This window comes from Lepisma saccharinum, chromosome 16, assembly GCF_977018435.1.
Source record: "Lepisma saccharinum chromosome 16, izLepSacc3.1, whole genome shotgun sequence".
NCBI lineage: Eukaryota > Metazoa > Arthropoda > Insecta > Zygentoma > Lepismatidae > Lepisma > Lepisma saccharinum.
The window spans coordinates 14,993,436-15,109,708 of NC_139244.1; the positions used below are offsets into that span (position 1 = coordinate 14,993,436).

At 37.9% G+C, this 116,273-nt stretch overlaps 2 protein-coding genes across 3 annotated transcripts; one reads left to right on the forward strand and one right to left on the reverse strand.

Annotated features, from left to right (window-relative positions):
• Positions 1–18,970: 18,970 nt before the first annotated feature.
• Adss (adenylosuccinate synthetase) lies at positions 18,971–71,856 on the reverse strand. Its single transcript, XM_083137751.1, has 10 exons — positions 71,427–71,856; positions 51,138–51,240; positions 39,850–39,980; positions 38,840–38,988; positions 33,160–33,365; positions 30,793–30,947; positions 29,566–29,690; positions 28,499–28,625; positions 26,816–26,936; positions 18,971–23,836 (listed from the first exon to the last, which is right to left on the reverse strand). Exons 1-10 carry the CDS (start codon positions 71,655–71,657, stop codon positions 23,784–23,786), a joined length of 1,401 nt encoding a protein of 466 aa, XP_082993877.1. The 5' UTR covers positions 71,658–71,856; the 3' UTR covers positions 18,971–23,783.
• A 7,750-nt stretch (positions 71,857–79,606) lies between these two features.
• Positions 79,607–115,601, forward strand: LOC146000276 (G2/mitotic-specific cyclin-B-like). 2 transcript variants are annotated; one of them, XM_083137753.1, is made up of 9 exons: positions 79,607–79,787; positions 90,790–90,909; positions 92,235–92,487; positions 94,225–94,480; positions 97,944–98,032; positions 101,001–101,123; positions 102,284–102,442; positions 113,256–113,417; positions 113,860–115,601. In XM_083137753.1, the coding sequence occupies exons 3-9, from the start codon at positions 92,293–92,295 to the stop codon at positions 114,205–114,207; spliced, it is 1,332 nt and encodes a 443-aa protein (XP_082993879.1). In that variant the 5' UTR covers positions 79,607–79,787; positions 90,790–90,909; positions 92,235–92,292; the 3' UTR covers positions 114,208–115,601. The 2 variants fall into 2 exon arrangements, with proteins under 2 accessions (XP_082993879.1, XP_082993880.1); XM_083137754.1 differs by lacking the exon at positions 79,607–79,787 and adding an exon at positions 87,397–87,416.
• Positions 115,602–116,273: the final 672 nt, after the last annotated feature.

Genomic DNA, 116,273 nt, shown 5'->3' on the forward strand with positions numbered 1-116,273 from the left:
ACTTTTTGTGTGTGTGAAAATGAGCATTATTAACTAAAGAAAGTTCTTGGTTCGTTGTAAGCGGGTATGTATAGACAAGAGCTAGGCGAACAAGAATACACAGCCACCAGTCCGCCTTCCCATTGATTACACTGGCACGTTTAAATTTCTGATATCAAACGACAATAAGATTAACAATTGTAAAATGTTTTGTTGATAAGAACAGCGAGACAATCCAGATGCCAATCGCGGACATGAGCTGAAAAATTCCAACCAATTCCGGGAATCGAACCCTGACCTCCCACGTGGTTGTCAGACGCCCTACCGACCAGACCATCGCAGCTCCTTGGATGAGTTCCATACTTCGAATATTTCAATTTTTTAAAATATATTTTCTTGCTTTTATGGATTTTCTTCACACTTAAATGTCTCACCTCGTTGACTAGACAATTATTTCGTAACAAAGAAACAAAAAAATGCTCCTAGAATCTGACAAAATCGAATGACTAGAAAGTAATTTCGTTCTATTCCTTTCGTAAATACTATATTTATGTAGATCTACTTAATAGTAGTAATGGTATTAGTAGTATTATTAGTAGTAATTAATTATTATTATTTCATTGAAGTCCAGCGTCGAATAACATGGGTACCTGGGAGGTAAAGGCGGTCAGGGGTGTGATGCTGATCACATCACCCCCACTCACGACCGGATCAAGAAAGTGTGGGGCGTTGCCCCCACACCCCCTATACGCCTTCATGGCGTGGTGCTAAGCACAGGGGAACACTTTACCTTTACCTTTTTTTTATAATAAAACAATGGTAATGTGAATTTGGATAAAGCTTTAGAAATAACCCCGTTGATGAAATCTTGTGTACGTTACTGCTTTGCTGGAATAATATCGAAAACATGCACAAAGAACGGACAACAAAGATTGATTGATTGATTTGGTGTTTTAAGTCCACTTTATGCACAGTAAGGCTAATCGGGACTGGACCTACAGTTTCAAGTGGGATCCGAACCACTATGTGCCTCTACCAGGCAGGGACGGCGACAGGGGTGGGCACGGGTGGGCAAGCGCCCACCCAAAAATTCCTGTGCCCACCCGATTGCCCACCCAATCAAATTCAATAAGTACATATACTTGGAGATAGCTATATGAATGATTCGATAAGTAAGTGTGTTCTGGTGTTCATAACATGTATGAAATGTTCATATATTATCATCCCATAAAAGCCAATTTTGTCATTAGAAAGTGAAAGTAATTACTAGAGCTATTGAAATAAAAACTGTGATTAAAAGCAGTTAGTATGCTTAGGAGGCTTAAAATGATGCAGGGTATGATCAAGATTAGATCAGAATTTAGGTTGAACTTGAGGACTGCAGCTCCGGGCCTCCACATATGTATATATATAAATCCCGGCCTGGGTATGGTTAAAATAATCTTCAAATAAACAAATAAAAATATCATCTTAGCGTTACTTCCTCCGGCAACACAATACATTATTTCGACATTTTAATTATTATTATTAGAATAATTTAATCAAGAAGACTTAGATGGGCAGGCCATGTGACACGAATGGTAGAGGAAAGAATAGTTTACAGGATTCTTGTTGGGAAACCTGATGGTAAGAGACCTGTAGGAAGGCCAAGACGAGAATGGAAGGATATCGTTGAGATGGACCTAAAAGAAATCGGCAATGATGGGAAAGTTTGGATTGATCTTGCCCCGGATAGGGACAGATGGGAGGCTTGTGTTGCTGCAGCCATAAACCTTCGGGTTTAAGTATGCTAGAGAGTATAATATAATTTTAATTAGCTCTGCATTGAAATTCCAGAAGTGTCCCCTTTTTATTTCATAACAATTTTTATATACCTGTTATCTGGAAATATCAATATGGTATGCGAAATATCAACTTTATATTCATTCTACTAATAAGAAGCAATCACAATAATCACTGCAATACTGAAGTGAATAAATTTTAGTAAACCAGTTATGTATGGAAAAAGCTACAGAATTATTCAATTACTAATGAGTGGCTTATCCTATTTAGAAATCTCGTCCCACACATAAATTTTGCCACATGAATCAGCCGAAAATGTCAACAGAATCTGTAGATGCAGTTGAAGTAAAGAAAAAAGTTGTCACGAAGTATCCAGAAGACGATTTTGTTAGTTTGTTATTAAGCCCACTTTTATGCTCAAATAGACAAATCGGGACTAAACCTACAGTTAACGTGTAGTCCGAACCAGTGTGCATTGTGCTCCCACCAGAGGAGGGGGGAGTAGAACACGGGACCTCTTCATTATAATGCGACAGCGTTATGCCGTTGGGGAAAAATATACAGAAAGAACTCGCACCAAACATTTATTTTATTTTGGCATTTTATCACAACAGAAGATGCATCCATTTTAAGAGGGTGATTGCCTGAGACAAATATTTGAGACTTTTGGAAAACAACGTCATTGTTCACGGAATTAGCTGCCTTGATCCACTAATGAAACTCTGTGCAATTGAAACTACCACCTCAACTTTCTGAGAGATATGAACTAATGAAACTCCATTTTTGGAAGAGTAAGTTGTGGTTGATTTGTTTTGTTTAGTCTTTTGTGTTAATTTTGATAATGACGACGATAAGGTTCGATGGTGATTAGATGAAAGTAACGAAGGGGCGAAAACAAACACATGCTGACACTCAAAATACAAACCCTCATAAATTATTACTTTGACAGTGGTTCCAAACACCAGGGACTCGTTGCCCTGAATGAATAAAGTTTCCAGGGTATGCTGCACAGGGTAGAGGTTGACATTCTAGTGTGTTCGAAATGGTCACACCATACAACCCAAGTCATTTATGAAACATATATGAATTATTATTGGCACGGTGATCAACTTCGATGAATTCTTTGTGTCCTAAATCATTTTGTTACTTCAAAAAATATGTTCATGTAACCATACGTGTATTGCTTCTCCTGCATAAGTAACATGACAGTTCCGAAAACAAATAGCAACTTAGCTAATAATCTCTTCAATTCTGAACAGATTTTTCAATCTTACTTGTTTATTACTTATGAGTGATATTTTGTCAATATAGCCTTTCATTAGCCTAGGAATACTTCCATGGACAATGAACAAAGAATTTGTCTTCCGTGTGTGCTTTAAATCATTCCTAATAAGACGAGCCAAATATTCAGTGGCGGCGATTAAGAGGAGCGGGAAGTAGGGGATGCAGTTCCCCGCCACATTTTGCCACTTTTTGCCCCCGCACTATGGCCTCTTTATGCTAAGCCTTTTCTACCAAGAAGAAGTATATTGTCCTTGCCCCTCAAATGTTGGCACTCAATCGCCGCTACTACAAACCTTGTAAGCTAACAAAAGTGACCCCCAAGGAGTAAGAAAACTCTTTCAGTCAAAAACTTATACGATGAAAATACTATGCTCAGGAACATGCATTTAAATTACGATAAGCTTCACGATTGTCTACCATCGCACTTTCTATCATTGACACCGAATACATAAAATCAAGTATGTGCCTTGTATTTGCAACACAAGCTTAAACCTAATTCACATTTATTTCACTGTATTAACATGCATGAAAGAATGTGATTAGAATGTATGGCTGGGGTATGGCTGCGCATGAAATAATTGTGTCCATCAGAGACAAAGCGAAAGGAAATGAAACAAGATGCGACAATAGATTAGAAAAGATAAAGAGGAAAAAGAGAAATGGAAAGGGAAAAGAAGTAGGAGGAAAATCGGGAGTGTAAGAGAGAGGGGGATACATACGTCTTACATACACATATACACTAGAGCATTCCCTGACATTCGCTACGAGACTCAGCGGCAAGCGGCCCGGCGTCAGCGCTTGACTTTCCCGGTGAACGGGTCTGCTACAGTCTGTTTTTTTTCGATCTCCTTGCCTTCGCTCTCTTTCCCTTTCTGTTGACGTTGCAGACTGACACCAGTATAATCCTCCCTCGGAAGTTGTGTTGTGTCGTGTCCGTGTGTTGAAGATTGTGGCTTAATATGGCACTACAAAAGTTTACATTACAGAGGATTTATCCTGTCGAGTGTTACTTCGGAAAGAGGAATTGTGGAGAAGTGCGACGACGTTTTGCAACGAAATTTCCTGGTGTTCCCGTTCCACATAGGACCACTATATTAAACCTTGAAAAAAAAAGTTTAGAGTAACAGTGTCAGTCTGATTAAAAGTGGAAAGAAAAATGGGGAAATCTAAAAATAAAGTATACAAAGACAATCCGCACACCATCCGTGAGTTAAAAGAGAGTATTGTACAAGAAATCGGGAGAATTACAGTAGACGAACTTTCACGTGTAAATGCCAATTTCCTTCGGAGATGCCAGGAATGTGTTGCAGCAGAGGGACATAATTTTCAACACCTTCTGTAGTCAAGGTTAGTACACAATATGAAGACTGTAATTTTAATAGCCGACTTTAGCGACTGTCGCAGACTGTCGCACACCGGGAAAGACAAACGCTGATGCAGGGCCGCTTGCCACCGAGTCTCGCAGCGAATGATTTGATTTGATTTGATTTTAAAATTTTGGGTGCGTCAGCACTAAGGCTATTTTGCACCCGTCACACTATACGGGGTCCAGCCCCTTACCGTTTCACATAACAACTCTAACGTTGCTTAATTAAAATCATAAAATGTTAAAATATTAAAATGTTCTGACTTTCGTTAAAAGCCGAGGCTGCAAAGAACACTCAGCACAAATAAGGACAAAACACAGGACAACACAAACAAAATTATACTGGCCATGGGGCCAGTCGCCAGAGCCTCGTTAGTCTGCAGTCCAGGGTGTACTACGTGGAAGTGAGGTTGACTATTGGGTGCACTATGTGGAAGAAGCACCCCTTACACCCCCAGCGAATGTCAGGGAATGCTCTGTATATATGGTCTTACATTTATATTGCCCACCCTAATTTATCAATAAGGAGTTTCTGCCCACCCGGTCGAAAATTTCTGGTGCCGCCCCTGCTACCAGGTTCGAACCCGGGACCCCTTGATTACAAGGCGGACGGACAACAAAGAGTCTCATCTCTAAGGTCACTGAACTGACCCAGCAATCCCCAGAACACAGAAATTAGTCCTACTTGTTATTTCGTTTCCATTTCTCATCGGCTTTCGTCAGCTACATCAAACTTTTGCTCCTCCCTCGTAGCCACGCAAATCACTGTTCATAGCATTGGTAGTACATTAAAATCTTCAATTACAAATCGAATTTTAAATGATGGACAGTCGATATAATATATTGTATATTTTATAATATATATATCGTATGTGTGTGTGTGTGTGTGTGTGTGTCTGCTCCGTCGCCCGCCCCCACCAATCTGCAGTGATTTCGCACCCTGGTGAGGGATCCCAAAAGTCAGTACCGGGCGAAGGGGGGGGGGGGCAGTCGGGAAATTACTAATGATCGTGCTTAGTAGTAGTTTATTCTTGACATTTTCTGATCAACGTTCAATTTTACACTAAGTATGATAATGGAAAACAAGCACACAAACTGTATTTTTGAATGGCAGAAAATGCATGATAAATACATTCCGTATATAATTATTTTTGTACATATAGCATGTATAACGTTTATATACAATTTAGCCTGTTTTACACACACGCAACATGGAGCGATGTAAAATAAGAAAATATATATGCAACATGTTAAAACTAAATTGTGTACGTATTCAAAGTTTCTTTAATAGATATATATATACACACAACATATGCTATTGAAATACAATACCTTATCAATTCTTCGACCTCATAATAAAAAAACAGCAAAATTTATATAAATTGTCTCTCAAATGTCACACTCCTTTTCCTCAAAACAATTGTTCATGCATTTAAGACAAAGTCAATTAAGAGAAGTCTTACTTGTCTCTCTGGTAATTTACTATGCATTACAGAAAACCATATTGAGAGCGAAGCGAGCAAGAACATTTTTAGATCCATTTTAATTCAAACTGAAAAGAATATTGATTTAATAGGGCGCAAATAATTTCACGGGGCGCCATGGCATTCTCTCTTTTACAACTTTTTAAAATTTAGATCGTTCGGCGTCCAGGGTCAACTCCCGCCGCCTGCTAGCTACTGCTCTGAACTTGAGACTAAGAAAAGCAGGTATTGCGAGCGAAGCGATCAATAAAATTTTTCGAAATACAAATTCATTTGCATAGAATTTGAAATTGATGTGGGGCAAAAAGGTGTTTACCCAGCACAGCAGAGGCGTCGCCTGAAGGGGGTTCACGGAGCACACGAATCCCCAACCGAAAACGGAAAATTTTCAATTTCTTTCCTTTTCTGCACAATACAACACTGCATTTCAATATACTTATTTTACAAAGTAGCTTTTTTTTAGTTCATAAAGTCTTCACAATGCTTCAAATTTCCCAATTTCCCCCGACTGTTGACAAGAAAAGATCACCAGGTTAGGCAGCGAGAGCCCGGGGCACATCTGGCGCTGTGAGCTCCCTCTGCTGTATTCTTCCTGTGTTGAAGCCGTTGAAGCCTATGGTTGAAGCTCTAACGAAAGAGCCGAGCCCGAGAGAAACCAAGGAGAAAAATTGGAAATTGGAGCACGGGCGCCTTCCAAAAGAACACTGTCAACAGATGGCAGCAACTGTTCGGAGAATGCCGATAGCGGCGGAGGGACGAGGTATTTTATTTTTCCTTTCGTTTAGCTTCTGTACTGGGGAAAAGTAAGTAGTAGTTAAGATATAATGCAAGCACTGTTTGCATTGTTATAGTAATTCCTAAGATCTTCGATGTTTTAGCCTAATATCTTTACATTTCAGTGAAATGATTTCACCAAAACCTCCTCAACAACTCCATTCCAAATAGCTGTCGCGCAACCAAAAACATTGCATGGCGAAGGTTTTAAGTTCTAAAACACTATCTTCAAAAGGAGCAGAATTACATTTACATCGGTAGTTAAAATGTGTTGCTTAAAGCCTTTAGATAATGGACATGAGTCAAAACGAAAGAAGACTAAAACACTGTTAGCAGAAAATAATATTTATGTTATCTTGGTACACATGTAAAACGAGTATGGATAATTACCAGTTACATATCTTGGGAAAAAATTATAATTGCAATTCTCATCATGAAATTTGAGCATTTACAGAGACTTACGAATGAAATATATGGAAGCTGCTGTGAAATTACAAATAGCTATTAAAGAAATCACATATTCGACGGTATCATGATTAGCAAAAATGAGAGCGGGGCTTAAAAGAAAAGCAAGAAAAGGAATTTCCAAAACTAAAATAAAGAGAAAAGTAATTGTTTATTGGTTTGGCTTATTTTACTTCGCTTTTCTGCCACTTTTGTCTAATCGCCAAAATGAGGATGAGTGATGACATGATGAAGGGACATTGACAAAGAACATCCATGCCCTAACTGAGATTCGAACCCTGGACCCTTAGAGTTGTAGGACGCTGTGCTAACCAGTCTGCCATGGGGTTCAGCGAGGAGAAAAACAAGGAATTTCAATAATTTGCAAACGAATTTTTGCATTGTTTAACTTGGTATCTTTCCATGTGTTTGAGGGAGTCTTTTCACGGGGGGTTAAGCAAACATGATAATTCGCAATGAATTAAAATTGGCGTGTATTTTGTAAATGAATGGCTTATTGCAGAAAGGGACCTGAGTCACTTTGCACAATTCTGAGAAAAACAATGAAAAATCGTATAATATTAATAGTGTAAGAAAGAAATGTGCCGTTGTTGGCTCAAATATTCAACATAATGAATAGTTAATTTTGCAACCCTCAATGCACCTCCCTGCAGTATGCTGCTAGACACAGTGGAGATGAAAAACTTAACTCCGATACCTCAAAAATGTGACTCAGGTCCCTTTCTGCAATAAGCCATTCAAATGTATTTTCGCTAAGCATTCTGGCAGTGTGTCCACACAATGCGCTACTAATACAAGGTCCCAGATTCCTATCCTAGATTGATTGATTGATTTGCTTTATTTTTCTTCGCTTTTTGTGCCACTTTTGGGTAATTTGCGAAGATGGGGATGAGTGATAAGATGAAATTGATGAATGGACACTCGCAAACATCCATGCCCAGGCCGGGATTCGAACCTGTTCCCCCCTTGGCGTAGTAGCGCGATAATAATAATAATAATAATAATAATAATAATAATAATATTTTTATAATTGAGTTTGTTTGAATTGTTGTTCTAAGTCATTTTATGCACAGAAAGGCTAATCGGGACTGGGCCTACAGTTTAAAGTGGGATCCGAACCACTGTGCTATGTGCAAAGGTGTAACCACGATTTTTTGTCTGGGGGTAGTAGTAACCTAACCTAACTATTCTATGGTAGTAGTAGTATCAAAGACGTTATTATCCTCGTAAACTACGCAAAAGAGGGGTAGAAGTCGGTGTTAATGCATTTTGTGTTGGAACAAACAATTTGAAATATTATTTCCAAAACGTTGAATTTCACATTAATAAAGAAAATCAAGCACACAAACTGTATTTTTGAAAGACAGAAAATGCTTGATAAATGCATTCCGAATATAGTTCCTTTTTTTTTACATGGGGTCTATAACATGCGTAACTTATAGCTAAAGGCCTAATAATAATAATAATAATAATAATAATAATAATAATAATAATAATAATATTCATTCATCCGTTGACCCATTTCTTCATGGGTATGGATTTCGTCCATGTACGATATATGTTTTACACATATGCAACATGGAGCGACGTAAAATAAGAAAATACATATATTCACCATGCTAACATGTGTACGTATTTTATGTTTCTTTAATGCATTATGTGAAACATATATTATTTAAAATACATTACGCAATTAATTCATCCATCTCATAATATACCAAAAGTTAAAATTACATAAATTGTCTTTCCAATGTTCACGCTCCTTTTCCTCGAAACAATTCTTCATGCATTTAAGAGAAAGACAATTAAGAGAAGTATTACTTCTCTCTCTGGTAATTTACAATGCATTACAGAAAACAATTACGCAATGCGAGTGAAGCGAGCAAGAAAATTTTTAGATCCATTTATTTTGCAAGCTGAAAATAATATTGATTTAATAGGGAGCAAGTAACTTTACCGGGGCACCATGGCATTCTCTCTTTTACAACTCTTTTCATTTAGGTTGTTCGGCGTCCAGGGCCGACTCCCGCTAACCCCTAGCCACGGCTCTGAACTTGATAAGATTACGAAAAGGAGGCAGGGAATGCGAGCGAAGCGAGCAAGAAAATTTTAAGAAATTTATTTTTATTTGCATAAAATTTGAAATCGAGGGTCACAATTGGTCCTTGCAGGTGCCCTTGGCCGTCAATGTTTGCCTTCCCTTTCCCCCCTAGAACTGACTTCTGTCCAAGGCTGGGACGTCATCAGTGATGTGCGTCTACGCGTAAATAACGATAGTCTACATTCTACACGTAGACTATTTTATACACATAGATTATGTAATCTACGTAAACAACATGGCGAAAGGTCATAACTTAGCAAAGGGCGCCGCGGAATTAAAAGAAAATTATACTGCGTATGAGTTTCTGATGTGTAAGGAGAACTTTTCATACTCTTTCTTCCAACTTCGAACAATTTCTCACCTAGAAAGAAACCTAATATAGGAAATATTCTAGTGTTTTATGGGAAAAATGACTACTCTTACCTCACGACTGCCATCTGTTGTTGTTTTCTGCATACTATTTATTTTCTTCCATAGTTGATAATAGAAGAGATGAGAAATTTTATTGTAAATAGGATTCTTTTCATTTCGTTAGGAACCAATATAGTTGAAAATGTCACTTTTGTTTCATGAAACCCTTGAAAATTAATTTTAATGCACTTTAGATTGTCTACGTAAACAACAATCCAATGTAATCTACGCGTAGATTACGTGTAGACAACGCATGTAGACGTAAACTTATAGTCTACTGCACATCACTGGACGTCATGCAATGCCCCCTGCCTCCCTTGTGGTTGCGCCACTGGCTATGTTCCTCCACTGGGTAACGAACCCGGGACACCTTGATTACAAGGCGAATTGAGTTTTGGATTAAACACAATTTTACGTGTAATTAATCAAGATATAATCATTTAAAATTACTGTTATAATTATTATTCATACTCTGAAACAATCAAATTACAGGAACTCTTTTTCGAAAAAAAAAAGAAAAGCGTTTCCCTCATCGGAGATTGAGGCCCGTAGTATCTCGGAGGCCCTGGTCCCTCCCCTCTGGCGGCGTCACTAAATTTATTGCTTACCATCCCCCACCCCCAATTCCAGACGCCGTGCCCCTAAAACTGTACCAAACCATCTTTGGCAAGCAGTGGCGTGCCCAGGATTTTCGAAAGGGAGGGGTTATGTATAACTTTTCTTGGTAGTCAGCCCTCATTTTGTCATATTTTCTTACCTTTGATGTTATTTTTTTTAGGAATACTGGGCGAAAGGGGGGTTATAACCCCCATCAACCCCCCCTTGGGCACGCCACTGTTGGCAAGTGATCAAGTTAATCAGCTCATATAATTAACTTTGTAGATTTGAATGCTAAGTCTGACCATACCTACAGTTCATGCCTTGTGAATACTGTGACGGTACTATTAACGAAGGCCACGGACGCATGATTTTACATCATCCTTCCTTCCCCGTCCCAACTATTCTGATAAGAGCAAATATATATTATTTTCTTATATTATTGAACCTTTTAGTTACATTTTCTTTATTGCATTATATTGGTATGTATTTATTATTTTTCCATTTCAATAAAGCGCGCAATGTTCACGCTCGTCAAAAATTTTGTGACGCCTCATTTGGCGTCACGCTGTGTGTGTGTGTGTTGGTTTCCAACAAACATCCTGGACTGACGTAAAAATCTATAATTTACTCTACCGATAGCTAAGATATATTTCAAACTTCCTTGCAAAACAAGTTACAATGTAAAAAATTGTACATTTATTTTTACAAAATATTTTATTTCAACATTAAAAGTTCAACATTGTGGAAATATAGTTCAAGATCAATTCTCGAGTTATCAAAAACAAGGAGAGATAGAAATTTTCTCATGCTGCCATCTAGTATTTTGCGGAGAAGTTAATGAACTTGGCGCGAACATTCAAACATCGATATGGAACCCCACATCGACCGCCAAAGCTCGAGCAAGAATATCCAGCAAGGTATTTCAGAATATTCAAACGGGCGGGATCAGTGGCGTGCCTAAAGTAGATTGGTGGGTGTCATAAACCCCCCCCCTTTGGATCAGCAGTTCTAAAAATAAAATAATAATAATAAATGCTGGAAAATATGCAAAATATAGGGTTAACTACTAAATTGTAAAGACATAACCACAGTTTCGGAAATCCTGGGCAAGTCAGGGGGATGGGGGATTAATTTCTAATTTTTTTGGAGGTAGATTTTCTAGGGACACATTCGGAAAGTAGGCGTTCTTGAATATTTAGGGATGTTGAAAACCTGGGGGCAATTATATGTAAAGGGGCCCAACATGGTGTCCTTGAAAAGCAACTGGACCAGTTTTTATAAAAAATATTTAGATTAACAATACATAATGGGATCGCCATTAGAATATTAAAAACAACTACTTCTGAAAATGGAATATGTAGTATAGTTATTAATATTGTATTTACATTGCTTAGTACAGCAGGTACAATGAAGTTCTAGAAAAAATAGTCAAACAATATTGAACTTATACTTTAAATGAACAAATGTTTTCTGCTTCAGGACATTGCATCCTTTCAGAGCAGCTTTGTCAACCATCATCTGAATAACAGATTGTAAGCAGGTGTTGCCTCTGTTGTGCTACCAAGTACATTGCCACCTCCAACACACTGAAGTTTGTATTTTATTTTATTTTTTGCCTTGGATTATCGAGACTGTGTTCATTTCTTCAAATTTTAATGGCATGGTTGAGATCTTTGTGAAAGTTGTTTAAAAATTCAAACCTAAAAACAAATAAATTTAGATTTCATTCAGAGCTCATTTGAAAGATGCAGAAATGGGAAAGCAGAGGAAATGTCAAATTAACCCAGAATGTCCTCTCAAACTTTACTCCTTCCAATCTAAATTTTGAAAATTGCATTTAAAAATATGGGGTACTGTTTACATAAAGGGAAAAGTAACAAAAAATAAACCCCATGTGTTTTCTTTTAAACCTTTGTTGCCTCTGTACTTGCCAAAAGCTCCCAATCATTATATTGATTTTAGGTTCCCAAAGGGGTTCAAATCTGGGAAGGCTTCCTGGAAGTCGGTGTGGCAATCTATTAATGAAAAACATATTGCATTTCAATACAAAAACATTATGACATTAGGCTTCATTGGATAGGATCTTTTTACGCTGTAAATCCTCTCCAGACAGATTGTTTATTGGGTTCTTGGGGAAGCAAGATTTTGAAAAATAAGTCACTATGGCCCCCTTAATGAACCAATATGAATAGAGAAATTCTAAGATGTAGCAGTGTTTATGTACTTACAACCCTGCAACATTTTAGCACCTGGGCTACCAAGTCATAACACCACTCCCTGCATTTCCAGTGGTTATTTTGTGTTATATTCTATGAACTCTTCATGTAAAAAAAACAACATAACTTACAGAAATGATGTCCCTGTGATTGGTGCATTCACAAGCATGCAAGTGTCCTAATTCCATCTGGTTCTGGGTAGTATGCCAGTCACATCTTCACCTCACATGTACACAATAATTAAGTACGTGGGCTGTTCAAAGAGACTGGATTTTATCAATACAAATGTTATTACCTCAATTACAACATTACACGTGCTTGTCCCCTTCAAAGCACTCCCCCATGCTTGCGATGCAATGCTCCCATCGTTTCTGCCACTGTTCGGACAGCTCCTGGAATGCATTTTTGGGGATAGCTCTCATCTTTGTTGTCATGTTCTGCTGAATTTCTTCTACACTTGCAAAATTACATCCTTTCAAGGTTTTTTTTTCCCAACTAGAGAAACATAAAAAGGTTCGCAGGAGCCTAGTCTGGAGAGTAAGTTCGGCAGGGCATGGCAGTTATCACATGAGCAATCAAAAAGTGGCCGACAAGCAGTGATGTGTAACTTGGCTCGTTGTCATAGAGCAACAACCAACTCAGGTTTTTCCAGTTGGGCCTTTTTCTGCACACAGCAGCCCTCAACATTGTGACATGGCCCGATCCTGATGTCAACTTCCTCAGCAATCTCAGACAGTCAAAACGAAAGAGTTCCCCAGTTTAAAGCACGATTTCACACAAACACACTGCTTCCGCCTGGTCCATCATCTTCACTGCTGTGAAGTGAATGCGACATGTTGACTTGGGTGGCTCTAACCAGGCTACTGGCAAGCGAAGCATGATGTGGCAAGCAACAGTGTGCTTTCGAAGGTTGCCACTAGAAAATGCCACCTGCTGGAACTCGCTATGAACAAAGAAAGGTTCGTGCACAATGACCAAAAAGTCCGGTCTTTTTTTTTTTTTTGAACAGATCACGTATTTTACAATGAGTGATTAAACTTATGAATTTCATGGGGAGAATTCTTTATTAAACTTATACAATACCCAGGCTACAGCAATTGCACACAACGCTTGCATTGGCATAATTATAGTTTGTGAAAAGGCTTGAACTTGTACAAAGTAAACTGTGACCTCTGAAGGATTGTAATAATCAGCATTTTGTATATTTCACTAAAGTTTGTAAATCATGATACTTTCAACTAATGATGCAACCTGTTCATTTGAATCATAATAGCGGATATTTTGCATTAACTTCGTAACATCTACACACAAACATATCCTAAGCACATTAGAAACTCTGGTATTGAGCCTCTCCCATTGCCAGGTTACATAAGCCTTTATCCATTCGTCATTCAATAAATTGCAAGTGGTGACTGGTATTTGAATTTCCCAGGATAAGACCAGAGAAAAAAATACTTGAATTTTCATCCCACAAGTATCATGTGAAGAGAAAAACAATTTTCGTCTATCATGTGTGTTGCCACAATCTCCCCCCCCCTAAAATATCCTCACACACAGCACCTTTACTAAGGAATGGGTAAGCACTACTTTATCAGTACTGATAATACAGGGTCATCCGTTTGAGATGTCAGAAAAGTAAACCTTTATACACAAGAGGTTAAAGTACGTATCTGTGAGCAGCTTGTTGTAATATAAGCACAAAGGATGTAAGTTTCAAATGAGTGGAGGTTTACAGACTTCGGCCACATGGCGGCACCAATGTGTATGGTAACAAAGGTGATCACGTCACAACAGCACACACAGTGTGTCGTATGGTATGCAAAATTTTCCAGTATTACATGCATGCTACTGCCGCCACGCAGCTGAAGTCAGTAAACCTCCACTCATTCGAAACTTACATCCTTTCTGCTTATATTACAAGCTGCTCAGAGATACATACATTAACCTCTTGTGTATAAAGGTTTACTTTTCTGACATCTCAAACGGATGACCCTGTACTTTTCTTTATAAGCTATTTTCAACATGACACAACTGTAGGCACAGCCAAAGGCAAATTGTCCATCACTATTTTTATTCTACATCGTGTTATTTTAAGGAATGAAATTCTGTTTCTGATGTTTCTATTTCAAGTCATGATAATGACAGTGTGAAAAAACAGACTGAATAAAAATGGTGATGGACAATTCGACTACCATTACTTTTGCCGCTGGGTGTACATAGCAGTGCTACACCTTAGGATTCTTCTTTTAAGATCTGTTCATTCATTGTGCTGGTCAGCATATTCAAACTGCTTGTTTTGAGTAAAAAAATTCCCTTCCTACGAGAAATACATCACCTCAATACAGCACTTGCTTCTACTTAATATGCTAAATAATAATAATTCTATGGGTATGATTTCTGTGGTACATATTTGCACAATAATTTTCTCCTTAAAGGAACAACTTTTGACAAACCAACCACCCAACACTTGTATTGCATTGTAACACAAGCATCTGATATGTACAGCTGAAGGGAAGGTAACGGAAACGCAGTAGTGTTCTGTGTAATTGGCATCAAGTATTGTTCTTCTGCAGTTTGATGATCACACAAATCAATTACTTTGCTTACAATGTCACGTGCTTCACTATGTAGAGTAGCACCTTTCCCCCTTACACCTGCCATAACTCCTAGGACACGAAAAACTGACACAAATCAACTTCCACAAGGCCAATGACCACAGCAGAAGACTACCTGCTACCCAGCAGCATATAATCTGGGTCACCTAGGTAATCGGAGATGACCCGGCTATATTTTTTTAAAAAGTTGTTTTTTATTTCATCGCAATATTCTTCCGAACCAATCTTTGCTTCCAGCGTGCGAATGTTTTCAACCATTTGCCACGGAATGTCTGTGAGGCTTTTTCTCCAGCTGGTGGAATCTGGTGAAGTCAGGGTGAGATTCCACCGGCTCCCTTTAAATCCCTTAACGGGAGGGGAAGGAAACACTGCTTCTCAGGCACAGTGATTCCGTGGCAAGGGTAACCTCCTTCTGGAGAGAGTCCATCGGTCGCCCTCTCCACCCCAGAACCTTTTCAGTTCCCTCCGCTGGCACCCTCTTCTACTATTCTTCCCCGATGGCCTTTGTATCCTAGGAGCTGTGTTGTTTACGACAGGGAAATTTCTCAGGAAACAGAATTCTGAGTTCACAAACAGAGACCTTCACAAGACCCGGAAAAAACCCATCTGCGAGGAGGCGCGCCTACAAGAATATGCAACATGCACGTCAAGCCCAGGTGTTCGACATCGCGCAAGCGAGCTTCACGTCACAGTTGTGCATAGGTATCGATGCCTGCCAGGTTTTTTTATTACCCGGGTCTTAAGAAGACCCATGAGACTCGATGTACGTTCTTGCAAGTAGAAGCGAGCACTCCTTTCAGTGTTGCCAACGGCCATTATATTTCACTACGCATGGAAATATTTGAATTTCTGCGAGGCGCAGCGCAGGTGCCTTGAGGTTGTATAACCATTGGCGTAGCAGGGGGTGGGTGAAGTGGGTGACCACCCTGGGCCTTGCGCATGTAGGGGCCTTGCGTCCCATGAGGTTGATACGAAAAACGTAATAAATGGAAGTGAGAAAGATAGAAAAGGCTAACTTTTGTGGGCAATAAAATTAAAACATTTTTTTATCTGGCTTTATATTCTAGTTTAACGTTATAATTTGAATGAATACGTCAAATCAGAGGCGGGCGGGAGCTCTAACCATAAGGGGCCATGGTCTGTGACATTTACATCCTACAAACTTTGAAATGAGGAAACAAAGAAGGACTCATTAAATAATATATAGGTTATATTTCAAGATTCTTACTTTGTATTTCTGATTTTTTTAAAAAAAGTTTAGCACATTTAAGGATATTTTAGTTGTCTTACTGCCTAAAGAACATCGGGACTGGACCTATAGTTTAAAGTGGGAACGGAACCACCATGTGCTTCCACCGAGTATCGAACCCGGTACCCCTTGATTACAAGGTGACGACACTACCACTGCACATAGGGGAGGACCCCCCAAAAAGTATAATGTAGAACCACCACCAGTCACACAAAGTTCCAAAATATTTACGATGGCACTTTTTGCGAGACTTGGTTCGTACTCCTTTACAGGTGACAGCAGTGGCAGCAATTAGGGGCGGGACCGAGAGAGTGCAGTTGTCCCCCCCCCCACTTTTTGCCACCTTTGCACCACGCTAACCTCATGTACCAAGGGAAATTAAACTGTCCTTGCCCCCCTACTTTTGGAATCCAATCGCCGCCACTGGGTGTGAGTGATACAAATGTTTTCTATAAGGAATAAATGTCAAATTGATAAAAGTGATGAACATTTTAAGTGCTCCTTCAGCATTTTAGAATCTAAAAGTTGGCAACGGTGACTGCGTGACTCATGTATCTGGAGACGGTGCAAAACCGGAATGAGCGTTTGCTGAAGATAAGCGAGCTTCGTCTTGCAAGGCCTTCCCGTTACCCGTGGGCTTTCGATGCTTGTCGGGTCAAAACTCAGGTATATAGTTTTACTCGCCTGCCCGACCAGCCAGGCGGGTCTAGTAAGCGATTCTGGCCGCTGTGCAGCCCTCTGTTCACAAATTACGTACTGAAAAGGAAAACTGAAATGGAAAGTAGAGAAAATACATCTATCTGAAAATGCGCGAAAAACAGGGAATTCTGAACAACATTTGCGAACCAATTCTATGTTGATTCTCATTTTACGTTTGCTTCAGTCTTCCTGATCTCTGCTATTTCAACAGATATTGTCAAAGGAAAAAAAAAACTTTAAATAATGAAGATGAAGGTAATTAAATAAATTAAAACTTGAACTAGAAATTCATGAAATTACACCGACCTCCATTGCAGTGTGTTAGCACAGCTCCCTTCGACGCCAGAGCTTCAGGGTCTGGGCAACGGTGTTCTTTGTCCCTTCATCGTCATATCATCACTCGTAGTGATTTGCCAAAAGTAGCAGAAAAGCGACGTCAAATAACAATTTAATCAATCGATTAATGAAGTAATTAAACTATTTATATGCTTACTTTTTTCATTTTTTCATTTTAAAATGTGTGATTACTTTCTTTGTAGCCTTCAAAACCAGTACTTCTTTCACAGAAATGAATCACTTTTAAAAGTGAAAGTTATCCGAAATAAATTATACATATACGTACACATATATTAGGTAATTTAAGTTGCTTCCCCCCTCATTAGATTAATAATGATCATAATGATAAAAGATGTTTCAATGTAAAACATATAAACAAAAAGCGCAATGATTCCAACTTATAGAACCTCGCGCATCACAGGGAATATAAAGCTGGGAAAGGGAATTCTTCAGCATCCATAAGGAATTTAATTCTGTGTCAAGCAGGAAGGAACTACAATAGAAGATTGGCGCAGGGAAATGAATGCGTGTTGTAGCGATTCGAGAATTTAATATTTGTTTAGCTGTTAGTGGTTTAGTATTCATGCTAGTGCTGTGTTTACTGAAGTTAAAGGCAATTAGTATAATGCAATATTTGCGTGTGAAAATATTTGGAACGGGATCTTTTCCGGAGAAATTGCAAATAGTTAACGTAGTTAGGCCAGTAGGATCTCTTGTACCACAAGTCTTGAACTTAAACTTCCGTGTATAAAAACAAAAATCGAAAATGCACGAGTAACTGGGTACTGGGGTAACTTGAATTTTACACCAATTAATATTGAGGGTTTTTATTTCACTACGGCATTCCTTTCATATTCTTTGTTACAGGTTTTCCTATAGATTTATTATATTTTCTTGATATATTATTTGAAATTCTAAACGTAGATTAACTGCAAGTGTAATCACAACAATTATTCGACAGTGGTCGCAACAATAAGGTAAAATTTTTAACACATATATTCATAAATCCTGTATGGATGTTGAGGTAAATTTGCAGAGAGACTTCAGGAGTGGGTGGATGAATCAAGTGTCTGAGATTACCCACTAGTTAAAACCAGCATACGCCACTGCTGCTACCCCTCATTTGGGGATCTTATTGTGAGCTGACATCTGTATGCAGTGGTGTATTCTGAAAATTTGACCTGGTTTACCATAACAATTCTTATATCTTGTATAGATTTATAATAATATGTAATAGAAATAAAACACAAATGCAGGCATGCAAGTTAAAGAAAAACAGAAGTCAGAATACGCCACTGACAAGCTGGCTTATAAATGTAGTTTTCTTTGATTAAATTCAGTGGAAATAGAAAGGAAATTGTTGTTTCACTACTTTGAAACGTTTATGGTCTACAACATTTCACAACGCAAATGAACTGGATGAAAATACAACAATTTTTAATTCGAGTTCCGATTAAATCTACTCTCAACACTTATCAACTAAATATGAACACAATTAAAAACTATTAGAACAAAGGAAATAAATATATTACGATTCCTACATGTGAGATACGATGTAAAAAAAATTGACTTTAAAATCAAATCTAAAATAAGAAAAACTATGAAGAAATAAGTACAAATAATTGTTGCATAATTATTATTATTAGATGCAATACATCAGGCACCATTCTGGCATAAAAATAAAATAAGACAAAATATACATAATGCAAACACAATAGTAAAGAATTCATCACCCAACACAATTTAAGTATTGTTTACTTCATGTACATTTGACACTAAATAGTATGAAACCAACATAGAAGCAACGCTAGAATAAAAGGAGGCATTCATTATTGTATATTTTATTTAAACTAATACTGATTTTGTGCATAATAAAACATCTCCACAAGCAAATGCAGGACTGGAGGTCAATCTCCCAATTCTATACTTATAAATATTGTGTACTGTAAAAAAATCATAACACATCAACAAATATCCTTCGAAGCATTTTTGGTATTACTTTATCTGAAATTACAACACAAACGCAACAATATGGAATGTTTGCAACCACACAATGAAATATTGCAATGAAAGATCTGACTAATGAATATATATAGTTTTTTCTGCGGAAAAAAAAATTAAGGAAGAATAACAATGGTGCAATCTATAAAATAAACAAAGGGGTACAGGAGTTCAGGAAATTTTAAGCCTTGTCAGCAGTTAATTTAGGTGACAAAGTGTTAAACAATTAAACTGGCAAAATCAGTAGAATTACTTACAAATGACAGCAATCAGTATGCCTTGCCTGAAGGAAAGTTAATTAACATTTATCCCATTACAGATACATTAATTATGTTATTCATACTTATGCCATGTTAGGCATATTATGCTGTGGTAATTGAAGTCCTAAGTCTAAGCATTCAGAGAGGAGTGCCAACTGAAATTGGTAGATACAATATGCACCACCCTGTATAAAAAGAAATACAGGGCTTGTTCAAGGATAATGTGTGTTTCATGAAAGTGTCATCTGACAAATAATGTGATAAAAACCAAACTCCATGGTACACCAGGACCTGTGAGAGCGGCTTTTTTTTATTTATTAAGTGACATGTGGTCAGCGCATCAAGTCCCATCACCACTGATTTCTGGCTTTCGTGACCAGAGCCCAGTACTTCTATTCCAAGCAGCTCCCCAATTGTTCTCATGATGCTGGGCCAACACTCAAATTTGGTGCTCCCACCGGGAATCAAACCTGGAACCGCTCACACAAAAGCAAGAGTGCTAACCATTTGGCCATGAAGGAGCCCAATAATGTGGCAAATAAGATGAAACACTGAACTCCTGGGAATGGCAAACTTTTGAGACCCTTCGCAGCTGTTATGACATATTTGACAAAATACAGGGTGGGCACAAATATGCTTTCCCCAATAAATGAAGAAATAGTTGTTTTAGGGAAAGCGACTTTGTGCCCACCCTGTATATTACTATTTCAGCTTATCCTCATGATACAAGGCCACGACAGAAATATCATGGATTAAACCTGGGACTACATGGGCAAAAGTTCAACATGATACTTTATCATCTGTAGCCAAATTTTCACAAATTTAAACTCTTTGGTAGCTTAAGTGACAAGTCATTGTTGCCTCCATCTCTCTCAGACTAGCCCATTTTCTTAATACCTTGCATCATGTTACTTCACAGATAATGCTTCTTTTTATGGACTGAAGGTACCCATACCACTTTGGTGTGAAAGCAACCTTAAACAGTATCTGCCACTTACTGAATCTCACATTGCCACATGATAGTAATGAAAAACAGAAGCAATCGAGTGTTGTGGATATGTTTATACAAACATGTTGCATATTCAAATCAATGCTTATGAAATTATAATGTAAGAACAAAATTATGCAGCAGAAATATACAAAATATAAGCAATATGCACCTCCTGCTATCTAATTTGTAAACATGTGTAACAAATGTGGATTTTTCCTCGGACACTGAAGGAACAAATTAGAGGAAAGTGCAGTACAATAAAGCCCAACATTTACTGTTCACACATGTTCAAAATTGTAAATATTGCAGTTAAAATTTAACACTGCATCAGGCTGATTAATATTTATCTCAAACTCTTAACAATTATATTGCATTAAAATAAGATAAGAATATATGGCCAGTTTGAAAAGAAACACTCAATTTATTAACCACTAATTAAAATATAATCTTAAAATGAAGATGGAATCTGCATGATTTACTGAATTTGTTGTTTTACGTCCACATTATGTCCAGATAGGCTAATCAGGACTGGACTTACAGTTTAAAGTGGGATCCGAACCACTGTGCCTCCAACCAGGTATCGAACCTGGGAGATGGAATCTGCATCTTGTCCATCGAAGTAAAAATAATTCTCATGATTCATTTGCATATCTCTAGCACATGCATAATGCAATTCTTCCTTAAATTGAACTACTTATCCAAATTACACAATTTGGTAATTTTCAAGTAGTCTATGTTGTAAACATGGAATAACAGATGTAATACCATTCTGCATACTGTATAGGGTATCCAGATTGCAGGCCAGTATCTCCAATTAGATTTGAATTAATCTTCACTAATACTGAAAGATTATACACCATCAGCTTTGGTCCAGACATACTTTCTGCATAACATCTTCATATGAGCAAACAGATATTACATATAACATGCTTCTTCAATGAATAAATTACCTCTATTATTTAACATAGGAGTGACAGTATAAAAACAGCATCATATGTGCTTGAATGTAATCAAAAATTGAGACTCTACCTACAGTTTAAAATGGGATCCAAACCACTATGTGCCTCCACCGGGTATCGAACCCGGGACCCCTTGATTACAAGGTGATGACGCTACCACTGCACCATCGGGGAGGCCAGCTTGCATTGCATTGTCTTTGACCTTCTACTATTAATCTCTTTTGACCCAGCTTACCTAGTGAAATGATGGCATGTGATATAAGTTATATCCTAACTAATTTCTATCCTCCTATTAATTTTGATGACTCACTGCCACTATTCCCAAACAGCCATTTGCAAGTTAGAGATAAGATACACAAAAATATATATATAATTTTGAAGCATCATGGATCTGGTGTTTATATATATATAAAAACAATAACTTTGTATTCTTCCCACAGAGATGAATGAACACAATTAGGGCAAGGATAAATTTCATCCCAGTGAAAACACTTTAAAACCGTGGATCCGGAATTAACATTACATTTATGCACAAATCTGAAAACAATTTCTCCACAATTTGGTGCATTCTAAAATGTAACTTTCCAATAACAACTTCATTAAAATGAAAGTCATTAGAAAAAAAATTATAAATAAATTTATCAATTGTGTGCTACAACTATCTTGTACATCAAGCACAATTAAATCAGGTAGCAAGTAAGTAATCTGAAAAATACGACTGAATATAAAAATAGCCTGTAAATTGTTACAATAATTACACAAAGCATACACTGTCAGTTTTGAAAACTAGAATCCTCTTGAGCATGATGAGAGATTTTTCAGTTCCATCTCAATCATTATTATGCTATTCATTACCTTCCGTGCTTTCTTTTCCACAATATCTACAAGGAGTGGCCAATTTTTATAGTGTTTTTTAAAATTTATCTCCATAATTCTACAATAACAATAATAATAACAATAGTAAGTACAGACATGTAGTTCAATTCAGGATTGTTAATGATTTGGTGGCTACTGAAGTAAATTTGAACATTCAGTAATTGATGCTTCAGTTCGGAGGATTAACTAACAATAATTTATAACCATTGTCATACAAATTCAAATATGGAAGGGCATAAAAATTTACAATTTGATCTGTATGTCTTAATTCAATACATGCCTACAAATATAACATTTAATCTGTGTTCAGATCAAAGAACCACGGGACCGAGACAGACATGCATTAAAAAATACACACGAACTTACAATACGCATTTGTGCATAGAAACATGTGTGAACAGTTTCACTTCACAATGAAAAATTACAATATTACGGTTATCGCAAAGTGGTAAGAATACATAATGTTCAAAACTACAATGCCTTATGCTATTCTCTAGAGACAATCTCATTATGCTAATTTCATCCCACCACCAACAAAATCTTAATGAAACAACAAATTGTGATTAGCTAATGTCAAAGATAGATAACGCACAAATGTAACGGAACAGATTTGTTGACACTTGCATACTATCTTGTACCTCCAGTCTGCAATATCTAGCACAAATCTCTAGAAAAAACAATTTTCACTCAATTTCATTTCTTCCTTTATATACACAGTTGTTATATATTTACATCAATATATAAATAACATTTCTGCCAAACACAGAAATACTGATAGCTCACCAGCCTTATGTGACTGTATGAATAGCTAAAAAAATAAGCCGGCATGGTCAAAAGTAGTGATACGCAAAACAAATACTGACTCATCGTCTCTTGCACACAACCACTCAAACAATTTCACATTTGCTTCCGAATAACAAATCATACTGTATACAAACAAAGTAAACCGAATTGTCCATCGGGAACAACAATTGTAGAACCCACAAACAACAACAATTTTCACATATTTTCTTAAAATCACATTTGAAGGTCTTTATAGTTTTCAAATTTCCACAGTTACTCAGTTCTTACGGATTCATCCTTTTACATGCACAATTTTTTTTCAGATTTTTTTTTAAGCAGGCCAGAATATGTCCGCAACAAAATATATATTGAAGGTTCACTTGCATCTTGAAGTTAATTTGGACGGTGTGGAAACTGACTAATACGAAAGCCATCCCACTCCATTCCCTCCTCCCTTTTTTATATTATGCTTTAATGTTCAACAACACAAATCTGCCGTGATCAATGTCTCTGCATTCACATCACAATTTCATCTGCGTGAAGATCAGATGCTTAGAACATAGTGATTATTGATTCTCGGTTCTTGCCAACTCCAACCCATCTCACTGAAAAATAAATGTAAATAGTATACTTATGTGCTCCCTTTCTCACCACCGGGGGAGAGGGGTGTCAGAACCCTGAGGCTCTTAAAAATTGGGACAGTAATTTACAAAGAAATCTTTTGAAGATTAACTCTTTACTAAGATGATATTCAAATAAGGAAAACTAAAATCAACAAGCTGGAAAGAAAAACAAAGGGGGAGGGGAAAGAGGAACAGGCCATAATTTGTACAAGATTGTATGCAAACAAAATTAACAACAATCAAAACAGGTATAATAAAACAAAACTCAATCTTGGTTTTCAATAATGGTACAAAAACACTGGTTCTACAAATAACATTATACGAGGGTCATCCAGAAAATAAAGACAGTTTGGTTATACAAAATGAAAAACAATATTTATTGGAAAAAAACCAATTCTGTTACATACCTGAAGCTTCCTTCACTTCTGTTCATAATCACCTCCTACATTTAAACATTTGTCGTATCTGGGCACGAGCTTCAGAATTCCCATGTTATACTCTTCTGCCGCCAGTTCATTAAGCCACGTGGTCACTGCATTCTCCAACTCTTCATCACTTCTAAAACGTTTACCGCCCAGAAACTCTTTCAGCTTAGGGAAAAGGTGGAAATCGCTAGGAGCAAGGTCCGGACTACAGGGTGGATGATCAAAAATTTCCCATCCGAATTGATCCAGCAATTCTTGAGTTGCACCAGCAGTGTGAGGGCAGGTATTGTCAGGCAGAAGCACAATTCCTCTTGAAAGCATTCCTCGCCTCCTGTTTTGGATGGCTCGCCGTAGTTTTCTTAGTCTCTCACAATAACGATTTGCATTGATTGTAGTGCCTTTTGGCGGAAATGCGCCAGCGGTCTTTTGTTTGAATGCAGTGACCACGTGTCTTAATGAACTGGCGGCAGAAGAGTATAACATGGGAATTCTGAAGCTCGTGCCCAGATACGACAAATGTTTAAATGTAGGAGGTGATTATGTAGAGAAGTGAAGGAAGCTTCAGGTATGTAACAGAATTGTTTTTTTCCAATAAATGTTGTTGCTTTTCATTTTGTATAACCAAACGGTCTTTATTTTCTGGATGACCCTCGTATAATGTGCTCATAAGGAAACTCTTAATGAACAACTGAGCATGTATACATGGGCCAGTCTAGCCTTGTCCCAGGGTGTAAGATTTTCCTCTCTATTCTTTCTAGTGATCATAAGCATCAAAATGAAGGACTGCAATATGTAAATGCAAATACCTTAAATTCATTCGAGATAAAACATTTCAATGCAACAAACTGAATGACTAAAAGCTATATCCCTATCTACAATAATCCGAATCTGAAAACTTTGCACATGGAAAAACAAAATAGCCCACATGTGAGTAATGATTAGAAATACAAATGTTGTTACACCTGTACACATGAAAGTTACACTACTTCTTGTATCTTGGCACAATGTGGTGGCTACTTTCAGGCTACTCTGAGATAAAGACAAAAGTCAAGTATAATTCCAGGTTTTCAGACCAAAATTTCCAAAATATCAATGCTAAAAATAAAATCAATTGGTATTCACATTCTTCACTATTAGCTGTGTCTTCTAGATAATGTTATTTTATGCATCTTAAATTCAATCTGCATGGTAACAATAAAGCATAATGTTATAGTTTTCCTGCATTTAAATTTTTTCATCTCTGTCCCCTGAAAAATGTAAAATCAAAATTCCACTGAATCCCCACCTCCTTTTTTAGCCTGAATTTACAAATCTCTTCAAAATTCTTGGCTTCCTAGATAAAAATAGCAAATTAATCTTGATAAATATAGATCAGAATCTTTATGAATTTCTATATTCCATGGGATTTGCATTACTTGGTGATACAGATCTTTAACATTTGTGAAGAAAATTCACGTAACAGCCATGCAGAATTCCTGGTTAGCAGACATCCTGTACAATTGAAAATATTTAGTTTTTCAGTCAGCCCTAAATCTCACATGCTACAGTAATAATTATGGCTCTGAAGTTATTGACAAATCATATTTTTCTATAATTGATTGATTGTTTAGTTTATTTTACTTCGCTTTTTGTGCCACTTTTGGCTAATTTGCGAAGATGGGGATGATTGATGATATGATGAATGGACACTCGCAAACATCCATGCCCAGACTGGGATTTGAACCCGGGACTCCTCGCATCGTAGCATGATGTGCTAACCACTCTGTCACGGGGGATGGCTCTATGATAACTGAAAACAATGCTAACTTGATATCTGTCAGTTTCCCTTCAGTTAGAACCAGAAAACATTATGTATTTTTATTTTGCATTATTCGACCTTTTGGTTCATTTTTATTGTATTTTTCTTCATTTTTGAGGCTTATTTATCTCCTCGCTTTTTGTTTCACGAATTTTAAATGCATTTGCTACGATAACTTACATAATTAAATTTCCTCACATGGTCCTCTTACCAATTGAAAATACAGCAACTGGAAAAGCACATTATTATTTTTAACTGAAATGTTTGTCAATGCATTAAATAATTAATTGTGGTCAATTTATTTTTTCTCCAGCAAACTTAAAATGCTTTATGTGAAGCATACTTTGAGGTTACCTTGGTAGCCTCTATTATCGCTTTAATCTGTGGATTTCAAGTAAAATTAGTCACAATATTTACAAGAATATAATCTGATGTACAGTATTTTCAGATGCTGGCCGACTACTATATCGTGCAAGGTCCACTCTGAAAGGATGACACAGAAAAACCTTGTGGTGTATATTAGGTTACCTTAAAGTAAAAATAAAGAAAACTCCAGTAGCACTTAATTACTTTTATCCCTTTGCTTCAGTAGTTTTAAAGCATTCAAGTACTCTTGTAATTTATGCAAAATTTCAGCTTTCATTATCATAGTGAAAATTATTTTAGGTCATTTTTTGACATTTTTACGTCATTAACACCCACAGAATTATGAAAGTGTCAGCACCAAAATCAACTTACCAGGAATATCAACAAGCTCCTCAATCTTCTCTATGTACTTTTTTGCATTTTCTGGAAGATCATCAAATTGCCTGATGTTTCCAATGTCAGTATTCCACCCTGGCATGGTTATGTATTCCAGCTGTAACGTGAGAATTCAGATCATGAAACCTCTACAACTACTACTGAATGCCAAGAGGAAAGTTAAAAGTTGTGGTTACAATTGAAACGGCTATTACAAGTGACATGCAAAGAGACATGTTAAATTAACGAACTGAAAGGTGCGACTCAACCAGTCATCTATCTAATCTTGGGCATTCCATTCCAATGCTCTACCACTAAGCTACCAAGTTAATCTCTGCTACCCACACCGTTTCCACAACTTATACCTCCGTTTATGCACTTACGTTGAATTGAATACACTTCCCAAATTGTGAATCTGACTTTTTTGACAAGTTTTCCACTTTAAAAGACATAAAAACACTATAAAATTCAAACATTCATGGCCGCACAAGTCAAACTCAGGCATTGCTAACGTTACAACAAAAAGGAACTGAAATATTTACGAATGGATGCCAAATTCACAAAAGGCAAAAGGTCACAATACAATCTCGATTGCACTTCGTCTATGGACGTCTTTTCCTTTTGACAGGTGTCTACCAAAATAACAAATCCAAAATTCTTGTCTTCTTCATGACCTTTCTTTCCCTTTTCTTGACCTATACTTATAGTGCAGAAGGCCTTAGAAAGATCGCTTCGCGGGCTTACAGCAGACAACAATATGGGGGTGTGTCTGCGAGAACCAATCAGGTCCGCGAATGAGCGAGCCCGGTTGCCACAGCTAACTCGCTGCACCCTTCTGGAAGGGTGAATGACCTCTGCCTCTTGCTACCTCGGCCTGTTTGTTCGGCTGAGGAGCAGACGACACGAGAGTATCGGCAATAGTGTGCGAGCGACGTCTGCTGTTAGCCCGCGAAATGCTCTTTCTAAGGCCTTCTGCACTATAGGTATAGTTGGAAATTAAGAAACTAATATTTTTAATGAAAACTGAAGCTGTTACTTTAAAAACTTGACTTGCCGGTTGATTTCTTGACAGGTAGACACCCTGTTTGAGGATTTTATCATCTGCAGCACGATAGTGTGAAAAGATGCCTAGAATTGCAGTTACAGCATCTGACGGTTTATGAGTTAGATCAAGATGGCCCTATTCCAGTAATCTCAAAATTCCTACATGTAAATAATAAGGCTGAACTAATACCAATGGTGATATTCTTTCATATTTCCACCAATGGTGATATTCTTTCATATTTCCACCAATGCTGATGTTTGAAAATTATAACAATTAAAAGTTATTCAAAATATTGATTACATCAGTGTGTAAGTGAACTCTTTACCCCTCTGGCGGTTGGTTGAACCCGAGCCGCTTTATGCAGGGGTGATCACCAACCCTGAGAACTGAACATGAGCTCACATTTAACAGTCAAAAACACTACCACAGTGGAACCACCATTTTACGTTCTCAGATTATACATTCCCACTTTTAAGTAAAAGTACCAGTTCTAATGCAATAAACTGTTCTTTCCCGAATTCTACAATTTTCTTTCTAGCCACTGGTTCCTGAAGTACACAGAATATAGATTATTCCACTGAATCGTACAATCTTCATTGATTTGATCAACCAAAGATATTTTAACTTGCACTTACCTCTAGACTGGACAGTTCAGCATCATTAGATGGGAAATAGTTAAGCACTTTTTCACCTCTCTTATAGGCAATGCACACCTTCACCTCTGGGAAAACGTCCAGGATATCCAGCTTTGTCAAAGCAAGACTACAGAAAGAAAAAGTAACATGAATTACAACTCCACTCCGCTCACCAAGATCCAATTATAAAGAGCAACACAACAATGGATGGCATTTTTATTTAGCTGCTATAGGTTAACTGAAAGTTTATTGTTGGATTTAGACATCATCTCTGAATGGTGATTGCTTGACATTTGATCCAAATGGGGGATTTATTTTGGATGTCAAGGGCAATCAAATAATTTTGGATGTCAAGGGGAGACTGCATTCTTTTATGCCAAGTTGGGTTGTGTAATTTTGATGTCGAACATGGGGTGTACGTATTTACTCTTACATTAACTAAACATTTGTTAGTTTTGGATGTCTGGGAAGTAGAGGGGGGGGGGGTAACTTCCCACTCCACCCACGCATTAAAACAAAAATATAGTTCCAAACAAACTTATAGTTAAAGCACATAACTGCGCACTGAAAAACCATGAACTGACACAATCATCAGAAACAATTACATTCAAATTGGGGAAGGAGGACCATCAATACAAAAATGAAAGCAGAGTATTTTCATCTCCCGGACTATGATACATCTCGTGGTGAAGATACTACAAAGTTGAATTGTCATTTGTTCATTTTTCATGAATAATATGAGCTTTTCTTGTGCAGCTGTCATTTGAACAACCAGAGATTTCTCGGAAGACCCTGTACTTGCTTTCATCTACTTCATTTTTACAGCAGACCGAATAAATAACTCTAGATAATTACTGTAACCCTTTGTACATTCACATACAGAATTTCGACATTAAGTGTACATAATTTGAATGAAACTGAATGCCACTGCACTGAATACATATGTTACTTCATTAATCGTGTCTCTAAGAAATTTGTGTATACATATTAAAAGCAAAAATATTGAGAAAATCACTGTAGACATAATAAACCTAGAGATTATCTTTAAAATTAAAATTCACACTTACGAAGTATATCCATTAACCATCGAGGTATATTGAAGTAATGGAATGTCTAACCAACCACAGCGCCTCTTCCTCTTTGTAGTAACACCAATTTCATGGCCTCGAGTTTGTAGAAGGTCTCCTGTTGCCTTTTGAAAGAAATAAAAATTTCACTATGAATTCAACTACATTTTTACATCATCCATTGAAGTAATTCAAATTTACAGCCACTAGCTCTTGAACAAAACACATTTTGAACTATATTTTATGAGTTTGAATCAGTTTTGTATGTTTTATTTTACTGTGACAAAGCTGAGGCACAGATTATTAGTAAATGTTGAAAGGAAGTACTTGAATAATCCAAGCTCCTGAAAAATATTTCTCTCCCATTGTATTTGTTATTTTTACATTGCTTGTGCACCTCTATTATGCTAATCATGTTGATGGGGATGAATGATGATTAAATGAAGAATGAAAAATATGTATGTTAGCATCTCAAAATTATGTGTGATGTATTGATATATTTCCATGGTAAAGGTAGGTAAAGTTCCATGTTCACATTGCAACATGCCCTGAAGACACATAAAAAAAAAGGAGGGGAAGGGGGGGGGGGGTTGCAGTGGTACGGCTCCACACATTCATGATCTAACTCATTTTTGGGGGTAATGTTATCAGAACTACGCTCTGGCCACCTTTATCCCCATCTTTGATTTGATTTGATTTAGTTTATTTTACTTCACGTTTTGTGCCTCTTGGCTAATTTGCGAAGATGGGGATGAGTGATGAAATGATGAAATTGATGAATGGACATTCACAAACAACAAAGCCCGACCAGGATTCGAACCCGGGACCCTTGGCGTCGCAGCGCGATGTGCTAACCACTCGGCCACAGGGTCGGGGAAGTATCCCCATCTATTTGAGGCTGGGTGAACCGTAGAGCTGCTTCATGCGGGGACAATTCTGACCTTAGATCACGCACCATGAGAATTGAACCTGGTTCTCCATGTATGCGTGAATTCAATCTTCAAATACATAAAAACACACATACCATAGAAATAAATATCCTATGAGTAAAATTGTTCGCAATAACAAATATTGATTGCAATTTTTTGTATATTGGGATATATTTTTATCAATAATCCTCTTATAATTTGGTTCATATGAAGAACACCACAGAACTATGCTTCACATACTGAAATTCCATCAATCAGTACATAGTATTGTATAAACTACAGAAGCAAGAGAACTTACATCTTTCAATTCAGTGGGGAATGGACCATCACCCACCCTCGTCGTGTAAGCCTTCACCACTCCGATGACTTCCCCTATGTTCTTGGGAGGCAGACCTAGTCCTGTGCAAACTCCTCCAATACTGCAATTCGACGATGTTACATACGGGTAAGTACCTGTTTAGTGAAATCATATCTTGTTAGTACATCCTTGGTTGCAGATTGCAAATTTATTTCTACAATTCTGCTGAATCCAACTTATAAATTCAAGAAACACAGTTGAAAACAAAAAGCACTTTTACTAGCATTCCAAATGTTTTCTAAACAATTCATTACAAATAAAACAATAGTAAAATTATGTCAAAGTACATAAAAAGAAGAAAACAGGTAATGGTTTACTAAAACATACCATTATAACTTGTTACTTCTATTTCTGAGCAATGGGAAAAATAAAATGACTACTAATGCATTGATTGTTTATAATATTAATTTTGATTGTGTAATTATATATGAAACTGAAAAACAAATATTTAACACAATCAAAGAGATAGCACTGGGTCATTCCATGCAAAGTCTAAAATAAAATTTAAAAATCCCACAACAGATCTCCCATTTTGTTTAAATTTTGCCTGAAGGTGTTAAAAAAAATTCTAACTTTTACTTTCCGAACTGCATTTGTTGGTTACGTTTTATATTAACTGCCTATAAAACACCAGTGAAATATTACAGTCACATGTACAGTACTTAATCACATGCCTTGTATGTACAAAGCCTCATTCTTAGAAATACATTTACAACTAGAATAATGGCTGCATTGGAAAATGAAAATGTATTCATGTTGGAGAGGAAGCCTTTCCGAATTTAAGCACTTTTTTCTTTAAAAAAAATGACCTTAATAAGAGAATTTTACTATGGACAGTAAAAATTACAACAAAGGTTCCAGATATTCACGATCTGGAATGTCGTTCTGTTCAGTTCCAGTCCATTTCGAGACCTGAGTGTAAGTACAACTACAACTGATTTTTCCGAAAGTTATTGACCTTTAAATTCTGGTAAAAATCCCTTGTGTGTAATTTCAACAAATATCAAGTATAATTTGAGCAAAGATTCCTGATTGGATCTTGTACACAAAATGTTAATTTCATGTTTGTTACAATCACTCATGTTTGTTACAATCACCAGGAAACGTTTTACAGGACTACCAGATAGCCCTCTAAATAATCTAGTCTCAAATTCTATCAGCACCTGAAAATGGCATCTTTTCTTCATTGTGTAAAGCAACTAACAACACCCTCACTCTAAGCTCACCAAGCAATATAGTTACGAATTTAAAATTTTTGGAAATTTCTTTCAATGCCTTAATGCTGCTACAGGCAAAATTTGAACAAAATCTGAGACATGTAGGAGGGAACATTTTGCCCTGACCCCAAACAGAGCCAACTGTTCAGGTTTTTCCAACCATACATTTCCTATATTATAATTTTCTTATCCACAGGCCCTGATGAATGTGCAATAGTTTACACTGTACTAATAAAGATTCTACTCTATAACTAATACACATAAATAATAAAGTTGAGCCAATACAGATCCTGATGTATCAATATTGGAAAGTATTGGTTGAAATTTAATCACTGATAAGAGACAATATTTTTCTGGAGTTCATGTATTCTGTGAAGACAGTCTGCAAAAATCCCACACAGTAATTTTGTGGAGTCTAATAATTCTGAAAATTATGCAAAACTTGCTTTCCTTTATTTTGCACCAGTATTGTGAGAAAGAAAATGAAATTTGTAATTCAATAAATGCTACTTTAATATTCTGTTGTAATTCTTTGAATATTTTACAGCAAAGCACTAGTAAATTGATGTGGATAAATAAATGCAATGCAATAATTACATATTAATATTAATAAACATTTTGCAAAACAATTGTTACAATTTTCAAACATTGGTATCAGTTGATTGATTGTATTAGGTTATTTTACGTAGCTTTTCTGCCACTTTTGTCTATTTGCAACAATGAGGATGAGTGATGATATGATGAAATTGATGAAGGGACACTCACAAAGAACACCCACGCGCAGGCTGGAATTCAAACCCAGGCCACCTGGTGTTATAGCATGCTGTGCTAACCACACCACCACGGAGATTGGCTCATTGTTATCAGTGAGGAGAGGGAAGACTATCGGAAACTATATTGGCACAGTCCTAATAAATAACAAACCCAGAGTTTGTATCACAAGTTACAGATGCCAAATGGCTATCATATATCTATCACTTTTCTCCACTACATTATGTACTTAAAAAAAAACGAATAAGGAATGATTACAACACACAATGCCCCTAAATGCAACCAGATTCCGTAATGGACCACACAGGTAAGTACATACCAAAATCTATGTCCAACATGGCTGCATTGGCTCCTTCCACCAACACCTTCAGCCCCATGTTGAGAGCACTGTGAAGGTACGACACCGTCTCCACAACGATGGGACGTATCCGGTCCGCAAAGCTTTTATATCGAGCCAACTCTTCACTAACATTCACTTCCAGGGAAGGGAACATCCGCTGGTACACTAGCACCAAACTCTCAAACCTGTGGTTGCACAAACAAGAAAGTGTTTAAATTTCTAGCAATACCATTGGAAACAATACAGTGACTTTTCTACTGAACATGTGAGAAAAACAAGTATACAAAATTTTTTTCAATACACACTCAGATTTCCCGCTCATTTTGCCAAAAAAAAACAGACTTTTCACACCAAGTGATGGAACTAATATATATATTTTGATTAACATGCAAAATTAAAGACCCACAATTTTTTCTTTGTCCGGTGAGTTTCCTCTCTCCTCTTTCATTTTTTATATATATATATATATATATATATATACACACACACACACGTGTGTGTAGGTCTTCAATTTTGCATGTTAATCAAATGAATCAAGTTGTTTCAACATTCTTGAAAACAAATTATGAAAAATAAAGGTACATTTTTACACAAAACATTCCCCAAAAAATAAACTCTTAAAAGGTAAAGTTTCCCATGCATATAGCACCATACCATGATGCAGTGGCAGCTGGCAGCTAGTATGATGGGTAGTGCCAACGTGATCAAGAAATCGATAAATTTTCGCTAGCATATGTCATAGAAATCTAATGAAAGAGGTAATTTTAATGGAACTTTGTTTACTAAAATTGCAGACAAAAATTCAGAGTTCCTAAGATTGGTTTATTTTACTTCGCATTTGTACTACTTTTGGCTAATCGCGAAGATAAGGATGAGTGAACACTCACAAAGAACACCGATGAGCAGGCAGATTCGATCCTGCAATCCCTGGTGTCGTAGCATGCTGTGCAGAGGTCGGCCAGAGTTTCTAGGAAATATATCAGACTATTAAAATTTCGATGCCTGTCACCTTTACCATTTTTTGGATATTTAAATGTTTAAATTTGGCATGGGACAGCCAAGTTGTTTAACTTTTAATTTAATATCGTATAGTACCTTGGAAAATGGTGTATGTAATAATGCTCTAATCTGACTCATCTTTCCTAACTACCCTTCCTTTCACACAACATCGGACACTTTCACTTCACTAAAAAGAAAAACACTGAACAATTAGAGACACCGAGTCGATCACGGTATTCTCGCCTTGCTTTGTTTATAATTTGCAACCCCAGTACGGCAGACAGTACATCAACGACCGGTGTTACTAACAACTGAAATATGATTATCTGCTAAATGAACTGTAGATCTACAATTTTTAGAATTCAATGCAAGAAATTGAATTAAATCTCCAAGTGAAATTCTTATACTGATAGATTTTCGGTGTGATTTTTTACAAATATTAAAGTAATGGTGATGCGAATTCCCTCTGATATTTAGGCAATTCTTTTGTACAGTAAATGTCTTCAATGTTGTGAACGTCAGTTGCAACACATGAGTGTGTGTGCATGAGAGCAAGGGACATATCTTTTCTTAAGGAATAAATCGATAACAAAAAAGTCTGGATGGCTCTTTAGATGCATCTATCTAAATGGTTATATAAATTTGGGGAAGATATTACGTTCGTTCTTGCCAACTATGCAGGAAAGTATCTTTCTCGCGAATTACTTCTCCAACGAGTATTACAAATCGGTCAGGATTAGTCACTTCTCTGTGAAGTTTGCAACTATGTCAACACAATGCGAAAGCTCTCGTGTCGTCCCACGACGCGAGCTGGCACGGCTGGTTGTCTTATGGCTGCCACTGGGCTACCACAACACCTCTTCGCTCGTTAACTGCAGAGACTTTTGCATGCCTCCGCGCAGGCCAGATTATGCTGGCCCAGAGCAAGTGAGAGAACAGCTGGGGATGCAGCGCAGGAATTGAGGCGGCCGTAAGCTGGAATGCCATTGAGATTCAAATCGCCTCGTTCGTAAATGTATTAATTTAACTATATTTTGGCAAAGCAAGTGCTATTTCTTTTTCTGAGGGTAGAGCCATGGCACGGCGGCTCTCCCCTTAGAGCTGCCGCTGCCATGACGACACATTTAGGGGATGTGGGGGTAGGGCCCGACAAATTCTCAATCTATACCACTTTGGAGGTGATGCTCCAAACATCTCCCCTCCTCCCGCCCCCCGTACACATTGATTTGAGGCTGGGTGAGTCCCAGAGCCAGGCTGGAAAATTTTGACCTTAGATCACGAAACCTGGGAATTGAACTCCGGTCTCCCGTCTGACAGTCAGATGCCCTACAGATTAGAACACCACGGCTCTCAAAAATAAACCTCTTGATGGGAGAAAGTAAAATTAGTTTTCATTCCGGTCCTGCCAGGCAAAAAATATCCGACGTTTTGAGGTTTTGAAGTCTTTTACAAAATTCCCTCAACAGTCTCAGTAGTTGTGCACATTAAGTGATCGATTTTCTATCTCGCCACCGAGGTTCAAATTCTGGCAGGCACAAGGTTGTTCATTGCGAGTGTCTTTTCTTCAATTTCATCTAATCACCACTCAACGTCACAATTAAGCAAAAGGCTCAGAAAAAGAATGTAAAATAATAAAAATTCAACGACGTTTTCCTGATTTCCAGGTCAGGGGGAACCCTGAATCTTCTACTGGAAGTTTGCGAGTTCCATTTTGCATTTTGAGAATAAAATGCAACAGATAAATATGTAAAGTACAATTCAATCCTGATGATTCAAAGTTGAACTTCACAAAATTAAGACGTGCCCTACTTTGACAAAAAGGAGGCACAACAAGTATGTTATCCTGTATCTTAGTTTATGGCAAAATGTTATTTACAAAAATAGGAGCCAGTATTTTTCATGAAATATTTAGTAACTGCTTCATTACAGGAATGAACTAATCCAATATAAAATTATAAACATATATATTAAATTAGAAAATTACAAATTATGGTAATGCACATACATTTTTTAAAAACTAATGATACATTTATATAGTCCAAACAAAAGAAACTATGAAACTACCAAATACCCTGTTGAAAATTTTGTCTACTGTTCTCAGTAGATCTATAGGTGTTTTGAAACATCTACTGTGGTCAGATTTTCAGATAAAATTAAAAATTGTTAACGAGGAGGAATGAAATGTAATATTTACAGCCACCATCTTAAGCTAAACAACACACCACATACATATTAAATATAATACTGAAAGATATTATTTTCACTTGTTTCTCTTCTGTACTGTTTTCAGTAGATCAATAGACATTTTCAAGCATCTACCGTGTTTAGATTTTCAAATAGATATAAACGTAAATTGTAAATCAGGAGGAATGAAAAGTTATATTTACAGCCAATATTTTGAGCTAGATGCAATACATTCAAAATTACATGTCTACTGAAGAGAATAATTTACTTGTAGTTCTTACTGTACATGTACATTAGGCCTACTGAAAGTGTTCAGTAGGAAACCATTGAGTTTCAGTAGATTTCAGACACACACAGAAGAGTTCAATTTATAACAGTAGATTCTGTCTACTGTAAACAGTAGAAATTTGCAGCAGGGTAAGCAATACAAAGGATAAATCAGTGCAAGTAATATTCCATTCAAGATCCACAGGTTGGACCGATGAAGTAAAAGTTGCACTCAATGCAATAAATGCCACTGACTTTCCCATAGGTTTTATCTGTTAAACTGACATACAAAATAATAATAATAATAAAAGATATTACTGAAGAAGTGAATGCAGACTGCTGCAAAGCATTAATCGTTAATGTTTTTGAAATCAAATGATGAACCAAATTTTATAAAGAGGACACACACAACGATGCTATTTCAAATGTCAGAATGTAATGATAAAGAACTCATTGTTCCATCACACTACATGATACATGTATAAGTAAATATGCATATCTATCTACAATTAACATGAAAGTATTATAAGAAGTAAACACAGCCCAGTGTTTAACTTCGAATGGTTAAATTATTATTGTCACCAAAGGTTCTAGGTTTGAATCCCAGCATAGTTGTTTTCCCTGAGTGTCCTGTCATCAATTTGAGCTAATCATCATTCATCCACTTCATCGCAATTAGGCAAAAGCGGCAGAAAAAATATGCAAAATTAGACAAATGAAAACATAAGAATTGCAAATATATATACATGTATATTGCTGATGCTCCAATAACTGACAACAAAGAAATAATGTGAGAATACATACCTAATAGTTTATCCATACCTAACACACAACCTTTTAATTAAATAGAAAAAGAGAGTGAAACATTACACAGTATCTGAAGAGAAACTTCACGAATGGTAAAATGCTGCCTATTTAGTTCACGTATAGATTCATTGTTGGAACCATACGGTCCCATTACTTTTCACAAGGTACTTGATAAAGTACTGGATTGAAAAATCTGGGGAAAACCTATGTTGCTGGTGCATGTTCATAACAACACATATTTGTGTAGAGATTACCTCTAAGAGAGTAGAATTAATCAATGCGCTCACATTTTAAAGAACTGGTTATTATTCACCCAAATAACTGAAAACCAACCAATATGAAATAATTACCGATATGTAGCTCTTGCCTCACAGAAAGTTCTTTACAAAACCTAAGTATATGAATTACACTTTTAATAATAATAATAATAATAATAATAAAATAGTATGGCAGAATTTTCACTAATTTCTAATTTGTGCCATCCGTGCTAATAGACCATCATCACTGAATGGTTAATGCTCTCACCTTTGATTGGTTGGTTTGATCCCTGGTGGGAGCTCATAAATTTTGGTGTTCGCCCAGCACAGTGACGACAATGGGGTAGCTACTTCAAAGCAATAGTTTAGAAAGTCAGAAATCTGCAGGTTGCGACTTAAAGCACTGACCACGCCATATTTCAGTAAAAAGCTGCTTGACAGGCCTTATTCCTCTCAGTTCGGTTCTGTTCAGTTATTCATATTAAAAGGTACAATTCAATTCTCAGTATTTTTTTTCTTTGCTTCTTGCACACAGATAAGCCATTTCTTTCTACTTTGGTTATTTTATGTCACTCTCTACTTGTTAGGTTAATCATGAAAATAAGGATGAATGCATTTCATTGGAAATTTAAAGTTTACAGTGGGATCCGAACCACTGTGCAATGGGCTTCCGCCGGGTATCGAACCTGAGACACTTTGATTGCAAGGCAACAATGTTACCACTATGTCATCGGCGAGGCCCCCAAGGACGAATGATTAACTGATGAAGTAGATAATGGGATGAACACAATGTTACATTTTTGCCTTAACCAGGGTTCAAATGGGACCCACGGCTTAGTAGCACATTACGCTTACTGACAGGTAAGAATTAAATTTTCTGGCTAGAACTAATTTTTAGTACAAAAAACGTTATCGAACCTAAAATGGTTTTAACCAGTTATCAAATTTATATTTCAAAGTAAAGGACACGTCCCCATGCTGACACAGTGAGTAAAAGGTAAAAAGGAAACGGAAGAAAGATTAAAGCCCGAAAATTCACAATAATTCCTGCTAAACCAACAATGCAGTGCACGGTGGCATGTACTTCTAAATACAACTGAAAGAAGAAAGCCCCAACAGAATACCTACTTTTAGTAACAACCTACTTTTCACTGAACTGGTTGAAGTCTCCAAGCAGGTCAGCTATGCGGATGCCATTCCTCGAAGCCTTTGATGAGTAGGTAGGACCGATTCCTTTCTTGGTCGTCCCCAGAGACTTCTTGCCTTTCTCGAGCTCCTGAAAGCCATCGACTTTCTGGAAAAGATAAGTATTGCACAAATGATAGATTATAAACCGATACAACAGGATGCATCATCAGCTGGGACAATTACATGTATGCAACTTCAGGGTCATCCTGTAGCTTCTTCTAATTACAAATAAATATGTCTTGTTAGCATGACATTATAACCTGATTTAGACTGAACAAAATGAGGTATCATGCATGTCTCTACCATCATTAATTTCAGAGATACACAAACATATTTGGATGACAACACTCAAGCACAGAATTATACAGGCTGTGGATCCAGACGCCAGAGCCTCGTTAGTCTGCAAAATGCAGTCCAGGGTCTACTACGTGGGAGAGAGGTTAACATTTGGGTGCCTCCCAAAAGAGTCATCCCTTTTACCCCCAAAACAACTTTTATAATAAATGATAGAAAAATAATTGTGTATTCTGCTCAAAAAAATACACATAGGTATGTAAAACAAATATTAAAATCATACACAAAATGAACATAACAAAAATTAGTATTAAATAAGACACACAGTCACTGTTAAATTTATTTGCATTATGAAATCAGTTTGGAAGGAAATCAATTTACTGGTTCATTCAGTGAACTTTGCATTGCGTTTACAGTTTTATAAAGGTACCTTCAGAAATGTTCCACTTAATAAGGGTGTACAGTCATAATTACAAGAAATTATATTGTTTTCAACTTCATTACTGGTATTTAACCTCTTAGTCTCCAGTGCCTATATTAATGGTCAGCAGAATGTTAAATTATTCATAAAATCAGTCTCATTTTGGAGTTGAATTTATTGTGCATTATTAACAATGTACACACACTACATGATAGAATGTGATCTGAAAATATGTGCAAGGAAGTTAGTTACCTGATGGAAATCAAATACCAAGTGTGCTCTGTCAGAAATGAGCAGCCGATCTTCCCAGTTGGTCAACCCCTTGGCTTCATTTTTCTCCAGCTCTTCAAATAAGCCGGGAAGGTGTATAACGACTCCATTCCCTGGGAAAAGATAAAAATAAATATCAAATTCCAAATTTTCAGATTCAGACTTCATTTATAACTTGTTTCTCCTGCCATGTTGCCGGTTGGGTATGTCAATTTGCATTAACTTCACAAGAAAGCTGATTAAAGTTTGATTTATGTGGATTTGTAACACACTAAAATATTTGCATAAAAATTTTATTACTGTTGATAATTCATGCTCAATGACAACCAGATACTTTGCACATGGAACATGATAGTTCATGAACACATTCCTCTGCAATTGACTAACCAATCAATTTGAACTTTGGTGTGTGACTTTTCGGAGACCTCATAGTTTGTCAACAAGTTTGTTCAATATGACACTGGAAAACTTCTTACCTCACATACCCGCAACACATTTGTTAAGAACACTAAAAAACACACAAACAGCACAATAAAAACACTTTAGGAATTAGATTCCATCTCTGAGAACTTAACAGCGTCCCTTCCGTTTAACCTCAACCAGCCCTGATGATTCAGAGATGAAATCGAAAGCTTGGAAGAACTAAAGTTTTTTTATTGTGCTGTTTGTGTTTTTTTAGTGTTTTAACAAAAAAAATTGTTAAAGTTTCTTTTCAGTCCACACTGTGCTCAGATAGGCTAATCGGGACTGGGACCTACAGTTTAAAGTTGGATCTGAACCACTGTGCGTGTGCCTCCACTGGGAGATCAAACCAGTGACTTCTTGATTACAAGGTGACAGTGTTGGCATTATACAAGTGGGAAACCTGTTTTCATAGTCAAGGCTCGGCTGGACCGATGCAGGGCAGTGTGGTTTGCTTTCGCTGTAGCCTAGATATTCTCAATAGTTTTGTGGCTATGCAAGTCTACTAAACTGTCAATAATATCTATATAACAGCAAAAGAAAATCACATGAATATTCATGTGAATGCTCTAGAAGGCATTCTAAGTAGATGAAATTTTTCAATTTTGTAATATCATAGCAGTTTTTCGAAACGAGATCAAAACTAGAAAACAGCTGCCCTGGTCTGGCATCGGCCAAAGGTTCAGCCAACCCTCGAGATGTATTGCCAGCTAATGCATTGATGGCACTGAAAACAGTACATGCTTCAGAAATAAATGAACCTTTTAAATTTGGAAAATTTTACAAATGTGTCATTATTATATTCTTATTGAGGGAAGGATAAAACCAATCCTGGCTAGAATGAAAATTTGCCATTGTTGTCAAGCATACTTGGGAGCAGTGGTGGCGATTAGTTTCCAAAAGTGGGGGGGGACAAGTTGCCAAAACTGGAGGGGTAAACACAGAATATTTCCCTTTGTAGATAAGGTTTATCATAGTATGGGGGGCAAAAGTGGCGAAAAGTGGGGGGGGGGGCGACCGCCCCCTCGCCGCCACTGCTTGGAGGTGTTCTTTACCAGCCTTCCGGCGAATTATCACCCTGTCTAAAAATAATGAATATTTCTAATCCATAAACAGAATGGAACAAAATATATTTGTTTAAAAATGGCTGACTAAATTCTAAGACACAAACATACACACAAAAAAATATTCCTACACTTGTTTAACTTTCACTTTCAATTTTGTTCTGCAAATTCATTGTGCACTTGTACAGTCAACGGCAGAGATAATGGTAGGCAAATTATCCACTGCTATTACTTTTTTATTCTACATCCCGTGTTGGTTTAAGGAATGAAACTATGTTGGTTCAAAGCAGATATTGCCCTCTGCTTATTGACGTCTTTATTTCAATTCATTGACATCACACTGTGTAATACAGGCCGACTGAAAAGGGGGTGGTCAATTCGTCTACAGTTTCTTTCGCCGCTGGGTGTACACTTTAACCTTTCCCTCTCACTCTTCCAACAACACAATTACAAGTTATTTCTGCTCCCCTTTCTTAATTAGTGTGTCATCTTATTGGAGCAGTGCCCACAAGCACACCAGGACGCTGCCAGATCTTGGCTTAGAAGCAGATATTTAAGTCACCTGTGCAGAAGAATGTCGGATCAGCATGCACACAACCATTACTCTTTCCCTACCAAAATATAGCAGCTTGGAAGCAACTTAGTTCTTCTCAATGTGGTACTCACTTCCCCATACTGGTGTTACATGTGCATACATGTTTACTGGTTGAACAAAATATTATGGGTTCATCGAAACTTTGGTTATTTGTACACCTCACATTGTAGTGGGACAAATTTCATTACAAAAACTAAATGTGGGGCAGAGCTCATATACGCTGTTATTTACTGTCACAATATACTGGCACACTGAGGTAGGCCAGGAATTATGCAGAAAATTGAAACTTTCAGCCTTGGTTCGCCGAACTATTCTTGATTGGATTTCACTGGACATCAAGAAAGTCCCTAGCTCAGTAAATACTGGTATACACTTATTCCCACAGAAACTATACTATATTCCCAGAATCTGTGGATCAAGGTTGCGCATAGCGGTAGAAAAGGAGGGAAATCGAGTGGGCAGAGCATGCTGCTGTGAATGTTGGTAACGGTAGTCGCGCGCCCCCTCCACGCAATCCCGTTCCCTCTCACGTCACTGTTTGCGCAGACACTTGATGGAAGGGGAGGGGACAAAGTTGTCTTATCGGTGCTTCTATCTCTTTAGGAAGAGAGAGAACAAGGAGGAATATAGAGAAATGGAAGGAAAGGGGGAAGAAGGCGGCAGTAGTGCCCCTAAGACAAAGAAAGAAAAGTCAAGGGAAAAAGAGAGAGGAAGAAAAATAGAGGAAGAGACATCCCCATCTCTCCCTCGACTATCTCACCTCCATTCCCCAAAATTTCCTTCTATCTATCTCTCTCGTGTCCCCCCAATTCCAAACCCAAACATGAATGTGATAACTAGAGACCGGATGTTTAGGCACTAAAAACATATAAAATAGGCAGGCAAATAAGCACTTCTAATTTTCAGAATAGGCAGTAAAATAGGCATTGAAATACAAATAGGCAATAAAAAAGGCAATGAAATTTAACTCAAAATAATGAAGATAGAGATACAAAAAGAAATAGGTGTTTAAATAATATAGAAACATACCAGTATATTCTTTATAGTTGCTCATCATTAGAGACAGCAGTCCAATATTGTACTTAAATCACTGGAAACAGGAGTCACCTCAGCCCAAAATTTTCCATTGTATAATGGCTACACACAATAGTCTCACAAAAGAAATTGTTGGCTACTTCCAACCAGTACGCAAATTATTTAAATATACACTTTATCACTGCACACAGGGTTATTTCAGTTAAAAAATTTACACTATATATTCCGCACAGCAGTTCGAACTAAGAAAGTGTTTAAATGCATTTCAAGTTTGTACTGTACGGTTTGGCAGTTTCTGAATAAGAAGCACTAATTGTGGTTGCACATCACAACAAGGTATTTCTTCAGGTGATCAACCGACAAGTTATGTCTGCAATCGGACAACATATTTTTTTAGAATTGAAAAAGATCTTTCAACCTCCACGTGGATCTAACTCAGTTTGTATATTTTCGCCTTTCAGAACATGTTGAATTGCCCTTACTTTGTCCAAGTCCTTATTAGCTGCAATAACTCGCTAACTGTTATTTTTAAATTTCTTGGAAGCATCGGAAACTAATCCTGGGAACAGGATATTGTATGCACAGAGTTCAGTCATGTCCCACTTTTAAAGAAAATGCCTAAAATAGGCAATACCTGGCATTTATGAAATAATATAGGCAATATCGTATGAAATAGGCAAAATTAAATTGCCTTTAAATGAAGCTAATCCCTCCCCCCTGGCCTTCGCAACATTCGTTTTCATCATATCTCTAACAGGAAAGAATAGGCATTTTGCCTAACATCCGGTCTCTAGTGATAACTTATTTACGTATCTATTTTTTCTTGTTCGCCCACCTTACTACCCTCTGCAGTAGCGACGATTGGGCACCAAAATTGGAGGACAAGGAGCTTACTTTTCTTGGTTGGTTGATTGATTGATTGATTTGGAGTTTTAAGTCCACTTTATGCACAGTAAGGCTAATCGGGACTGGACCTACAGTTTAAAGTGGGATCCGAACCAGTACGTGCCTCCACCTGGAATCGAACCCGGGACCCCTTCATTACAAGACGACGACGATACCACTACGCCATCGGAGAGGCTCCTTACTTTACTTTTCTTGGTAGACAAGCTTTAGCATTAAGAAGCCATAGTGCATGGTCAAATCCCTCCCCCCCCCTCCTCATCGGCGACACTGACCCTCTGGTGTCGTGAACGGGGCCGTAGGTTGTTTTTATGGACGTGGAAAGGTAAATTAAGCACTAAATACCGTTGGTTACTAACCGAACCCTTTGCTAGGTTCGTCTCGAAATAATTTGCAAGAAGAGTACCTTCTTAATCTAATATCATGCCTCTAGTACTAATGCTTTTTATCAGACGATGTAAAGTGGATTAAGATCTCATTTCATACGTACAAGATACTGACGCACTTCAGCACGTGCTTGGCCTATTAGGTAACAAGCCTCCTCCCACCAAAACACCTTCGACAGGCCTTTCATTCGCAAATTGCCAAGAGTTCGCTTTGCTCCTTTCCTTCTCGTGACCTCCCGCTGTAAACAATCTGGCGGCGATTTCAAGGCTGACACGTGACCACAAAACACAAACAACCCTCCCCCCTTTCCAGATCTCCCCCGGTAAAAATACAGCTCAAGGTTTGCATAACCAGCGCCCGCATCCTAGGTTCCAACGAAGTATTTTTGTGCTATGTAAAAATACCTCAAGGGGCCTACGAGAAAGAAGGGTAGGATTGCTTCCTCGCTGGCCTTTTCGACACTTATACATCTGCAGGGCTGGCGCTAATCATTTTGCCGCCCTGGACAGTGGCGGTAGATGCTGCTCCCTTTCAAACGCCTCGCCCCCGCCGCCATTACGCAGCAATGGGAAATTGAAAATCAATATATTCATAAGTAAAACATCAAACTATAAAATAAATAATGAAACCTGTTACGGTTCTGTAATACTATTAAGTATAAAAGGATGTCTCGGCCACAGCAAAACTTTAAAAATGCGACATTTCTTATATTTTATGAAAACTCTCTCTCTTTTCTCTCAAACGTATCTTAAATGTAACAAGTATTACGAAAGAAATGAAGGCTTGACTTCGTATGTTAACCGTTGTAGGCCTATGATATATGCTTGGATTTTTAAAAGAATTACATGTAGGGTCTTCAATTCCTGGATCTATCGCGTGGGTGATTTAAGGTCTGAATTTTTTCCTGCGTTGTCCTCACATAAAACGGCTCCGGGGTTTACCCAGCCTCACATTAATGGGTACCTGTAGGCAAGGGGTAAATGCAGCCGGAGAGTGGTGCTGATCACATCACCTCCAAAATTGCCGAAATCGAGGATGTTTGTGGCCCTACCCCCCATTTCCTAAATGTGCCTACATGACATGGTGCTATATGCAAGGCGAACTTTACCTTTACATGTGTCTTTTTCGTATAATGCTACCTTGCATAAAATGAAAAGAAACGCGTTTCAGACTTGATTGAACGAAGATAGTATTTTTGTTATCCCTAATTTTTTAAAAAAACTTCGTTCGCCACTTGCCACGGTTACCGACAAAGTTAAAAAAAATAGACGTGTAACACTCACATTAGGTGCAAAATCATGACCCTTTATCCGAAAGTACCTTTAGTTCATATTTTAAATCAGTAGCTTCATGTGTTAACATACCGGCAAGTTTTGTACACTTTTCAGACAAAAGATCAGATGGCATGTCTTTAAGCTTACTAATATCATTAAAAAAGAAATCGAAAAATTCACTATGATGCTTAAGCTACTCAATTTTTTTCCCCTTAGAGCTGAAATGATCGTCTAGGATCTGGTAATAAAAATCAACTTCGTACAGTTTTCGTGGATCTTCAACAGTTTCATCATACTGAAATTGCTTCTTTCGATTTCGGCCCTCTACAGTGTTTGGTTTGGTTTGTAATACCCTGAGTGCAACATTCGGAAGTTTTATTGTCGCCACTTATTTAAAGAAGCACATCATAGTCCTCTCCCACTTGGTATCTCAACGGAGTTAAGGCATCGAATCTGCTTTCCCACCTTGTGGCACTCAGGCTTTTAAAGTGAGACTACTAATATGTTCCTTCAGAACGGTGGGTTGGCATATTATAATCGTATTAACATCCAAGTTATTTATTTAGTAATATAGTATAATATTATAACTTCCAAGTTTGCAATAGGCTTATTTTTAATTCCCTTCCAATTTTGCCGTTCTGGGCGGTGGCACGGTCCCCCCCCTTCCGCCGGCCCTGTACATCTGCCTGAAGTGGACGCGCTGGTTATTTAATTTGCTTAGTCTGCATGTCATAACGCGTTATGTAACGCGTCACTCAACCAAACCGCGTGGCTGCGTAAGTTCTCGCAAGGACGTGCTCCGATTCTTAGGAATGTCCTCCCCTTCCTCGTACAGTCACGAGAAAAAGTTGAGTGGGGTCTGTGTGTCAACTGTTCACAACCTGACTTAATGAATGTTTAGAGAACAGTGGCGTCAACTTATATGAGCCTACGGGGCTCGAGACCATCCAATAATTTGCCTGTTATTATATATTATTTTAGAAATAAATCCTCACCTTAAGAAAACAAGAATGTTTCATCATTATACGTTCCTCTCAACTTTATTACTACGTGTTATTAAAATTTTTCGTAATTTGTTACATCTTATCCGTTATTAGCAAAGTATCGGATCCATAGGCACTAAAAGTGATAAACATCGGAAGGTTTTTCATTTTCCCTGATTATACACTAAAAAAACCCAGTTATCTTCGAAATAGGCACTTATATAACTAAAATAGCCAAAAAGACGCACTACAAAACTCGTGATTTTATCTTAGAAATGGACTGCAAGGGTACAGTCTCGCACCAGATATACATTTACGAGTATTTCAACATCGTCGAAATGGGCACTGGTACTGAAAAAAGAAAGCATAGTACAAGAGGGTATGAATTCCTCTCCATGTTAAAAGTGGAAACGTTTTTCTGAAAGCTCGACACGATCTGTAAAAAATATGATAGTAAGTGTTTACAGAATCCCACGTATTCCTTATGGAGAAGCAACTTCAAGTGACGGCTAATCAAATGGAAGTCTCTACTTTTCCCAACACAAACAAAATCTTCAACGTGTTTTCTTTCCGTTCATGTGTTTTTCTACATAATCGAAAGCTTGAACAAGTGAACAAGCTTGTTTCCCAAGAGAACAAGGAAAACAATACTGCCATAAGTGTAATGCTAATCCCTCCCCCCATTCCTACAACTATTCGGCGCACAGACCTCTCTTTTCCCTGCTCGACGCGTGATGGTCGCTGGGGGAGGAGCAGTTTCGGCTCCTCACGCCTGGCTGGACATGGAAACTGTTCCTCGTGCCAATAAAATCCTACATTTTCTGGCTACGAAACAAAAAAAAAATACATTTTAGGACAAATCCTCAGCATATTTATGCATTATTGCTTAAAAATATCAAACAAATCTCCGTGTTTAGCCCACCCAAAGTTTCTCAAAAGTTGGCGCTTCTGTTAGATGATGTTATGAGCGCGCAATTTTCGGCAGTCTTATTTTGAACAGGTCCTATATTGTGGGAATCAAATGTTTTGCATTATGAAAACATGGCTTTCAGTGCAGAGAGACTGATAAGTATGCTTGAAACTAGGTGTGCGCGCGGTCGTTTCAGGGATATTGAAAAATATTCCGTCTCGATAAGACACTGCGTCAGAAATTTCACATTGAAACGACAAGTTTCATTCGGAAAATTGGAGAAAACAATAACTTCAGTGAGAAACTGTGTGCAGAATTTCACACTTCCCCACTGTCTGAAAATCTTCCAGTACCGAAAACTTTTTTTTTTTCTGGAAATGGTGAACATTCCCTCCCGAACTCAAAGATTTTATTTTTATTTTCCGACCTGATCCCATCCCAACCAAAAAACTTCAGTCCTGCATAATATGTTTACATTTAGGGACAATGGGTCCTACATTTTGCTAGTTAAGATGGGATAGCTCTACATGTGGTCAGTGCATCGACTACAATCACAGGTGTTTATGGACTCTTCCATTGATTCGATTTCCTGCATGTTAACGATGCCGCTGTGATCGTTTTTTTTTCTTTTTACTCCTACCGTCCGTCTCCGGGTAAAGGCCAAGTGGTATCAAGTTACGTATATGCAAAATAGCTACTTCGCTCTTTGCCACATACAAAACATGGGGATATATGTGCATCTGACTGTACGAGATTCATTGTTATCGCGCAAATGGCAAACCTTGGGAGTGAAACACACTGACATCTGGTGGTGCAGTTCCAAACTTCATGTACATGAAGTACTTTGAACTGAATACGGTATATTTCTTTTCGACACTCCCTCGCATATGCGAAATTATAAACTGAACAAGAAATATATTTAAAGAATCTCCGTACCAATAAATAACTTCAATCCCTGTTCCATGTGGCAAGAACCAAAGTTTCAACATTAAAATTAGACAACATTATTCAAAGTTAACGGTAGTTGTGGGGCATCAAAACGACCAGTGTCATCCTTTTATCAGAAATCTGGTGACACACAGTGACAAGACCAATGAAATCAGTTCACCTAGCACTTACATGAACACCGAGTTTCGTACGAAGACGAACCAGACACTGGCAAATGGCATGTCGTGGCTGCACGATGTTAAATAAAAAAGGACATGGGTCAGATAAATCATTCCAATTTAGAAGCAGCAGCTTCGGGATTATAAACCGCGACTCCATTATCTGGGACGATAATGGGAGTATCGTTTACAATGAGGGGAGGGAAGGTCATGGTCCGGATCCAGCCGGGATATCTCCGAATGTCGTTCCAAATGCTGTGCGACCTAAGTGCACATTAAGTACATTGAGCTATAGAAACTACAGCATGCAGCAAGGAAAAACGTCGCGATGCACTGGTACCTCTTTACTCAGCAGAAACGAGAATAGTAATAAGCATGGCCCGGATTCTCAGGTTTTAACCTATTTTATTCCTTACTTGGTAACGTCACTACTATTTTAACGTATATTTTCCTTATAGACATTTCTTAATGAAATACATGAATCCTATAGGTCCTAAAAACGGCTAAAAGGAGTTAACTTACAAAAAAGCCTAAATTCAACTTTTCCGCTAAATGTGAAAAATTACAAAATACTGAAACCTTGCTTTGTTTCATCAGAGTGAACACATTGTACGGCAATAAGAAAACTTATTCTCCCCCCTTTCTCTCTCTCTCTCTCTCACACACACACACACAGAACGGGGAATGGAAATGAGAGAAGGGAAAGGGCATGAGAAAAAAATGGAAGCAAAGTTAGCATTACAAAAGAAATAGCTTAACAATGACACGTTTTAAATTTTTATAATATTCTGTATTTTCTAAAAACTGTTTTTTTGTACGCTTTAAGTTTAGTAAACATGTATTATGTGAAGGTAAATGTGTTTGCAGTATTGATGCTCATGTAAACGCAAAGATTTCCGATTGATTTCAATAAAAATACGGTTAGGTAAGAAATCCTAAAAAGGGCTAAATCGTCTCTTTATAAAGTCTAAAATGATATCTATTAAATCCTAAAAGTCCGGGCCCTAGTAATAAATCGAGTGATCTCTTGTTCAGATGAAAAATCTACAAAACTTGCATTGCAGGGCTCTGCCAAAAAGCCCTCTGACGCTGTTGTCGAGGGAGAATGTGGGATGCAAACAGCTGTTTATCATGTAATCCTACCAAAACGTCGCTGTCGCCCTTTATTCAGTGACAAGTGTTTGTATCATCACGAAAGCACACGGAATATTTAACAAAGCAAGCAGTGGCGTTCCCAATGAGGGTTGGTGGGGGTCATAAACCCCCTTTTGGCCCAGTATTCTTAGGAATGACAAAATTAGAGCGAACTACTAAAAAACTATACATATGGCAACACGGACGCACATTGAGCAAAATCGAAGGGGAAGATAGAGGGCAAAACAAATGGCTGTACACTTTAAACTGAGTTTGGCATAAGATGTCACTGTTTTCGCGCTTGCAGAAACCGCACGGCGTTGTCAGTCAACCCCATCTGTTGTTGGGATCCACGTTGCGAATAAAGTACACTGGAATGCAAAAATATACGTACAGAACACGAACCACTACCACGATAATTGTGCAACATGACCTTCTTGAATGACAAAAAAGTGAGGAACAAACTAGGATATGGCAACATGACGTGTGCAAGCGTTGCTTCTCTGCTTTCCATTCGCTCTAGCTGACGACACTTTCCTAGTTTCCGATTTGCACAGAAACTGTCGAGCGACTGCTAGCGAGGGAAAAGTGACAGGTTAGAATAAACGGATTATACTGGTCGCCTTTCCAGCTGGCGGAAGGGAAACAACGAATCAGCGATCAGTTGAATTCTCTTCGACTGACATCGGACATTTTCGTGTTATAACCGAAAGTTACTGGCAGGACGAAACAAATGATCGTCGGACACACACCATGTTGCCAAACGTACTGTAAAACGGGGGAGAGAGTTGATCAGCACTGTTACTGGATAAAATTTGTGCAATAGTACACAAAACACTGAAAATTAGTACACTAAACACCCAAACACTGTACAGACAAGCTAATAAAAACAACTGAACTGACAAAAACAGACATACGCTTGGCAACGTTGTAATGGAAGAGCGATGTTACCCCTACAGCTTTACTTAGCAACCGAGGTTGTTGACACTCAACGAGGCACATACCCGCGAAGACGACTGGTGGACAGATAGAGAGCTATGTACGTCAGCCGCCATTTGGGCCCGTGATTAGTACAGTACCCAAAATTGCCGGGATTCTTCTCATCTTGGTCATGCTACAACTTTATCTTACGCTGATGAAAGACGCGTACGGTTTGAAATGTTACGACAAGACAGTATGGATGTCTGCTAATAGTACTACATCTCAATTATTAAGGATAACTCCATACGATTTGCCACATTATCAAGGAAAGTCCATGTCACTCGTACGTAGTCTTGTAGTCTTACGGGAGCGAAAAAATTTGGAGTATTCACACCAGGGTCGTTACCAAAGTATAATTGCTTCCATTCGTTTCAATATTTTATAAAATAACCGTCCAATATATATTTCATTTAAATAAAAAAAACGGTGTACTTACCTATTAGAGACTTGCACTTTGGGTGGATGATACCGCTAGGCAAAAGGTGAAAGTCGTATTCCCTGTTCTCCACCACTACCGTGTGTCCTGCATTGTTTCCACCCTGTAAGAAACAAAAAGCAGAACTTGTTAATTCCAAGATACACTTAAGATTCTATGACTATGCTACCATAAAAAACAAAACGTGAAAATGGTGTGTTACACAACCCAGAGCAGAGGTATTCCAACCAAGGTTAATGAAAAAAAATCTTTCCGAACTCTTGGTGTACACACATTTGTACAATCGGAGGCTAATCTAAAAGTAGGCGAATTGTCCATTGCTGTTTTTGTTTCTTATTTCGCAACTTTTAGGAATGGAAAGGTTGAAGAGCATGTCCTCTGCTTGTTTGATGTATTAAGTCCACGACCTACAGTTTAAAGTAAGATCCGAACCAAGGTGCAATGTGCCTCCACATTAAAAAAGAATATCCACACAGACAATTAATGCTCGGTGTAAGTTCCATGTGTGTCTATAGCTTTTTGTACAAAGGTCACGCACAGTTGTTCTCCAATCGACATCATTAAAATTAAATCAATAATATGGTTCAGTTTTCCGAGTATAATAATAGTCATGGATTTCACAATTAATATTAATTCGGTGTTCAAAATTAAACATGTCAATGAAAATCAGCACTTCTCAAATTTATTCAATAACGTTGGTCTGAAGAAATCTCAAGATTACATTAAACACAAAAGCTGATATCTACCTGATTATTTGTACACGAGTCACAATTTGTTTATCACCATACCAAAGGTCTGTGAATCTGTGTAGGACTCTTGCAAACACTTAGGATAAGATTTTATTTTTCGACGGGTTTATAGCGTCCATTGGAAATGACGTTCGCCATATTTGTCACGTGGTTGAAGGCTGATTCTGATAGGTTACTCAGATTCGGTTTAGAAACGAGGAACGATCCAATGAGCAAAATCAGCCTGACAAGTTAGTCATTTCCAATCCAACGTTGCTCTTCGAGCTTTGATCTCAGATTTCTCTCTCTTAGATTGTGGGTGGGTGATGGCCTTCAGGGTCAGTCCTAAAGGTCACTACAATTACTATCGGCAAGATCGGTATACCATGTCCAGTCTTTTTCCTACTGCTAATCCAGAGTTCAAAGTTGAAAATACGTTGGCTACTCCTACTTAAATTATCTTTGCGAGTTTCCGACGCAGCCACGATTACGGAGCAAGGGGCAAGATGTCATCAACGCATTAACCCGGATTTCCCGTTCCTGGCACGTGGTCTGACAATTGTCACGGATACTGACCACCATCTTAACAAACCTTAAGTTACATTGTATTAAGATAGTAAACAATCTAGTTATAAAAAAAATATGAATCGCAAGGTCATCCAACTCCCATTACGCAATATTTTGTTTAAATTGTGAAACACTGGAGCGATTTTGAAGTCTGTGTAAACAAAGGTGTCTGTGGTGTAACTACCTTATCTTCTGAAGGCGTCACGTTAGATGTGTCATGAAATACACGTGCACTGGTATTACGCAAACTGCGAACGTTGACGGTCTTAAAACTGCTCTTGTCTGGCATAAGAGTCGCCATCAAGGTATGAAGCGTGACTACAACTGCGCAAATGCGATATCTCAGTTCCCTCTAAATTTATTGCAATATAAACCACGGGGAGATCCACAGAGAGACTAAACTACGTGAAATTTGCAATGAACTTAAGTGTAACACATGCGGAAAGCGTTGTGAAACCAAGTGTTCTTTCGATTCCGTGGGTGTAAAGGTGAAGAGTTATGCAATGCTGAGAGATTTACATACTTTTTTCCCTGAATCTTCACAAAGATAAGATTTGCAATGGCATAATTTCTTTGAAGTGGGAAAACTATGAATCTGACGTCACATTTATCATACAAAGTCAAGTGACAAAGAATTTTCCCGGAAGAAGAAGAAAACAGGGAATCTTCCTTTGAGTCCAGCTTTATGGTACTGGCTTTGGCTATCCATAATATAAAACAAATATATATATTTCAAAAATAAAAGTAATGTGTAACATTAGCGTCATTTCGTGTAAAACATTCACTTTACTATTCACTCTTCATCTGTCTGCATGAGGGTATATGTTAAATCTCAAATTTTCTCATTTTATAAACTTTTCATGGAAATGTAATGTCTGTTTAACAATCGAAAAACAAGTTTTGCTCATTATTTTCCAGTACAATGTATACTAGACTGCACCTTGTCCACCTTTAAAACGTGAAGGTGCATTAAACGAATTTCTAAAGGAAAATGAGGAGTAGAAAAAATGGATTCCGCAAAACATGCTTTACATCTTCACATTGTAAAATACTATTTGCCATATATAAAACCTGGAATGGTGAAATTTGTAAGTTTTAGAGTTGGACGAGGTCTATTTTCGTGTACACGGGAATTCCCGGGTCCCATTGTCAACATAGGAAAATTTTGACATTTCATAACGTTAAAACTCATCTAAATTATTTGGTATACACAGAAAAAAAAGTTTGTGAACGGTACGCGCAATATGAAAAACTCGCATCGAATTAACAACTGGCCGAACCGACCTTCGTGTCGGAGTGGTTAGTGCAGCACGCCGTGACGGAAAATATTTGTGTGTGGGGGGGGGGGGGACACCAATGCGAATCCGGAGTGTTCTACAAAACAGGGAACGCCCAGCCAAAATAAAATACAAGCCGCAAGAGGAACCGTGACATCTGAACTCTTAATTTGGCTATCAACACACGCGCACCGCCCTCAAAAGCACGAGCGCTTCTTGGCATCGCTTCCCGAGGCAATGTGGGCCACATCGTCCCGTCATGTTCCCGTCACCGGACCGATTCCGGTTCCAGCGTTGCCGAGAGAAGCGACAGAACAAGAGGGGGTTGTTCGTTCGACAGAGCCTAAATAGGCAGCAGACGCCATCTCGGAAACAAATCGGACAACGTTTTATTTTAGCACCAGACTTCTGGCTCTGCAACAAGAAACTGAGAAACACCAACGGGTTATCACACTCTCTGCCACCTGTCCCCGCTTGTAAATGCTGCCGGTGAGAACAATGTACACATTAACAAACCATACAGTGGCGTATTCAAGGAATTAAAGAATTGGTTTATTTAACTTCGCTTTTCTGCCGGTTTTGGCTAATCGGGAAGATGAGGATGAATGATGAGATGGACCATTACAAACACATGGCAGTACACAACGCGAGCCCCATCCAGGATTATACTGGTCGTGCGTCCAGACGCCAGAGCCTTGTTAGTCTGCAAAATGCAGTCCAGGGTGTACTACGTGCAAGTGAGGTTGATATTTGGGTGTCGTGATGAAAGGTCACCCCCAATCACGGAAGATGAAGATGAGGATGAATGTTAATAAGATGAAATGGATGGACAATCGCAAAAAAAGACAGTTTAATAGACTTATGTAACGTAGCCATGAAACTATTGATAATATAAAGGCAACAGAGAAAGCAAACCACATGGAGATTCATGTGAATGCTCTTGGAATGAATTCTAAGCTACCGTAATTTTTCAGACTTTAGAATATCATATCGGTTTTTTGGAAGGGGTAAAAAATTCGAAAAAAGCTGCCCTGGTGTCCGCTAAAAGTCCAGTCGAACAGTAAAAGCATAAGGTTCACTTTATTTCATTTCTCTTTAAATGGAACTCTAATATTGAATAAAAACCTCCGATGTGTTCCCTATTCTAAGCAGTAACTAATATTCAAGAGAGGTAAGGGAAGATTTAGCCGCTGTCCTTGGTCTTAAGAAAAAACGAGGGCGTAAAGTTCAAGCCGTAACTATCAGAAGACTTAATGAGAATTTCTCTCTCTCTCTCTCAAGGCCGTACATCAATCGGAGAAAACTCCTACATCAACAAAGGAAATAGTTGACTGTTTGCAAAAGGCTACGTTGGCAAGGACGAGGCTTGTTGAAACTGCGTAGAAAGAGTGTTCAAAGTCTAGGTTCTGGTGGCAGAATAAGTGTATCTTACACGAGGAGTACCAAATAACAGAAAGCAGAAAAATCCAGGGACATTAGATTAATATCACTTTGACTAGTCCGTGATAACGTTATTACATGTGTTAACAAAGCAAAAAGGCTACTGGGGTTACTCTGGTAATCATTAAAGAATTAGAAGTTCGATTGAATGCCACTGAGGAATAAATGGAGCACCAAAAAATCTACGCTAGTGTGTCTCAACCGCCGGGCCGCGAGAGTTTCTCCTCAACGTTGAGACTTGCAGCCCAAGCTGGTAACCACCCTGAAAGATGGACTTCCGTTAGTCGCTTGGATAACAAGCGGCATCCTCAGTGTCTCTCCTCCCTGAAGGACCAGCAAGGAAACTGGATTGCCAAAATAACCGTTCTGCACTGTGCATCGGGGCAGCGGTAACGTCGTCGCCTTGTAATCAAGGGGTCCCGGTTTCGATACAGTGGTTCGGATCCCACTTTGAACTGTAAGTGCAGTCCCGATTGGCCTATCTGGGCATAAAGCGGACTTAACAATACAATCAAGGAATGCCCAGGCCGATAGAAGCCGGGACCCCTGGCGTCGTAGCGCGCTGTTAACCACTCCGCCGTGGAACGCGGCTCGATTAAGATAGGTTGGACATCTCCAGAGAATGCAAGAAGGAAGGACACCAACAGCTATTCATTGGTCCAAGATGAAAGGAAAAAGAATAGAAGCAGCCCAGGACACTCTTCGCATGATGAAGTGAAGAATGATCTTAAAACCCTTGGAATCAGGGTCGGCTGAATCTTTGGCTGCTACAAGAGCAATTTTTTTCAAATTTTCCTCTCCTTCCGAAAAACAGCTGCGATATTCGAAAATCTGAAAAATCACATCAGCTTAGAATTCCTTCTAGAACATTGACGTGAATTTTTGTGTGGTTGCTTTCGTTACTATCTTTATATTTTAAATAGTTTCGCGATTACGTAAGGCTATTGTGAATATTGATAATATCTAGATAACGGCAAAACAAAACCACATGAAAATTCACGTCAGTGCTCTAGAAGGAATTCTAAGGCGATGCAATTTTTCAGATTTTGGAATATCACAGCGGTTTTTCGAAAAGAGGAAAATTTTAAAATATCTGCCCTGACGGCGGCCAAAGTCCAGTCGAGCCTTAATCGGATTGGAGAGGACCAAGGCTCACCCAGAGCTGTGGTGTCGAATAAGTTAGAATGTTTAGAAAAAGCTACAACTCCACAATTACCACTTTTATACATCAAAGACTAAAACTAATATAACTAGACACCATTACTTCCAACAATCTACATGAAACGCCCACCTCGCAATAGCAACTACCGTCCAATCCAAACTCCAGGACAGTTCACGGAATTCTCTCAGTCTACAGTTTTGCAATCCAGAGATTTCTTCAAGTACCGGGAAAAGAAGTTACGTAACTCGTCACTTTTTACCAATTCGTCAATTGCTCATGCAAGGTTCCAAGGCAACCGGTACAACGACTTTACAACGATCACGTGTTCCATGCACTGTGCCCGATGACGTCAACCATCAATTTACTCGTGTCACGTGCGCACGCTGATAATTTGCAACATGCCAAGCTAGACCCAACAACTTTGGATTCGCTTGCGTGTCCGCCTACCACCAAAGATATGGACAGAGGAGAGAAATCGTGAGAAACCATAAGTCTACTTTTGGATACTGGAATTTGACATTAAAGGGTTATTTCACAACATACCTCATGACTTTGTTATTTATGGCGATTTTGGGCCTCTCTGAAGGAGTAGTGATAATATTCAGATTTCACTTTAAAGTATCAGGTCTCGATTAGCCTATTTGTGCATAAGGTCGGGTGGCCGCGGTGGCTCAGTTGGTAACGCATCTGACTACCATGCTAAAGGTCCCGGGTTCGATCTCCGGCCGGTTCAAATCTGGGAACTTTCCTAACGATGGAAGCGGCCCCGGCGCCCACCCAGCGTCGAATAACATGAGTATAAAAGTGCTCGTCCCCAAAGAAACCTCACTTTACTTCAAAGAAAGTTCCGAAAGATCAGTTTTCCCCCTAATAACCACATGTCAGGTCCACGTGCAGTGCAATAAATCGTCCCCTGAAACCTTTCCCACCAATAGCGTCCCTCCAAGAAATGACAGCTCTCATCAAGTCCACGTGGACTAAATGAGATGTTGCTAATTCAGTTTCTTTGGAGATTTCTAAATGCGAGGTTGCGGTTCTCTATCCTTGCTAGGTTGTGTTATTGTGTTTTGCTATCTTTTTATGCAATATAAAGACCTTGGGAGTAAAACGTCGCAGTGAATGAATGGATGTCTAAACACTGCAGGTAAAAGTGACAACAGCGCTTTGCCGAAAAACAGGTGGTGGCTCGAAACCAGATACGAGTCCGGTCGGCTTCCTCTGGGGTTCTGTCAAAGATGCCGAACTGGTGATACGTTCAGGACTTGGGGTATACCTGGGGGAAACCCTGGGGGTAAAGGCGGTCAGGGGCGTGATGCTGATCACATCACCCCACTCACGACCGGATCAAGAAAGTGTGGGGCGTTACCCCCACACCCCCTATACGCCTTCATGGCGTGGTGCTATGCACAGGGGAGCACTTTATTTTTTTTTAGTGCATAAAGTCGACTTAGAAAAACAATCAAGAAACAATCTAGTAAAAACGATGGAAGTAATTGTCAAGATTTCATCTCCAGCAAGCCGTGAAACAAGTTAGATTAATAATTGATCCTTTGTTTTCCTCTAATCTTTGCAGTTTTGCGACCAGTATGCGGTTTGTTTTGACATCTCAAGTCTTCATGGACTATTAGGGGTAGGTGGACCACAGGTTAAGAACCGCTGCGTTTCGAGTGCTTCCGAGGGTAGGCTACAACCTAGCTCCTATATTTTTAACTCGCCACAAAAACATTCATATTTATCCTGTAAAATGAAATAAACTATAATTGGGGGGGGGGGTGATTGTAGGCCACAAACATTCACGATGTCTGTCATTTGTGGAAGTCATGTGGCCAGCACCACGCTCCGGCCGTCCCTGCCCCAGGTAGAGGAAGTTGTGTCCGAAAGGTTCAAAAAAACAGGCTTGAAGTACGGTCCGAAGTGACGTCACCTAGTGCAGTTGGAGCCCGTAGTACGCGACGATGTACACTCGTTCGCTTGTTGTTCACTTGGGAAGTCCAAAATCAGCCAGATGTTGGTTGTAGTTCTTCTAATGTGTGGAAATGCAGGAGGCTGTCTACCAAAATAACAAATCCAAAATTCTTGACTTTTTTATGATGCTGATCACATCGCCCCCCCTCACGACTGGATCAAGAAAGTGTGGGGCGTTACCCTCACACCCCCTATACGCCTTCATAGCGTGGTGCTAAGCACAGGGGAGCACTTTACTTTTTACTTTTTTATGACCTATTCTTGACCTTTCTTTCATTTTTCTTGACCTTTTTTTCCTTTCTCTTAACATTTATTTAATTAAATCAATGAGAAACCTACCACAAGGCCAGTTAAGATGAAAACTGAAGCTGTACTAAAAAGGTATTTAATTTAGACTTGCTTTAATTATTAAGGCACGTAAAAATTAAAGTTTCAGACTTCATCCTGGATGAGGAATGGGTCACATTTTTAGAAAAATTCACGCATGCAAGAATGTTATTCTTAAGTAAGAAATTGAACAAATCTTAACCTCAGCTCAATACAATTTCAGATTTCCAAATAATCAATTTTATGAAATCCCAGTACAGGTATATAACAATGTAAATTCACTATACTGTAAAAAATAGCAAAATTATTGACAAGCATAATTTCTTGACCTTCTTGACTGATAGACACCCTGAAGTAGAAGAACTTTTTGAAAATGCTGTGTGATTTCTAGGGTGAAAAATAAGTGTTTATAACGAGGGGGAAATGGGTTCTTAGTTTTATCCACTGATCATATTTCAAAGGACGTTCGCTTCAAATGTGGTCCTTAACCTTTCGGGCACGGCCTGAGTGAACCCTAGAGCCGCTCCATGCTTTTTATTTGTTGAAAATATTCCCACCTGAAAATCACTCACAGTAGTAATCGATGTGCAGATGGCATAAATTTCATAATACGCTACAGCGGGACGCATAAATATTACCAGGCAAACTGTCCTTCACGATGGTCATTCACTTTGGTTTAGGCAACGCGAGGTTCACGAAATTAAACAAGACAAATAAAAAGCAGTTGATAAAGTCTTGTCAGCAGTCGTAGTCTCTAGTCAGGATCCCTGTTGCATAATAATAAAGGGAGAATAGATTCTAGTCTATCATCTATCCACTCTGAGAAAGGAAAACATGGGAAGTACTGCTCTCCTATTGGATTAATTCTAACCTCAGCTCGTCCATCCACAATGAGTTCCTTGTCATAATTTAGATAATGTTATCGAGTGATTAGAAATCGTAACAGTCGCTTTCTCTGGGAGATAACGGGAAAGTCGATGTTTACAGTTTTCAAAGGAAGATACTGGAGGTAACGTATCTATACATATTTGAATTTCGGTTATTTTACGTTCTTTCCTACCTCTTCAGGCCAATCACGACAGTGAGGATCACCAAGCAAATCCATGAAAGAACAAAACTTATGTACTGACAAGTCGGAACGATTGAAGATATATTACCTAGAACTTAAACACACAGAAGAGCGCGTTAAGGGAGCCAGTAACAAATTCATTGACATTACATTTCCTATGCCTTTTCGGGAAAAGCCCCTAGCACCATTTATCTTTAAGGGAATAGTACTTACTCGAAAGTAAAATCCACAACGAAGGAAAACTTGTTTTACTTGAATACTATCACGTTAGGTACTATCAAATGGGAAAACGTCTAAATAAAAGACTCTTGATAGTAGAATACAATTTGTTTTCCCCAAAGGAAACTGATCATTTAAACAAGTTACCATTTTCACATTCCGCTGTCTCCCTACTTCGCTCAGGAACAGACTCGACCTTCGGTAGCGAGAATGTGAGGTTCCAGTGGCCCACTTGCGAATATTATCACAGGGGCGACTCCTCCATGTAGGAAGTGAGGAACTTCCTACAGTTCATGTATACTTGCTTCCAGTTCTCAACCTTTTAGTTGTTTAATAATAATGCGCGTTTTAAAATCATGAGCTCAATGTACGTACAATTGACTAAGTTCGCTACTGTCAAGCAACAGTTGACTCAGGTTGGCCACTCTAGGACCATGATAAAATTCAAGTATAATTCCCGGTTTTTAAGGCAAACTTTCCAAAAACTCAAGGGTAGAAGGTGATTTTTCTACTCCAAACTTAGGCATTACCGTCTCTCACCACCCACACACACAAATATATAAACAATATAAATTGGTCTGTGCGATTCCAATGTATCCAAAAATTCTAATTCAATTGAATTGAGCGGTGTGTATATATATACACAGTGCATTCCCTGACATTCGCTACGAGACTCTGCGGCAAGCGGCTCGACATCAGCGCTTGTCTTTCCCGGTGAACGGGGTCCGCGACAGTCACTCGAGTCTGCTATTAAAATCGCAGATTTCACATTGTGTACTAACCTTGACTACAGAAGGTGTTGAAAATGATGTCCCTCTGCTGCAGCAACACATTCCTGGCATCTCCGAAGGAAATTGCCATTTACACGTGCAAGTTCGTCTACTGTAATTCTCCCTATTTCTCGTACAATACTCTCTTTTAACTCACGGATGGTGTGTGGATTGTCTTTGTATACTTTATTTTTTAGATTTCCCATTTTTCTTTCGAGGTTTAATATAGTTGTCCTATGTGGAACGGGAACACCGGGAAATTTCGTTGCAAAACGTCGTCGCACTTCATTCTCCACAATTCCTCTTTCCGAAGTAACACTCGACAAGATAAACCCTTTGTTATAATGTAAACTTTTGTGGTGCCATATTAAGCCACAATCTTTAACACACGGACACGACCCAACACAACTTCCGAGGAAGGATTATACTGGCGTCAGTCTGCAACGTCAACAGAAAGGGAAAAAGAGCGAAGGCAGGGAGAGCAAAAAGACTGTAGCGTGCGACCGTCGCGGACCCGTTCACCGGGAGAGACAAGCGTTGATGCCGGGCCGCTTGCCGCCGAGCCTCGTAGCTATTGTCAGGGAATGCTCTGTAGTAATCTACGAAAAATTGTTATTGTAAAATAATTTCAAATTTACCTAATCAAGTTCAAGATATTTTATCTTGTAATAATCTTCCGTCTGTTCTGCAAAGGACACTAAGAAAGCAAACGCATTGAGAATTCTCTTATTTTATTTTGCTTTTCCTTCATCGATAAAAAGCTAAACTGTGAAATGAAATGGGATCTTCAAAAAGTTGAAATTTTTCAAGTCTACGGACAAAAATTCAAGCATAACTCCCGGTGAGTAGCCACCCTGTGACTGCTGTCATTCGCTCCAGCTGCAGCCCAAAGAGGATGGACACACAGGCTTTGCTGCCCCACCTGAAGAACCTCGCTGGTATCACTACAAGCAGATGGGTGAGAAGTGGATAAGGGGCAGGGAGAAGGTTGCGGTTTTAAAGCATCCAGCGAGTAAGCATCGAGGGTTTCCTCAATCTATGATGCCAACCCCAACAAAATGGTACTAAACCTAGCACAGCTTGATCATTGTTGGCACCTAGCACCCTGCTTTAGGCATAATGGTAAAATATAGCATAAGCTGCAAATGCGAGTCTCTGGGAGTGGGAAATCAAATTCAAAGGAATATGTTTTCAGGAAATAAAAGTAAAATTAGGTCCAAATCATATTTTCACTTCACCAGCAGAAATGTTCCAGTTTGCAACCATGCCACGATCAATCCTCGACCCTTCTTTATCCTGCCAGATTTTGTTCGTGAGGAAATTTTATGGCAGGAAATCAGTAGAAGGTTAGAGGGGAGGTAAACAAATAATTCTCTAAACAGTCAAGTTTTTTGCTGAACACATTTCGTTTGTTGAACCATCATACACAATTTTTCAAATCTTCCTCGGTTTATCATAATCTCTCCTACACCCCCCAAAAAACCAGGAGTCGCCACTGTATTATCACAAAAGTCGCGTTTCTAGATCTTTTGATCTAAATCATGCCGACGAGAATGAATGACTGCATGAAAGTGACGAAGGGGCACTTACGAAGGCCCACGCCAGGACTCGAACCTGGTGGCTAAATAGTGAATCAAGAACACTGTGTGGTCCGCCATGTAGGCGTTGTTTACTCTCCAACAATTTTTATCAAATATTTATACAGAGATATGTAATAAAAAAATTAGTAAGCTATCTCAAAACCAATTAAGGCGGTTAGGTCGATTCGAGGCAGACTACTTCATCTGGCGAAATGTGTAAACTAAGTGCATTCTCTCGTCAGATAACTTGCTTTCGAAGTAAACTTTATTGTTGTACTGTCATGTGCCAACCAACACTAATCAAAATATATCTTCTATGGTACACTACTGTTGACACAAACTGCGTGCATCAAGCAGCTGAAGAATACGTGTGCATACGCTTCTTATTTGTTAATTTAATTTTTTCTGTTTATATCCTGATGTATAATGGATTTCTCTGTATTCAGGATTTTTCAAATAAATAAATAAAGTGGCACATATTGCAACTGTTCAACCAAACAAAATGTGCCACTTTACATGAACAGAAGTGTACATTTTTCCTCCCAGAAGATAGTTCAGGGTCTCACTCATTTCCACAAAAAAGAAATCCCCTGACCATGAAGTGGTGCTCTAACATGCTGATAACATAGTTTTAATGTTTAGCTTGCATTACACATTGCTTGCCAAAAACATTCTTTAAATATAACTGCTATCAAGAAGTTGAAGCAAGAAATTGTTTTCTTAGAAAATCCTGGCAATGGCAAATACAAGTTTTCTCGTCATTTGCAGGTTTTTCGATGTATATTTAAAATTCCTTTACTTTCTTTTCTACACATACAGCACATCTTCTAAGAACATTCAACTTCTCTTCCCGCCAAAACTCCTCCACAAGTTTCCAAAAAAAGTTATGGTATAATCAGACCATTTGCTCTTGTCATTCACACAGCCATAAGAGCATTCATCTGCCATTTTACACATCTGCTCTTGCTTTTCAAGCAAATGATATTATCATCTGGCATAGATATGGCTTGTAGGGAAATGGGAAAAGGGCTTACACAAGGCAGAAAAGTCAGTGTTGCCATATAATGGAGAAAATTCCAAAGTTTCCTTTCCACAGTAGTTACACCAGGCTCGACAATTTCAGGGTGTCTACAATTGAGAAAAAAATTTGCTGGCTTTCCCAGGTTTTCCAGATCAAGAACCAAAATTTTCGAGACTAAAGCCATTAGGACAACTCATGTATTTAAACGTGTGTAAGAAAGTCATTTAGGCCTATATTTTACCAAGACCACACTTAGAATTCCACTTAACCAAGTTTTTAGAATATTCACTTCAATGCAAAAGTAACAAGAAGGGAAACTGAATAGAAATTGACTGTTGGAAACGGGAACAGCGGGTGAGCTTTTAAGGAGTACTTGCACATACAGACTTATGGTTAACAAAGTTTTTTTAAATAAAAAATCATAAATATATAAATAATACATAATTATAATAGAAGTAAGTAATGGTATATGTATTAATCTTAATATCTACCAAACCCAACCCAAAAATTGCAAAAAGCAAATACCACTTACTACAGTAGATTTCTACATGAAAATAATTCAAAACCTGACCTTTTCGTAGAGTATATAATATAAAATTTCTACTGTAACTGCCGGTAATACTCAGTACATGAAATGGAAGTATAATTTGTCAACAGCAAATTTGAAATTTCCTGCTTGTCCTTATTATTTTGTTTGTTCAAAAACAGACTTTTAATGCACTAGAAAAAAGAACGTTGATTTTTCCAGAAAAACAGTAAATTTCCCTGACATTTCCAGACTGGTAGACACCCTGAATTTGAAATCAAGTCAAAATATTCCTGTCTCCACTTTTGATAGGTTTTATTCAAACTCTGATGTGCTTATTACTGTAATTATATAGCAGTGGCAGTCTTTACGTGCAAAAGGTTGGTTCTCTTTGTAAAAACAACAGTGATCTAAGGCACTGTTAAGTAACTTTCTATAATGATTTAACATACCAAACAATAAGTCTTATGTTTTGAATTTCACATATTATTCAATTGAATCAAGTTACTCAGTACTGTAGAGAAAAAAATTAAATAAGAATATTTTTCAATGAAATATTACCACAAAAGAAACCAGTTGGAAGTTTTCCAGTTCATTGTGAAATGAGTTTTCAATTTTCAATCCTGGCATGCAAAAAATGTTATTTCCCAGACTTTTCCAGGTTATGGAATATTTTTACAAAATTCTCAGACTTTATCATAGTCTCTTCATTCATAAGCTGATTTTCTTGCAAGTAAAAGTCTAATGCAGCCAGATACTGTTCAGTATATTATTTTTTTAAGTAAAATTTAAGTTATTTCAAGTTCCAATCTACAAAATGAATCAATAAAATGAAGCACAACACTGATGCATCACAGCTTCATCACTAAATGTGATTCAACAGAAAAATAGTGTAAATACCAAATCTGTTGTATGCGAGAAACCTACATTCCTGAAAGTGCAATTTGTCAAACTTCAAGTTTAGTCTATAATGCAATGTACATCCGTTAAAGATCAAAACACTGTTTTTTCCAGGTATCTCGGGGGGGGGGGGGGGGGCAAGTGTAGTACATTCACAAGAGCTATATACCAATCTGTCACACATATGTAGAGTGGGCTATAATAGAATTTCGCTATTCTCAAGTCCCGTGGAAGAAAAAACTTCCTAACATTTCTAAACAGAAAAATAATGCAAATGCAAAATCTATTAGGAAATCATTACCACAAATCTGTTATGAAAGAAAATTGACACAAGTCATTATGAGCTGATGTAAACAATGCAAAGTGACTTCGGAACAGGTGTTAATTTCACTAAGAGTTACAAAACAATTACAGCACTTCACAAATTCCACAGCATGCAAGAGTGTGTGAATTACCCTTGAAAGAGGTTCAATAAGCATACCTCGAAAGATTTGTAATCATTAGCCAACATTTCAAGGTACGATGTGTACTATAATACATTCATGACTTGGGAAGAGAATAATACACCACATATGCTTGAAATGTACAAGCAGAAGGAAACTGTTGAGAAATATCAAGAAATTGTTGAAAAACAAATTGAAATTCCTAAATCACACACTATCCTGAAAACAATTTTAGGCTGTTATAATAATTCCGTAACAATGGCAATTTTCTCCAGATTCAACACATGACAAAGATTTGAATCATGATCATGACATTTTAAGCTGCTTGTCCCAAGAAAGTTATTAATTTCCATTTTGTTTTGATATGTTCCATTGGCAAATTGTATATCTTGGAAGACTTATCCTGGCACCATTCCCACCAGACTGTCACCCTGGAAGACCTTGTCAGCTTTCAAATGCTGGCTTCTGATTTATTTTTAATATTGTCTACCCCTGCTGGGGACAGTATGTGCTATGTTCTCTGCCAGCCAGAGTTTGTCATTCTCTTTATGAAGAGAACTTGGACACTACATTGCCACATTCAAAGCAACTCATACCCGGAGCAGGTATCAGAAGGCAACAGAATAAGAATTTACCTTCTAGGGGCACCAATATTATTAGCCTGCCCCTTTGAAGGACTTGCTCAACAACAGTCAGTTACAATGTTTGCATGCAACATACATTTGGCATCAACAACCCACAGACCATTACTTGGTTGGAGCTATATCGGGTTAAACCTTGTCATACATCGGATTACAATTTCGTCAAAACCTTGTTTCTGCATAGCCCATATGTGAAATTGACTTAAAACATCATCTTCAAACAACTGTATGCTGTAACTAAGAAACCAGATGTTATTCCGTCTTTCAAGGTATCAGTTGCATGGAATAATGAGGGCCATCATCTTCAGCATCTCCTTTCAAGAAATTTTCATAAACTTAGATGCTTGTTCGACATTTAGTTAGTTGTTGATATTGTTGTGCCCTGGTTTGTAGCCCCACTGTATGGGGAAAAAAAATGTCCAGGCCCGCAAATTCTGTATGGAATATGGTTACTGGTGGCCTTGAAATAGCTGTTACAGTGGTAATCATCATCCCTGTATATGGAGTGCCACATAAATATGTATAAAAAATATTGTCATATTCATGGACATTTACATTACAACATGATTCACTAATCAATAAGGTGATATTGTGTCGGTACATTTCCAGCAACAAGTAATGAAGAGTAGCATTCACAGTACTGGAGAACATTCCAGAGTTAACAAAATTGTCTCCAAAACTCAATGTTTCACAACTCTTGATCAACATGCTCTTTTCTTACATTCTAGGCTGATATGAAAATTTGGCAGATACCGATAAAGTGGCAATATAAAATTTATTAATACAGATAACCAATAATATACCAATCCCATATAGAATTCTAATTGGTCCATTGACCTCCTTAATAAATGTATGGTACCAATGGAATCAAACTTTTGCAATGCACAAGAAGCTGCATATTATGACATTTACATTAAAAAGTACACAATGGACATTATATGATTATTACTATAAAAATTGTAACAAAAGACACAATTTTGCACAAAAATGTAACATATTTAAACATATCAGATCAGTAAAATTATTGGTAATTTTACAGATAGGCCTACATCGACTGATACCGATCGAGTGCCGATTAATCTGTCACATCTCTAGTACATTTATTTAAAAGTAATAACAAGTATAATAGAGTAAACCTGCAGAAAAGTTGAATTGAAGTTGCAATCAGCACCTCTTAAGGTACTTCGGCTGGCCCCTTGATAAAGGGTCAATGAAGTTTTTGTATTTTCCTTACATTTCATAGTTTTAGGCCAATCAAGATAAGATGAAACTGATATCGAAGGACATTCGCAAAGGAACATCCATGTCCAGAATGGGATTTGAACCTATACTCTTTGGAGGCGTGATCGATCATGAGTCAACCAATCTATGCAATCTGTCAACCGGAAGTCTAAAGAAGGCCTAACCTTACAGTCCTACAAAGAACATTGTATTTAAAAGCAGGGCTGCCTAAAGCAGGGTGTGTGACATGTGCTACCACACTGGGCCTAGGTAACCACAATGTGAATCAAGGTTCTAAAAGTTTCAAAAATTCAGAAAAAAGGTGTGGTTTTTAAAAAGTCAGAAAGATGCTTTCATAAAATGTAAACCACTTGTAAACACTTTAAAAGTGCATGATTTTAGATAAAGAAATAATCCAAAGGGTTTGCATCTGCTTCTGTGCTAGCATAATTATGTTACCCTAGAGTACTAAAGTGCATGACTGCCTACAATATGTTTCTCGAGGGCTCATAGCACCAAACAAAGCTTGAACTACCAAAATACTTTAGTTAAGAAAACACATTTTCACTCATGAAAACATATGGACCTCGCACATACAGTTCGTATAAGGCCTTGCATTTCCTAATGACCACCCTGCTTAGTTATTGTAAATTAGTAGGAAGTATATATTTTTTTACATATCTAAAGGCAGTCAGAAATTGAATATGCCTTACAAAATTAATTTAACATACAGAAATACCACTAGAAACTAGTTTCAAGATAATGATATTAGTAACATTCTGTGATACTCATAAAATATGACACCCACCGATAGATTGTATGAAAGATAACTTGAGTAAAAAAATGCTACTATACAATTCAATCTTTCTAGCGATCTGTAAGAATCATGAATTGTCATGTACTTGCAACAGAATGAACCTTCACCTCAAGAGTTTTTTTTCGTATTTGCCAACAATGATTTCTTCCACCGCGGAAATCAATTGAAATGTCACTAAAAATGATTATAACTGATATGTTATGAAACAAACATATTCATAAATGATAAGCAAATCATGGAAATGATAAACTTAATCATCACTTGATAACAATGTGATAAGGCCTCTTATTACCTTTCTATATAATGTTAGGTAGAGGAGACACTTAGGAAGCACTTCAACAAATATTATTGACATTGCTTGTGGACTTCATCTGCACTTAACTCTAGAAGATAAATACTACTGTGTGTAATTTCCATCAACGGAAGTGATCAAATCCAGTAATGACAGAACTTAGATGCAAAACTGCACTTATTATGACCTTTCAGTTTCTATGGGAATTTAAATGCAACATACTAATTAATCAGTCAATTAATTTTAAAGAATTGCCCTATCCCATTTGACACTAAGGTTTTTTTTTCTATTCCATTGTGGTTGGGACCTGAATGATTAACAACAGTGATAGTGCCAGAATGGGTCCCGATTGTGTCCAACAAACGAGACATAAATAAATATTGCCTTAGCTCAAATATAATTTTTAAATGACAGTTATTGATTTTGAATGTCACTGGTGCTGCTAACACAGTGTGCTGCAGACTATTGTAAAAGTTACTGCATGCACTCAGTTCATTCTCAAGAAATACCATGTCGTTATTTGTGAGAAAAAAATAGTATCATAAGATAATATGAGCAATGCTTTCAGAAACTCTTTAAAACCACAATAAATACTGATTGAATATCAGCTCAATTTCTCAATGTAAAACAAGAAAATAATGTTTGTATATGCTAATATATGTGTTGCAAATGGTACAGCAATGATGGGAAAACGTAATACAATACTATCAATACACATGCACATATGCTTACATGCAAAACCAGCAGTTCTGAACCCCTCCCAAAAGGTAAAAATGATATCAATACATGTGCGTATTATCATCTTTATTTTTAATCGCTGCATATCAATCACACTGATTGGGAAGTCATTCTTCTAATTATTCTAACCTATGCTGAACACATACGAGGGGAAATTATTGATTCTGCATCACAACATGCTTTGCAAACAAAACTCACCCGATTTGACAAATGCCACATTGTTTGGGGTAAAAGATCTAAATTCTTGATTGCTCTATACTTTAATACGGTACATTTAATGGTAAGAATGAAGAATACAGGGAATGTCTCCAATTTCTTTCCTACTTCTTATACTCACTAAATATGCAGTACTGGTAACGTATCTGGAGTTAAGATTTGGGGGTGACGTATAGAAATTGTATATGTTGCAAAATTACGTTCTTCATTACCGCGATCATTTTCCATACAGAAACATAGGAACCATGATTGATGTTATGAACAAGTGACGTTCGGCATTCCTTGCGCTGTCTACAGCATTGCCACACTGCTGCTTCGTTACTTGCAGATCATTAATCGTTGAAGCATGGCAGATCAGAGGAGTGATAAAATTGTTGATGTGCAAACAGTTATTTAAGTGGAGTGTGGAGGAGGATGGACATGGCCGGTAAGTTTGGCAACGGTGTTCGATCGCTCTTCTAGAAAAATGGCGTCTTGCGCAGTGAGGAAGCTGTAGCCTCACGAACCATGCACGGATAGCCCCATGAACCATTTCCGGTAAGGTAAGGTTAGGCAAGCTTAGTTAAAATTTTGTTCCTAAAACAATGTGATACAGCTGTAAAAAAAAAATTAATTATATCGGCTTTTTCCCCTATTTCCACCCATGACCCCTGCATTTTAACAACAGATTCGTGATTAGAAGGCCTAGTATACCAAAAGTTAAGGAAATCTGAGACATTTTCTATATTCTCCATTCGCTCCCATTTAATTAACTGGTAACATTATTGTACGAGGGAAACGGATTCCTTCAAATTTACAGGAGAAAGTACTTACGGAAATCATTTTATTTAGCGTTGTGGAAGTTCCTGAATGTAGATTTGATCCTTTTTAATGTGAATGTGTGTTGTTTTCTGCGAAAATCTCTGTCCGACACGCTGTTTCTGCTCAAGTCATTTGCTTTCTGCACGAGAGTGCAATGTTCCGTGTGTTAAGATGATGCAACCCCGTAGCCAGTGTTTCAGCCTCGCCGTGTTTTCACTAGAACATGATGTGTCGAGTATTTTTAATTATTTTTTTTAACTATGCTTGCCTAACCTTACGGAAAATGGTTTTTGGGGCTAACGTCAATGGTTTGTGGGGCTAACGTCAATGGATTGCGACGTATTAGCATAATTTCAAATCCGGACACAAAAGTAGATATTTTCCGGTGAACGAGGTTGCAACACTGCATAAATCGACAAAACACTCTCAGAACGCCCCCTAAACCAGTACGCTATCACGGCCATAATGTGTTACAGATTCGAAACAACAAGTAACAGTAAGTACTCGTAAATAGAATAAATAGACATTATCTTAGTTAGAAATGCATTATTTCACCTTAAGAAATGTTCCGCATTCGAAAATAACACGTTAGCAATGTAAAGAAGTCCGAAATATATGATTCGTAGCTGTTTCCCTCATACGATAATAGACGATAATAGTACCAATTAACTTTGTAGTGCATTTAACCGCAAGCTGCACTCTCGCGCATTTTATGTGCAGCTACCTTCTAGTTAATTACATGTTCTCTTCGATTGTCAGAAAACGAATATTCTCTTTCTCAAATTTTCTACGATTTATTATTATACCGTAAATACACATTCCTGCGCTTTCGATATCACTTTGGAAACACTACAATTTAAGATCCCACTTTAAACTGTAGGCGGTCCCGATTAGCCTTTTTGTGCTTAAAGAGAACTTCGAATCTTTAATGGGAGGAATACACGAAAAAATCGAAGGGGTCGTCCCCGCACACCTGTCTTCAAACCTTTCTGAGCCTGCAATTTTTAGATAGGATCTGAACGTAAAAAATTTGCCCCCCCCCCCTCACCAAAAATTGAACACACAACTATTTGATAAAAATGACTGTCAACTAACCTTGTTTCTTAACAACAGGTAAAACAAATATTTGCCTCGAATTGAATGAAACTTTCTCCAATAGTGAAATTATTATTTTACAAGATAAAATGTATTTAAACACTGATCATTACTTGTTAGGAAGTGCGAATTTGTCCTACCCAAAAAAAGGTCTATCCGTTTAAGTTTCCACTTAACATGCACTGAAAAGAAATGTTGCTTACGACTGACAACTTTACACCACAAAAACATACGGTACATGCTGGACTTTCTCTAATAATTTTAGGTCATTTCTACCGGTAGATTTACACGTACAAAATTGGCGAAAAGAGACTCATACAGCACTAGTGCACACATTTTGCACAATTATGCTGTTTTCTCTCTTTAACATATAATGTCAAGAAACGTCTTCTGATTGAAAGAAACTAACGAATTTCATAGTTTACGTTAAAGCTACCTAATGAAAATAACGAAAAAGCCAAATTAGTTACTCACCTGACACCGGCAAACGATGTCCGCTTGTGTTGCTAATAAATCTACAATTTTCCCCTTCCCTTCGTCTCCCCATTGTGCTCCTAACACTACAGTAACTGTTGTAGATGTATCAGTTCTAGGCCTCTTTCTCGGCGTAGCCGGCAATTCTCCGTTCACCTCGATGTGGTTATCTGCCATGTTTCCATTGCAAGTACCATTCGTCGCAGGGATTTGGCGCGAGCGATTTCCCATGGTGCTTTTTATTGATAAAACGAGGAGTGCAAGACAGTGGCGCTACGTAGCGATCTGCCTGGAAAACTCTTCGTCGTGGCGAAAAAGTTTTCGCTGATGGCTGGCTACTTCACTCCAACACTTTCCCTCCGAGCAGACTCCGTGTTGAGGCTGAAATTAGCTGTCACACACCAACCGGCTGAAAGCTTGTGGCTACGCTTTTAAATTGCTCAAGTTGGCAGAATGTCAAGATGCAGAGGGCGTTGATGATAGCCGGCTATCTTCCAAGTGACTTGCGTCAAGAATTCGGTCTTATGTCTTAACACAAAATTATCAACACCAAAAATATCACCTACCTCACCTAACCTTCAATTCGACGGTTTGTGTTAAGGTTTATTTTAATTGTGTACAATAGCATCTTGTAAAATCTTCCTAAGGTCATCGTGACCCATCACGTTTTCTCCCAACCATGGTAAATGCAGTGCAAGGTCAGTGGAAACAGCTATAATTATACCATTCTCGCACTTGACCATAACACCAAACAAAATAAACAAACCATGTTAGCGACGTAGTACTAAGTACTGTAAATGTTTAACAGTCATTCAATTGGGGTCCAGAGCATCTACGTATTATGAACCTTCAGTTCCCACGGAACTTAAATGCAATACACTAATTAATCAGTGACGGCACCAGGAAAGAATGAATGCATATGCAACGGGGAATATTTTCAGGGGGTACTTTTAATTATCATATAAAAGTGATATTTGAGGGGGTTGGATTGAACACGGCCTTGACCGCAGGATTTTATTTCGTAGAATCGTAGGTGGCTTGAATTGTAAAGGTGGTGCATTCTGAGAGGGGGAATACACAATAAAATATTTCAATATTACCATTTTAACATTTGTTTAAAAGTTGTCCAAAGACGAAAATGGTAATTGGTGTTCATTTTAAAGGGGTTTTCAGTTGCCACTTTGGTTTTCCCGAGTATTTTTTACTGCTTTCATATAAGAAAAAGATTCTCAAACATCATCATCATATGATCACATCTGTCGTTAATTCAACTGGATGTATAAGCTTCGAGGCGGTAATAAATGCAGAAGAAATGCATATGCCCTGTATACATGGCACAAACTTTTCAAAAACATTGGGTGGGCTCAAAAACTTAAATTATAAATTCACAAAAAAAATCATGAAGCTACCCTTCCATGTACTATGTAATATGATATGATATTATGATATTAGTGGCCACCAACATCCTAACTTTTTTAAAAAAAATCTTTATTTAGCCATAGTAGCTACTTACTTTAATAACCACCCCACCACGAATAATAATAACAACAACGGGACCATATAAGTTAGCGCCACTGCGGTAACTAAACAGAAGTGATTTATCCACAGCTCTTTACATTTTTCAAAATATATTTATATTAATTTCGGAAGGTATTGTCAGATATTTTAAAATATTAATACACATTTCTTATTATTTTATTGATTTTTACTGAGACGGTGATTTTTTGTTTCATCTTACTTTTATTTTTGTCACTTAACGTCGCTTTTCTGCCACTTTTAGCTAATCGCGACGTTTAGGATGAGTGATGGTATGGATGAAGAGACACGCACAAATATAACAACCATGCCCAGGCCGGGAATCGAACCTGGGAGCCTTGGCGTCGTAGTGTGCTGTGCTTACCATTCCGCAACGGTGCTCGGCATGTTTTTAATTTTCATTAGCTTTTACAACTTGTGTGAACACATTACTTTTGAGTTGTTTAAATCATTGTTTGAAAATATATGTCATCTGTTTATTAGAAATTTATCAATAATAATTGCTTATTAATTACATTTTAATATTAAGATAGTGGCTATATGTTTATTAGTCATTTATTTTTATTTCAAGACGGTTTTCTAACATTTTAGAGTAATCGCATAGAAATGTATAAATAACAATGTTTAATTTTTAATAATACATCGAAAATTTTTCCTCCAATAAGAAGGGTGCATTGTACGCGTATTTCTTTCTGGTTTCAATTTAAGTGGCGTTCATCACTTTGAGGAGGGTGCGAATGTGTACTTGAGGGATCTTTCAGACCGAAGCGACACTACAAGCTGCATGTGTTGCTCGAACTGAACCGTTTTTTTCAATGGCTTGCATCGTTTCGCCTCTGTTGTTTGCCCGGCGAATGATGTGTTCTTATAATAATAATAAATAATAATAAGAAAATTCTTTATTAAGCGGGCGAGGTTCAGCCAAGGGCTGATCTGCCTCCTAACCCTTGTAAATATGATAATACATATAAGGTAAGGTAAACTGCATATCAAGCAGTAAGCTAAATGTAAAATAATACACAGATACAAGAACAAGAAAAAAAATCACAGAAATTAGTTGCATACAAAAAGTGTAACTACAAATACAAAAGACAATAGTAATAATAATACAATAATACAATTCCATATAGTGACTTGATACCTACAGTATGTGCCCCGACTCTGCCATTGTTCTATTAACAGCAGATCTTTTACTTTACCTTTGAAGTTTAATGGGTTGTTTATACTTGCGACGTTCGCAGGCAATGCATTCCATGCTTTGGGAGCCGAAAAGGAGAAAGATGATTTGTAGGCCGTGGTAGAATGATGGGGTAAGTCGCTTACGAGTAACATACTGATGGATTTCCTTACGGGAATGCATTTTCTCGAACAGGTACTGCGGTTTACCTTCTGTCAGTATGCAGCGGATAAAACAGAGATAGTGCAACTTCCTTCTGTTTGCCATGGTAAGAACCTGATTATTATTTTAAAATGGAAGAATATGATCAGACCTTTTTGCTTAAAAAATATATCTGAAGCACGCATTTTGCACCATTTGTATTTTTTACTGAGCTTTTGCGAGAGTTGAGGGCCGTAAACATTATCACAATAGTCGAATAATGAGTAGATTAATGCTTGGATGAGTCTTAGCTTGCATTCCATAGGGAGGAAGTCACGGAAACGATTCAGATTCCTGAGTGTTCCATAAGCTTTCCTACGCGTCTTTACATGTTCTGTCCAGTCAAATATCTTGTCAAAAATCAGACCAAGATTTTTAGCAGTTATTCCTGACAATGGGCAAATTGTTTATTTTGAGCTCGATCTTAATATTTTTAATTAACGACCTTGAATAATTAGAACCAATGATCATGGAAGTGGATTTTCCTGGATTTATACACACCAGTTACTGACCATGTTCAAGTCAGAATTTAGTGACTGAAGCTTATGTTCCAACGACGCGTAATTACCTGAGAAATATAACTGGGTATCGTCTGCGTAAATAGACTGAAAGGACTTGTATCGCTTGTAACTTCGGTGTGAAACGCCTGTGTGTTGCTTTGGTCTGAAAGCTCCCTTATCATCACCAATTTCTCCTGAGTCGGCTACAATGTTACTTATTCAAATATTCCATCGTGCTGAGTCAACATAACTTTCAGTACTATCAATAAACCAATAAGATTCATTCCGCCTAAACGACTCCCTTGTCTGGAAGTGCTCTCCGATTGGGTAAGTTTCGTGGATCCTGTGAACCTTGAAATGTTTTATCTCAAGAAGTTCTGTTTGTAGACATCACTTTTATTCATCCCACACATGAAGTTGAATGAACTAGGAAGGCTTTTATGCAGTTGAAACTGGATTATCGTGTTTCAAAAATGTTTATAATTGTACTAATTACATGATAAGAAGCTCATTGTAGCACGATAGTAGAATGATTGCTGAAAATGAAATGAACACTGGTTGTTGAGTCTGTACTGTTTTGAAGCGGTCGCCCTTTGCTCCTGGTCAATAACACCTTTCAAAAAAAGATGAAACTGTTTTTCAAATACTTTTATTTGCTTTATTCATGCCGTGTTTGTCCACCATTGGGTAAACCGAAATATTGGTGGCGTGCGCATAGGTGCACCCATAGAATCTTAAGCGAATGGGTTCAACAGTTAAAAAATAGATTTTGTGCAACCATGAATAGGAATATGGAGAGAAATAATTATAATGTCTGATTCTTTCAGTCAAATGAAGTCCAAATCAGGGAGGGTTATCCCATACCCTCGGCTTTGGTGCGCCTATGCACATGAAATAGGAGATGCTTCCCTAGTCGCCCAGCGAATGTTGGGATGATACGTTTAACGAAGGCCATGGGTAAAGAAGAAAGTAACAAAAGTAGGACGAAAATGAAGGAAAAGAGTCGGAGACATTAATCACATTGACGGCACTTTCCTGCATCTTTAGAATAAGCGCGACGATGAGGATGAACAGATGATTAGATGAAATTGATGAAGCGGTCAAGGACGTAACTATAGGTTAATGTGTTTGGGATTGGGCGACCAACCTTGTATGTCTGTGTGTGTGTAAGTTATATATAACTTAATGTTGCTTATAAATTATATATTTTCTTTACATTAAAAATATTCATTACATAATTTAGGTGCCATCTTAAATTTTATTAATTCATGGTACTATATATTTTAACATACAGCTGAAGCCGACCTCTGTGACGGAGTGGTTAGCACAGTGCGCTACGACGCCAGGGGTGATGGGTTCGAATCCAGCCTGGGCAGTGGGCTTCTTTGTGAGTGTCTCCCCACCAATTCCATCATATCATCACCCATCCTCATCTTCGCAATTAGAGAGGATGGGGGTCTGATGGGGCTACAGCCTCCTCCGAAACATTGAGAAAATTGACATTTTCAAATAAAAGCAGTGAAGAACTTTGGAAAATCCAGAGTGGTAAATGCAAAGTCCCATTAAAATGATCTCCAATTGCCATTTTTGAGAGTAGAAAGTTCTATAAATATACCAAATATTATTGTGTATACCTACCGTTCCCCAGAAAGCAGATTCACCTCCACAATTCCAGCCCCTCTCGGAAAAAAATCCTGCGTAGGCCAGTGTCCTGTGTAAAGGGATTGGCGATGTCTACCCTTATCAAGGACAAGGTCCTCTATCATATCCAGTTCTTAATCTTCTTAATCTCTGGCTCTGTAGATTTCTTTTATACGGGAGGGTCTATGTTTAGACAAAGGTACTGGTATTCCCTTTTTCCACAAGTATAGTACCTTTTTTTCAATATTTGTGGGCTGTGGCTTAGATTGGATTGATTTGGTGTTTTAAGTCCACTTTATGCACACTAAGGCTAATCGGGACTGGACCTACAGTTTAAAGTGGGATCCGAACCACTTGTGCCTCCACCGGGTATCGAACCCGGGACCCCTTGATTACAAGGCGACGACGCTACCACTGCGCCATCGGGGAGGCCCCTGTGGCTTAGACTTACTGGCAATAGTAGTTATATGATTAATGCTTTAGGCCAGCTTAGTTTGACGTTGGTGAATTGCCAACGAATTCTCTCCCGTCAGATCACGCAGAACGGCTCTTGTGTTCCTTTGACCATGTTCTGAGCACACTTGAAGAACGATGAATACCACTCTGATCGCTATCTGCGTCAGAGGCAACGCACTTGGTGAAGAGCTAACTGCACGTGACTATATTTACGTCTTGACCTTGTTGCTCGAAACGTAAAAATATTTTTCTCTGGAAGTACTGGTAATTTCCGGAAAAAATAGTTGTTATTTATTAATGCCGTTTCCTGTCTGGTTATACAACTTAAGGCTTCGCAAAACTTGAGTAAATTGTGCCCTGGGGCGCCTTGACTGGCTCAGAGGGCCGCCGCGAAATGTTCCAATATTTTCACTGAAATGATATGATTGTTCAAAATATGTGCTTATTTAGTACTTTTTCCATGTAAAATGTTTATGAATTTGAAATATGTATTTATTTTTTTTAACTTAAGGCAAGCAACCTAACCACACTAACTGAGCGTTGCAAGTGTTAGATAGGCTTATATTCTGACCTGGACGCCGCGGGAAAATCTTGAAACACTACGGGCGCCGTGAAACGAAAAAGTTTGTAACCCCTGCAGTAAACAATTTCATACTGGTATTGTATTCGTATTTCTATGACTTTTGGAGAGGGAGGAGTCGACCCCCGCCCTAGTTTGGCATCGTTTATTGTCAAGAACACAAATGAAATTCAGTTAGTTCAGAAGGTTTTTTTTGAACAGAAAAACCGATTGATTTGGTCTGTCTTAGTTTGAGTGTCTAGTCATCAATTTCATCTAATCCTTTCTCATCGCCATCTTCGGGATTAGGTCGATACCCGGCGGAGGCACGTTGCACAGTGGTTCGTATCCCACTCTAAATTGTAGATCTAGTCCCGATTAACCTAACTGTGAATAAAATGGACTTAAAACAACAATTCAATTATTCAAATTCTTCGCGTTTAGCCAAAAGTGGAAGAAAGGCGAAGTTAAACAAACCAAACCAATCAATCATCTAATGATTACTCATCCTCATGGTTCCCATTGGTCAAAATGGCAGCTAATCGCGTCTAAATAACAAAAATGCAAATACATTGATTTTAGGCATTCAATACTGGGTACGAATTAACGGACCTACAGGTTAAGACGGAAGCGTATCACTGCTATTAGGTCTCAGCGAGAATTGATTTGGAGAGTTTGAGGTTGTGTTTCTTTCATTCGTCCACATTGACTTAGCGAATGAAAGGAAACGATCCAGAAAGAGAAAAAAAATGACTGAAACTAAAAGATTGGTTGGTTGATTTAGTGTTTTAAGTCCACTTTGTGCACAGTAAGGCTAATCGGGACTGAACCTAGTTTAAAGTGGAATCCGAACCACTATGTGCCTCCACCAGGTATCGAACCCGGGACCCTTTGATTACAAGGCGACGACGCTACCACTGCGCCATCGGGGAGGCCCTGTGAAACCAAAAGAAAGAGAAACAGAGAGATAGAAAGAAATGTAGAGAGAGAAACAGGCAGAGGGAAAGAGGGAAAGGAGCGAGAAAGAAACAGGCAGAGGAAGCGAGAGAAAAGGAGAGAGACATGGAAGTCCGCAGGATTTTTTCCAGGGAGGGGCAAGGAAGGTATTTTTTCCTGGGGGGGCAAACAAGGCACATGTTTCCCAAAAATAGTGTTGTTCCTTTAAAAAAAAACATTTCTTAAATTTGAATTTATGGTGTTCATGCAATAAGTAACACATATTATTGTGGCTAAAATAAAATTATATGTGTGAAATACATAATTTTTGGTTGACTTTCATTTTTCAAGGGGGGCACGGACCCCCTTGCCCCCCTTCCGGGTGCCCATGGAGAGAGGGAAGAAAGAAAGAGATAGAGAAAAGATAGAGAGAGATAAACATATCCAGAGTAAGACGGGAGAAAAGATTTGAATCATTTATCTTTATATTTTAGAGGTCATAAATTATGAGCTTCCTGGTTTAAATTCTTTATTTGTACCATACTGAATATAAGAAGTAATATTTTTGCTAATTCTGTAAAAAAAAAGTTGTTTAGGTCATAAATGCATTGCTTTTTCGGTATTTTTTGGTAATTTATTGATTGATCCACAAAATTCTAGCCCTAGTTGTGTATCTAAATTTGGACCTCAGACACACAATCCCACCTACATCCACTAGCCTACGCAGGGAGGAGGATAGGGTTACAGCTCCTTCCGAAATTTTGAAAAAATACAAATTTTCAAATGAAAGCAGTAAAGAACTCGGAAAAACTGAAGTAGTAAATGGACGCCTTAAAATGATCCAAATTACCATTTTTTCCCCTTTGAACAAATTTTAAAATGAAAGTTACAAAGTATTTTATGATGCATAACTCACACCCCCTAGAACGCAACTACGTGATATCCACCTTTACAGTTCCACCCCCTCCGAAAAATAATCATGCGTAGCCTAATGCCTACAGCCCTGATATAATAAAAACATTAAAAAAACATTTTGTTGTACAAAGGCAGATGTCTGCAGTGGCCAGTGTAATTAATAAATATATATTTCATTTTATTTTTGATAACATGACTAAAGTGGTGCTTCCGTATGTTTTAAGGCTTGTTCGAACTTCCTCTCCCAGTTTCAGTTAATGTCAGTAGGCCTTGGTCAGTACCCAAGCACCAGCACGTGCTTATCTGCGTCCAAACAGAATAGCTGCAGGTGAAAGTGGCATTACTCTTGATCGGATCCAACTCATGGCAAATATCTTTTGCGGGAAACCAGGTTTCACCTGTGGCCACTTTTTAGCCGAGTTATTTGAATGGAGACGTAGGTAAGTCATTTTTATGTAATCTTGTTCTTTTGCTTTCTGCCAGGGTGTTTCGAAACATGCTTTTTCTGAGAACAGGAGCTAAATATGGGGAAGGGGGGGGGGGGAATGGGGCAGGAAGACTTACGGTCTAAAACTGTTAGAAGTTAACGCATTTGACAATATTCTAGGGTCTGTCAATTTACAAACTGGCGAGCCCAACAGTTTTTTTTTTTTTTTAAATTTAAGTTTCAATGTTTACCATGCATGATATCGAATTAAAGTATGTAATGGCCATTAATGCTTAAAGCATATACAATGTAATTTTTTTTGGTAACAGTTCGTTATATCTTCATTTTTACAGAAGAAACTACTTAACAGAAATGAGTTTCTCTAAGGTTTCCAACGTTCGTCGAGGTATTTTCTTTCATCGTGGAATCTATTTGACCGGGAAATCATGCATTTTTCAAGAGAAATATCTCGCCGACGCACAACTGCCATTGCTTTCGCTACGTGAACCGGATGCTGCATACGTTTGATGACTTAACCCCCGTTAGTGTTTCAAACCCCTTTTTTAAAAAACTATGCTTGCCTAACCTAACCTTATCGGAAATGGTTCGTGGGGCTATCCGTGAATGGTTCGTGGGACTATCCGTCAGCTACCCGTGCATAATGTACAATTTGCACACGTGACGAACACGATAGTAGGCATTTTTCGGTGAAGAAGGTTGGAAACACTGCATACCTATAACCTCTGCCCGCCATGTTGTGTGTTACGGAAGCGAGAAGAGGAATAACAAAAACTACTGTATATGTGAAAAATTGTTTGCTTTCGTGTAAAAAGCATAATGGCACCTTGAACTATTGGTAAGTACGAACAATGTGAAACACAAAATATCAGATTTTAATGTGTGTCGGATATAATTAATGTTACCATTTACAATTTTTTTACGGTAGATGAATGGAAGCGGATATTGATCTTAGATTGATTGAATTAGGTTATTTTACTTCGCTTTTCTGCCACATTTGACTAATCGCAACGATGAGTGATATGATGCAATTGATGAAAGGACACTTCATAAAGAGCGTCCATTCAAACGCGGCACCCCTGGCGTCGTAGAGCGCTGTGCTTTCACCACTTCGGCAGGGAAGTCGGGTAAAGGTCTTAGAAGACAGTAATTTCTTCAGTCAACTTTTTACAGTGTAGATACACAAAACTATCTGATGTAAATAAAAAGCTATAAGCTTTAGTTAGATGTTGCTTATACACTTCCTTCTAGGGAAGTTAGGATATTTACATATTAGGGGCAAACTCTAAAAATAAGTTGCGAGAATCACCAGTTTTCGCATCTATCTTGCTGTACGTACGTGCAGTGGGTTAAATTTCCTTTTGTTTTATTGCGATTTCATTATGCTACGAATTCAATTTTAACATATTTCGATTTACTGCGGAGTTCTAGCGACTAAAGATTTTGGGTAAAAATTTACTATTCCACAAACACATGTAACTTCTTAGTTTCGTCACTTTTCACATTCGTACTTACCTATCTGCTTCGCGGAACATTCTTGAAGGTGTATTCACGTTTTTTTTTATTAAAGTAATTTCAATTTTTCACATTACGAGTACTTCTTTATTTGCGTTGTTTCGTTTGCGTAAGAAACAGTATGGCGCGTACACCTTCGTAGATTATCGCGCGTCGTGCTCGTTTTGTCGATGCAGTACAATCTTCGTAACCCAAAAAAATACTCTTCAAGTGGATTTTTTAAGCCGCTTCGCATTATTTTACGAACAAAATTTTAACTATGCTTGCCTAACCTAACTTTGCCGGGAATGGTTCGTGGGGCTATCCGTCAATGGTTTGTGGGGCTACCATTTTGTCAAGTACCAAATTACAAAATCCAGTGGATCTTCCACACCCGGTATGAATTTCACCACGCATCCACGACAAGTCATCCTTTCGGAAAACAATAGCGTGGTTGGAAACCCTGCAATCGACAAAACACAAGCACGACGCGCAATAATCTACGGAGGTGTACGCGCCAAAGGCTATTGTGCGTTGGAGAATTACTTTTCAACAAAAATAATGAATTTACGCTATGATACATTCCCACATGACAGAAAACACATTCCAGATGTTAGACAATGCTACAGGAACTTATTACCGTAAGTAGTTTCTTGTGTAAAAATGAAGAAATCTGTTTGTGGAATAGTAAATTAGTACCAGATTTTGTTCACAGGCACGTATCCAGAGGGGGGCTTAGGGGGCTCGAGCCCCCCCGAAAGTTTTAGGTTTACACTAGATAAAATGAGGTTTTGGTTTCTTGTGGTGTGAAATAAAATAATGTGACAATAATTTAAGGAGAGAAATAATTATCGAGGGAAGACTGAGAATGTTTCGTAACCCTGTTATTGATAATACCACGTATCCAAGATGGGGCACAGGGGGCTCGACCCTCTCCCCAGGAATTATTTTTAGTTTGTTACATAAAATTAGGTTTTTGGCTTCTTCAATAATGTGACAATGATTTAAGGAGATAGACAATTATCGAGGCAAGACGGAGAAATATTCTATAACCCTGTTTGTTGATAATATTGCACGTAAACTTTTCTTGCGCTTTCGGTGTTGTCGCAGCGCACTTGAGCACTATTGTAGAGACTTGTCAGCATTTGGAAGCTGCACAACAAAGGTAGTGCCACACGTAGGGCGATTCGTTGTAATTTCTAATCTCTGGAAGGCGGGAGAGGGTACGTTCTTGAATGAGAGAAGGAGTCAATTACTGGCAATATTAACAAATCGTTTTATCTGCGGAACGTTGTAGAATATAATGAGGATATAAATACGTGGATTCAATTTTTCGGTTGATCTGTACAAAGAATCGATTAATGAGATTTCAGAGGTAAGTGTGACAATTCATACAGTCGTTGGTGATCAGATCAGTCAGCATCCTCTGATTGCTTTATAAGATATAGTGATTCGAAAATGAAGACATTGACGACAGCAGAATTTCCGGGGCCTCAGTGTAGTGCAAGTTCGGTTCGAGGGCCGAGGAGATCCAAGGTCTCTCTCTAAAGTGAATATTTCAGCAGTACCGGATATTGGAGTGGTTTATTAAAACAGAAATAAACTGCATAGATCAACTGAAAAGCAAAGTTTTGAGTGATGATTTAGTTTTGCCAGAACTAAATTTCGTATATGCAGTCCGAGAATTTCATGGTATAAAAAATACTTTTGTTTAAGCCTACTGGGTTCGAAACACATTCAAACACTTAACTACCATAAAGAGACAGCCGAAAATTTTATGAATGTCGAGAAGAGAAAGCAAGAAGATGTTGCATATGTAGACATTTTAGGTGGAAATTGCAGGCTCTACCAGGACCTAAATCAGGGCTCTACCAACTGAGCCACCTAGCCATCCTTGTCTTCAACCGATTTTTCGTTAAAATGTCTACATAGTAGTACATGTCCTGTGTATATCAAATCATAAGGTGTTGCCTGTATAGTGAACAAGCACAGAAAATATAGGAGAGAAGAAAACTGAGGAGCATTCCCACCGGTTGAGGAGAATTTTTTTCTGTTGTCAACAAGAGCTACTACTTCGAGGTGACAATAACAGTGGCCTAATAAGGGAGATTTCACACCGTGTCGCCTGAAGATTAGATTTGTGAGGCCTTTTGTGTCGCTACGGTGTGAAACGTCGCTGTTGATTGGCCCATACGTCGCTGTTGATTGGCCCATTTCAATCGACATGTATCGCATGTCCCTTCGGTCTGAAACCTTCCTAAGTCTTGAAAATGCAAGCCACAAGGATGGAAAATTAGGGCCTTGTTAAGGTTAGGTGTGAAGGCAGGCAGACGACAGCACCCTAAAGGATCATATCCAAACCTGCAGGAAGAACTCATCTTACTTCAATCTCCAATACGGAATGATAAAATCTTCTGGTGAGTTGATTTTAAAAAAAATGTCCGAGATAAAGAGAGGCGTGCCCAGGATTTTCGGAAGGGAGAGGGGTTACGCATACTATTTTTAATGGTCAGTCCTGATTTTGCCATTTTTTCCTGTCTTTGACGTTCCTCTTTTTTATTTATTTTTTTATTATTATTACTGGGTCAAATGGGGTTATGAACTCACCAACTCTCCCTTGGGCACGTCACTGGAGACGAAACATTAGATATGTTGGGAACGGAAGGTTTTTCACTGTGCAGTAATTGTTTCGCGATCCACCTGTATTAGAGAAGACTTCCTTTGATTCGTGCCGATATATAACAAGACAGAGGAAGCTGTGACAGGCATTTTTGAACACTTGTGGGTGCTAATTCCTGAATGCGAACAATTTGGTGGGGTTCGGCTTTTATAAGAGCTGCAAACATGGGAGGACAAGACACATTAGTGGTGTTCAGGCTCGAATCAGAGAAAAATATTCGAGAGCTGTCTGCGTCCAGTTCGCAGCCCACAATTTGAATCTCTTGTTGTCGAGTGAATTGTCCATCCCGTGCATGTGTAACAGCTTCGTAAAAACACTGACACCGTAGATGTTTCTATGCCTGATGATAAGAAATGGACAAACACACATACTGAGATGGTTCCGGCACACAATGTTAATGCATGGAAACAGAGGAGCCGAGTGGTAAAAAATGTTCAGATTTCACGTTCTGATTACAATGACAGCCTTACAGTGGCGACGATTTAAGGGATAGTTGCTCCCCATTTTTATTTTCTTGCTTCAACATTATGACCTCTTAATGTTAAGCCTTGTCTACCAAGAGAAAGTAAACTTTCCTTACAACGCCCTCCGCACCCCCCCCCCCCCCGTTTTGGAACCCAATTGCCACCACTGGTCTTGAACATACAATTGTGAGGTTATTACTATACCCCTTAAAAAATTGTGTTGAGCCCCCCCCCCGAAAGAAATTCCTGGATACGTGCCTGTTTGTTCAATATATGCTTTCGTAGTTAGGTTAGGCAGGCCAGGTTTAGTTCTCTTCGTATTAAATAAAGTCCCTAAATGCATTCTAAGGTTCCGATTTACTTATACATTAATTCCCACTATACCGCGTTTGTTACAACCTGTCACGGTTCCCGCGCTAGCTGATCGCTGGCTTTTCTCGGTGCTGGGGAAAGTCAAAGCCAGGCAGCCAATTAAAATACGCCACGTGGCAACAGCGTCTACGTAAGCGCCTCTCTTCTGGCTTCCATTCGCTCCTCGCTGTCCAGCAGACGATTTTTTCCTAGTTTCTCATTGGCACCGAAATTGTCGAGCGATCCCTAGCGCGGGAAACGGGACAGGTTCTAACAAACGCGGTCACGATACTTAGTCGCTTGTCAACGGAAAATACATTGTCCATGGGAAGCATGCATGCTTGCGTAAGGTAATTTTAAAGTTTTTCTTTTTCAACATAAATAACTTTTTTCGAAATCCAAATAGTGCTAATCACTTTAAGGAAGGTTCAAATTTCGTGTGACAATGATTTCCAAAAATCTATGATTAGTCTTCCAGCTACAATTTGTAAAAAAGAAATAAAACAATCGGAACAGTTACCGAAAAAGATGTTAAATGAGGGTTGATGATTGAGAAAGTATGCGTAACCCCACCCCCTCTCGAAAATCCGGCACGCCCCTGTGCAAGAGTTCCTACAGTCTTCAATGTACGGAGTACATGATCCACCAATAAAATAAAAATATATCTTTGTCGAGTTCACTCCTAATATCCGCAACGCCTCATTTAACTAACCAAGCGATTGTGATGCACAAATTCAGTCACATTATATTAACATTTGTGTATAAAATAAACTTTGCCATATTTCGAAACTGAGGTTACTCGCCAAAAACTTTCTAGCTAAAATCAGCGACGATGTAAATTAAATTTATGCAGGGACACTCAAAGAAACTCGTATATGATCAGCCTGGGGATTCGAACATGTAACCTTTGCTATGTCACAGAGGGTGCTAATTGCAGTGGCGTGTCAAGGAATTTAATTTCCACGTTCTCCTTTCTTTTATTAAATCTGCACCAAATAATATCCTGGAGAACTCCTTTTTACTGTCATATCCCGCTTACGAAAATCCTGAGCACGCCACTGTTCTCGCGTAGTAACATATATTTTACTTGGTGTAAGGTTCGGAACATATTTATTTTTCGCTACATTTGACCTTGAAGCTAATGGAAAAATCCAACAGACCTCGACTGTGTTGTCTCGTATGCTACTGTGAAGACACAGCTCCTTGGCTTCAACTCTGGTTAATAATGCACGATGTTATCTACTGTATTTCAACTTGCTCATTCGCATTGTTGCGATTAAGCTTTAAAAGTAGAAAAGTGACAGCTAAAAATATCCTGAAGTGAGACTATGCCATGTAAACAAGCCATAGACGTGTGTGCAGGCCCTCTGACTAGGGAGCAAAACCCTTGAGAGTCAATCTGAAAAAGAAAGCCTCATTTCATCTGTTTCATTGTATTGATGGGTACGAATGAGGGGCGTAGAGTATGTGCGCCCAGACTCGCCAAAAATCATTGTATTAGAAGAATTCAAACTTCAGTGTCACTAGGTCTCCTCTATTTCCCTTCTGTGGTTGAGACTAAGTTACATGTAAACATAGTTTCATACAGCAGATTCAAAACTACACATAATTTATTCTAGTATAACAGTGACTGCCATTAGGGGGGCATAGGGGGCGGTTAATCCCTCACTTTTGCCACTTAATGCTAAGCATTGTCTACCAACAAAAAGTAAACTTTGCTCTCCCTTCCCCGTAAAGTTTCTGGCACTCAATTGCCGCTACTGATTTCCAATGCATGGGCAATTTATTCTGCGACCACGTAAGAGGTAACATAACTAAGGAATAAAGTGTGTGGGAATGTTAATAGCAAAAAAATTGCTATTTAAAACTAAGTTGGATAGTTCAATTACATAGGAAATAATTCCGTAGTTACTTGGAACTATCGTCGGCTTGAAAATACTTCAATATTTTATAGAGCATATTGTTTAATAACGGTGATAAAATTCATATATACTAAATTCCTAAATGAGAACTATGAAACAAGCTATATTTTAGAGGCTGAATTAATGTTACATCACTAATTGTGTAGTCAATTTAACATAATGAAACAGTTCTGTTGGTATTTTCTACTTCAAATAATTATAGTTTCAGCATTATGGACATCCTTGAATGAACCTAAATTGTTATTGTTAGTATGTGTTCAGTATAGTTTTTATTAAAATAATATACCGACATGGACGTCCGCAGGATTTTTTCCAGGGAGGGGCAAGGGAGATATTTTTTTCCAGGTGGGGGCAAACAAGTCACATTTTCCCCCAAAATAGCGTTTTTCCCTAAAAAAACATTGCTTAAATTTGAATTTATGGTGTTCATGCAATAATTAACACACATTATTGTGGCTAAAATGAAATTATATGTGTGAAATACATAATTTTTGGTTGACTTTCATTTTCCAGGGGGTCACGGCCCCCCCTTCCGGACGCCCATGTATACCGATAAGTTTATTTAACGTAGCTTTTCTAACTTTTAGGTTCATGAGACTAAGATAACTTGGTGCAGGTTTGTGTGTGTGATATAAATTAAAGAAATGCGTTGAAAGACACTGGTGATATTCAATCAAGGGACCCCGATTTCGATACTCGGAGGAGATACAGAGGTGGGTAATCGGAGGTTATTTAAGGGGAGATAGTATTTACCACTTTGTTTTCCCCCATGTTATTTACTTCTTTAATTTGAAAAAATAAATGATTTTCTCCAAATTTTGGGAAGGGCTGTAGCCCCATGAGCTCCCCCTGCGTACGCCAGTGATTAACAGTAATCGGAGAAAGTTTTTGTTTGCCGCCTCTGGGACGATCTTTTTATAACCTCCAGCTCTTGGCGTTGACTGATTTTAAGGCCATTGAGAGGAAACGGGAAATAGCACGCCTTGGCCTTAAAAAATCAAGGCTGTCTTGGCTGTACAGAAGCGCTCTGTTTAATCGCATCCTTCCTGTTTGTTTACCCTTTCCCGTTTGTTCTGAATACACAGTAATTAGCAACCCCTAGCTGGGCACACTTGCACGCATAAGTTGGTCAATAAAAAGTTATAATTTCAGGGTTCTCGACAGAAACCCACTGTTCCTCCTCGAGAATTGTTGAATTTTTTTTTTAAAGACAGATTTTCATGTTTTACGTAATATAAAATTGGTTCCAGCGTGCGGAAAACACAACGGAGATATTTGATCCCAAAGTATGGCCCGCGTAAGTAACACCCTGCCATATCGAAGTACTTTTGCTGCTTTTTATAGTAAAAAGGGTTAGTAATGCTACTAAAATAGTGAAAAAATAAGTTTTAAATTGCTATCAAGCTCCTCATCTACATATTTAACTCTCTATCTATCCTCAGGAGCGGCTCAAGATAAAATTTTCACCCTGCCCGAGGTGGATTTTTAGCGCTCCCAAAAGTCTTACCCTGCCACTCCCTAACTTTCCTCCAGCCCTCAATAAAGAAAAAAAAACACGGCCATGTTTCATATTTACGGTTTTAACAAGCCAAAATAGCCATATTTCTTAAATTTAATATAAAAAAAAATAACAGGAATCTCTCAACTTAAAGTGCTACAGGATTTTGCAATATACTTGTTATGCAGCAATAACTTAAATTAATTTTTGTCTACGCAAATCACTCTTTTTAAAATACTCATATAATCAGAAATGAATGTTTTGGCGCATCCATTAGCCAAAAGTGGCAGAAACGCGAAGTTAAATAAATCATTAATTCCTTACTGCATGACAAAGTAACGAATACTTTCTCAGTAAAGGAAGAGTGAGAACTCATTCTTTTCTGTATTAACTTACCCAATTCTGTTTCTTTCCTATGCTAATACGATTAAACTTGTTTCCATGACAGAAAAAAACACTACATATGCTGACCAAGGCAGTCTATATTTCAGTAAAAAAAATACATGGCTTTTCAACCCCCTGTAACAGGGTCTTCCTCAGAATTTACTCTTTTTTTAATTGGTTTAAAATTTAAGGATGACCTTGATAGAAGGTTGAGACATTACCTTGTTAAGGGTTTCTTTTTTACTAAAATGTAGACTGACTTTGTCAGCATAATATGTAGTGTTTCTCTTTTTCCCTTTGCTGTGTGCGTTCCAAATTTTGTAAATTGAGACTGAAAAAGATAGAACATGATCTAGCAGATTTGCATTGGACAAACATCGTTCGACACCTTTCAACGTGGCGGACTTTTCTTTCAAAAACCCTACTGCACCAAACTGGAAGATACACTTGGCGCGTTAAGAGATTTATTTTGTTTTGCTCGTTAGAACCTCAATTAACATAATGCATAAGGTGTTGACTGGAGAGGAGGTAATCCGATTGGCAGCACGAGGTGCAGACCGTGAGAAGGAAATTTATACAAGGGACAACCTACAGCACCTGCATGGAATCGGCCCAAACTGGATTTTTTTCCAAATACAAGAGCCGCGTGACGATGAGATGGCGTTGTTCCCGGCTGTTGGATTCTATTCAGAGCTTTTGTAGTCGCTTTCCCTGTTCGCCTCTTGGCATTTAAGTAAATGCCGCGTAGGAGTGGCAGATCCAATTCGAAACTCACTATCACCAAACCACGCAATAAGTTGCGTTGGCTTCCGTGGACAGCGTAACACGCTGCGAAATCAGAGGTCATAGATTCGAATCTTAGACACCGGACCAAGTTTGTCCCATCGTCCATTTAATCATTCTTCTACATCGTCGCGATTAATCAGAGGTAGAAAGGCTACGTAGAATTACCGAATTAGATTTTTATTTTTATGAGGCGTCGCTTTTGTCACTTTTGGCTCATCGCGACAATAAGAGGATATGATGAAGGAAAGGTGGAAGGTAGGGGGTAGATAGAAATTATCAGAAGTCCGAAAGTTAGTAGGCTTTATCAATGAACGCGTGAGGGAAGTTAAGTGAATGGAGGGGAAGACGAGACTGCAGCTACCAGTCGTTTACAGCAGCGCGCACGGCTTTGCTCCTGCCACTCTCTCTCCCCTTATCTACCGTTATGCGTGCCCTTGCTCCAGATTTCATAGACAATGTAGCTTCAACAACACAATAAATATTGCGATTTTGAAAATAACTAAACTTGAAATTAGTTCTCATTGTTAGATGCGGTACTCGATGTACGCTATAGCGGCTATAGCTTGCGGCATATTACGTAGGGTGGAAATAGCCTAAGCGCTTAGGCACAGATTAATTTCAAATATCAAAATCAAAGAAAACGGATCTATGCACGTGAAGTCTTAATTCCTTATTACTGAAAGAAACTACACAGGGGATAAACGTAGCAAATAATAAAACTTACCTACACATTTGCAATGTTGGAGTTTTCATCCTCGGAAGTTCATTGCTCGTTAAAAAATTTCCATTACGTAAACTCTACTGCGTCAAATGCGATCACGAGACGCAGAACCTAAATTGGGTAATCAGGCAAAGTGATGGCAGGCTTTTGGGCCACAAAGTTTATTCTTGAATTGGACCTGGTAACCTTCAAGCATCCCCTGTGCTGGTCTCCTTCCATGCTCTGCAGATGGAGTCGAAGCCAACATTCCTTCGCGGGTGAAACAAGGGACGCACAAAGCGGAATTCCTTGGACGTTGCTTCACAGGAGGCAAATTGAGCGAAGCAGGATGGTGTTGGTACACTGACTAATATCATGTGTTTCGCCTGGCTCAAGGGGAATGTTATGTTGCTGCGTGTAAAGAACGCAAATATTCGTGGAGCGTTTGTAAACAAATTCTCGAGAGCGGACAGCCGCGAAAAGGGGGAACAGGGTCCCTATCAGAGTGTGGACGACTCCGAAAGGGGTACTGTATTAAAAATTTGAGGATTTGACTGTCCTACCCATTAAAAAAGCCCTTGACAAAACCTTTATCCTCAGTTTTCTGAATTACTAATTGTTCTAAAATGTTTTTTTACAGTATTTAATTAAAATATTAAGTTTTTTTTTTTAATTCTTGAAGTAAATCTTAACTAACATAGAAATCTAATAATTTTAGGAAGAAGGACGCTTCCTGCATTGGGATGATGTAGATCAAATGAGAAGCGCCAGTGCACACTTGCATTTGCTTGGGACAATCCTGGAGGTCAACAAATAAAAAAAAAATATATATACATTGGTGAGTCACGGCGAAATGTATGCATCTATATTGAAAGTTAGTGCTAAATGCTTGAACTATTATCCTTCCCCTCTTCAATTGATTGTTTGGAGAACTTCCACTTAAACAATATATTGAATATGGATATTATCACATTTCTGTTCAAGTGACTGAATTTCTGGAAGTATCTTTGTATATTGTGTGTGTTTGGGATTCTTCTTGAATTTAGTACTGGGCGTTTTCAATATTTTACAACTAGAAGTGATGGAGTCTAAAATATTTTGTGACAGAAAATGAGGAAATGAGTGACAAAAAATAGCTTAAACTGTGGTTAAAGGAGGATAAACTCCTGCTAGTAAGATTTAGGCAAAGCATCCCTCACCTCTCTCATGGTTTATGTTAAATCATCAGATATCCCCTCAGCTAGCACCAAGGCTCAAGTAAACTTTTCCCACCTAACAATTCCTGTCTCGCACCATGGCTGTGCAGTTTAAGGTGCAAGTTTTGGGCCCTGGCTACAGGATGCATGCAGGTTCGAGTCTCTCTTCGTGTGATTTTGGCCTGTGTATGAGACAGATGGCCACCTCACGATCGTGAGGAAATTGGGGAGTTACGAATGAGTAGCATAACCCAGTCACAGAAAACCTGACTACTACTAAGTGTTTGTCGTGCTGACCACACATCACTCCGTAACTGGTTGGATGATTTCCCACCTCTGGTGGGTGAGAGACCGGCAGTCAGTAGGTAGGCATTGGCTCTCATGGGCTGTTATGCCACACATTATTACCTAACAATTTCAACTTCACGAGCTGTTTCAATATCTTCAGCTGATCTCATTGCACTGCACTGGCATTGATTTTTAGACCTGTATCCAGATGAGAATTTTGCAAAACCTGAACATGCAGAGTACTACATTAAAAAAGTATAGTGGTATGCAATATGCACAAGGTAGCATTTCGAAGTGTATAAGTTACAGCTTGTTCATTATTTCCTGAGTCAAATGACACTTAGACAATTTAATGTTTTCAATTTCCTCTATTGTCTGGAATGACTGTTGAAAATACAATTTTTGCCACAAAAGCATTGATGGGAAGGAATGCCTTAAAGTAACACGCAGAGGACATGTTTGATCCTTGTCTTAAAGGAATGTAGTTTTGCTTGATATTATAATTCACAAGATTTAAACACCAGTCTATGACTGTTTCACCCATTTGAATGAACTTGTTAAATGTAGTAAGAACAGTAAAATTTAGGAAAGTCAATCCATTGGAAACAGTTGTATGAACAATGGTTTTCTGACGTGCTCCCATTTTGCGAAAGATGTAAAACTCTGCTTTTTGTTACAGAGTCTAAACTGGCTGCACTAAGTTTGAAAATAGTTTAAAGGTTTCTTCCACACCAACAATGGAAGAAGTAAGCTTGAGCATAACAACAGAAGAAAAAGAAAATGTGTCGGCAATATTTCAGGCAGTCAAGAAGCATCAATCAAAGCTTCTGGCAGAGGAATCATCATGGGAAATTCCAGTACGAAGTTTAGGAAGTCACAAGAGGAGGAAGATAAAAAGATGCAGCTCTACCAGAACATACAGCCAGGAAATGGTATGTATGAGTTAAACAAGCAACCCTTCTTAAGGTGCTACACCTTTATAAACCGAAACTTTTACAGCCATAATGGCACATATATAATGTTAGTCATTATCGGAGTAATTTACCCTCACGAGTGTTCTTAGAAATTTTGATAGCATCAGGTCTTGGATATACAAATTAATAGTTGTGTTAAGGAAGTATAATAAATATTGTAGGTAGAGTAATATTAATTATTAGGTACTTAGGAATATTCTATTTGAGCAAGACACACCAGTTGGGCAAATATGGCAACTATTTCTCATTTCTTTCAGATTTCAAACCACAATCCAATTAGTCATTTTCAATACGTTGGAGTTTATACCCACTTCGAGTAAGAAAAATCTTAAAGCTGGAGGAAATTTTAGCCATTCAAATGGTCTTTTGCAAAGACCCCATATTTTAAAATTGGAATGTTCTACCATGGAACAATTTATTCCTTGGATTAAGTGTTAGAAAATAAAGTTCTAGTTCAATCTGTGTATTTTACACCATTTGTCGAGCTAATTTATTTTTCTTCAGTTATTCTGTTGAAATACTAATTGATTGAAATTGGTTATTGGCTATCATAAAGCTTTATTTTTTCTAGTCAAATGAACAATGCCAATTTTCAGGAGTGTCAATTGACTGTTTGGCTTTCATTCTTCCAATGAATGAACTATGGTTAAAATTATTAATCTTCACTTGATTTATATGCCATGGTATCCTGAACAATAAATTCTAAAGTTCATTACATATATATATGTAGTATTTGTACCTCTTCCCCCTTTTTTTAAGATAGGTGAGATAATTGTCAACTAGCCAATTGGCATGGAGTGTTTTAGGATTTGGCAGTGTCTTCTGGTATCACATGTCAGATTTAGCACTAACTAGATTAATGTGTTGTCACCTACACAATTAGAACAAGATTGTTGTCTGGTTGCAAACTTTCATCAAGGTCATGGTTGAAAGTGTGTTGGCTATAAGTGGGTTCCTAAATCTGTTTTGTAGGTGAGCACCCTAAGTGGTAGACTTTCAATCTCGCTACCAAAGTTCAGGGTTCTATTTGCAAGTGACCCTTCATCAATTTTATCTAATCACTCCTCATAATTGCAATTAGCTAAAAGCTAAAGAAAAGAGATGCCAAACAAGAAAAATATATTACTGTCCTACTGTATCACAATCTTAGTTTTCTCACCTTGTTTACGAATGGTCAAGATTAATTAATTTCAAGGAATTCAACAGGTATCATTTCAACTGCCTACTTATGTTTAGGGACTTTGAACAAAATTTTCACAATGAGAACCGAATTTTGGATGAGACTATAATTGAAGAATATTTTTCTTTGATGGCCTGATTTGACAAAGATAGCCAAGGAGACCATAAAATATTAATTTGTTTGCCAATAGAAAATGCTATAATTGTGAAAATGTCTGAGGTGAAACTTGAAATCATACAATATTTATTTTATTTGCAGTTCTTGTTATTTTAGGTTTCTTTTCTGCTACTTTTCATGATTATCTTACTGCATCTTAAACATTCAAACATAATTGGTGCTCGAAGTAGAGATGGATTGGGGGGGGAGGGGGTAGCCCCAGCTAGAGAAATTTATGCAAAGCATCCCCCAAGATGATGTAACATATGTTAAACCATAGGAACATCCCCCAGCTAACAATTTCCCCTTCAACCACTGAACAAGTACAAAAAAAAAATAATAAAACATTGTCTTTCTAGAGGCTACCATTTGCATGTGTCAACCAGTCAGCTCTACCAGAGCTAATACAAAAACCAGTGACACCTGCTCAATGTCCTCTGCAAAAAACCAATAGTCCAGAGATCAGTAGTAGTAGTACTGCAACTTTATGTGCAGGACCTCCTGTAACAGTAGCAGAGGCTCCTTCTCGAAAAAGACCAGCAGAATTTCAGCTTCAAAAAACACAAGATACTGTAGGCTGGCACAGGAAGGAAGATATACCACTACCAGCCCCAGGTAAGCAATAAATTTACAATTAATATGCTATGATAAATTATTAACATTTGACAATTAACAATCTCATAGTTGACAAGTTATGTTTATTACTTATTCTTTCTGAAACAAAGTATGGAATACACAATACAAGTGTTTTGTTTTCCTAATTCTCATGATGCAAACAAGAAGTTTGTGAAATATAACCGGTTATAAAACAAATGTGCTGTTTGCATATTATTCACACTATATTTCTAATCTTCACTTTTGTCAGTCGAAGCAGTCTATATGCATAGGATGACTAGATAAACATTCAAAAAAAAAAAGACAGAGCATGGCAAAAAAGGAGGGCAGTCTTAAAAAAGAGGACATAACAATAAATGGCAACACATTTGCCATTACTCATAATTTAATATAAAAAATCTTAACACCTTGCTCACAGATAATTCAGATCTTTTTCAATAATTTCCTCTTAACTTTAAGCAACGAAAGCAATCTCCTAATCTATTCTTTAACACTTGACAATGATAAGTAAGAATATCTACAGAGAGCATTCCCTGACATTCGCTACGAGACTTAGTGGCAAGCGGCCCAGTGTCAGCGCTTGTCTTTCCCAGCAAACGGGGTCCGCGACAGTCGCTAGAGTCGGCTAATAAAATTACAGTTTTCATATTGTGTACTAACCTTGACTACAGAAGGTGTTGAAAATGATGTCCCTCTGCTGCAACACATTCCTGGCATCTCCAAAGGAAATTGGCATTTACATGTACAAGTTAGTCTACTGTAATTCTCCAGATTTCTCGTACAATACTCTCAACTCACGGATGGTGTGCAGATTGTTTTTGTATACTTTGTTTTTTATATTTTCCCACATAAAAATCGCAGACTTTAGAGGAGTTTTGAAACACCTGTTTCTTGTGAGAGGCGGCGGCTAGATTTCCGAGGAGACTGTTCTAACCTTTGTCCTATCTGAGTTTTTCCTCAGTAAGTACACGTGGGTTTTTCTTTCCACTTTTATTCAAAACTGACCCTGTTACTATAAACTTTTTAAGAGGTTTAATATAGTGGTCCTATGTGGAACGGGAACACCAGGAAATTTCGTTGCAAAATGTAGTCTCACTTCTCCACAATTCCTCTTTCCGAAGTAACACTTGACAAGATAAATACTTTGTTGTAATGTAAACTTTTATGGTGCCATATTAAGCCACAATTTTAAACACACGGACATGACACAACACAACTTCCGAGGTAGGATTATACTGGCGTCAGTGTGCAACATCAACAGAAAGGAAAGATAGCGAAAAAAACCAGAATGTAGCGTGAGACTGTCTCAGACCCCGTTCACCGGGAAAGACAATCTCTGACGCCAGGCCCCTTGCTGTAGTCTCTAGTAGTGAATGTCAGAGAATGCTTTGTATAATTTGAAACACAGAATTTTGCTCCTTTTCCAATTTTTGGATATTACAATGAAATATCCCCTTAAGTAAATGTAACAATTAAGCTTCACTTAACTTATTTTTTTTTTTAAAAAAAAATGAATTAAAATTTTAGGTAGTTTAGATTGGGACAAGAATTATGATTTTAATGTCTCTAACATTAGTAGCACTCTTTCAACAGTAGGTGAAAGTGACAAGACACCTTATACTTTACCTCATATTTGTTTCTTTCATCCTTTAAAAGCTGGATATTTTCTTGCAAGATCATTGTTGAATTTACACTTTTGCTTTATTTCATAAAAGTAAATATTACTTAATACTCAATTCTCACTATGCGTACACATGATTCTAAAAGGAACTGGCAGACATACTGTGGTGAAGTGGTTATCACAGTGTGCTATGATGTCAGGGGTTCTGGGTTCAAATCCTGGCCTGGGCATAGGTGTTCTTTGTGAGTGTGCCTTCATCAAAATCATATTGCTCATTCTCATCTTCGTGATGAACCAAAAGTGGCAGAAAAGCAGTCAAATAAACCAAATCAATCATTGAATCAATTGAAAAGACATTGCACAGACTAAATGTGTCTGGGACGTACTGAGAGAGCTAAGCAACGAGTTATACTAATGACTCAGTCAGGCAATGTGATAGTGTTCAGTTCCCAGAGGATTGCTTGAAATCTTAACGTGCCTCAAGTGACATGCCTTAAACAATGATTGTGGTGTGGAAACATTCTGTATGCATCACATTTATTATTGTAGATGCTATACTCTTTCCAAAAAAGGACATTTACAGATTTCCAAAAAAATCTGCCCATACGCCAGGCAAACATCTAAAAAGGAGGACATGTCCGGATAAAAGGTGATGTCTGGTCACCCTATATATGCACTGCAGTGCTTCAATTAATTGAAATAACAGGATAATACACTAGATGAGATTGATGTATTCATTTTTGCTGCACATAAAGTTTGGAAATTTATCTTTTTATAATTTTTTGATAAAGTAATTCTGAAAATATTGTAAGATATTGTCACTCAATCTAGTATGGGGTATGCAAAAATTTTTGGTTACTAAACTATAAGCTTGGTGTAGCACAAGTCCCTTGGAAGCTAAGACCTGCGAAGTGGTTTTGTATTGTGTGGTACAATATCAACAGATGTAATAGTAGGCAAATACGTGCTTTGTTTCAATCGTTATGGATAACAAAAGTAATAAACATGCTGATGAACAATTTGCATACTAATACATTTGCCACTGGTTATACATGGTCCGAGCAAGTCACACCAACACTACCACGCTTTCTAGAGGAAATTCTTGGAGCTTTTCAACTGACCTAAGACACTGAGTAAACACCAAAATTCTTGGGCTTCCACTGGACATGGACATACCAAGTATGACTCAGGGTTCCAGGATTTCTGTTTTCGCAAAGATTTAACATGCCAGTTGAGAAATTATCTCTTTCCCGCCTTAAATTCTATTTCTGCCTGATTACCTTGAAATATGTAAAGTAGAAGACAGGAGACAAAATTAAAATTTGAAAGCTGAACTTTTGACAATCTCAGGGAAATTTGGGAAAGGTACAGGTAGGTTGGAGAGAAGGAAGCCAGAAGGCAACCAATATCCATTCATTTCCTCCCCCTTTCAACCTATTTGTAATTTCCGAAATCTCATATTTAAAGTTTTCATTTTGTTTATGCTAAAGTCCTCTATTTTATCTGCTTTGAGGTAAGTCCAATTTTATACCAGTATGTGACATCAGGAGTTATTTAAAATTAAATTCTACCATTGAAATTTTCTTAATGGATAATAAGAAATAACACTATATATTCTCAGAGGGGAGGAAATATGAATCTTGGGCAAAGGTAATCCAGAAAACAAAATAAGATTCTGCAACAATTTAAGTGTTCACCTTTAATATCTTTATATTTAAATTATTGATATAAATAAAATGTTGACTAAATTTTAATTCTTAGACAATACACCAGTAAAATATTTAGAGCATGTCATATTGTAACAGAATTGTTTTAAACTTTTAACACTTGCTTTCCTTACAGGAGAAACTTTTCCATGTGAAGATGATGGAAATAAAACCTGGACACCTTTGCAGAAGGATGCAGAATGGTGTATCCCTGATTTTGCAGAAGTGAGTGTTCATCTACATATAAAATTAAATATTTTTAAAGGTGCTTCACGAATAGTCATTGAATTCCCACCCTCCTCCCTGGTTGGAAAATTTTCAAATACCATGCTGGTTCCAACCAATCATTGGAACTAAGTTTTCTGGTTCAAGACTTCTCCATCCCAACAAATATTTCTGGAATGGGTGCTCCCCCAGACATGGTCACAAATGCACTTGTTCTTTACATTCCAATTGCTTAAAATGCATTAACATTTATAACTTTTCACAGTTATGAGATTATAAAACAGCTTCAGCTTGAATTTCTTCCCAGTGAAGATAAATTTGAGATCTCTGAAGGAATAAAACTCAAAGGTACTAAAGATTTTTTTCTATTGAACTTGTATAAGGATTTCGGTAATATGGACAGTTTTGGAAACCCATTTTGATGCATTATTTGCAAAATTTAAAATAAAAAGCCCAAGTGGGAAAAAAAATATATATATAATATTATGGATAGTCCATGAACTGTGTTAAGCCAGTATTTCTATTCAAAATGTTTTCATATTTTCATATTATGATTCTTAATTGTGGTATGCTACTATTGAAAATCATAGGTATTAAAGTTTTACTGCCATTAAGACTAGAGTTCATTCTCTCATCCTATGCATATCGCTGCGAGGTTATAAAAAAACTGAAGCCACCACTTTGAGAAATTGGAAAGTTCTGATCAAGATTAAGAGGAAGAGAGATTTTAAACAATTCAAAAAAAGAAAAAAACTTTTTTAAAAAAATTGTTGCAGTTGTACTCTGTGATGGATGATGGAACTCTGAAGTTAGCGATGGATTTTCACATGTTTGTTTAGTTAGCAAAATTTTACATGTAAAAGCTGCATACAACATTTTATCATTGATTAGATTTCATCAAATTTATCCAAAGGTCTGGCAGATATCTCATTTGAGTGCACATAGAAATTATGGACAGTTTTTTTTTTAGCACCCTTACTATATGTAACCTGGGAATTCATTCAATTTGGTGCCAATGAATATGGAGGCATTCAAGAAGCCTAGTGGGTGATGAAACATTCAAAGCTGACAAAGGCAAATTTTATTGTGTACATTTCCACCCTGTTAGAGGGTGGAAACTTAAGTTTTCAGTGTATATATTTTATACAATAAATTTTGCCTTAGTCAGCATTTGGATGTTTTATTAACATGGAAAGAAGGTTTAAGTGTTACCTAGTGGGTGTTCAAAAAATTGCAGTTCGTCATTTTTTTAGTAGAAAAGTCTGTCTGCTGGTTTTCCCTCGAGATATCAAAATTCCTTTGTGGTAAGCACAAGGGCTATCCCCTATGCTTTTGAACAGTGCCATGAAGACACATTGCAGCACTTTTAGCTAGATGAGAAATAATAGTAGTTGCTACTACGAGGGTCACTAGGAAAGTTTTGAGACATACAGCTCTGAGAAGACAAACCTTTAATTATTACTATTACATCTTTTCAAAGTATTCTCCCTGACATTCCACACAGTCTCATTCTCTGAAACCAATCCTGGAAGCACTAGTACCACTGTGTTTGGAGCACTGTGACAGCATCTTCAGGTGTGGGAAATCGATGCCCACGGAGTTTCTCCTTCACCAGAGAAAACAAGTCGCAAGGTGCCAAATTAGGACTGTAGGGTGGATGGGTAAAAAGTTTAACAGGTGTGGTCTCTATGAAATCGACAGTTAGGTTGGCAGAATGGGCCGAAGCATTGTCGCGGTGCAACAGGATTCCCCTCAAACTGGTCCTGGGCTGCCGTTCCTAGATTTTTCGGAACACTTCTGCAAGACACACTTGTGTACCATCTTGCAGGAACTGTTCTTTGATTTTCTAAAGGAATTGTAGCCACATGCCCACTTGTTGAAAAGAATGTTGCCACCATTTTCTTTCCTACGCTTCTCGACCGCTTGACCTTCATTGGTGGTGTCTCTCCAGGAAAAACCCAAACAGATGACTGGCTCTTCGTTTCAGGGTAAACTGATAAATCCAGGTTTCATCACCACTCTCAATGTCAAACCCTCATAGTCTCCATTTTGAAATTTTCTGAGCATGTCTTCACACCATTCCACTTGTGTCTGCTTCTGAGTTTCTGTCAAGTTGTGCGGCACTCAACGAGAAGACACCTTCCACACACAAAGGTGTTTATGCAGGATGGTTGCAATGCTCCGTGAACTAATCCCACGGGCACACTCGATGTCAGTGTATGTTACTCTTGGATCGTCCTTAATCATTTTCTCCACAGCTTCAAGGTTTTCATCAGTCACTGCTGTGGACGGCCTTCCACTGTACCCCTCATAGTCTAGTGAAGGCCGGCCCCGGTTAAACTCCACGAACAAACTAAACACTGTTCCAAGTGAAGGTGCAGTATCCCAGAAGGCACGGGACAACCGTTCAAGCGACTGCGATTCATTTAAACCACTTTTGTAGTCTTAGAGAATCATTGCTCCAAAATCCCTTCTTTCCAGCTCCATGGCTGAAGCACAACTGACAGCATGCACAGTCACTTGGCAACACTGCTCCATGCATCAGGTGACGTGGCAGTCGCAAGAGTTGGTGTGTGTTCTTACCAAAGATGGGACTTTCTCATGGGAACAAAATTTTCTTCCTGCAATGTCCCTGTTGGCTCCATCTCAAAACTTTCCTAGTATTATCATAGAAGTAACTTGGCAGGGGCAATTGCAAGTTAATGGTACTTCTGTTAACTTCCTTGGACTCGAAGCAAAATAATGAGTATTTTTTGATTTTGCAAATTTAAGTTGCTTAGCAAAATAGTCCTGGACTATTTGATTCTGACAGTCTCCACCCCCTAAAGTTAAACCCCAAGTTATGCCCCTGCCAAAGCTACACGCATGGCTATTCTGCATTTTGGTATTAACTCTTGAATTTAAAATAACAGCTTTTGAAATGTTCTTATCAAGCTTGTGAAGCTAATTAGTTGAGTTCGTATTTCAGGACATCATTAGCTACATGTATAAGTTGGAGAAAACAAATGCCTTGCCAGCCAATTTTTTGGAAAATTCTTGCATCCATCCAGAAATGAGAGCTATAGTTGTCAATTGGTTAACAAGAGTACAGGTAAGTTATTTTGAAAAATATTTATGTAACATTATACCTGTGGCATTTTTAAGCACAAAGGACTTTTCATACTGCAGTGTTCTAAGTTATATGTTCTACCTGCAAGTGTAGCCTCCAGTGGTGTATCCTGGATTTTCATAAAGGGCATGCTGTACACAATTTTTTTAAAACACACATAATTATTATGGAATGGGGATAGCATTTTACGTATTCAATAGTTGACGATTTGCACATTGACATGAACAGCTTCCGACAAATCATGGAGGAAGGATTTGCATTCTTGTATTGAACAATACCCATTGACCACTAAGTTTTGTTGCAGCGTGTACTACAGTACACACACTATGCACACTGGAGCTTTCTTCTACTGTTGCACCATGTGGCAACTGTCGCCATAAGCCATACTGAACTCTTTTAAGTCGGGCTCACCAATAGTTGTACAATGTTGCAAATTCCCATGCTCGCATCAACTATGATAACTGTACCAAGATGGTGAATCACTAATTAGGGTTCCTTTCTCCACTGATGAATACTAATGGCAGAGCAGCAAAACTGCTGGTTTCAAACACTCATTTTACTTCACTTTTCTGTCAATTATGGCTATAATCACGATGAGGATGAGTGATGTGATGAAGGAACACTCGGATAATCCCCATGCTCATGATGGGACTCCTGGTGTTCTAGCATGCTTTGCTAACAACCCTGTCACAGAGGTCTGCTTTACTAATAATTAACTTAGGTTGTGCACTTTAGCTCATTTCCTTATCAAAGCTAATGTGTCTATTATTTTCCTGTAGTTTATGGTTATTACAAGCATAAGAAAACCGTAAACTACAGGAAAATGATTCTACAATGCAAGCAATGCGTACATACAAGAAAAACTGTTAATGTGTGTACTGGATGTTCATACAGTTAATCTTAATATTCTTTAAATGTTTAATACCAGTATAAACACGGGACTGGATTTGTTAAATCTCCCCCCTTATAATTGCACATCACTTTTGGCCCAAATCATGTCTGATGGTTAATTTTTTACATATTTTTTACCATATTTAATTTTCTCATATTGCAGCTCTTTTCAATTTTCTCTAGCTGCACTCACCTCCCTTCAAATCCAAGCCTGCATATACATATTGAGATACCTATTTGTCTATTTGCAGCATTACTTTAACCTAGAGCCAGAAACTCTACACATAGCTGTGGCACTTATGGACAGGATTTTGGCTGCAAGTGCAATCCCAGTTCCAGCACTGCAACTGGTCAGTGTCACATCGCTCTGGATCTCCTCCAAACTACAACAGGGGGAGAACATCCCAAGGGTATGTACATCTGGAGTGCAATTTCCTAGTTTTCTACAGTAAAATTAATTCAAGTTCAGTTGAAACTGAAAATGTATAATTCCTTTGGCTTGTAACCATGATGTTGCAACATTTGAAGGTATCAAAGTTAAACTGCTTGTTTCAACGCACGGCCAGGAAAAGTGGATGGGCAGATTTGCGCTGGTTCCGTGTGCACTGTGTGGCGTTCTAGCATCAGATTGACCTCTCTCCAGGGCACTTTTGTCATTCCTGACCTTTCGAGCAAATACTGTCAGTTTGTATCACATGGTTTACAAAGACCAACTCCACAATGAGATCTTTCATTCTAAACCTCCAAACACATGGGCTTGTACTCAGACGTTGCAACAGAACGAACTTTTGCCACCTCCCTAATTTCATGGCCATGTGTTTAGTAGCCAAACACACTTAAGTGGCAGACCTTTAGTCTCTCAATTGAAATTTCCAAGATAAAGTTCCAGACTTTGTGAATTCCCCCTCCCCTTCAATTTCATCTCAATACTACTGTCATGATTAGGCAAAAATTACTTGAAATAACAATACAATAAAAATGTACAAATGAAAACCTGCATGCCATGGACGTCCACAGGATTTTTTCCAGGGAGGGGCAAAGAAGGTATTTTTTCCAGGGGGGGGCAACATGGCATATTTTCCCCAATAAGTGTTCATCCCTCAAAAAACATTGCTTAAATTTGAATTTATCATGTTCGTACAATAATTAACACACATTATTGTGGCTGAAATTAAATTATGTGTGTTAAATATGCAATTTTTGGTTCACTTTCGTTTTCCAGGGGGGCCACGGCCCCCCTTGCCCCCCCCTTCTGGACGCCCATGCTGCATGCACTGATTAAGGGTGTTGAGCATGTTGCAATTTCTTAGTGTCAACCATGGGCATTTCCAGAAACTTCAATAGTAGAAATAATATAATATTTATTATAACCAAGTAAAAACAAACCAAATTTATTCCAATTATTATTTTGTACTTTAGCCACCCAGTGAATGAATATCCAGAACTAAACTGATTTTCGGTATTATTTTTACACTTCAGACAGTAGTGTACTGAAATGCATAGTTATTCTAATTTGTTTGTAACATTTACACATACATCTCATTTAAAAATTCTTTAATTAAAGTTAGGAAAATTTTGACCATAATGTTTATGCTTTCACCTCTGACATAACTCTATTTAATTTTTTGAATTTTGAAAAGAGAAACCATTTATTCTTGGATTTAAATGTCAAAAGATTAAAAACTAACTAGTTCCTGTATTCTACTCATTTCTTTACATTTAATGCATAGCATTACTTTATTATTCTGCTTGAATAATAGCTAACTGAACTTTATTTCTGTTAACAATAAAAGTAACCAGTCTTCTGTTTTTTTTTTTTTAATCAACAATGGTATTTTCCAAGGAGGGTGTGGGGTGGATGGACCTATTTAACTCCTCCACCTGATGCTCATGGGATCAGTAATAAGGGTCCTTGCAGATCCACTGTTTGTGTGTGGATGGGGGGAGGCAAGGTAAAGGGGCCCATTTCAACCATTGATTTAGCACTAGTCATTTTTGTTCTAATCATTGTTAAATTTGTAATACCGTATTTATATATATGTTTTTTTAATGATGGGGTTGAAAAGTTTGATAAAAGTTATGTCACATAAATTAAGTCATGTGAAAAGTAATACCAGGCAATTAATCCATCGCTGCTTTCATGTACAGCCTTGTGTTTTGAGGAATGCGATTGTATATTTGCTGAAAATTTTGTTTCAATTCTTCAATTTTGCATTGTCTAAAATGGAAGAATGAATGTTGCTTGATATTGTATTTGCATAACCAGTGGTCCAGTCGGTAGAACTGGGAATCAGAGTGGATGATTTAAAGTGTTTTTTCCCAGAGATATGTCTGCATAGAGCAGTGATTTATCCACACACCCCTAACACCCCCCCAAATTTTGGTGAACACCCCCCCAAGCAGAAAAATGGAACACCCCCCCTACAGGGGGGTGTAAGTATGGATGTTTATATCAACAATAGAATGACAATACTTCAACATTAACAGAAAGGAATCATTTGTAGCTGAAGAAGCGTAGTCCAATGGACCTTTCCATCAACTAAAACCAAAGTGTCAAGGAAGGAGGGTGGAATGTGCAGCCTGGTCATTTCCTGGAAACACTAGCTCCCTTGACAAGGCTTTGGTCAGCTCTAGGAAAGGAACACTGCCATCTGGAAAATGTCAAACTGACCTCTCGCCCTCCTTCCAGGGAGCACATTCCGCGCACAGTGTTGACAGTTCAGCGTTTGAATACCTTATATATTTCTTAAATACGTTACAGATTCGTAAATTCAATTATTAAACCCCTGAGTCAATGAAATTTACATTTTGTTGCATTTTCCTTTCGATTCTTTCATGTGAAAAATGTACGATAGAAGTAAGGGAAGAAAATAAGAGATTCACTTCTTGTAGTGAATTCTGTTACTATGGTTAGCAACACTATTTTCTGTAACTTGGAAAGATGAATGATTTTGGAGTGGTAGAGGAAAGAACAGTCAAATGTCTTTGGCCTTAGGTCAGTCTCAGTGTAGCATCTCCGTTCGTGTGTTGTCGTTCTGTTTAGTGTATAACAATGTCTGAAACTTTACCTCAAAACTGTCTGAAGAAGATAGAGAAAATGAAAAACCAGACAGAAAGAAACCGAAAGTGGTGAGTAGAAAATCAGTGACACTATATGTAGGTATAATTTCTTCCAACCGATATTTATAAAGTACCAATATAAAATTTACTGACCAAGTATTCGATATAAAATGGCAAGTATTTCGTGAAGAATCTAAGTGATTCATTCACATCTATAGTTGATGACCATTTTTGTGGCTCCAAGAGTTCTTAACTTCGTAAAATAAATTATATACTATTAGAAAGAGTTGTAAAAGGGGGAGGGTCCACGTGGGGTGCTTGCCTGGGCACTAAGTACAAATGGGGTGCCGAACAAGCAAAAAAGATAAAAATAGAAAAGCGTTAACGTCGTGGTGCCCTGTGAAATTAATGGCACCCTATTAAATTAAAGTTGTCAGTTTGCAAATATATAGCTTTAGTAAAAATTGTCTTTCTCTTTGTATCTAGTCGGTTCCCTGACATAATGACATGTTTAAGTTTATTCAACTTTTCAGAGGAAGCAAACGAAGTGTAGCTAGAGGGGGCAGGGGGCAACTGCCCCCTGAGAGCCTGCTTTGTCCCTTTGTGAAAAATACAGAATTTTGTAAAATGTTCTTGCTTGCTTCGCTCGCAATGTCTTCTGTTCTTTTAGTCCAAGTTCAGAGCCATAGCTATGGGGTGGTGGGAGTCGGCTCTGGGAGCCAAACGATCTATATGAAAAAAAATGTTAGAGAATGCCATGGTGCCTCGTAAAATTATTTGCACCCTATTAAAACAATTTCTTTCTATGAAACTTAATATCAAATATTAATGATGACACTGTAATCCAAGAAGTCATTGATCAATCAAGGGATTCCTATTTGTTTGTCAGGTGTCAAAACATGCATTTCAACTATAATATAATACAATTCACACAATATTTTGCAAATGGTTAACGTAACCAATAGGCAAACATTGTCTGTAGTGAAGCAAGAGTCTCCCCTTTGAAGGAAATAGTCTGTGGTGGACACCCATATTTTAGCAAGTACGAAAAAAAATGTATTAAAAATTTTTACATAATTCATCAAAGTGTAGATAATAATATGTAACCATTATTATTTAATTAATTCGATTTTTCTTGCAGAACACAACACAATGGTTGGATTCTCGTTACATTCCTTTGTGCGGAAAAATCTTGCATACTGGAAACTAGAGGGAATCATTATGAAGGATGATTTATAAAGGGCTCCCTTAATCAGTTCTCCAGAGGGGCCCATTAATCATCTATTAACATTATCGACCTGTAAATATCAAGTAGATACAGTCCCTATTAGCCTATTTATGTTAAACTTTATATTCTTTGCCAATCTGGAAAGGTCATTATCGAAAAAATGCCATTTGATGTAGCTCGAAGTTTTTTTTTTTTTTTGTTCGTTGCACTTTCAAGATATCATCCCTTTTCTGTTACTTATCTCTTTTGGGGGAGGTGTGAAGTGGCTCTGTGTACCCTGCTATATCTGCCAATGCGACACACAATATATTAAAAATTTGCCCCCTGTAGGACATTTAATTTAGATTAAGTCCCAAATTTATATCTGACCATAGGCGCACAAGTGAGAGCACGACAGCGCTTGCCACTGCCTGCTGGAAAACGTGGAGAGAGAAAATTTGTTTGGTTCATTGTGCTCTTTGTGTTGGATAGTGAAATAAATGCTATTCAATTTTTAAATAATTGAAAATAAAGCATTGCCTCAATTTATGATTGATTGATTTGGTGTTTTAAGTCCACTTCATTGCCTCAATTTAGAAGTGAAAATTCCTTACGTTCCTTTTGCAGTTAACATGCCATGCATTTATTTGCACATGTTATTTCGTTTTTTTTTAAGGCAAAGAGGCACGTGACTCCTAATTCCCTAGAGAGTCTCATTTAGTATTTGAAAGATAAACTCTCAAAAGCACCAAGCGTATTTTCCAAAGTTTTGTAAGGGTATAGTGCATATGCATATTATTAATTAAACATAGCGACAGTATCCCATGATGTTTACTCTATACAATCTTGCTTAGCTCGTTCGTCATCCTCTTTACCTCACCACATGCCCCCTGCCCCCTGCCGCCTCCTGTTCTAACAGTTAGAAAATATGCATGTATAATTTTAATAGTTCTATGTAGCGAGCGAGTTCCAAATTCTGCTGGTGTTTTCAAATCTATGTTTAAACGATGATTCACAAACTGAAATAAAGTAATGAAACTCGATATATTTAGAGCATGGCCATGAAGATGTTAAATATAGTGGGAAGTTGGGATGCACATTTGGTAGATACCTGATATTGCTTTTGAATGAAATCGGTCAAGGAATTTCATATTGAAGTCTTCAACGAACGATCAAAGCAAGATTGTAAAGAGTAAACATCATGTGATACTGTCGCTATGTTTAACTAATAATATGCATAATCAGTTTGCAAAGAAATAGTTCTAAAAATTTTCGTGCTCGCTTCGCTGGCAGTGTCATAATTTATTTGTCATATGATATCTGTATTTATTACTACTACTTCTTGCCCGTAACCAGGCAGGGGCCAGGGGTGGCTGAGCCCCCCCTGGAACTACGTCAGCCCCCACCCTGACACTGCCATCAGCCCAGGCCCGTAGCCAGGAATTCTTAGTAGGGGGGGCAAAGTCAATCCCAGAGGGGGCAAATTTTTAATGTCGCATTGGCAGATATAGCAGGGTACATTTGCCCCCCCCCCCCAAAAGCTATAAGTAACAGGAAAGGGATGATATCTTGTAACTCCAACGAACAGAAAAAGTTAGAGCAACATCAAATAACAATATCTCGATAATGACCTTTCCGGGCTGCCAAATAATACAAAGATAAAGTCTGGTCGGAACTGTATCTACTTGATATTGACAGGTCGATAATGTTAATAGACCATTAATATGTACGAACAGCTTTGAGCGCCTCTGCAGAGCTGATTAAGGGAGCCCTTTACAAATCGTGCTTCATAATGTTTCCCTCTAGTTTCCAGTATGCAAGATTTTTACGCACAAAGGAATCTAATGAGAATCCAACTACAAATTTTGTCGCTTTTTAACCAAAATAATAAATGTGAAACACTATCACATTTTCATCATGTTTGATAATAATTTGACCAACTAAGCTGTCCTACATCTTTCACCAGGCAACCTCTAGGATGGGATGGTTATACAACACACTACGAAGCCAAGGGTACCAGTTTCGAGCCTGGGCATGAGTGTTCTTTGTGAGCAGAGGCGCAACCACTGGTGTAGGCTACCGCCCCCTCATAAATGTTGAAAAATCAACATCTTCAAGTAAAAGCACCATAAACTCTGGAAAAACCAGAGTGGTAAATTCAAGCCCTATAAAATTATCCCCAGGTGACATTTTTGAGAGTGGAAAGTTGTAAATATACGATATATCTTATTGTGTATGCCGCCCACTAGAAAGCAGTCAGTTTAAAAAAATCTCAAATACTCCCTTCCATTTATTATATTAATATGCATAATACTTGCTATTTTAAAAATATTATTTATTGATTTTAATACGAAAATATATAACAACAACAAATATAATAATAATAACACAAAAAATTCTTAGGTGCGCTATGTTCCCACGGATCCCTATAAGTTTGCGTCACTGAAAGTATCCATCTATACAATTCCAGCCCCTCCAGAGAAAAAAATCCTGCGTACGCCAGTGGGCGCAACCACGAATTTTTGTCCGGAGGGGGGCCAGTACCAGGACAAACATGCAAATAATAATAATTGTAATATAGTGGTGGTAGTGGTAGTAATAATAGTACCATCAAAGATGTTATTAAAAATCGCGCAAGAAGGGGGTTAGAAGTCGGTGCTAAAGCATTTGTGTTGGAACAAATGATTTGGAAATATTTTTCCAACACGTTCAATTTCACATTAGCTAATAATGGAAAACAAGCACACAACTGTATTTTTGAAAGACACAAAATGCATGATGAACATAATTCTATTTGTACATACAGAGCATTCCCTGACATTTGCTACGAGACTCGGCTGCAAGCGGCCCGACATCAGAGCTTTTTTTTTTCACTGTGAACGGGGTCCGCGACAGTCGGTAGAGTCGGCTATTCAAATTACAGTTTTCATATTGTGTACTAACCTTGACTACAGAAGGTGTTGAAAATGATGTCCCTCTGCTGCAACACATTCCTGGTATCTCAGAAGGAAATTGGCAATTACACGTGCAAGTTCGTCTACTGTAATTCTCCCGATTTCTCGTACAATACTCTCTTTTAACTCACGGATGGTGTGCGGATTGTCTTTGTATACTTTATTTTTTAGATTTCCCATTTTTCTTTCGAGCTTTAATATAGTGGTCCTATGTGGAACGGGAACACCAGGAAATTTCGTTGCAAAACGTTGTCGCACTTCTCCACAATTCCTCTTTCCGAAGTAACACTCGACAAGATAAATCCTTTGTTGGAACGTAAACTTTTGTCAGTGGCATCTCGTCCCTTGGGCTTCCGGGGCTTAGCCCCTAAAGAAAAACTGACGTATTCACGTAATTTTCAATCACCATAATACATAACTATCACACAATCTTTTAAAAGGCGATTTTTACCGACGTAAGTTCATCGTCAGCAGCAACTGATACGACAGCGCTCCTAGCGGCATTGATGTCAGTTATCACATCGGGGCTGTCGCAGAGGAAGGCGTGGTCTACGCTACACGCTACAGTGAAGGTCACGTGCTAGCAGAAAGAGCGAAGGGAGGGGTGCAATGGGTTTGGATGTTGATTCGGGGCTACTTCTGTGGAGTCGCGTTCGTTGGATCCCGCGTGTTGTAGTGTAGCGTTGTGGTGGCTTTTATTCGCTATGAACAAAGTGGATTTCTTGTTGGCAACACCATTTCAGACATTGAGTGACCAAGAAAAACTTGTTGATAAACAATTAGGTTTAGAGGGCATCAATGAAAAAATAATTACAAAATTAATAAAAAAAAATAATTACAAAATTTGCTGAGCAGAAGAACAGGAGAGCACAGTTCTTGTTTAAATGAGAACCAACGTTCGTAGAAAGGTACGTTTCACAGCAATACCTCTGTCTTTTGTAATTCATGTGACTAGTCATTATATTTTAAATTCTTTAAAAAAAAAATAAGTCCAATTTTGTAGTTTAGAAGAAGATAAATACCTGTTTTTTGTAATTCATATGATTTGTTATTACCTTTTAAATACTTTTTTTTTAAAAAAAATAAGTCCCGTTTTGTAGCCTAGAAGAAGAAAAATACCTAATTCATTTGAATTGTCATTATATTTTAAATTCTTAAAAAATAAGCCCCGGCCAAATTTAAGGCCACGAGACGCCACTGACTTTTGTGGTGTCATATTAAGCCACAATCTTCAACACACGGACACGACACAACACAACTTCCGAGGGAGGATTATACTGGCGTCAGTCTGCAACGTCAACAGAAAGGGAAAGAGAGCGAAGGCAGGGAGAGCGAAAAAAACAGACTGTAGTATGACATGTATACAACATATATTTTATTTATGCAACATGGAACGACGTAAAATAAGAAAATACATAAGTATGCAACATGTTAACGTGAAATTGTGTATGCATTCAAAGTTTCTTTAATGTATATATTATTTATGAGAATACATTAAATACATTACATAATCAATTCATCCGCTTCGTAACAAATCAACAGTAAAAATAATACAAATTTTGTCTCCTTTTCCTCAAAAGAATTATTCGTGCATTTGAAACAAAACTTTTTAGCAGCAACAGTCTGCAGACATATTTGGTCTTACTTCTCTCTCGGGTAATTTAGAATGCATTACAGAAAACAATCATATTGGGATCGATGCGAGCAAGAAAATTTCAGATCCAAATTTTTCAAACTGTAAACATATTGACTTAATAGGGTGCAAATAATTTCACAGGGCGCCATGGCATTTTCTTTAACACATTTTTAATTTCATTTAGATCGTTTTGGCCCCATAGCAATGGCTCTGAACTTGGACTATAACAATAGCAGACATTGCGAGCGAAGCGAGCAAGAAAAGTTTACGAAAATTTGAAATCAATGGGGTCAATTGACCCTCTGTGTCCCCCCCTGCAAGTTCCCTTGGCCGTCTGGAAGAAAAAACTAATTCCATCTTGAGTATCCATTTGTCCCACTATTCTTAGATTCTGCTAGTCTTGTTTTTTTACTTAAATGTTTGCCCCCCCTGCCCCCCCTGTGGTTGCGGCACTGTTTGTGAGTGCCTCCTCATCAATTTCACGTCATCACTCATTGTCGCGATTAGCTAGAAGTGGCAGAAAAGCAAAGGGGTTAGAAGTCTGTAATAGGTATAAAACATATTTTTGGTTAACTTATAGAGCTTATAAAAATAGGTACGTAACAAAAATTAAATATCCATTCAGTCTCTCTACTGCATGAATCACTATTACCAATGGTAGACTTGGGAAACAAAAAATTAAGTAGTTCAAACTTCATAGCAACACATCCAAGGAAAAGATCCAAACACATTAGGCACCTTTAATATAAGACTTCTCAAAATGTCATAACTGTTCTAGATACTGAAAATTACGAAATAATTTCCCGAAGTCTGAATCAGGAAGGGATCCTGCCACCCAATCCTAGTACGACATTATTAGGAATCCCACACACCTCATTAAATCACAAAATCAATAAGTGTCTTTGTTAAGTTGCTACAGTAATACAGGATATAATTGTAAAGATTAGTGAGAATACCAGGTAGGATTGTGTTCTGTATATTTCACAGGGGGGGGGGGCAAAGCAGGCTCTCGGGGGGGGGGGCAGTTGCCCCCCCTGCCCCCCCTCTAGCTACGGGCCTGCATCAGCCTCGTTAGGTAAAAATATTTTGTATAATTTGTTTGCAGTGAAGAGTGAAAATGTAGACAGTTCACAACTTTAAGGATAAATCCACAGCAGCTATTACATTCCCTTATTTTCTTTATGAGCTGATGTCTAAGTAGCTGCAGTATTTAGAAGATTATCTAGACTTTGTAAGTTCTTTCTTAGGAGAGCTTCTTTGTCTGTACCTTCACTGCCCATGTTGCGACCTCCCGTTCAGACAGAAATCTGACTTTGATGTCATCATTCCCTTCTCATCTGCATCAAAGGTCAACAGCTCCCAAGTTTTGGGAACGAAGGAGAGTTTCATTGCTTCGGCCGGGGGTGGAATGTGCTGTAGGCACTGTGATTGAATATTGTGTATTTTTTGTATGATATAAATATCTGCATCATCTAAAGTAGTATGCAGTGTGTAAGGGATGATTTCAGTATCAGTCAATTAACACTTCAAGAGAGGTTTTAAAAGACGTAGATTTATAATTTTTGTTTAACAATGACCCCCCCCCCACACACACACACATAATTTACCTTCATTTAATACTGTTCAATTTAAAAAAAAAATGAACTTGGTTTACAAAGCCCCCTGGAGATCAGTTCTAGCTACGGGCCTGCTTCAGACAGGCAAGTGCACGCACATCCATGCAATGCATTCTCACTGATATTTCAATTGGGCACCCCCAAGTTGAACTCAGTTACACCTACGGCAAGAACGATACAAATACAGTTAAAATATTGCGCAAGTGTTCCTAATTTCTTTATAACTAGCTTAAGAATTGCATGAAATAATTCCTGGTAATAATATGTTAATTTTTTTTGTTTTTAATGTCATCCCTTGTATTTTGTCTAACGATTGATTAAATCAAGTACTGAACATTATCAGAAGGAAAGCAATACTCGAAACGTTAAATTGAAATGTTAACATTAATCTATTTTCCATCTTTTCCTGTATTTGCAATCTTTTTTCTTCTGAAATGTTATGTGAAGGGAAGGAATCTCTAGAAACATCCATGAAGAAATTGAATCAGGCCGAACATTTTTAAAACGGTCCAAAATATGCACTTAACTTCCCCAAACTTACACCCCCTCAAAATTTTCCAGCACCCCCCCCCCAAGGGGAAAATCCTGGATAAACCCCTGGCATAGAGTGACTCTGGGGTCCATCCAGTGTTGTCAAATGTGTGAGAACCCTGCCTCCCCACATGCTTTCACCCCAGGGGGGGGGGGGTTAAAATATAAATATTTAACTAAGACTATTCTAGTAACTAATGTTCCCTTTCTCTTTTCCAGGCAGACAGATTTCTACGCTTAACAGGGAACTCCTACAGCAAAAAGGATTTGTACACTACAGAGAAATATGTTTTGCAAGAACTCAATTTCAATTTAGCTGTGGCAGAACCAATGATTTTTGTTAATTTTTACATGATCAAGATGAGACTCAATGATGAAAATGTAAGTATGTTACAACAGTTACATTTTCAGGTTTTTAAATAATAATAAAAAAAAACCTTTGTACCAGGGTGGCACATACTGTATCTACCAGTATCAGTTGGCAACCCTGTAGAAATGCAGAAGTCCCATGCTTATAACTTTTCTCCTGAGATTTCAGCCTGTGTATGGGACCGGTGGCCACCCACCATAGTGAGGAAATTGGGAGCTACGAACGAGGAGCAAAACCGGGTCATGGAAACCTATGGACTGTGGGTTCATGTGATGATCCCATGTCACCCCTTAACTGGTTGGATGATTTCACACTTTGGCCCTCATGGGCTGTTGCGCCATGGGTTATTACTATTATTATTATTATTACTTACAATAAACAAATCAATCAAGCCACATGTTCAGCAGTACAGATATTTGAAGTGGATAATTTAATTCTTCTCTCTTTTTCTAGGTTAAACACATGTGTAACTACATATTGGACCTTCTCTTAATAGATGCACATTACAGTGAAGTCCTCCCATCCCTCAAGGCATCTGCAGCTATTTACTGTTCACTAGTTGTGCTCTACGGTGATGCATCTCGTTACATCTTCTTCTCAAGAAAGCACAACTTCCACCCAAAACCACAAATTCAAGAACTAGTCTCAAACATAAGGGTCGTGCTAACAATTGCACAGGATCCAAAGTTTCCACACACTGGTGCTTTAAAGAAATTCAGCAGTTCTAAATATCGGAATTTAAGTACAGATCCAAAATTAAGAAAAAATTCCTTGTGGAAAAATTCCACAGATATTTGGTAATGCAAAGTTTTAATTGGTTGTAAAAGTTTATGTATTGTGTATTATATTTTAAAATTATTTTACAGCTAAAAAATTTTAGTACTGGAAATTCAGATTTTTATGTATTTCTTAAAGAATTTTATGGAAGTTTACTATATTGGTAGAATGAAAGTGAAGACTAGTTATCAAATACCGAAACTCTAGAACATACCGGGTGTTCGTAAATAATTGAGCGGTTACAAAAATTTATTGCAAGTGAAGTATTGAACTTAAATTAATGAAACCAGTCCAGAAAGAAACAAGGAACTCAGTTGAATTTAACACTTACAAATGTTTAATGTGTGCACCATGGCATGATAGTCTACTTCTTTCCACACTCGCATCAACATGAGCCTGTCGATAGTGTCTTATCGCTGCGATGATACGCTCCCTTTAGGGCTGTGATATCATGTGGCATCGGTGAGAGTAATACCCTGTCTTTCATGAAACTCCACAAAAAAGGAGTCCAGTGATTTTGGGGACCAAAACATTGCACAAAGCACTGAGTGAGTGGGTGATTTGTGTGTCGCCTAGTGGCAGGGATATGAACTTTCAGCTTAACAAAACATACACACACACAAACTGTTTGTGTTCCTCCACCCTTCTGAACTGATTTCATTAATGAGAGTTCAATGATTTACTTGCAATAAATTTTTGTAACACCTCAATTATTTATGAGCTTTGATTTTTACAGTCTTACATTAAAATTTGGAATAAAACTGAAAATAACGAAATAAACACCAAAATATTTTGGTCTTTTAAAAAGGTTATAGCAATGGCATGCACTGTACGGAATAACCCCACAGTATACCCACGGCTAAACAAAAAAAAAAAATAGATCTGTTTAGGGGGTTATATTACTTATTTGCACTTGCTGCCAGTTTTATGACAAATACACAAAAATATGAATTTCCTACACACATACAGTACTAAAATTTTTATTGGATGTATTTTAGGGCTTCGGTATCTGGTAACTGTGTAAAAATTAAAGGCTAGGTCTTTAGTATGTGGTAACTCTTCTTCACTTCATACAACACAAATAATTTTAAGTTTTAGTGCAATACTTAGACCAATTACAACTAATAACAATGCACAAAGTCAAATATTAACAACGAAATATTGCTATGTCTTGTTTGGTAAAAGATGTTTGCTTGTAATAGAGGAACTGCCATTTTAATCATAAATTTAGAATCTTGTTATTTCAGTGGTTGTTTTCAAATAGTATGTGCAAAATGACTTACAGTACAATCACTTTTGTGATATTGAATGCCACTCTATTGTTAAACTATTGTACTTTACATTCCTAGCTTCAAGTTTTATCTTTTGCCATGTCACATTTTAAAATATGGTTTTATATGGTGAAATAAAGCTTATATCTAATATTTAAATTGCAGTTTGTCACTACTTGAATAACTAATTCTTACAGGTATACAAAAGTTTTAAATTTCTGTATAGTGTGTAAACTAAAGGCAGTGGGATATATTATGATGTCCTGTTTACCTGTCTTAGGAACATCATTTTAAGGGAAAAGTAAAGAAGTGGCAGAATGAGAAAGGAAGAAACCTTTGTATTTTTCCTATTCTTGCATCCCTTTTCTGCCATGTTTGGTTATTCCCAAACACTGAGAATGAAATTCTCATTACACATGTTCTTGCCGGACTCGAATCTGGAACCATTGGTGAAGAGATTTCACACACACTTGGCCACCGATGTGGTTACAGAACTGTATCTAGGAACACTGTACAATACATACGCTCTGTCCGAACAGTCCAAAAAGCAGTCTTGTTGGAAGTTATGCCATGCCACCTAGTGAAGTTCGAAAATGGCAAACTAGCAATCAAGACCGTAGTGTGGAGGATGCGAGATTGCAGGCTTGAATACTTGACTTGTGCACTTGATGTTAATTTGTTTGAAATCATGAAAGTTTAAAGTCAGCCAGATGTTGGTTGTAATTCTAATGTGTGGAAATGTAAGTACAACAACTTTTTTAAAAGCTGCGATATTCCTATAGTGAATATCAAATGCTTATAATTTGGGAAAAACAATGT

What these genes read in the sequence shown, in the direction of transcription:
- Adss (XM_083137751.1), bottom strand. Translation starts at nt 71,657, where the DNA reads ATGGGAAATCGCTCGCGCCAAATCCCTGCGACGAATGGTACTTGCAAT. An exon ending in TGGTATTTGATTTCCATCAG is followed by an intron (nt 38,989 to 39,849) that starts GTAACTAACTTC and finishes TATCTTTTCCAG; the next exon opens with AAAGTCGATGGCTTTCAGGA. An exon ending in GGAGCTTGTTGATATTCCTG is followed by an intron (nt 23,837 to 26,815) that starts GTAAGTTGATTT and finishes TTTATTTTTCAG; the next exon opens with TGAGATGGGTTGGAGTTGGC.
- LOC146000276 (XM_083137753.1), top strand. Translation starts at nt 92,293, where the DNA reads ATGGAAGAAGTAAGCTTGAGCATAACAACAGAAGAAAAAGAAAATGTG. An exon ending in GAACATACAGCCAGGAAATG is followed by an intron (nt 92,488 to 94,224) that starts GTATGTATGAGT and finishes TTGTCTTTCTAG; the next exon opens with AGGCTACCATTTGCATGTGT. An exon ending in TATACCACTACCAGCCCCAG is followed by an intron (nt 94,481 to 97,943) that starts GTAAGCAATAAA and finishes CTTTCCTTACAG; the next exon opens with GAGAAACTTTTCCATGTGAA.